The sequence below is a fragment of the Balaenoptera musculus genome, chromosome 1 (genome assembly GCF_009873245.2).
Source record: "Balaenoptera musculus isolate JJ_BM4_2016_0621 chromosome 1, mBalMus1.pri.v3, whole genome shotgun sequence".
Taxonomy (NCBI): Eukaryota; Metazoa; Chordata; class Mammalia; order Artiodactyla; family Balaenopteridae; genus Balaenoptera; species Balaenoptera musculus.
In genome coordinates this window covers 18,988,143-19,131,862 of record NC_045785.1, presented here as the reverse complement: position 1 = coordinate 19,131,862, position 143,720 = coordinate 18,988,143, and the positions used below count along the sequence as shown (strand labels likewise).

The window sequence follows — 143,720 nt, the reverse complement described above, 5'->3', positions numbered from 1 at the left end:
TTACATTTTCCAGAGAGAACTATTAATACCACCATAGGCATTAAGATTTCAGATAACTAGTCTCTTTTCTACAGTTTCTTGCTTGTTCTTTTTTTTTTTTTTTTAATTGCTAAAGGGCAGTACAGGGAGGAGGTTAGAACTTCCACAGTGTGGGCGGGAATCTCAGCCTTGTTTCTCCCTAGCCTCAGGGCCTGTGTCCCTCCTGGGCCCAGGAGACAAAGTGCCAGGGCTCACAATACTTTCCCCGGCTCACAAAAATGTTCTCATTTCTGTCAAAATCAGAAGAAAACAGGAACTTTTAGGTTGAAGAAAATGTTTTAATACACCAATGCTGTCATTAATATAACTGTTAATATTTTTTAGGGAGGAAGGGGTCCACGAAGGCAAAATTGCGTCCCTGGTAAGCTCTGTGACCACCAGCAAGTGGTCTCTGAACCTTAGCAGGGACCAAGGGAATAATACTACTCACTTCCTGGGCTGCCGTGGGTGTTAAAGGGACTGAGGCATGTGGAGCATTTAGCGCTGTGTGGGCACCAGCAAACACAGGCTCTCAGCAAGCAGACGTTAACCATTTATTTCCCTCTGAGACCCGCAGGCTAAAACCTTAGGAAACCTGGAGGAGGGTTAGGGGATTAGGGACAGCAGCGGAGGAACAAGTTACACAACTGCTTTTTAATTTGCACGACAGGCTGAAAGAGATCATCCCCAGTGGAGGAACAGATGGAAGCTTCAAGGCCAGGCCATGTGTGCCGGCGTCTGCCAGAAACCAGACAAACACCAGGAAAAAGAGCTGAATTTCCAGTGCAGGCCCGAGGCAGGTGTTAGCCTTGGAGAATGAGTGAGTGAATGAATGAATGAATGATGAATGAATTCTGGAGGAATTGAAAAATCCTGAGGCTTGTTGGCCCTAAAAGTTGGCTTGACAGGTCCCAAGACACAAGCTTCTCTGAAAGGGAAGGGAAACTAATATTTACTAAGGGAGGACTGTGGATAGTATCCTCTTTAATACATTGGGAAACTGAGGCTCAGAGAGGCGATGTGGCTTGACCAAGATCCCACGGCTCAAAAGCAGAGGCCTATGTCCCTGCTCTGTGCCCCATCCTCACTGCTGGCTGGGGCTGCCCCGGATGCAGTGAGGCGTGCTGGCGGTCCAGGGTCTGCACGGGTCCTTCAGATGCCAGGAGCTTCTAAGACCGCCCCCTCCACCTCCTGAAGCTGCCCAGGACGTACCATAGGATCTGGCAGCCCCACTGAGGGCCCCAACAGCTCAGGAGTATCTGGCCCAGGCAGGAGGCCCCTCACAAGAGGCCTGGAAGCTGGCTGAAGAACAGGCCTCTCTGTCTTGGAGACTGGCACACCCTCTTTTCCTTCCTTAGGCCAAACTGCAGCCACCACCCCCAGGAGTTTCAAACCACATGAGAGGTTCCAGCCCAGCTGCCACTGGCCCTACCCCCTCAACTCTACCTACACCCAGCCCTGCAGGAATCCAGAGACCTGCTGGCAGGCTCTTGCCTTGGCCCAGTCCCCTTGCCCTCTTCCTGCCCCCTCCTGCCCACCGAGGATCTATCGTCCTGATAAGGAATTCCTCTGAAAGCAGGCAAAGAGGGATCCACCCTGCCAGATCCCAAAGCAAAGAGTGGGATGCCAGAAGCCCAGATGTCAATGACCGCATCAGGAGGCCGGATGGATGGAGATGGGGAACCCAATAGGGCGGTGTGCTCGGCGCTTGGAGGTTGTCCAGGAGAAACAAACACGCCGCTGCTTCTGGGCTGCCTTCAGAGGCTCTCGCATGGCAACGTGCAGGGGGCATCTTAACACAGGCACTGCTGGCCAGCAATACTTAGCCTAGGTTAGAGAGGTTCCTATTTTGGATTATTTTTCTCCAATATCAAACATACATCTTTTAAAAAGTAAAGTGAACATACATAATTTGGGGTCTATTTTCATCATATGAGGTTTTTGTTTTTAATTAAAAGGGTTTATTGGGCAACTTAAAATCCACTTTACCATTCTTTTTTTTAAGCTTCCATTCCATTTTATTGGAAGATTGGAAAGTAAAGAGAAATGTTGCAGGATTTACAATTCCCAGAGACTCTCACAGCCCACTGTAGTGACAAAGCACTTGGATTAGGAGACTTGAGGTCTCCCCTAACTCTCCATTGACCGAGTGTATCTCATCCTCTCCGGACCCCAGTTTTCTCACCTTTAAATGGAGGGAGCCCTCTGTTACCTTTAAGGGTCCCTGTAGCTCCTACCTTCTGTGACCCTGAGTCCCAGGAGCAATGGGATGGGGATCAGCTTGGATGTTGCTTTCCTCCTCTCAAAGCCCCGGGGGGCTCCGGGGGGCTGATTGTCTACGGCAGCAGGGCTGGGAGCGGCAGCACAGTGCCTAGGCCTCCCCCTGAGGTGTAAATGTCTACTAGTAGTGGAGTCTTCCCTAAGACGCTGATGGTGGCAGGAGAGAGGGTGGAGGCACAGAACATGTGGCAGGGGGACGCACCCTTCAAGCTGTGGGGTAGGGATTGGACAGGGGAAAAAGAACTGGCGGTGCTTACTTCAGTTCTGTCAGGAGGTGCTCTCCTCTCTCAACGCCAAGAGCCCCAGTCCTCAGCCCAGGTTTGTGCATTCCACAGACATTCACCGAATGCCTACCACATGCGGGACACTGTCGTAGGTGGGGATACAGTAAGGAAGGAGGCAGGCTTGCTCCCTGTTCCCATAGAGTTTACAGTCGGTGGGAAACACAGACATTAAATGATTATGAGCAATTATGGAAAGTGCTAAAAGGAGAAGCTTTGAACTTGGCTCTTTTGAGGGATACAGTGGCTCCCATCTCCTCTTGATGTGTTCCCCCAAATCTCTCACCTCCACTTCATTCTCACCTCCTCCTTCATCAAATGTTCCATTAAACATTTACTTTTCAATTGCTTCTCACAGACTCCTAGTCACCACAGGGAGATGGAAACCCAATGAGGCTGCCTGCCAGGACATCAGACAGGCTGAAGGTCCCTAACTTTGCTAAGAGTGGCTCCACCTCAAGGACATAGCTCCCTCCCAGCCTGAGGCATCAGTGGCCACTGTCCACAGGGGTGATAAGGGGTGTGGGAACCGGCCACGGGGATAAGCTTTGAATCCACTGCAGCAGATTCCCCCAGAGACCCAACACGTTCCCCTAGCCCAACTCACTGTGAGCCTGGCTCAGCACACACACAGTAGTTGGCCCACCTGGCACCACACTGCCCCCTTCAGCTACCTCACCACCAGCCAGGAGACAGCAGGACAAGGTGAGGAATGTCCCACCCCCATGAAGGGGCCATGGGAGCCCCTTTCCCTTTTCATCTTCCGTTCCCATCAGGCACCCACAGTCCTTTGCTATGTCTTCCCCCCCCACCGCCCACCCACCTCCCCTTACCCCTGTAACTTGGAGGTGGACACTCAGAGGATGTGAGAAAGATATCTGACCTACCTAGAGTCCCAGCTCCTTCATCTACTCCCATGTGGCTGCTGGGACTCAGGCTTCCAGGATTTTGTGTGCCCTCCCTACCTCTGTGCTCTGGATGAGCTTATCATGTTACTCCCCTGCCCCCCTTAAGAGGGGGTGCCCCAAATCTGTTACTCTGGGCTTATCTTAATCTGTTCCACTGCTCCATCCACCTAAACCACCGTCTCCTACATCATCCCATCTATTAGGATCTGATCATCTCTAAATTCACTGCTATTTATTGACTACTTACCACATGCCAACTGTTGTACTACATACTCATTCATTGTTCACTCATTCAACCAATATGTAGTGAGACCTACTATATGCCAGGCACCATATAATGGTGAACCAAATAGACATGGCCCCTGCCCCCAAGAAGCTACAGCCTAGGGCTTCCCTGGTGGTGCAGTGGTTAAGAATCCGCCTGCCAATGCAGGGGACATGGGTTCGAGCCCTGGTCCGGGAAGATCCCACCATGCCGCGGATCAACTAAGCCCACGCACCACAGCTACTGAGCCTGCGCTCTAGAGCCCACGAGCCACAACTACTGAGCCCACGTGCCACAACTACTGAAGCCCGCGCCTAGAGCCCGTGCTCCGCAACAGAGAAGCCACGGCAACAAAGAGTAGCCCCCACTCTCAGCAACTAGAGAAAACCTGCGTGCAGCAACGAAGACCCAGTACAGCCAAAAATTGAATAAATAAATAAATTTATATATAAAAAAAAGAAGCTACAGTCTAGTGGAAATTAACAGCTTATATTTACTGAGTGCCTATAATATACAAACCTTGTACTAAGCACTTTAAATGGACTAGCTGACACTCTGTCAAAGAAATTGCTTCACTTACGGAGCAAAGGGAACTGTAGAGAAATGCAGGGTCCTGCCCAAGACTAAGTTATTGGCCACCTAAGAGGCAAGGCAGGGATTCCAATGCCCAGGTTGACTGATTCTAAAGCACCAGCACTATGCTGTCTTCCCCACCCCTACTCAATCCCACCCCCTCCAAGCGCCCCTCCAGATCCTCCTCCCAGACTAGACGGCTTCCTCGGTCCCTCTAAGCCTGCTCTAGTATTTGACACACCCATGTCCTCCTCCTGCCAGATATCCAGACCACAGAACGTGTCCCCACCTCTTTCCTCTGGAGCAGCTAGTCCAGTGAGCCACCCCGGAGCTGCTGAGTTTGCTGATCTGAGCTAGAACACTGGTTTCCTCCCCCTGCTGTGGGTTTTCATCGCAGATCTTCCTCCTGGAGGGGCCTCCGCACAGGGCTCACCCATCCAGACGCCCATTTCACAGATGAAGCCAACACAGGTCCTGAGTGGTTCAAAATCCCTTTACCTCCTGGCTGGCCGAGTCCGCTCCCTTTTCTTCCGGGGAGTCTCGGACCCTCAGCCGGAGGCTTGGTGAGGGCGGTGGGACAAGGAAACGACCTGCCTGCGGGATGCCCGGAATATCAACCCCCCAAACGCAGGCTGGCGCTCGGGGCACTTCTCCGCGAGGGTCGAGCTTGCTCGGCACTCCGGGCACTTGTACGCATGCCCCCCATTTCCAAAACCCGCAAAAGGTGACCGATATCCCTCCCTCCACCCCGACCACCGCCCACCGCCCTCGCGCGCAGACCCCAGGCACCTCTTCCAACGAAGGTGGGGGTGGGACTGGGAACCCCTCACCCTCCCTCTCCCGTCACCCCTCCGCGGAGCGCGGCAGGTGGACAGCGAGCGGCTGCGCCTGAGCCGGGCCGCCCGTGCCCCCCGCAGACCCGGCGTCCCCGGCGTCCCGCGCCTCCTACCTGCTCGGGGGAGCCCTGCGCGCCGGCCGCCGCCCGCTCCGCCTCCAGCCGGCGCCACCACAGCCGCCCCGGCTCCGGCCGCCCGGGATCCCGCCCCCGGCTCCGCCCCGCCCCGCCCCGCGCAGGTGATCCCGGGGAGGGGCCGAGTTGCCCCCACGGTCACTGCCTCGGGGGCCATGCTGGGGGCGCCAGGCAGGGGACGCTGGCTGGGCGGCGCCTCACCGCAGTGTCCTCGCGCTAATGCTGGCCTGGGTCCTTCTTGAGATTCCAGTTCTGGCACACCCACACCCACCCCCAGGCGCTCAGCCCACCAAGGCCACGTCTCCCAGGCCAGACTTCTGCCAGGGGCCAGACTTCTGCCAGGGCAGAAGGGGAGAAGGGGCCTTACGAATACACCAGGCCGGGTGTGAGCTGCAGGGGGTTTGTATAGGTGTCTGTTGTTTTTTTCTTTTAATTTATAATATTTATAGACTTTTTTTTGTTTGTTTGGCTGCACTGGGTCTTCGTTGCTGCGCGCGGGCTTTCTCTAGTTGCAGTGAGCAGGGGCTACTCTTCCCTGCGGTGCGCGGGCTTCTCATTGCGGTAGCTTCTCTTTGTTGCAGAGCACAGGCTCTGGGCACGCGGGCTTCAGTAGTTGTGGCTCGCAGGCTCAGTAGTTGTGGCTCGCGGGCTTTAGAGCGTAGGCTCAGTAGTTGTGGCACACGGGCTTAGTTGCTTGCGGCATGTGGGATCTTCCCAGGCCAGGGCTCGAACCCGTGTCCCCTGCATTGGCAGGCGTATTCTTAACCGCTGCGCCACTAGGGAAGCCCATTTATAGCCTTTTAAAAAACATTTTTATTTGAGTACAGTTGATTTAAAATGTTGTGTTAGCTTCAGGTGTACAGCAAAGTGAATCAGTTATACATATACATATATCCACTCTTTTTTTAGATTCTTTTCCCATATAGCCCATTACAGAGTATTGAGTAGAGTTCCCTGTACTATACAGCAGGTTCTTATTAGTTTTCTATTTTATATATAGTAGTGTGTATATGTCAATTCCAGTCTCCCAATTTATCCCTCTCCCCCCCATCCCCTGGTAACTGTAAGTTTGTTTTCTACATCTGTGACTCTACTTCTGTTTTGTAAGTAAGTTCATTTGTACCCCTTTTTTAGATTCCACATAAGCGTTATCACATGATATTTGTCTTTCCGTGTCTGACTTACTTCACTCAGTATGACAGTCTCTAGATCATCCATGTTGCTGCAAATGGCATTATTTTGTTCTTTTTTATGATGAGTAGTATTCCATTGTATATATGTACCACATCTTTATCCATTCCTCTGTTGATGGACATTTAGTTTACTTCCATGGCCCCTGGCTATTGTAAATAGCACTACAATGAACATTGGGGTACATATATCTTTTCAAATTATGGTTGTCTCCAGGTATATGCGTAGGAGTGGGATTGCTGGGTCATATGGTAGTTCTAGTTTTTTTTTAAGCTGTTTTAAAGTTTCATTTTATTTATTTTATTTATTTTTTGTCTGCGTTGGGTCTTCATTGCCGCGCACCAGCTTTCTCTAGTTGCACCGAGTCATTGCAATGCGCGGGCCTCTCATTGCGGTGGCTTCTCTTGTTGTGGAGCATGGGCTCTAGGTGCTTGGGCTTCAGTAGTTGTGGCTTGCAGGCTCTAGAGCACAGGCTCAGTAGTTGTGGTACACAGGCTCAGTAGTTGTGGTGCACAGGCTTAGTTGCTCCACAGCATGTGGGATCTTCCCGGCCCAGGGATCGAGCCCGTGTCCCCTGCATTGGCCGGCGGATTCTTAACAACTGCACCACCAGGGAAGTCCTATTTTTAGTTTTTTAAGGAACCTCCATTCTGTTCTCCATAGTGGCTGTACTTGTTTAGGTGTCTTTAAAGTGGGATTGTACTGGGAATTCCCTGGCAGTCCAGTGGTTAGGACTCCAGGCTTCCACTGCAGGGGGCATGGGTTTGATCCCTGGTTGGGAGACTAAGATCCCGAAAGCTGCATGGTGAGGCCAAATTAATTAATTAATTAATTAATTAATTAAGTGGGATTGTGCTAATTTGATTGAAGGCTTTGTGGGGAGGTTGGGGTCTAGACAATCACAGAATGTTACACCAGGAGGTTTGCGGGCTAGCAAATGTCAAAAACTCTGCCCTGTAGAATCCGGCAGTCTCCTGCATCAGACTGGTTTACGGCTGGATCCCTGGAGCCCAGTACTCTATCCCGGGCACACAATGGGCCCTCAATTAATATTTATAAAAAGAGAGAAGAGATCTTAGGGGGTCTCTCAGGGGATCTCCCCATTTACAAACAGGAAACTGAGGCCCAGGAAGCAGAGGTAAGTTGCCCAAAATCACACAGCAGGGGAATGACAGAATCAAGAGTACAGCCAGGTTTCCCCATTGTGTTTTCAAATTATTTCTAGAAAGTGTTTGGTTTGGGGCCTAATGCTATGTCACTGGTGCCTGTGAGATGCTGTCAAAGCCTTGATAACTTCCTCCCAAGTTGGCTGAAAACAGAGAGAGCCCACTGTGTGTTCACAGGCAACTCAGGTGGTGTTTATTAACAAGGATTGATTAAGAAGTGAAATTCTGACTCACTATATTGTACACCTGTAACTTATATAATATTGTACATCAACAATACTTCAATTAAAAAAAGAAGTGTAATTCTGTGATTCTACTTTTTTTTTTTTTTTTTAAGTGAAAGCAGGTTTATTGAGAGATACACATTCCAAAGGCAGAATGCTGTCCATCTCAGAAAGCGAGAGCAGCCCCAGGGCATGAGGTTGTCTTGGAAAGTGAGAGCAGCCTGTGATTCTACTTCTCACCAAATACATGAGACACAATCCTTGGCTTCAAAGAGCTTCTCTGTGGTGGGAGAGGCAGATCTGTCCACAAAGCAGGGTCTGTGAAGGAAGGCAGAAGGCAGAGAGAGCCCCGTGAGAGATTGCTCTGGTCCTGAGACCTGAGATCTATGAGACCGCTTCAAGATACTTCCAGAAGCTCTTGCTGGGCTGTGCATGGGGTCAAGGGCTCTGCAGTCAGATGGTCTCAAGTTTCAATCCTGACTCAATTGCTTACTAATTGCAAGGCAGGAGCAGGTTTTTTTTTGTTGTTGTTGTTGTTTTTAACCTCTCTGAGACTCAGTTTCTTTCGGTTGGATGAAGATAGTATACTTCCCTCAGTATAGTTGTGGTGAGAATTAAAAATGCAATAATGCTTATTATGAACTTTCATCAAATCTTTAACTGTGGTCTTTTTTAAGTCTTTTGTCATTTACAGACAGTTCTGGGTGTACTCTGATGCTCTTGCAAATATGTTCCTATAAAATGGTTTCATCTTTAAGAAATTCATGGAAAAGACTCTGACAAGTACAGGTTTCTGGTAACTGACTGTACTGCTGAACTGAATGAATAAGCATTTTCAGAACTCTAATGAAAAACTGATGAACTCATAAAAGTGCTAACAAAAGATCAAGATGAAAAAAAAAATTAATTACATGGGACTGAGTGAACTGATGAGGATGAGTATAATTTTTGTGACTTTCTGTCTGAATTAAAAAAAAAAATCCCACAAGGACTCAGAGGCAAAGAATATACAAATCAATTTTCACTGCAAAGTAAAGGAGCTGTTACAGTGGAGGATTACTGGACTGAATGTCAATATTATGACATAGTATGAGTGTGTTTCAAGTTTGGTAATTGCAATCATTGTTGCTTTTGTTGTGGTCATCCATATACAATGCTTGGTGTCAGTCTATTTATCTCTTGTAAAAATAAAATACAGTGTGTGTGTGTGGAAAAAAAATGTGATAATGCTTATAAAAGTCTAGATAAATGGAAGAATTATTATGCTAAGTGGTAGGGGCTGGGGAGATGGACACGCCAACACAAAGGGGACCTAGCATCTCTGTTAGGTTCCCCTCTGAGGAATTCAGTGGTCTTCAGACTTCTGTCATCCATGGCTCTACCCCACCTTCTGCTTTCTCCCTTAACCCAGGCCAACCAAGCCATAGGACACCTGCCATGTCAGAATGGCTTTGCACACGCCTGCCGTGAGGGATTCGGGAATGAAACTCTGAAACCAAACAGGACCCTGTAGGGCCTTCCCTGGTACAAGTCCCTCCGTGTCCCCCACTTCTTGTTTGGCCTTCCCTGGGCTCCAAAGAGCAGACTCAAGCAGTTAATGATTAGAAAATAGAGTCAAAGGACTCCTAGTTCCTCCTGAAGGGATATAGATAACAATCTGACACATATCCTTGAGTTGTCCTACAGAAACTAAGACCCCGTCCCACCTGCTGGAGCATGGCGACTACATGCTGACCACAGGGACATAGACCTCAGACTGCTTGGAACCAGAAGGTTGATGACTGAGATTTGAAAAACATCACCTCACCACCAGCCAATCAGAAGAATGTCCACGAGCTGATCATGTACCCTGCAGCCTTACCCCTAATGCTACTTTTAAAACCCTTGCCTGAAGGCCAGGGTAGTTCAGGTCTTTTGAGTACTAGCCACCCATTCTCCTTGCTTGATGCCCTGCAATAAACACTGTACTTTCCTTCACCACAACCCAGTAGATTGGCTTTGCTGGCGTCAACTGAGCAGACCCGAGTTCAGTTCGGTAACAACTCTTCCTCTCACCAGCCTTCCCCATAAGGAGTTGACCAGGGTCAGACACACAAGCCAAGCTCAGTGAGGCAGAAGCATAAAAAGGCTCTAGATAACCTTCATCTCTCAGTTTATTTATTCATTAAGTCCTCCTGAATGTTCAGTACAGGCCAGGCACTCTGCAAGGTGGGGCAGAGTCAGTGGGGGCCCTGCCCCACCCAGTAGACCTCACCTTCCAGTGGGGCTGTGAGGACAGCTGATACCCAAGCACAAAAGATGGTAACACAAGAGAAAGACAACCTGTGAAAAGTTCTACGAAGGAAATAACATGCCGTCTTTGATCATTATCCATGGGAGGGTAGGGGATCCTTCAGAAAAGGAGGGAAGGGCAAGGACCATCTGCTGGGAGAAGACAGGTGAGCTGAGATCTAAAGGACAAGCAGGCTGGTGTGGGAGAGGCTGGGGCTGGGGAGCACTCTGGATGGAGGGAAAGCCCATAAGGCCAGTATGGTGGACCAGAGTGGGGGTAGAGGGCAGAGTGGACAGGATGAGGTCAGAATCAGGCAGAGGTCAGATCTTGTGAGGTCTTATAGGTCAGAGTGAGGAGTTCAGATTTCATTTCAAGAACCATGGAAAACCATGGGAGGGTTTAAAAAAGGCAATGGCCTGATCTGACCTATGTTTTTAACAGACCACTCTGGGCAGTTCCCTGGCAGTCCAGTGGTTAGGACTCTGCGCTTTCACTGCTGAGGACGTGGGTTCAATCCCTGGTCAGGGAACTAAGAATCTGCAAGCTGCAAAGTGTGGCCAAAAAAAATAGACCACTGTGGCTGGCTGAGAAGAACAGATCAAGGGAGCCCAGGTAGGAGGGAGGTGTGGAACAGGGGGTGGCAGTGGAAAAGGAGAGAAGTGATCAGATTTGCGATATATTCTGGAGGACAGGCAGACAGAATTTCTGATGGAGAGGAAGGTTCAAAGAAGGCCATGTGGTGGTTTGTTTGCTGCCGAGTCAATTCATGCCCTGAGCAGTGGAAGCTTCCATTACCAGAATCCCTGACCCTCCTTCTGCTGAGCTGGATGCAACTCGGAGACCTTCAGGTCACCCCCGGATCTTACATCCACAGAGTGTGAGCCCGGGGAGGTGGGGAAACGTGCCCGGGTAAAGGCAGAGGTCCTCTAGCTCCCGGTCCAGAACCTGCCTGACCCACTGGCCTTGATTTATTCCTTGGGCAAACCAGGAACTGGTCATCTAAGGTGCCGTACCAGGCAAAGGGATTATCGAGTGATATTCTGCATGTAAAAGCTAGAAATGACCACAATTCCAAGCGACAGAGAATGGCCTAGCCAATTGTGCTGCATAACAGATGCACCAGACATGTAAATGCTCAGGTGTTTCCAACTGTGGAGATACATAAGAAATATGTATTTTGGTCTTCATCCAAGGTTTCTGGCTCACAGCTCCCCAAACCCTGTAATTCCTAAGTGATTAGAGCCATAGGGGCATCTTTAATTATAATATTTGGTTTTTATCCTCAGTTCCTAAGATAGCTTCAGAGTGATAAAAGTGAAATGAGTGTCTTCTGTGATTCACAACAAACCCCTTTCAATCACACCTGAGTTTATGTTAATGAGGTGATTTTTGGAAAGCCGCTAGGTAACCTAAGGATGGGAGCTAGTTGCCGGGCCAGCCAAGTGATTAGAGGGTTGGAACTTTCAGTGCAGCCCTCCCTGAACAACATCCAGAGAGGGGAGAGGGGCTGGAGGTTGAATCAATCATCAATGGCCAAGATTTAATCAATCATGCCCTATATAAGGAAGCCTCCATAAAAAACCCAAAAGGGTAGGATTCAGAGAGCCTCCCAGTTGGCAAATAAGGATACATCCATGTGCTTGGAGGGTGGCACAGAAGCTTCTGTAGTCAGGACCCTTCTGGACCTCGTGCTATGTATATTTTCATATGGCTGTTCATTCGTATCCTTTGTAATAAGCCAGTAATCTAGTAAGTAAACTGTTTTCCTGAGTTTTGTGAGCCACTCTAACAGATTAATCAAGCCCAAGGAGGGGGTCACAGGAACCTCTGGTTTATACCATGTTGTCAAAAGCACAGGTAATAACCTGGACCTTTGATTGGCATCTGAAGTGAGGGTCAGTCTTGTAGGACTGAGCCCTTAACCTGGGGGATCTGATGCTATCTCCAGGTAGATGGAGTCCGAATTGAGTTACATTGTAGGACACCCAGCTGGTGTCGCAGAATTGCTTGAGAAAACCACCCCATTCCTCCACCCCCACACACACATTTGGTGGTCAGAAGTGTCAGAAGTAAAGCAGGGTATTGAGAGTAGAGGAGACACAAGATTACGCTTTCACATAAGAGTGTATAAACAGAAAATGAAAACAGCACGTGCAAACTCTGACAACTATATAAAATCTATGTCCATATACTGATTAAGATTTGAAGGGAATTTGGTGGAATGTAAATAAAGCATGGGGATTTTCCGTGTTCTTTTTTTTTCTGTAGAGACGATGATATTTATGTAAAACAGTTTTATAAGTCAATGAAAATGGCTTATAAAATTACCCAACAAACCACCCCTGTTTCAGATGTACCATATGGATGCTTAGGCGCCAGGAGGTTTAAAAATAACAAAAAAACTGCTCTTTCCACATAGAAAATACTCAGATGCACCAAGCTAACCTTCCCTTTCTTGTTAGCAGAGGGTGTTGCTGCAAACCAGCCTTTGAGCCCCCGGGCTTTCATCTCCTGGCCGGGACTGTGTAGTCTCTCACCTCTGCCCTTAAAGCCTTAATCTGCTATTCTTGGCTTTTGAGATGGTTGCTGGGGAAACAAGACAAATGTCCTGTAGGACTAGAAGGCAATTTCAGGGGGAGACGAAGCACAGAGAATCATGAATCCAGAGACATACAGGTCCACACTGATTCATCCAGGAAAAAAGAGGAAGCAAACATACCCAGGCCAGTCGATTCTGAAATCAATTCCTTGCCTCTCAGCCAAGGGGATGGAGGGAGCAGCAAAGAGCAAAAGGCTCAGAAGCCATGGTTCTTAATTAGCTACAGAGCACACCGTGTGATTTTTCATGTGACTGCTACCCAGATAAATGTGTACCCTGTGGTACCCAGAGATGTGATCCACAAGCTGAGCAGCGGTCCTGCATTCGGGTAATTCCCATTTCAGCTGTAAGAAAATCTGGGTGGTGGAGGGTGAAGACAGGAGAGAGTGACGAAGGCTGAGCCAGGCTTCTGTAACCCCCAGCAAGCCACCTGGTCTCTTGGGGCCTTTGTTTTCTCATCTGTAAAATGGCAGATTGGACTGTTTGGTTTCTGAGGCCTCTTCCAGTGAGTTTGACTGTCATGACTGCCCCTTTAAATAGCCAGCCCAGGTCATTACCTGGCAGCTTCTTCATTTTTATGCTACATTCTTAGGAAACCCATGATTCAATTTCACTGGTTGCAAGGGAAAAACTTCTGTTCCCAAAATGAAAATGAGAGGCTGTAAATTAAGCCCTTTGGCCACCAGCAGAAGCTGCACTTCCTCACCCTGGCAAGGAAATTGTGCTTTTATCTGGGATTCTAGGAGCAATTCCTGACAGCAGTCAGTCCATTTGCAGCTATCTCTGCTGCTGGATTCGCTCTCCCCTGGTACCTCCTGGGTCCACCCTAATATCACAGTCACCCTAGGAAACCCAGAGCAGGAGTAGAAAGAACACACACACACAGAGAAGCTACTCTATTTACTTGCTGTGTGACCTCAGGCAGATCTCCTAACCTCTCTGGGCTTTAGTGTACTCTTCTATGATTCATTCATTCATTCATTCATTGAAAGAATATTTACTGAGTGCTTGCTATGTACCAGCAATGAACAAAAGAGACAATAATCCCTGTCCTGATGAAGCTGACATCCTGAGATGAGGGGAAAACAATAAAAATAAATAAGCCAGTGATATGGCATGTCGGAAGGTGGTAAGTGATCTGGAGAAAAATAAAAAGGAGTTGGAATAGTGATGTCTGCCTACTGCCTACCCCTAAGGGTTGTGATGAGGAGTGAATGAGCTGATGCTCATAAAATTACTTCCTCAAACAGTAATGGGCTGTGCAAATATAAAGAATAATTATAACATATAAGTGAACATTTTGTTCAATGAAAGCATTTACAGAGATCCTAAAGGCCCAGAGAATGTGGTGATCCAGGGATGGAGAACCCAAGTCAGCTTGAATCATGGCCTGTGTCTGGAAGGGAACTTGGACATCCGCTAGCCCAGGGATCTGGCTGTCCCTCGGAATCACCCAGGTGCTTTGAAAAACTGCCGAGGTCAAGGTCACACTGCAGATTCCCTTGAACCAGAGTCTCTGGGGGCAGGGCCAGGCATTCACGTTGTTTCTTACAAGCTGCCCTGGTGATGCTATCTGTGATCAGGGTCGAGAGCAGCATCTGACCATAGAGACGGGGGTGACTTGCCTAAAGGCTGGTACCCAGGCCTGAGATCTTTCCTCTCCCAGGCCCAGTGTCATTGTGTGCCGCTCAGCACCTCATTCCCTTCCATGCTGGGAGCCCCCAGAGGGCTGTCACAGCGTCTCAGCCACTCCTCCCACCTTCCTGCAAGCCGGAGTGGCCCTCTTACCTGAAGGCTAAGAAACTGTGTTACTTCCCAGTGATGGCCAGGCTGTTGATCATTCCAACTTCAATTTCTGTTATGGGCTGAATTGTCCCCCACGGTCCCCCCCACTCACTCCCCCCTCCACCCCCAGAAAATTCCTGTTGGAAGGCCTAACCTCTAATACTTTCGAATATGATTGTATTTGGAGATAGGACCTTTAAAGAGGTAATTAAAGTAAAATGAAGTCGTATGGTTGGGCCCTAATCCAATGTGATTGGTGTCCCTATAAGAAGAGCAGATTAGGACACAGACGCAGAAGGAAGACCATGTGAGGACACAGGAAGAAGACCGCCATCTACAAGCCTAGGAGGGAGGTTCTCAGAAGAAACGGACCCAGATCTTAGATTTCCAGCCTCCAGAACGCTGAGGGAATAAATATCTGTTCTTTAAGCCACCCAGTCTCTGGTACTTTGTTCTGGCAGCCCGAGCAAACTCATACCACCTCGTAATTGGTCACATCACGGGGCATCCCGTCCGCTGTGGCACTGGAAGGAGAAAGCGTATTTGATTCCCTTGCAGCCTGAGAACCTTGTGTACCCTTCAAGTCTCAAGACTAAGCTCAACTGTCAGTTCCCAGGGAACTTTTATAACCCCAATCGCATGTACCTTCACTAGCTTCTGTTATGGACACGGTGGATGTTATTCTTCCTCTCCGAATAGACCATGAGCTTCTCGGGTCCTGTTCACCTGTGTGTCCTCCACAGCATCAAGCACAATTCTCTAAACTTAATAAATGTCCAGGGCTTCCCTGGTGGTGCAGTGGTTGAGAATCTGCCTGCCAATGCAGGGGACACGGGTTCGAGCCCTGGTCTGGGAGGATCCCACATGCCGCGGAGCAACTAGGCCCGTGAGCCACAACTACTGAGCCTGCGCTCTAGAGCCTGTGTCCTGCAACAAGAGAGGCCGTGACAGTGAAAGGCCCGCGCACCGCAATGAAGAGTGGCCCCCGCTTGCCGCAACTAGAGAAAGCCCTCGCACAGAAACGAAGACCCAACACAGCCATAAATAAATAAATAAATAAATAAATTTATTCAAAAAAAAAAAAATAGATGTCCAGGAAAGTCATGAATGAAGAGATGAAATACAGTCTTTGGCCAGGGTTTCTCGGATCATCGGGTAAGAGTGAATAATAAAAATTAAAATTATAGGTCATGTTTAGGGAGCATGTGTTACATGCATAAGTCATTTGATTGTCTAGACAATTCTATGAAGTAGGTACTATTATTTATTGCATTTTACACATGAAGAAATTGAGGCTTGAACAAGTCAGTACAATTTGCCCAAGGTCACCCAGTTCATCTGGCCCCAGGGCTTTCAGGCTTACCCACCATGAGGTTAGCCCTACAGTAGGAGTTGAACCAGAAAGAGCCCGTCTAGTCTGGAGATTAAGATGGTGCTTGATCTTCAGGGACACGTGCCCTCCATCCTCAATTTCACTAACGATCCTGATCTGACTATTTGTTCGTCTCTTGCTCCCATCACTGTGGCCATCACTCTCTGGGCCTGCTCTCCTTTCCAGTCTTATCTGGACTTCTCCCCAGCCCCGTGGGCGGCTTCTGCTCTTCAAACCTGCCCTGCGCTCTGGGTCAGAGCCGGCCATTCCTTCCAGAGAGATGCTCTCCTGCCCCTCCCAGTCACAAATGGCCTTCCTTCAAGATCCTACATCCTTCCATGAAGCCCCTCTAAGCCCCCAGCCAAAGTCTGGCCCCCCTTCTTGGGGAGCCCTAGCACTGTGTCTGTCCCCAAACCATCACCTGTGATTCTGTCTTGCACCACAGCTGGCTATTTGCAGACCCATCTCTCCTGTTCTGTTCTGGGCTTTGGAGGCCTGAGTTTATATTTCCCAGAGCATTTAGGTTTTTGTTTTGTTTTGTTTTGGTTTTTTTGGCCGTGCCGTGAAGCATGCAGCATGTGGGATCTTAGTTCCCTGACCGGGGATCGAACCCATGCCCCCTGCACTGGACGCACGGAGTCTTAACCACTAGACCGCCAGGGAAGTCCCTCCCAGAGCATTTAATGTTAAACAGATTTTTTAAAATGTGTTTGTTTGCAAAATGAACTCATTTGCCTTATAGCACCCTCTCCTTTGAATGGACTTGGCCTTTCCCAGCTGTGGACATGGTAGGGAGAGGCAGCCAGCAGGGGATTGACAGAAGACGCTTGGTAGGGCTACAGGATATCCAGGACCAATCCGAAGATTTGCCAGTGGCTTCTCGTTTTGCCTGGAACTGCTCTGCCTTGGGATGGAAAAGCAAAACATTCCAGTGAGAGGAAACCATTTTGGGATTTACTTATCAGGCACCCAGAGGAATTAGGCAGGAAGGACCCAGTCATCCAGGGGTGCTAAAGATCACAGAATCCTGGCTGCCCACAGTCCTGGACATTGTGGAATTTTCTAGAAAGACTGGTGTCCCCGGGGGGCGGGGTCTGCTCCCAGGATGGGCGGATTAGAGAATTGTTCAGGTTGAGCCTCACCCTTCTTCTCTCTGTCCCTCTCTACAAGGTGAACTGAGTGGGGCACAGCACAGGGGAAGCAAGTCTGCAACAGCCTGCGTGGGTCAAATGACGATGTCCTCTACTTCTGTGGCATTTGTACAGCTCACACAGCTCATTCACTCTGCTGAAGCGAGAGTCTGGAGATTCAGCAGGTCAGGTCAAGTTTGGGCACCTCTGACACTGGCCAGCTGCACTTGCCAAGTATTTTTTCACTCCTTGGTCACTTATTCTTACGGTTAACCTGTGAGGCAGGAAGGATCATTACCCCTGTTTTACACACAAGAAAAAGGGCCACAAAATGATGTGGCCAAGATGCCAGGAAGGCAAAACTTGAAGCACAGCAACTTAACTCTGAATCCCAATTTCTTTCCAGATTTTAAGCACACAAATCCTCCAGCCTGCTTCTCCTCCACCCCCTAACTGACATCCCATTAAATACCATCAGACTGAGTTTAAGGGGAGCCGGTTTTTCTTCTAGGCGTCTCCTTAGACTGCGTCACCTAGTTCAGCTCTTCCCACTGCACCAATGAGAAAGGGACTTGCTTATGGTCACCTGGGGAGCCAGGAGGAGTCCAGGTTAGAACCTGGGCTTTCAACGGGCTCTTTCCTACACAGGTGTCAAGTGTAAAAACCCATGACCAATGAAACCAGAGCCTGTTTCAGAGAAAAATCATTTCACAAATTGGGGCAGGTAGTGAGTGACGATCCAACAGGACAGCTGCTGGGATCGCAGGGAAGCAGCCAGCTTTGAGAAGCCGGTGGCAGTGCCCCAAATATAACATTGGTCAAACAGGAAATGTACCAAAATTTGTTTTCAAACCATGCCCTTTGCTGTTTGTCAAATGCAAAACACAGAAGAGTTTATAATGGCCAAGTTCAGAGGCCATGGCACAAAATCAAAGTAATTCCCAAACCATTTAGCACACTGCTGATGGAACCACCTTCCAATATCCAGCTCACCATTGCTTTTAGGATCAAGAACAGTCATTAGGTCAGCATTCAGGGCCTGCCTTAGTTGTCCTTAGCTCATCTCTCCAGCATTACCTTCTACTATGCACCTATTTATACCCAACCCTTCAACCAGCTACACTTGCTCCCCCAAATGCTGAACACTATCTTTAGGCTTTTGTCTCCTCTGTCCTGATAGCCGTTCCTTCCAACCCCACTTTGTGAAATTCCTGCTTCTCCTGTAAGCTCTGGTTCATTTTATTGCTCTTTTTTCTAGCTTCTTGAGTTGAATGTGTTGTTTATTTAGACTTAATTCTTTTTGTTTTCTAATACATGGACTTAAGGCTACTATGCATTTTCATCTGAATACAACCATGGCCACATCCCAAATGTCTTACTAGGGAGCACTCTCACTGTTCATTTCCAAAAACAGTTTTGTTTTCCTCTTAACTAAAGAACTATTTAGAGGGGTAGTTTTGTATTTCCAAGTGGTTAGATTGGTTTCTCTATGCTTTTATGGTTAATTTTGAATTTTATTATATTATGGTCAATGAATGTGGCACATGGGTGCTGTAAGATTGAATATTTGTGTCTCCCCTCCCCCACAAATTCATATGTAGAAATCTAATCCCTAAAGTGATATCATTTGGAGGTGGAGCCTTTGGGAAGTGACTAGGTCACGAGGGTGGAGCCCTCATGAATGGGATTGGTGCCTTTATATATATATATAATATATTATATATAATAAATATATATATATATAATAAATATATATTATATACATTTTACAAATATATATTATATATATTTTACAAATATATATTTATATATATATATATTTTTTACAAATATATATATTATATATATATATATTTTGGCCCTACCACACAGCATGTGGGATCTTAGTTCCCTGACCAGGGATGGAACCCATGCCCCTGCATTGGAAGCACAGAGAGCACAGAGTCTTAATCACTGGACTGCCAGGGAAGTCCCCTCATGCCTTTATAAATGAGTGCCCAGAGAGATCCCTTGCCCCTCCCACCGTGTGAGGACCCAGTGAAAAGACAGAAGTCTATGAATCAGGAAGCGGCCTCTCATCAGACACTGAATCTGCTGGTGACTTGATCTTGGACTTAGCCTCCAGAACTGTGAGAAATAAATTTCTGTTGTTTATAAGCCATCCAGTCTATGGTATTTTGTTATAGCAGCCCGAATAAATTAAGACAATGAGATTTCTGCTTTTTGTGATTTGTTGAAAATTTCCTTGTGGACTAATACTTGATAATCATTAGTGATATTAGATATATGCTTGAAAAGAATGTGCTTTCTGGGGTACAAAGTTATATATAAAGATACACACATAATCTATGTATTTATATAATCTATCACATAATTATGTATCATGATACTAGATTATATTATTACACAAGGTATATTTTGTGTAATGCAATATATATTTATGTTACATATAATATGTAATTAAGCTGTTTAATTTTTATTTAACATTTTGTTATCTATATTTCTTTTTTGTCTACCATATATCTTATGATATATATTAAAATCTTCCCTTCCTGTTCATATACCATATCCTCTGTGAACTTCTTCCAAATGCCCTAGGCAGGCTATTTCAAAGCTGACTGCTGTCTCTGAGATGAGCCCATTTTTAGATGGGTTGATGGTACCCTAAGCATGAATTTGTCCTCCTGGGTCCCTTTTCCTCCAAGCCTGGAGTGCCATTCCTCTCTCCTCTTTATCCTATGTGCTCACCTCTTCTCAAGATCCACATTGTGTTCTTCTTTTTCTTCGTGACTTCCCCAGGCACTTCTTTGAGTTTCTGTTGAGCTCAACAACTGTGTTTTTGTCTGTTAAACAGTAATCACACATGCCTGGCTGACCTTCTGGGTTACTGTGAAGACCAAAGGAGATAACGACCGTGAAAATGCTTTGAAAACTCTCAGGTACAAATGTCAAATTAATTACAGTAATTAATAATTAGACCCATAATGATTGGAACACAAAACATCATGACTGTGTTATGGCCTAGTGTGGAATCTGCTGTGGGGCAATATTGTCCGGAACTATTAACAGCAATTGAGGGACGCCTGTCAATCAAGGATGAGGCTGGCTTAGGAAATAAAGTAAAGCATCCTTTGAGCTCTTTTTACACAACTGATCATGGAATGGCATTTTGAGGTCAGACGCTGCTCTTAGAAATACGCTTGGCAAGAATGTGGTCAAAGTTTTGTTTCTCTTCTGTAAAACTTGGTGGTTCTTTGTTTAAATTTCAACCAAAGATGTTATTTTCCCAGTGGGTATCTTTAATGCTTCTGTACTGTAAGGAAATATAAAGCCTTCAAGGAAGAGTCTTTTTCTTCTGACTTAAGAAGCAGAGACTAATCCTGCCTCTTAAGTCAGAATAATGTAAAGAAGTTGATCTGATTTTTCTCTTCCTACCAGGGCAGCCACCAAATACTCAAAATAATGTTATTACTTATTTAGAGCATATTAGATACCAGAACACTGCTAGTGTTACTGAGTCCAAGCTCACTCTGCCTGCTGCACAACAGGCCAATAAATTGGGAGGCGAGGTGTTGAGGCAAGGAATATGACTTTATTCGGAAAGCCAGCAGACCGGGAAGATGGCGGACTAGGGTCCCCAAGAAAACCATCTTATGGGGTCTGGATGCCAGTTTCCTTTATAGAATCAGAGAGGGAAGGAAAGTAAAAAGGCAGAATAGAGAGGGAGAGGCGAGGAGGAAGTAAAAAGGGCCATCAGTCTTGCAAAACATCTCCTGGAATGGCCAGCCTCGGGGGAGGGGATGTGTTAATTTCTTCTTTCTCGCAGCCATTCACAGGTGGGTAGGGTTCCCTGAGGCAGGCCATATGCATGATTATAATAACAAAAGCAACGAAAAGCAAAGGCTAAAGTCAAAGAAACAGACCCAACATGGAGTCAAAAGTGGCTCTTCCCTGTTACATTAGATGATCTACAAGTGTTTTTGAAATCGTGCACCTCAGATTAGGACTTGAACCCACGCGTCTGGGACTCGAACCCAGCCAAAACCCCCAGTCTTCCAACTGAGATCACACACCTGGTTTCAGGACCTAATGAAGCTCAGGTTCTTTTTTTTTTTTTTTTTTTAATAAATTTATTTTATTTTTATTTTTGGCTCTGTTTTGTCTTCGTTGCTGCGTGCAGGCTTTCTCTAGTTGCGGTGAGCGGGGGCTACTCTTCGTTGCGGTGTGCAGGCTTCTCATTGCGGTGGCTTCTCTTGTTGCAGAGCACGGGCTCTAGGTGCATGGGCTTCAGTAGTTGTGGCTCGTGGGCTGTAAAGCACAGGCTCAGTAGTTGTGGCACATGGGTTTAGTTGCTCTGCAGCATGTGGGATCTTCCCGGACCAGGGCTTGAACCCGTGACCCCTGCATTGGCAGGCGGATTCTTAACCACTGCGCCACCAGGGAAACCCGAAGCTCAGGTTCTTTTTTTTTTTTTTTTTTTTTTTTTTAATTTTATTTATTATTTATTTTTGGCTGTGTTGGGTCCTCGCTTCTGTGCGAGGGCCTTCCGCAGTTGCGGCAAGCGGGGGCCACTCTTCATCGCGATGCGCAGGACTCTCACTATCGCGGCCTCTCTTGTTGCGGAGCACAGGCTCCAGACGCGCAGGCTCAGTAGTTGTGGCTCACGGGCCTAGCCGCTCCGCGGTACGTGGGATCCTCCCAGACCAGGGCTCGAACCCGTGTCCCCTGCATCGGCAGGCAGACTCCCAACCACTGCGCCACCAGGGAAGCCCCCGAAGCTCAGGTTCTTGATGTCTCATCGCAGAAAGAATTCAGTGAGAGACAAAGTGATAGGTAAGAAGTGGATTTTTTTAGAGAGAAACATACTCGACAGTGTGGGCCATCTCAGAAGGTGAGAAAGGTACCAGGGTACGGGGTTGTCAGTTTTTATAGGAGTGGGTAATTTCATAGGCTAATGAGTGGGAGGAGTATTCCAGCTATTTTAGACAGGGGCAGGGATTTCCAGGAATTGGGCCACCGCCCACTTTTTGATCCTTCCGGTCTGTCTTGGAACTGTCATGGCGCCTGCGGGTGTGTCATTTAGCTTGCTGATGTGAGCGTATACTGAGGCTCAAGGTCTAGTGGAAGTCGACTTGTCCGCCATCTTGGACCCATTTGGTTCTAATCAGTTTATGTCATGTCCTTGGGCTATGTCTTTCTTTCAAAGGTTGTGCCCTGCCTCCTTCCCTCCTGTTTCATTATCATTAACCCTTACTGCAGTATTTTATTATTCCCATTTTGCAGGTGAGGAAACTAAGGTTTACAGGGGTTAGGATTAGGAGTCTTGTCCTAAGTTGCACAGTGGTGAATCAGCATCTGAGCCCAGGTCTGTCTGACTCCAAAACCTGGGTCCTATGATCCCCTGCAGAGATTCTCACCACCTGGACTCCATCAGAAGGCTCCTACCTGGGCTCCTTGCCTCCTCCTTACTTCAGGGTATCCCACCCACTTCTGCCAGATCAACTGTCCTGCAGCCCCACCTTGCACAATTCTTCTTCACTTCCACCCTTCCTGAAAACCTTACTCAGGGTGAAGTCCAAATCCTTCGCAAATCAGACTTTGACCCCCACATCCCCAGGCTTGTTTCCTTTATTGTACAAAGTCCAGTCCAGGCCAATTCAGTGACTCTGCTTTTTGCTGCTCCTTTGCTTAGGTCTTCCTCTTCTCTGCAGGATCTTTCCTCTTTTTCTCTACTTATGTGAGGCTTATTCTTTCTTCACAGCCTAACTCATCCTTTCTCTCTCATGAGGACTTTCTTGCTGAGTTCACATCTCAGTGATCTCTCCACCCTCAGAATTTCCACGGCATCCATCCATTCATCCATCATCCATCCATGCATTCATCCAGAGCTGACTGAGCTGAGGCACAGTATAGGCACTAGGGATAGAGACACAGTCTTGACTACAGAATTATGAGCAGGTAATTACAATCCAATTCAACAGCACTTGCCAATTTCAAGTTATGTCAGTGTACCAAGCACCATGGAAATGTGGTGATGAATGAGAGAAACATGATTCCTGTCCCAGTGGAGCTCACAGCCTGCTGGGCGAGAACTCCAGTGCGATTAAATGGGAGGGGCCCTAACCTGGACTTCTTCGGATGGTCAAGGAAGGCTTTGAGAACCAGAGAGCATATCATCTAGCTCTGCCTGGATGGTTTCAGAAAATTTCTCAGAGTCTACAGCATTTAATCTGGGAACTAAATGTACCCAGAGAGAAAGAAAAACATAAGTGGATGGTTGCGTCAGTCCTTTAGTATCATTTAGGTAGCCACCTAATTCTTTGAGGAATTAAAAGCAGCTGTCTTTGTTTTACAAATCTTGTATTTACAGGACCAGAGGTGTGGCTCCAGAAACAATTCGAAGCCCACCAATTTTTTTTTTAAATACTCCCCAAATCTCCCCTATTTATCTTGAGGCTTGTACGTATTGATGATGGCAGTATTTACAGGACCAGAGGTGTGGCTCCAGAAACAATTCGAAGCCCACCAATTTTTTTTTTAAATACTCCCCAAATCTCCCCTATTTATCTTAAGAGGCTTGTACGTATTGATGATGGCAGACTCAGAGACTTGTGGATCAACCCGTGGAACAGAATGGAGACCCAGAAAGATATGCCCAAGCCCATGTGTTTGGCAAAAGTGCAAAAGCAAAAAGATGGCCTCTCCTTCCAGTGGGAGGAGGGCCATCGGACATCTGCAGGCAAAACACCCAAACAAGCAAGCAAGCCAGCCAGCAAACAACAAACCAAAAAACCCTTGACCTAAATTTCATACCTCAGACAAACAGGAACCCCAAACGGGTCATGCACCTCCATGTCCTCATTCATCACACCACCTACAAAAAGAACCTCTTCATGGATCAAAGACATGGAGCTTGCATTTCTCTCCCTGTGCCTTTGAGATGTAAATGTTCTACCTGGTCTTCTCCAGGAACTCTTTTCAAGCCATCTCTTTATTTTTTTATTTATTTTTAAAATTTTATTTATTTTTGCTGCATTGGGTCTTCATTGCTGCGTGCAGGCTTTCTCTAGTTGAGGCAAGCAGGGGCTACTCTTTGTTGCGGTGTGCAGGCTTCTCATTGCGGTGGCTTCTCTTGTTGCGGAGCATGGGCTCTAAGCACGTGGGCTTCGTAGTTGTGGCGTGCGGGCTCAGTAGTTGCGTCTTGCGGGCTCTAGAGCGCAGGCTCAGTAGTTGTGGCACACGGGCTTAGATGCTCTGTGGCATGTGGGATCTTCCCGGACCAGGGATCGAACCTGTGTCCCCTGCATTGGCAGGTGGATTCTTAACCACTGTGCCACCAGGGAAGTCCCCAGGCCATTTATTTAAAAATGCAAATTTCAGGAAGGTAACTTATCAAAAGAAAAAAACCCAAACGGGATAAAGGTCATTTGGAGCTTGACTTGTCAAGGAGAAATGCAAATCTTAAGTTTCCTCCACAAATATTAGTAAAAAGGGCTTTAGCCATCTGAACAGATGACCTTGATTTGTTCCATCTGCCAGAAATCCAGTTTGAATCAAACCTCTTTTGTAACTTGTGGGGTTTATGTTATTGTACCTGATTCATGGCTGAAATTTTGGAACAGGAGCTATGGGTTCTCTGTTTGCGTCTGGTATGTGTCTTGTAGATGTGATGTTTTCTACCTTTGGATGGCATTGCCAACATTAATTTGTAAAAGTGTTTCATTTAATTGGTTTAAAGAAGATTAAGGGCTTATATAAATTCTCAGAAATATAATAGAAACTAACCCAAATGAATTTCAGGTTCATGTGATTTGGGAAAATATTTGGTATTAAACCTAGTTTAAGTTTGTTGGTTTAACTAATACAGGCATGTCTTTAGAGTTATATATGACTACAGTTCTAAATATAAAACAATTTCTGTAGAAATAGCTGCATCTGGAAAACTACCAAACTGCTTCTAGAAAGTTCCTCTTGATGTATAGAGTTGGCTTTTGTTAAACTTATTCTATGGGGAGTGGAAGTCACCTTTTCCAGGACACACATGTGTTAACTCAGCCACATGTGGATTCATTTAAGTAAGCACACACTGAGAGTATATGAGGGGCAAGGAACTGAGTTTGGTACTATGAGAGACACAAGATTACTATGTCCTCTGCTTCCAAGGAGTTGGTATCTAGGCATAACAATTCTTTTTATATGTGCAGCACTTTGCAATTTATAAAATTTCTGCACATGCATATACATCATCTCACTTGAATCTAACAACACCTTGAGATATGGGGCAGATGTTGCATCTGCATTTTACACATCAGGAAACAGACTTAGGCAAAGGCACACATTCAAGGTCACATGAATGCAGTAGATGCGATTGGGATACGACATTTTAAAAAATATTAATATGCTTTTCTCTTTTATATTTCCTTACCTGACTTCCCCCTGTTCTTCCAGGTTACCTGTATTTTCCGAATGTTTTATCACCTACAGTGATACTTCCACTGTGGGTGATATGTGAGAACGGTTTTCCTGTCCTAAACTGGTTACATGAAAGCCACATTTTTAGATTTCCCTCCAGTGAAAATTATTTTTGTTGGAATGGTTTTTATTTTTACCTCTTAACTACATTCTTTTTTATGATCAAAATATAATCACAAAATACATAATGGTTAAATATCCTGCTTTCCCTGAAGCAAGACTCAGATTCCATAAATCTTTGGTGTCTGGTGAAAACTATCTTTCTAGTTCATAGACAGCCATCTTTCTGCTGTAACTTCACATGGTGGAAGAGATTAGTGTGCTCTCTAGGGTCTCTTTTATAAGGGCACTGATCCCATTCATGAGGGCTCCACCCTCCCGACCTAATTCCCTCCCAAAGGCCCCACCCACCTCTTAATACCATTGTGTTGGGGGGTAGGATTTAAACATATGAATTTTTTTTTAAACATCTTTATTGGAGTATAATTGCTTTACAATGTTGTGTTAGTTGCTGCTATATAACAAAGTGAATCAGCTATATGTATACATATATCCCCATATGTCCTCCCTCTTGTGGCTCCCTCCTACCCTCCCTATCCCACCCCTCTAGGTGGACACAAAGCACCGAGCTGATCTCCCTGTGCTATGCGGCTGCTTCCCACTAGCTATCTATTTTACATTTGGTAGTTAAACATATGAATTTTGAAGGAACATGAACATTCAGTCTATAGCAGTAACTAACTCTGAATGACGGTGAATATCTGTTTATATGTCTGCATTCTAGTGTTTCCCCCACTAGAACGCATGCTCAAGGGCAAAACAGATGCCTCAGTCATCTATTGAGAAGACATATGATAGATTCTTGTTGAATGAATGAAGAATGAATGAAGAATGAATGGGAGCCAAGAACAGAGTCAGGCATTTACTCAAAGGAGCTCAGCCACATTCATCCTCTCTCTCTCTTCTCTCTTACATTTCGTTACAAACTGTGTGACTTTTCCTAACAAATATAATAACACGTGTTTAAAGTCATTCCTAGGATAGGAGTGAGGCAGGCTGGGAGCTGGGACCCTTTGCTGCAGTGCTTGCACCTGAATGCACCTCTCCTCAAGCAACAAAATACAAAGAAACTATAAGGGACCAAAAATAACTGCATGCATGCACAGTTGGGGCAGATTACGGACAAAAAGATACAGAAAGACCAAAAACCCAACTGCCACTTCTGAAGAGCTAGGAACCGAAACAGGGTGTTGGGAGCAAAAGCAGGGTACTGAGCATGCCCCCTGCACACAACACCACCAAAGAGGTGGGCAGACCACCTAAGTTACCCCTCCGGCCAGAGCCCGGGTCACACCCCTACCCTCACCCCATAAGGAACCAGCTTACCCTCACCCCATAAGGAACCAGCTTGCCCCCACTCAGGGAGCGAGCAAGGGAACCTGTTACTTGTTTTCATTCCTTCCTGCAGCTTCAGGAGGCCCAGTAAAGCCTTGTCTGAATTTCTTGTCTGGCCTCTACTCAATTTCTATTGATTGGGGAAGGCCAAGAACCTTGGTCAGTATCAGGAGGACAAGTGGGAAAAAAATAAACATAAAGAGATAAGCACAAATATAGTCCTTTTAAAACCAAAATACAAAAATTTGCTTTTAAAGCTAGTGATATAAATCAGACTCTTGTTAAAAACTTTAACTGTAAGGAAAGAATTAAGTCCTATGTAGTATGTTCTGGTTATAAGTTGAAGTTGTGAATAAAAACACAAATAACCCAATTTAAAAATAGGCAAAAGAGCTTGTATTAGTTTCCTACAGTGGCTGTAACAAATTTCCACAAACAGCATAGCTTAAGACAACAGAAATGCATTCTTTCACACTTTTAGCAGCTTTAGAAGTCTGAAATCAAGGTGTTGACAGGGCTGGTTCCTACTGGGGCTCTGAGGGAGAACCTGATCCACGTCTCTCTCCTAGCTTCTGGTGGTTGCTGGCAATCCTTGGCATTGCTTGGCTTGTGGAACGTCATTCCAGTCTCTTTGCCTGTCTCCACATGTCATTCTCTTTGTGTGTGTCCATGACCAAATTTCCCTCCTCTTATAAGAACACCTGTCAAACTGGACTCAGAGCCCACCCTAATCCAGTATGACCTCACATTGACTTAATTACATCTGCAAAGACCCTATTTCCACATAAGGTTCCAGGTGGACATGAATTTTGGGGGACACTACTCAATCCATTATAGAGCTGAATAGACATTTCTCTAAAGAAGATATACGAATAGCTTATGATAGGTACATGAAAAGGTGCGCAACATCACTAGTCATCAGGGAAATGCAAATCCAAACCACAATGACACACCACTTTACACCCACTCAGATTGCTAAAATCAAAAAGACAGCTAAAGGGACTTCCCTGGCGGTCCAGTGGTTGGGATGCTGAGCTTCCAGTACAGGGGGCGTGGGTTCGATCCCTGGGTGGGGAACTAAGATCCCACATGCTGCACACCTCGGCCAAAAAAAAAAAAAAAAGACAGCTAATAAAGAGTGTTGGTGAGAACTGGAACCCTCATACACTGCTGGGGTGAATGTAGAATGGTGCACCTTTGGAAAACAGTCTGGCATTTGCTCGAAAAGTTAAACACAGAGTTACCACATGGTCCAGCAATTCCACTCCCAGGTATATCTATCCAAGAGAATGGAAAACATATGTCCCCACAAAAACTTGTATAGGATGTACATGAGAGCATTATAGATAACTAAAAAGTGGGAATATCCCAAATCCACCAACTGGTGAATGAATAAACAAAATGTACTATATCCATTAAATGGAATATTTTCAGCCACAAACAGGAATGAAGAATTCATTCTATGACATGGATGAACCTTGAAAACATGCTAAGTGAAACAAGCCAGACACAAAAGGCCACATATTGTATGACTCCATTTATAAGAAATGTCCAGAATAGGCAAATCTATAAGACAGAAAATAAATTAGTGGTTGCCAAGGGCTGGGGGCAGGAGAGAATGGGTAGTGACTACTTATGGGTGCAGGGTTTCTTTTAGAGGTGATGAAAACATTCTGGAATTAGATGCTGGTAATAGTTTTGCAAACTTGTAAATAAAAATTACACTGAGAAAAAAGAATGGAAGGATACAGTGTGAGAGTAAAATTTGATACAGTCAGAAAATCTAAATAAAAACAAGCTGTGAGGGCTTCCCTGGTGGCACAGTGGTTAAGAATCCACCTGCCAATGCAGGGGACACGGGTTCGAACCCTGGTCCAGGAAGATCCCACATGCCTTGGAGCAAATAAGCCCGGGCGCCACAACTACTGAGCCTGCGCTCTAGAGCCCGCATGCCTCAACTACTGAAGCCCGCATGCCTAGAGCCCATGCTCTGCAACAACAGAAGCCACCACAATGAGAAGCTCATGCACTGCAGGAAAGAGTAGCCCCCGCTCGCTGCAACTAGAGAAAGCCCGTGTGCAGCAACAAAGACCCAACTCAGCCAAAAATAAATAAATAAATCAATTAATTAAAAACAAACAAACAAACAAAAAACAGCTGTGATGTTTCCTTCTCTGGATCTTTAAGTATTTAATAGGTGAAATAATATAAAGTGACTTACCCTATCAAAAATTTAGAGTAGTGATAAAATAACATTCTTCATGGATTCTGAGTACATGTCTCTCAGTGTAACATGGAAGACTGTGGTACTGTTGTTGCCTGTCACTTGACGTCAAGATCCTAAGGAAGTTCTGTGGTAAATTATCATGGAAGATCTGTGTCAGAAACCTCTGTATCACAAGTTATTTTGGGTACGTTTATAAGACTCACTTAAGGGCTTCCCTGGTGGCGCAGTGGTTGAGAACCTGCCTGCCAATGCAGGGGACACGGGTTCGAGCCCTGGTCTGGGAAGATCCCACATGCCGCGGAGCAACTAGGCCCGTGAGCCACAACTACTGAGCCTGCGCTCAGTCTGGAGCCTGTGCTCCGCAACAAGAGAAGCCACCGCAATGAGAAGCCTGCACACCGCAAAGAGAAGCCCGCGCACCGCAACGAGAAGCCCGCGCACTGCAACGAAGAGCAGCCCCCGCTCACCGCAACTAGAGAAAGCCCGTGAGCAGCAATGAAGACCCAACAAAGTCAAAAAATAAATCCATAAAATAAATAAATTTATAAAATAAAAATAAAAATACTTTATAAAAAAAAAAAGACTCCATATTGGGTGCTTTCTCTGATCCCTCAACTCTGGGGAAAGCCAGCTTCCATGCCCTGTGTGCACTTACGGGGAGGCCCTGTGGTGAGGAACCAAAGCCTCCGGCCAACAGCCCTGTGGTGAGCCCGGAGGCGGGTCTTGCAGTCCCGTCAGGTGACTGCAGCCCAGGCTGACTACTCGATGGAAACTTCTGAGAGACCCTGAGCCTTTACCTTCAGACAGCCCCAGACTCCTGACTCTCAGAGACTGTGAGATAAATAAATGCTCTGTTGTTTTAAGATGCTAAATTCTGCAGTAATTTATTATGCAGTAGTAGATAACTAATGTGCTCCTCAATAGGTTTTTATTAAGCCTGCAGTTTAATTTTATTCCAGCATGAACAATTCATAAGCCCCTCTCCAGGAAAACACATTTTAAGGTGCTCCATTCCTGTATGGATGGTGAAGGGAAACTGAAGACTGGAACCGAGTTGGAGGGCAGCTCTGTCTCTTTCACAAAGGAAACCACTAATTCATTAGAATTAGCAGGTGGCACTGGTCAATCAGTGCCCAAGGGCTGCTTCTCATTTGGAAAGGAGACAAATCTCCATTCTAGACTTTCCAACAGTTGTTAGAAATTTCTAATAAATAGTCTAGGAAATGACTCAAGTTATCAAGGAAATAAGAAATAGAAGACTTGTAAATGTGGCCCATTAAAGACCTTTTATTCACAGGACTTACCCAGGCAACCTCTGAGAAATCATTTGTGGTCTAATTACCCGCTCTGGGGCCAGGGGGCCTACTCAGATCTCTCAGGACAGGAGACTGTGTAATTTTCCATTAAAGATCTCAATTATTCAAAACACATGGAAGAAAGGCAGCACCAGGCCAAGAAATAACTTGATTACTTCTTTGAAGCAAAAGGAAATGGTGAATCTAGAGTCAAACCACATGCAATGCTTATCTGTAGCTCAGAGAACCATGAACGGTGGGTATATCTTTTTCCATCCATATGGGAGTACAGTTAATAAAGAATCTATGTAACTTACTTGGAGAAAGCATTAATATATACACATCTAGCATCAGAAGAGGCATTCCTGACATTTTTCTGAAATATTTATCCTAAAAGGCAAATACCTCCAATAAAATCTGCATTTCACCTAAACAAATCACAGCAAAATATTTTCTTCTAGAGCAATAATAAAGAAAAATAACATAAAAATTTTAAACTTAATGTAGAATCAAGGGAGGAAAGAGACTGAGGTATGTATTAGTAGTTTCTTAAAGTCTATATAAAGGTTATGTATGAAATAATGCCATTTGCAGCAACATGGATGGACCCAGAGATTGTCATACTGAGTGAAGTCAGACAGAGAAAGACAAATATCATGTGATATTGCTTTTTTTTTTTTTTTAATTTTATTTATTTATTTATTTATGGCTGTGTTGGGTCTTCGTTTCTGTGCGAGGGCTTTCTCTAGTTGCGGCAAGTGGGGGCCACTCTTCATCGCGGTGCGCGGGCCTCTCACTGTCGCGGCCTCTCTTGTTGCGGAGCACAGGCTCCAGACGCGCAGGCTCAGTAATTGTGGCTCACGGGCCTAGTTGCTCCGCGGCATGTGGGATCTTCCCAGACCAGGGCTTGAACCCGTGTCCCCTGCATTGGCAGGCAGATTCTCAACCACTGCGCCACCAGGTAAGCCCTGTGATATTGCTTTTATGTGGAATCTAAAAAAAAGGGTACACGTGAACTTATCTACAGAACAGAAACAGAGTTACAGATGTAGAAAATAAACTTACCGTTACCAGGGGGTAAGGGTGGGAGGAGAGAGAAGTTGGAAGACTGGTATTGACATATATACACTACTATATATAAAACAGATAACTAATAAGGACCTACTGTATAGCACGGGGAACTCTACTCAATACTCTGTAATGGCCTATATGGGAAAAGAATCTAAAAAAGAGTGGATATATGTATATGTGTAACAGAGTCACTTTGCTGTGCACCTGAAACTAACACAACGTTGTAAATCAACTATACTCCAATAAAAATTTTTTTAAAATATGAAATAATATGGGCCAACCATCACCTCGGCCAAGTGTCATAAAACACACCTCATCCCCACTTGATGGCTGTCAATAAAAAGTGGCATTTAAAAACACTGACAAAAAAAAGGTTATGTAAAGTCTAATAGTAAATCAGACTTCTCAGTTCCCAGAACATTATCATCATTGGTCCATGCAGGATGCCTCTTATGTATGTATATGTGTGTTTAATGTCTTTTTATTTGTATATATTCTTGCATAGTGATTACTGTCTTTGTATTTTAATTTATGTAATGCAACTGTTATATACATCTCACTGACTCTCACTTTTGTCATTCAGCTCTGTTTTTAAGACCCATCCATGCTGTTGTGTACATGGTTACTCTCTTAATGTGTAGTTCTCCACAGTGTCAATTTCCCAGTTGGGGACACCAGCTTGCCTCCATAAATAATGGCACAATGAACATTTTCAAGACGTCTCCTTACGAACCTGCATGAGAACATCTTTGGGATACTCTTGGGATATATATCTCCAGAAGAACTGCTGAGTCAGAGACTTTATTCTTTTTTTTTTGGCCATACCACACGGCTTGCGGGATCTTAATTCCCCAATCAGGAATTGAACCCAGGCCCCTGCAGTGCGAGCGCAGTCCTAACCACTGGACCGGCAGGGAAGTCCCCAGAGCTTTATTCTTACTGATATGACAAAGTACTACCAGCTAGTTCTTCAGAATAACAGTCTCCATTCCCACCAGTATTATATCAGGTTTCCTATATCCCCACCCTCTGGCTAGACTTGGCGTTATTTGCTTTTCACTTTTTTGAGAATCCAATAGGTGTAAAGTGGGATCTTGTTTTAATTTACACTTATTGCTGGGTTGGAGTATCTCTTCATAGGCTCACTTTTTCCGTTTTTGTCAATGCTGTTTGTATCCTTTAGCCAGTTTTCCTATTGGGCTGCTTTTCCTTTTGATTTCCAAATTTTTATTAATCCCATGTTAGGATTGCAAATATCTTCTCCCTATTGTCTGTCAACATTGGCCATGGCAGTCTTCACTGAACCTAAATCATTCATGTCAATGTAGTCAAATTATACTTACATTACAGCAATGCTTTTAAAGTTTTATGAAGTCTTTTCCTGTCTCTGGGTCACAATGGCATTCTCCTACAATTTGTTGTTTCATTTATAGTTTTACATTCTATATTTAGGTCTTAAGTTCATCTGGAATCCATCTTTGTACGTGGTGTTTGATGGGGAACCAATTTTTATTTACCTACATATGCTAAGCCAGTTTCCCCAACACCATTTACTAGACAATCCAGTCTTTCTCCATTTTTTTTTTTATGATGGCATTTTAGGGTCTTCCCTGGTGCGCAGTGGTTAAGAATCCGCCTGCCAATGCAGGGGACATGGGTTCGAGCCCTGGTCCGGGAAGATCCCACATGCCGCGGAGCAACAAAGTCCAGGCACCACAACTACTGAGCGTGTGCTCTAGAGTCCGTGAACCACAACTACTGAAGCCTGCGCGCCTAGAGTCCATGCTCCACAGCAAGAGAAGCCACCGCAATGAGAAGCCCACCCACGGCAACAAAGGGTGGACACGCTCGCTGCAACTACAGAAAGCCCGCACACAGCAACGAAGACACAATGCAGCCAAAAATAAATAAATAAAATAAATTTATGATGGCACTTTATTGTATATTAAATTCTTATATGTACATGGGCTGGTCTCCATTATTTTTTTTTAACTTTATTTGCCAGTTTTTGTACCAATCTCATTTGACTTTTTGGTTAATATTTGGTAAGGCATATCTCCATTTATTTCTTTTTAAGGTTGTCTTATTTGTTTTGTCATTCTTCCATAAACATTTTAGAATAAGCTTAATGAGTTTATTATAAAAATAGAGCTGGAATTTTGACAGAGACTTCACTAAATTTATAGGTTAATTTGGAGAAAATCTGACATTCCTAAAATATTGCTACCCCATTTAAAAGCATTACTTAGATAATTAACCATATTCTTATTAGACTTTGAAAGTTTTTTCCACTGATGTTCTGTTGCAATTATGAATGGCATCTTATTATTATTATTTTTAAAATAAATTTATTTATTTATTTATTTTTGGCTGCGTTGGGTCTTCGTTGCGGTGCGCGGGCTTCTCATTGCGGTAGCTTCTCTTTGTTGTGGAGCACGGGCTCTAGGCGCACGGGCTTTAGTAGTTGTGGCGTGTGGGCTCAGTATAGCTGTGGCTCGCGGGCTCTAGAGCTCAGGCTCAGTATATGTGGCGCATGTGCTTAGTTGCTCCGCGGCATGTGGGACCTTCCCGGTCCAGGGTTCGAACCCGTGTCCCCTGCATTGGCCCGAATGGTATCTTATTGCTTAAAGTTTGGCTATTGATAGTGGAAGGAAATGCTACCAATTTTTCTAAGTAATTCTTATATTTGGCAACTTTGCTGTACCTCCTTAGAGAGTCTAATAATCACATTGGTTTGTCCATTCATTAAACCAGGAAGGCTCCTTCTGATGCCCCAATCTAATAATACTCTTGTTTAGAGAAATTAATAAAGAAATTTTAATTTGCAAACCTATCCTTTAACTGATTAAGTTAAAGTCAGGATTTCAGTAGCAAGTTTCTCTAAATGTTCTTTGCGCACCAGTGCAATGAAACACTTCTGGGCAAAATGGCTCCATAGTTTATTAGACTTGATAAGTACAGTATTATCCTCTTGGAGACTCAGAATGTGCAAATTTAAAAGTTCCTAGAAGTGGGACTTCCACGGTGGCGCAGTGGTTAAGAATCCGCCTGCCAGTGAGGGGACACAGGTTCAAGCCCTGGTCTGGGAAGATCCACATGCCGTGGAGCAACTAAGCCTGTGCGCCACAACTACTGAGCCTGCGCTCTAGAGCCCGCGAGCCACAACTACTGAGCCCACGCGACACAACTACTGAAGCCTGTGCGCGTAAAGCCCGTGCTCTGCAACGAAGAGCAGCCCCTGCTCGCTGCAACTAGAGAAAGCCCGTGCGCAGCAACGAAGACCCAACACAGCCAAAAATAAATAAATAAAAAACATGCCTGATGAAAAAAAGAAGTTCCTAGAAGCACCGCAATATAGAAGCTGTTTAACTTTTCCACATATTTCAGACCACAAACTTTTCCCAAATATATAACGAATTTTGATACACCCTATTTAAATACCTAATCCATGAATTACTTATATTTATACCTTCTATGTCTCAGAAGACCAGGGGAAGTTTGGCAAGATTTGAGATCTTTCCTATGAGCTTAAGAATTTAAATCTTTTTTCTTTCTAGATTGGAACCATATTTTGATGCGTTCAATGAAAGCATAGTGGGTTACTGCTCACTCCCTATATCTGTTCCAACATGTTTCTTGGTGATAATAGGACCCCAATACACACATTGTTGAATCTAACTTTTAAGTCAGTCTATTTTTTCTCTTTTTTTAAATCCTTTATCTCAGTCTAATTTTATGAGGTAAATTACTTAAACCTTTATTCTTGTATTTTCTCCTCCATTAAAAGAGTGTTTTACCTTTAGGTTATTTGCAGTGGTTTTCCAACTTGCTGTTTCAGCCAAGGAATCCTTAGCTCCAGTGAGATCTTATTTTAAGGCCATTATGTGCAACAGATTAGAGTGAAGAGTGCCAGGCCCCGGTCACCTGGAGGCCCAGCGCCACCTGGAGGCCGTTCCCCAGAACACAGCTTCAAAAGCGTGTGTGACAATGGCAACGTCCCCAACAACTCTGGCTTAGTTCTTTTAAAACAAACAAAGAAAAACACTAATAATTTTAAGAACCTCTGAATCGTGATACGTCTTCTCCTGAAAAATTAAGGATTTCAGTTTAACAGAGTAGGAGAGTGTGGTAGAAAGAACCTGGGACAGGGGCAAGAAACTGAGATTTTAGTCCCAGGTGGCCTACCATCCAGATGTGTGAACCTGGCAATGTCTCTTGGGCCGTTTGCTTGTAAAGGTGTGAGTGCGGAGCATGGGGGCAGGGGTGTGCAGGCTACTGAAACAGATCCCTGTGGAGTGCTCTGAACTGTTCCATGAGCTCTCACAGGGGCTGGAGGGGACTGTGGGTCCCCATTCTCCCCACCCCCTGCCTCCCTTCAAAAGGAGCAGCTCTGTTTACTTTTGTTTTTGGTAATCACTTTTACACTGGGATTTACATAAGACTTTTTCTGAACAAAGAGCAGAGTTCAACAGCTTAAAACTGGTGTGTGTGTGTATGTATATATATATATATATATATATATAAAATCACTGTACTAGATAACCTCTACAGTCATTTTTAGCTTCAACATTTTGATTTGGAGATTTTTTTTTTTTTTTTTTAACCAAGACAGAAAATAAGCCTTTAACGAGTAAATCAAATTTTTGGGGGGCCACACCCCGTGGCTTGTGGACCAGGGATTGAACCCAGGCCCTCGGCACTAAGAGTGCAGAGTCCAACCAATGGACGGCCAGGGAATTCCCAGAGTAAATCATTTTTAACTGAGGAACAAACCAGGGTAAAAAGCTTCTCTTGGTGACGAACGCAAACCAGAGTCAGCGGTGAGTCACCACCTTTAACTTGGGCACAAACACAGCACTAATGTCCAGCTGGGATCTAGTTAAAGAATCAAACATAATATTTCACTTTTCTGTCTTTTGTGTTATTACCTAAATGTGATACTTATTGAAAATACTACTAAGAAAACTCAGTTCAAAGGATTAAAAAAAAAACTAGCTTTATTAGCTTTAAAAACAAAACTGTTACAATTAATCACAAAGACTCCCCCCCAGATTACATTCTGCTTTTATCACCTTGATAGGAGGAGGAATGTTTCAATGTCCTCAAAATACAGAAGAGCCAAAGTTGACAAATAACAAAGCACTACAAACTACGAATTGCCACTTCAAACACACTAAAATGTGGAATACACACATGTGAATTACTGACCAGCTTTTTGAAGTACAATAATATTCACTACAGTCGATAGTACCAGAAAGGTAACGTGCCCCAAAATGTAACACAAGATCACACATGTGTTCAGATAAAATAACAAATTCAACTCCTGGGTTCAGTTAACAGAGAAGTGAAATGGTGGAGAAACGTTTCTTAAACTTGGAGGATATGCACAATACAGCAGGAATCAAGTCACGGGCGCCCCGACTTGGCTGAGAAAGCAGTGGGAAGAGTATGGCACAATAACAGGATTAGCCACCTTCATCTCTCCTCAGTCCCCAATTTGAGTTAGGATGATTTGGGACTACGCAGAAAATGATACAGAAAAACACATATTAGCTGCATAGATATATATCTTCCCTTATGGCAAGAATGGACATTCAGTCAAAGCTACGCTGGAGTTCCAAGCGCCTGCAGAACGTGGTTTTGTTTCAAAAGGAAATGCAGGTTTACAAGATGGACCACATGGCTGATTTAGTAAAAGGCCTTTAAACTTTTGTTTAAATGGACAGAGACACTTTGACTCAGTCCAAGGTTAGTTCTTAACCCTAGCTGGAAACTTCTATTTTGAACTTGACCATTTTTATAATTTTTTTTGGTCAGTGAACCTAGGAGTTGTTGCAAATTTCAGTGGCTTTGTTACTTGTATATTTGATAATAATAATAACACTCTACAAATTTTTACAATTTCCCCCGATTCATGATATTTTTTGAATTTTATTTATTTTTTATACAGCAGATTCTTATTAGTTATCCATTTTATACACATCAGTGTATACACGTCAATCCCAATCTCCCAATTCATCCCCCCCCACTTTCCCCCCTTGGTGTCCATACGTTTGTTCTCTACATCTGGGTCTCTCTTTCTGCCCTGCAAACTGGTTCATCTGTACCATGCAATTTAAAAAAACTGCATTCCAATGAAGATGTTCTGGCTGACCCCACTTCAAAGGAAGTTTAAAAAACAGCTTATTTATCAAATTGTTGGACAAGGTTCACAAATCTTACTCTTTAAATTTATTTAACCTTTTAAAAGGCGAGGTTCTACAACATGGACTTACCTCCTCAGCTAGGAGGCAACTACTTCTCCAAGTCTTTAGTTTCTTTATATTGTCACACTTATTGTCAGTAATTTATTTCCCTTCCTACAGGAAGATATAAATGCAAGTGTGCCAAGAAGAGAAAGACTGACCAAGCTCACCTGTAGGGCAGGTATGAAGTACACAACTCTGGAGAAAAGAGAGAGATCCAGCAGACAGTGAGCCTGATGAACCAAAGAATTTTGTACCTTTTCCAGTGCTTAATTAGGTGTGAGATTTTCCCTTTTACAAATGAAGCCATGGTCTGTAAGAGTCTATATAGAAACCTGAAGCACAGGTCAGCCTTCAATCTTTAACAGAACTCCATCTTACAAGCACTGAGGAAGCGTGCCATTCCACTGCAAGCTCTTTTCAAATCATATTAGATCTTGTTCTGCTTCATGAGAGTCACATCTCAAGTATGCCTATTTATATTTTAATCTCATTACTATGAAATCTAGGAAAGCCCACATATTGATAAAATGTCAACACAATTCCTTGCTACCAAGATAAAACATTATTTAAGTAGATTCCAAACCCAATGGTACAATGACAACAAAGACACAAAACACGGAACATCGAATTCAGTCATTAAAATTATGAAGTCACTGACTTCATCAGATAAGATTTTTCTTATTCATTGTATCCCATCAGGGGAAAAGGAATTTTTTCCCTTTTGTTTGTTTGTTTCTTTTCTTATGACTGGGATTCACTGCCTCTGAGTGTCTTTAAGAGGCTAAGGTGAGAAAAACTAGAGAAGGCCCTAGCCTGGGAGTTGGGACTGCCAATTCTAGAACCAGGGCTGCCTTCTGTGGGCTTCACAGCAAGTCACAGCTCCTGTTTTCTAATCTGAGTAACACGAAGAGTAGATTATGATTTCCAAAGTCATCTTCAGCTCTGTAATTGAGATTCTGAGAAATCAAATCTTTTCATTTTATATCACAACTTTTTTTTTTTGCTCTGCTGCGCGGCATGCGGGATCTTAGTTCCCTGACCAGGGATCGAACCCATGCCCCCTGCAGTGGAAGCACGGAGTCCTAACCACTGGACCACCAAGGAATTCCCTATATCACAACATTTTAAAAAGACAGAATTCTTGTGAGTGGGAAACAAAAACAACCGTATTCTAGAATGAAAGTGCTAACCTGACTCTATCTCCTGGCATCTCTTTGATTTGAACATCCCGTAAACCACAATGTTTATCTAAACTTCTATGTTATAAACAACAAGGTCCTACTGCACAGTACAGGGAACTATATTTAATATCCTGTGATAAACCATAACGGAAAAGAATATAAAAAAGAATATATATATATGTATAACTGAATCACTTTGCTGTATGGCAGAAATTAACAAAACATTGCAAATCAACTAAACTTCAATTAAAAAAAAAACCTTTATGTTGAACTTAGAAGTTCCCAGGAGCTGTTATTTGGCTCTTAATTACTGATAGGTTTTAGTGTATAATATTTTGGTGAAGGAGAATGTGAAAAGACTAGTTTGCTTTCACCTGGTTTTCAGCTCTCCAAGGCAAGGGAACTGTTCTTACTATTTCTGCTTCTTAGCACCTTAAACTAGTAGATGCTCACAGGGAGTACACTTTTAGATAGATTAACTTCCGGTTTCATCCGCTGGGTAAATTGAAAGAACCTAGACCATAAGAGCCCATGCATTACAGGTTCTGTCGACTATTTTTATTGTCGTACGATTTTCTTATCCTTTGCAAATGTTTTTTCCTAACAAAAAGCATCATCTTCTTTCCTCATAACTGTCTAAATAAATTGATTCCCAAGAAGAGGTTATCATTTCTAAAGAAAACATAGCTACTATACTATCAGTTAAATCTAAGCAATGACTCGATTTCAAAGAAGAAGAAGTAGATACACTTATTAGAAGGTACTTAAAAAAGAAAAAGATGCATGAGACTTATCTCTCACAAGATGGATACATGAACTGGATACAAAATAGCCAAAAAAAGACAGAGCTCATAATACCTGGGGAGATCCTGGTTGATTTCACAATATTTAAAAGTCAATGGGAGGGAATTCCCTGGAGATCCAGTGGTTAGGACTTGGTGCTTTCACTGCTGAGGGCTTGGGTTCCATCCCTGGTCAAGGCCCCATAAGTCGTGGGGCATGGCCAAAACTTAAAAAAAAAAAAAAGTTAATGGGCATATAGTAGTTTTTGTTTTAGAGTTCATCTTGTGGAAACATTATACTAGAAAGAATGAAAATATTAATGTTTTCCGTTCGGAAAAGTTTAATATATATTAAATAATTATATATTAAATAAAAATATATATTACTTAATATATATTTAATTTTGGTTTAAGTTTTTCTTCAATTTATTCAACACTGGAAAAAAAGAAAGAAAAGAGAAAAAGAAATATTCAGGTAATTTGCATTGTTTGACTTTAAAAGACAGTTTTAAGTTAGGGATAGAATATTCTTTAATTGGAAGGTAGAGCATGAAAGCCAAGCCAAACAATAAAACATCATGACTTTTGACCACTTAGAAAATTACAGCAAATAAATATTATCTAAAAGGAAATTCAAAAATTCCCAAATGTTGAAAATACATACATTTCCTGACTTAGGGTCTGTCCTGCAATGCTAAGTTAGTACACCCAGATAAGATGAAAAAGTGACAAAATGCTGAATTTAGAACTGCAAAGTAAATTTATTAAGTGGCTGCCAGTTAAACTGCCAAATAATGAGTTTAATAAACTGTTTACAGAATCACAAGTTTCAACTGAATTTACATTGAGGCTTACCAGTGGTGGATATATACAAATAGAAGAGTTGATCATCTCAGAGTATTTGAGGGCAAGGAAAATATAGAAAACTTTTATTTTTTGCAATAAAGTTTATGTCCTTAGAACTAAATTCTACCATAATAAGAACATCTAGACCACAGAAACACATTACCAAAAATGCATAGACAGCACAGTCTGAATTTCTGCATTTTTCTCTCTTTGTTGTGGCAGTCATATTGGTTTATTAGTCCAAACTCACACGTCCCTGCACAGACACACCAGGGAACCCCAGACACTTGCCATACAAAGAAAACCTCAGAGTGACCAGAGATTCAGCAGAGCCACTTGACCTGAAGCAAAGCATTCTTAGTTTTGATGCTTTTCTACAAAAGGGACCTCAAAGTCCAAATAGACCACAAAGAGTTAAGAAGATGTCTGCTCCTACCTTAGCAGGTTCAACGATACACTCTGAAACACAAGTAGGAAACACTTCTATTTTAGGGGAAAATGTCAACTGGCAGCCAGGGTAAAAACATTTCACCCAAAACAAAGTCCAATTAACAAAACGATCTCCATCTGCCCCATCTTTCCCTAATTCACAGAAAAAAAATGTGTGTGACTTTCCTTTCAAATCAAACTGAAAAATGTTTAAATGGACAATGTAAAAATGGAAAATCTTATCATGACCTTTTCTAATTCAAAGCCTATGAATGATGACACACAAATATGCATAACAAAAACTCAACTGGTGGTTGAAGACAGTCCGAGCTACAGGCCAGGACATGGTCACAAATGGTAGAGTGCAGTGGCCACCTGAGGTCACAGTCATCAAGCTCACAAGGGACACGTCCTGCCTTCCAAAGCAACAGCTCTGTGTGTCCAGGAGGGATGGCACATCAGAAACTGGGGTCTGTGTATCACTTTCGGGATGAGGACAATGTGCATATAGATTTGGACCCCTTGATTCTGACAGTCAAAGGGAATTGGGCATTTCTTCCCCAAAGTTAAGGAAAAAACACTTGAGAAAAATGATTTTCTATGAATTATTCTCCATGTCAGGTTTCTTTCTGTGCAAAAAATTCCATGTATATTGAAGAGCAATTAACCTTTGACCAATAGATTAGTTGGAAGCCAATAGACCATTACAAAAAAACCCCGTACTACATTATTAAAATTGTAAGACTATTTTTAAGTTCTTAAAAATGGTACTGCACTCAGTGACTAGAGTTTTCATTTTGGGGTACCCCATGCTACACGGAAGCAGGGAAATCAACGTTGCTGGAGGGAGCCATTCTCCTAATTTGCTATTGTTAAAAATGGTCAAGAGTTGCCACACGTTGGGGGCTAATCCTTTCATTTAACGTGCTGCTCAGAGCATCAGTTAAAATTTTGAACAGGTAAACCCGGCTGCTACTCTGTACTCCCCTGTCCCCAGGGCAGGCGCTCTGTTCCCTCCTGTCCTCGCCTCGGCTGAGCAGCGGTCACGGTCACGGGCAGGCATGTCCCCGCCACCCCAGCCCAGGTGGCAGCAGCCTCGCCCCACAACCAAAGCCTCACAGTGTGCAGTCGAAGGCCCGGGGCTTGCTCGGTGCTGCAGTCAGGGGTTCAGGGCGCCTTGTCTGGGTGATTTTCTGTTTGGGATTTTTTGTTTCCTCTTCCTCTTCAGTTTCACTTTCACAGACATGAACCACCACGCTCGGTGTTGACTCGGTTCCCGCGTGAAGTTCGTATTTCTCTCCTGTGGAGGTAAACAGCAAAGGAAGGGTTCTGTCCCTTGAAACTTCTTGCTCTACTCATATTTTCATTGCTCATTATTGGTTTTTCCATCTTTAAATCCTATGTCAGAGAACTTCATCTTGTTATGGCATTAGAGAATTGATGCTTTAAGGTTCTTAAAAAGTTTTGGCATTTTAAGACATTAGCTAGTAAGGAGGTCTTGGGGATTAAAATGTAAGTGCTAATTACTGTTCTATGAATAACACAAGTACATCTGCTTAATTTCATAACGGTTTCTGGTTCTCCCTTGGTAGACACCTGTAAGGTTCCGGGCAGCAACAGCAATCTCGTTATTATAGGACCTCAGAGATCCAAGATACAGCTCTGATGTCTAAAAACAACAACTAGCCATTTCCCCTCAAAATGCCTTTTGTATCCCCTATAAAAGACATAACATTATCTTAGGTGGACAACTTGTATGAACAACAATGGCATCGATTTCTTATATTGTTTTAAAGGAATGAGAGAGAGAGAGAAATAAAAGAGAAGGAAAAGAAGAAATGAAAAATAAATACAGGAGAAGAATCTGGAAGGGATGATTTGGTATCACCACCAATTCCCTGATATACTAGTCAATGTGACGTCTGTCTGCTATTTTGATGGCAACTAATATTCACTAATGACCTGTTATATACTAGAATTTATAGCGGTAAAAACCGCAGTTAGATTAATTATTACATATATATCATGTAATCCTTATAACCACGTTGAAAGGTAGCTATTATGATCCCTATTTTAGATGAGAAAACAGAGGCTCAGAAAATTGAAGCTAAGTAACTTGCTCAAGATCACAAAGTTAGCAAATGCTAGAATTTGAACCCAGGTTTGTGTGACTTTATCCTCCATGCTGACCATGTTGTTACTAGTTGGCTAGAACACAAATTGCTGAATACAGTCTTTAATACAAAAGTTTTTTGGGAATAAAACAGGAGAGATAGAAGTTTGTTACCTGGTCCCAATTTGGAAACAGCACAGAGTAAATCATAATTTATAACAGGCATCGCGTCTTCCCCCTGCTTCCACCCCACTGGAGGCGATGCAGGAGGGGAGATGAGGAACTGTTTGACCGGCTGCGGGGGCAGTAAATACGATTTGTCCTGTGTTTCGCTGGACATCTGTACCTGCAGGGAGGGAGATGTTCAAAATTTGACTGGACTATTTTTTTCACTTTCATCTTTACATTAACTGTAACATCTCTTGGGAGAACATCTCCTGGGAGAAAATTTTTAAAAATTAAAAATTTCTCTTTAACAGTACATCTCCCAGTGGCTGGGTCAGGGTCTGTGCCTGTCTGGTTCACCACTGAACACTCAGTGCACAGCACAGAGCATTATGTGCTCAATAAATATCAGTTGACTAGAAAAATAAATTGGTGAAGAGATGAATGAACAATGAATGGTACTAAGCACTGAATCCCAGTTTTAGAAGAGATTAGGTTATACCATCTCCATCAATTCCACCAAGAAAAGTCCAAATATGGGTTTCATTTGGAGTATGAGATGACAAACCCCTTAATTTTTTTTTTTTACTTTGAAAGCTAAGACCAAGGGAAAAAATGCTGTGTTGAAAATAAAACAGTGCCCTTAACACACATCATCTAATGCCTTTATTTCACTAATTCTTCTGAGAAATAAGCATAGCCAACTCTTGGCAACCCAGAGGATCCTTTTCAATTCCAAAGTCTAAAACAGTCTTTCCGTATGTGCCATGCCTCCTCCCTGCTCACCCCATTTTCAGAGGGGTGCCTCATATGAATCAGAGCGCACGGAAATGATTCCAGAGACTACTTTCTCACTTCTTCCAAGGATGTCCCAGCACGAGTGCCATTCTAGATGCACAGGAGAAAAGTTAATTCACTGACCTTAAGGTGTTAGGGCTTAACCTTCTCAACCCCAGTTGAGAAAAGCTGCCAGAAAAATGAATTCCTTAAACTGAATAAAAAAGAGGTTGAAACTCTTTTCATGTTTAAACAAAACAAAGTTAGGACGGCAAATATGCTTAATAAATAAATGTATGTATCTGTAAAATAAAGGAAAAAATATTTTTCTCCTTGGGGATTGTTCATATCAAAGACCTCTGGCATAATAATAGAGAAAATGGAGAACTGACAGTATTTCTGGATGGAGGAAAACAAGTTTAGAGAACACTGCCGTCTGCACCATGAAGTACCTGTGCGAAATACAGCTTCAGCTTCTTCCCGTTGAAGTCGGTCTCGTGGAGTTCTATTCGAGCCCGTGCTGCTGCTTCAGGTTTGCTGAAATTTATTCGGACTCTTCTAAAGCTTTTAAACAGCTGAAACGTAACTTGGTCATCATAGATGGTGAAAAGTGCTTCAAATCTCTCCTACAAATCGACGGGCAGCCAGGCAGAGAGAATGCGGGCGAGGGGAGAAACGAAAAACCTTTATCAAGAGGAAATTTAAGTCATTAAACATAATTAACGGGATAGAACTCATTATAATTTGCCTTTTTCCCCAAAAAAGCATTTTTTTCTTGTAGGTGTACAAGAACAGGTATCCTGTTAATCATATGCTGAATTCTGCAGTTTGCACTTATTCTAAAAATAACCTTATTAAATATAGTGTAGATTCATATTATAAAATCAAATGTAAAGTATTATAAAATAAATGTAAGGTATAAAAATCATAAAAACATTCCCAATTATAGAACAAAAACATTACTATCATTTTGAAGTCCGCAGTGTGCCAGAGTTTCTATCCCCATCCTATTCCTTTCCTGCTTCAAAGTAACCATTTTCTGGAATTTTGTACTTATCTTTCCCTTGCTTTTCTTTATAGTTTTACAACATTTATATGGATCCTTAAATACTGAATCATTTTGCACATATTCCTCTGTAACTTGCTTTTTGTTCCTAAGATTCTTCCTTGTTGCTGTGTGTAACTAACTGTGAGCCATCCTTTTCATGACTGTATAGTATTCCATTGTAGAGCCATACCACAATTCCTCTAGTGCTGCTGGAATCTGAACTGCCTCCAGTTTTTGCTACTACAGTGCTGCTATGAACATTCTTGGTACCATAAGCATGAGTTTCTCTGAAGTGCAATCCCTGGGCCTTAGCACTGGCACATCTTTAACTTTAGCAGATGTTGCCAAATAGTTTTCCGAAGAGTTTATATCAGTTTACTCTCTAAGAGTGAATGTGTGTTCTGGTTGCATCATATCTATGCCAACATTTGATAAAGACCTTTAAATTTTTATCAATGTGAAGTAGGGAATATGAAATGGGCTCTAATTTTGGTTATAATTCACATTTCTCTGAATAATAAAGAGGTTGAACCTCTTTTCATGTTTACTGGCCATTTGGGGCTCCTCTTAATGTGATGTATCTGTTCATATCTTTTGTCGATTTTTCTATTGGGTTGTCCTTTTTTATTGAGTCATGGGAATTCTATCGAGATACTAATTCTTTGTCAATTATAGGTACCATAAATATTAAAATTTGAACATTACTAAATGTATCCACTTTTTCCTTTTGTGTTGTGTCTTGAGAAATCCTTCTGCACTCTGAGATCACAATGATGTTCTCCCGGATTGTCTTCTCAAAGTTTTATGGTTTTACCTTTCATATTTAAGTCCTTACTTTACATAAAACAGATGTGTATGAGGTGCCCCCCCCTCACCCCAGTAACCACTATCTCTTTTTCTATCACTCTAGATTAGACTGTATTTTTTAGCATTTTATATAAATGTACTTTTGGTGGGGGGCGGGGGGGAGAGGTCCAGGTGTATTCCCTGAGCATAATCATTTTGAGATTCGTATTACTGGGTTTTTTGTGGTCCTTTTTATTGTCAAGTAGAATTCCACTGTAAGGATGTTTACCCATGTACCTGCTGATGGGCATTTGGGCTGTTTCTAGTTTTGGACTATTAGGTATAAGGCTGCTATGAACATTCATGTACAGATTTTGAGTAGATATATGATTTTATTTCTTTTGGGTGAATACCTAAGAGTGGAATGGCTGAATTGTATGACAAGTATATGATCAACTTTTCAGAAACTGATTTTCAAAGTGATTGTACCATTTTACATTTACACCAACAGTGTATGAGAGTTCTAGCTGTTCCACATTCTCACCAACATTTGGTATGGTCAGTCTTTTTAACTTCAGCCATTGTACTGGGATACAGTATTATCTCACTGTAGTTTTAATTCACATTTCCCTAATGACTACTGATACTGAGCACCTTTTCCTAAGTTTATTTGCCATCTCTATAACTTCTTGGGTCAAGTGTCTATTCCAATCTTTTCCCACTTTTAACTTGGGCTATCTTTCTTATTAAGTTGTAAGAGTTCTTTTATGTATTCTATATAGAAGCCCTTTGTCAAGTCTATGTCTTTCAAATATTGTCCTTGCTTTCCTTTTTCATTTTGAAAGAGTATCTTTTGAAAAGCAAGTTTTTTTGTTTTGTTTTTTTGTTTTTTGTTTTTGGATGAAGTGTTGACTCCATGTGTTGATTTAAAAAAAAACCTTTGTGCTTTTTCAGGGAGATCAGCTCGGTGCTTTGTGACCACCTAGAGGGGTGGGATAGGGAGGGTGAGAGGGAGGGAGACACAAGAGGGAAGAGATATGGGGATATATGTATATGTATAGCTGATTCACTTTGTTATAAAGCAGAAACTAACACACCACTGTAAAGCAATTATACTCCAAAAAAGATGTTAAAAAAAAAGAAATGTATCAAGTATAAATGCACATAAGTATAAAAAATAAAGACAATAAATAACTTTAAAAAAACCCCACAAGTTCAGTGCCCCCCCCCACCCCCGGGCTGCCTCCCGCGCTCCCGCCGCTGGGCCCTCGGCTTCCGAGGAGCCGGCAGCTCCCGACCCTGCGAAGATGGCGAGGAGGAGCCGCCACCGCCTCCTCCTGCTGCTGCTGTGCTACCTGGTGATCGCCCTGGACTATCATAAGGCCTATGGATTCTCTGCCTCAAAAGATCATCAAGTAGTCACAGCAATAGAGTATCAAGAGGTTATTTTAGCCTGCAAATATCCAAAGAAGACCATTTCCTCCAGATTGGAGTGGAAGAAACTGGGGCACAGTGTCTCCTTTGTCTACTATCAACAGGCTCTTCAAGGAGATTTTAAAGATCGAGCTGAGATGATAGATTTCAGCATATGGATCAAAAATGTTACGAGAAATGATGCCGGGAAATATCGTTGTGAAGTTAGTGCCCCATCTGAACAAGGTCAAAACCTGGAAGAGGATACACTCACTCTAGAAGTATTAGTGGCTCCGGCAGTTCCATCATGTGAAGTACCCAGTTCTGCACTGCGTGGAACTGTGGTGGAGTTGCGATGTCAGGACAAAGAAGGCAACCCGGCTCCTGAATACATGTGGTTTAAGGATGGCATCCGTTTGCTAGAGAATCCAAAACTTGGCTCCCCAAGTGCCAACAGCTCATACACAATGAATACAAAATCTGGAACTCTGCAATTTAATACTGTTTCAAAACTGGACAGTGGAGAATATTCCTGCCAAGTCCGTAATTCTGCTGGACATAGCAGGTGTCCTGGGAAACGAATGCAAGTAGATGACCTCAACATAAGTGGCGTCACAGCAGCTGTAGTAGTTGTGGCCTTAGTGATTTCTGTCTGTGGCCTTGGTGTGTGCTATGCTCAGAGGAGAGGCTACTTTTCAAAAGAAACCTCCTTCCAGAAGAGTAGTTCTGCATCTAAAGCCACTGCAATGAGTGAAAATGATTTCAAGCACACAAAATCCTTAAAAGAAGTCCACCTTTGCGATGCACCAAAACCACAGTTGTTGCACTATTAAAAGATTATAAAACTCTGCTTTGTCTTACATTTGCAAAGAGGTACACAGGAGGTGAAATTGGTGTTTCATTATAATCTTTATGACTGCTACATCACTTGAAATTTTTATTTTACACAAATAGTTTTGTCAGCAGCTAAAATACAGTCTGGCTTCTTGTGTCTGGACAAAGTTAAAGGAGTCAAAATACTATGTAATATTCTGGGGCTTGTGAAATGTTCAATATCGTAACTTCTAGAGTAAGTTACTAAAAACATATCATACTGGTTGTGAAATTAATCCGCAGAGCATGAAAATATAAGCTGTATGCACCCTCTGTGCAAGAGTCTGATTTAGAGGGTTCAGAAAATACTCTGACAGATGCAAAAGGAACCTCTGGTCTCATTTCTCCCAGAATCCTCCTTTTCCCCCTAATACAATGCTTATTCTGTTGCTCATTTATCACTAATATATTAACAGAAGGGAAGTGGCAGGAAGGGTCTTATACCCAAGGATTTGTACTTTTTGTTTACTTTCATGTCTGAGAACCAAAAGCAACATGAAGAAAAACACCTAAGGACCAGAGCTCACTCACCTGGTGTGTGTCATTGACTTCTTCATTAAACATCTTTCTGAGAGTTAAGCACAAACCCAAGTGTCTTACTTCACCCCCAGAGCTGCTTGTTGCTATTTCCTTCCCCTAAGACCCCTCTGAAGAGGATCAGTGACTTTGACATCAGAACTCGCCATTGGAACCAACACACATAACCCTACAGATACTTGTCCCTGCGTGATGGTGACTTCACATCTCTCTGTCTATAAAAATCGTGCAGTGAAATTTTGCATTGAGCCGAGTCCCTTGCTGTTACGGCCAGTGGTTTTCCAACCCTGCTTATGGCAAAGTCAGCGATATGGAGGGGAGGAGTGGTTGCCTGACAAGTAAAATGAGATGAAACAGCTCAGTGTAGCTCCTGGCACCTGGTGCTACGCTTGATACATAGAAAACACAGGAGAAATGAAATGAAAAATGGGTCCGATCATCTGGTTTCTAAACTGATAGATCAAAAAGACCTCCAGCTAGTGTTACGAAGTGAAAATTCCAATGATGCATGCAATAGGGAGAGTAATTAGACTGTGTTAAAAGCATAATCATCCAGAACTTTTGATTATTCGTTTCATATTGAAAAGACAATATGGCTAGGGCACTTCCAGTTCCAGGCAAATCTAGACGAAAAGGTCCCTCACTACCTTTGACAACTTTGAACATGGTTAAACTGCTTTTAAAGGAGTCCACTCTTTTTGCCCAATAGGCGGAGCATATCGCCAGGATCCACAGGATAGGCAATTGGATTAAGTACTCACGAAGTGCCGAATATGTGCCTGGACACCAGGTCACTGGGAAGATGCCTGTTGTCACACTGCCCCCACTTGTCTGTGACATTCAGTGATTCTCACCAGACCCCTTCCAACAGTTTCCGTAAAGGGCCTGGTAGTAGATATTTTAAGACATGTAGGCCATATGGTCCCTGCTATAACTGCCTGTACTGTACTCAACTCTGCCATTTTTCATGTCATTGTATTGTAGCATGAAAGCAGCCACAGACAATACTTTTAAAATGGTCATGTTTGTGTTCTTAAAACAGCAGGCAGACAGGATCTGGCCCACATGCATAGTTTCCCAACTCTCGGTGGTGAAGCATGAAAAGAAAAAAAAACAAAAAACTATCATTATAATTCTTAGAACATTTTGATTTTGTTTTCGTGAAGTAAAATTGTGTTTTATAAAGGTTAGAGCATTAGTATCTTTAATAGCAAGTTTTGTTTTGTTTTAATTATTATCATTGTAACTAGATTTATTTTTACTTGGGGGTTTAACCTAACTAAATCTGGAACAACTGTTTTTCAATACAGCCTTGCAAAAAACTTCATCTCACAGGTGGTGTTGTTTGATTAAAGTCTACATTAATTAAAAAAAAAAAAACCCACAAAAAACCTTTGTGCTTTTTGTGTCATATTTAGGAAATCTCAGCCATACCCAAGGTCACTAAGATTTTCTCCTATGCTTTCTTGTAGATGTTTTATAGCTTAGTTCTTACGTTTAGGTCTATGATCCACTTCAAGTTAATTTTTGTATGTGAGACAAGGGTCAAACTTCATTTTTTATCCCATATGGCTATCCCTTTGTTCCAGCACCCATTGTTGAAATGAATATCCTTTCCCCTGTGCACTGAAAACTATAAGACGTAGTTTGAAAGAAATTAAAGACCCATATAAGTGGAGAGATATAACTCTTCTCCTTGGGGAATCACCTTTCTGACACTACTGGCTCTCTCCACGTATGTTTAGTCCCTATTTCATTAATTCCTGCTCTTTATTCTTTTCTTTGAGTTTTGTTTCTATCACCTTAAGATGGATGCTTACTCCATTAGTTTTTCAACTTTTCTCATTTTTAATATGAGCATTTTAAAAATATACATTTCTCAGTATTATTTTAGCTGTCCCCACGCGTTTTAATATATATTATTTTCACTATCATTTGATTCTAAATACTTTAGTCTAATTTCCATTATGATTCTTCCTTGTCTCATGAATTGTTTAGATGTTTCTTAAATTTCAAATAAATTTCAGGGAAGTTCAGGTTCAGCTTGAACTTCACATCCAGCCTCAGGCTTCTATTGGAGTAGAGAGAACTGCACGTGCCAGCCTGTAGACGGTCCGATGGCCCCGTCAGGGACAATGTCGTCCACATGGTGGTATCTCTCCTGTGACTTCAGTGACCGAGCACTGGCTTTGATGAACAAGTACAAAAGCCACCTCTGCATTTGCGAGGGGGACATGAGTACACACCAGCCATTCCTGAGGACCAGAGGCTCTCTGCTCATTGGCCTTTAGCATGGGTAAAAGACTCCTTTTTGCATCTAGTAACAGACTCTTCACTTCTTCAAACATGAGACCACAAAAGGAAGACCTAAGGAGGAATTCACAGCCTGGACAGATCGCTTCAGCAAGGTCTTGTGGCTTCCACCAGCCACCTATCTTCTGAGCACAGAACTCTGGAGCTCGGCTGTCTGCGTTTAACTCCTGGCTCCATTATACATCTGTGTGACCTTGGGCAAGTTACTCAATTTTGCTGTGCCTACAGTTTCCTTATCCATTAACTGAGGAGAGTAAAAGTACTCACTTCATTGGGTTATTGGTGATAGAAAGAGAGACCATTTAAAGGTCTTAGAACAATACATAGGGAGTATTATCACTATTATTAACAGAAATAGGTAGAGCTGTTGCAATAATCCATTTGCCATTCTGTGGTCGCAAAAATAGCTGTTCTACTGTGTGATGTGGATTCCCCAGGAAGGAGGTAAATACACAGCGATAACAGGATGAACCAGAGAGCAGGTACCACGGAGGTCGCCAGTGGAAAATTAAAACCTGCCCTTCCTGACAGTCCTTTAGTGTAATTCAGATGCGTCGAGCTGAGGGAGCAGTCACCTAGGAGACATGCCCTCCCAGGAGACTCGGTTGCAGTGGGTGATACAGTGAACCACTGATTAACAGAATCAGTGTCCATCTTCCCAGGATTCTTCTGAACTTGACCTATGACCCTGACCCTTTGAAGCAGAGGACCCTGCTTCTCTGTTATGACACTGAGGACTCTGCATTACTCTGCTATGAACTTTGACTTGAACTGAGGGAGAGGATAGCAGGGTTTTTTTTTTATTATAGCAATAAATTGAATTGTACATACTGAAAAAATACACTATTTCCATGCCAGTGGCTTTTAATCTTCCTTATTAATTTTGTCTTTTTGTTTTGTTTTCTATTTCATAAAGTCAACTGTTGGGTGATGGCCTTGGAGTTGCTTACTATGTATGTATTCATGGCGCCAAGCTTGCACAGAATGAAAAGCCACTTAAAACAAATGGAAACGGCTGATATGAAGCTAACACGGTATGCATGAAAACGTGGAGGAGCAAGACACGACTCCTCTTCATCAAGGTCAGTTACGTACAAAGACCAAGAAACATTTCATTCTCGGGCTTGTCCATGTGCTTAAGGATTGGCAGTAACTTGAGCTCTGTTCTATTTCTTTGGTCTCCATCTAGATCTTTGTGTGTACGTGTCTTGATAAATTCTTTCTCGCTGTTCATCCACTCACTCATTCAATAAGATCAGGTACTATCTTAGATATTGAGGCTAAAACAAGGAACAATATTGATTGTGTGATTTATTCCAGGGTGGACGTTCATTTCCTTTCTGGTGGTGTTTTCTTCACGGACATTAGAGAATGAAGGTGATTTTTCAAGTTAGGGACCCATCTTTCCAAAGACATGTAAACTTGAAAGAATGTCAGAAACAAGTCTGAGAAGGAAGTATATTATTTGTTCCTTTAAAAAGAATACGGCATCCTTCCTCTTCCTGAACATTCGGTTCAGAAGCCTTCAGGTGTAGCCAAGTAAGGTTGGTGTGTCCACGCTGATGGGGAGCAGGGAGCCTCAGCGGCCTGGAGCAGGGTGTCAGATACAGGTGGGTTAGGGGGGGCAGACACCGGGGAGGGAGGCAGGCCCAGCATGGGGTGCGGGAGCCCAACAAGGATGAGGACAGTGTGCCCACACAGGGGGAGCCCAACACAGGGCGCTGAAACTCAGCGGGGTGAGGAAGGTGTCCGTGCGGGAAGACTGCCCAGAGCAGGGCAAGAGGGAGGGTATCCAGCAAAGGGGCGGCTGATGGCGTGAGAAGGCTGAGGAGGGGACCTGCTCAGGAAGGCAATCCAGCCTGGAGCTCGGAGCCCAAGTGGGTAGGGATGTGTCTGCAGGAGGGCAGCACAGGACACTGGATCCCAAGCAGGGTAAGGAGGGCACCCGCAGGAGTATCAGAACACAGGTGGGGTGAAGGGGACTTTCCTGTGGTGGGTCTGGGTGCAGGGTGGGACCTGGCATGGGGTGTTGGAACACAGGTGGGTATCCTCATGGGAACGGGGTGGGTGGTGATTTAATTTAAGGTGATACAGAAGAAGTGATTGAATAAGTAACTATAATAAGATAATGGAAACTAGTTTTCTCTCTGTCAGAGAAAGGAGTTACAGATTTGAAAAGGAAGAAAACTAGAAACAATTCTTTAGTGTTGGACTGGAGTTGGAAGTATACGTGTGAACACAGGTATGTATGCAAATATGTTCATATGCACATAGTTCCCACCTCTGTGCCAGAGGCTTAAGAACAGTGAGACTCCGAGAGCACCTGGCACACACAGCTAACTCCTATCTCAGTTCCCAAAGATGACTGTTCTCCATTGAAAGGAATCAGGGCTCCTCAGAGGAATGGCTGATTCCAGCGCTGGGGCAGGGAGAGTACAAGATAATTCTGGAATAGTTTGTTATGCTAGAAAGTTTAAAGAGGTACCCAAAGAGTGATGGGCACATGTCAAAAAGACACAGAGACCACCTGGAAGGGGCAAGCGCTGGCCAAACCTGGGACGAAAGTGAGCATAAAATCATGACAGTAACAGATTATAACCAATGAATGAAATAGGAAACCACGAATCTTGCTGATATGAGTAAATATGTTTAAAACTTGACGGGGATACAGGATATTTACTTTCATAGTAACTCCCACAAAGTACTTATTAATTACAAGGAAAAAAAGAATAACTCAACAGTGCAGAAACCTGGAAGACACTGTCTTAATCAAGGGCTCAAAGTGAATTTCATCAGTAATAGGACAAGTTAAAGATGGATGTGAGAAGAGGACAGCATCACTTCTATGATGTTCCTGCCGAAGGTGCACAACCTGACTCTGACCCTGAAGAAACATCAGCCAAACCCAAACTGAGAGACGGGCTACAAAACGATCAGCCTGCAGTCTCCTAAAGTGTGAGCATCCTGAAAGGCAGGGAGGACTAGGAATTGTTTCAGACTGAAAGAGACCTGACAACTGAATGCACTGCTTGATAAGGGACTGGATTTTTGTTGTTGTTATAAAGGACATTGCTGGAACCACCGGCAAATTTGAGTGGGGTCAGAGAATTAGAACAATGTATCAATGTAGTCAGAGAATTAGAACAATGTATCAATGTTAATTTCCTGAATTTTGTTTCTTCTCTTAGAATGCCCTTGTTTGTAGCAAATACAAATTAAAACATTGTGGGTGATGGCTACAATTGCTGGCAACTTACTCTTAAAATGGTTTTGGGAAAAAAGTCGTTTGTACACCCAAACCAGTAAAAGTATTTCAATATGCACTGCCAATATACTTTATTTATTTATCTACTTTTAAATTTATATACATACACACATACCCATACACACACATATTATGGATATGTTGTGCTATCCCAATATAATATGCCCTATAAAACTTATAAAAATAGAAATGTAAATCAGATAAGAAAATAAAACAAACAGAAAAGACATGGTTACTGAAGTTAATTTAGGAGGGCTCAACATAAACGCTGGCGAGTGTTGGTACCCTGACCCTGTAGATAATCTTCCCAGTTTTTTATTCATCACATATTTAATGCACAGCAAGGCTCAAAAGCTGGGCTCTGTGCCAGGCAGTATAGAGGCGACACACATGCCTATCGGAGCTCGCTCACTCCTGAATTATCCCGCCCTCCCCCATGGGAGCACCCTGCTTCGGAGAGATTAGAAACACATACACATGGGTAATCTAGATGTTTCTTAGAACCCAAGGACCTTAAATCCTACCTTGATTTGGGGACTGGCAGATCTTTTCCAACTGAAATTGAGATTAGTGGGAAAAAAAAGCTTCAATGCATTATTTGTTTTGAGAAAGATAAAAAAGAAAATTATAAGGCATTTCAACTATATAGACACATTAGAGAAAAGTTATTTAAATTATGTTAGGGGACTTCCCTGGTGGTCCAGTGGGTAAGACTCTGTACTGCTAATGCAGGGGTCCCGGGTTTGATCCCTGGTCGGGGAACTAGATCCCCCATGCCACAACTAAGAAGTCCACATGCCGCAACTAAGAAGCCCACATGCCGCAACAAAGATCCCGCGTGCCGCAACTAAGACCCAGAGCAGCCTAAATAAATAAATAAATATTTAAAAAATTACGTTAGGATAAATCTCAATTAAATTATAGGAAGTATTAAATATTATACTGGTTCTTTCTCATTATTCAGTGACTTTAAACGTCACTTCTTCAGACAGGCGTTCCCCAACCACTCTAGTTAAAAACTGTCACCCATCAAGTCACTCTCTACCCCTCCACTATTTTATTTTCTTCACAGCAATACTTGTTATTATCTGAACTTCTGATTCACTTGTTTGCATGTTAAATATCTTTATCTCCTTAATGTTCCATCAGGGCTGGAGAGTCATTGTGTTCACCACTGTCTCCCCAGAACTTTAACTGTGGCTGGCACAATGCTCAGTGAACACTTACTGAATACACAAATCAAGATCGAACGTGGAATCTGTAAACCAATTGTCTCTAAGAACATGACAGCTAACCTGACTCTTCAGTGATCTCTCAATATGGCCGATAATTAGGATACCTAACTAAATGACCTAAGACCCTTTTTAACTCTTGTTTTTGAGACAAAGTATTTACAATGGAAGCTACAAATATACTTGAAGATAACTGAAGATAGCTTCTCCATTTCAAAATCTTATATTTGTGATTTCCTGAACGTTATACATCCGATGCGATGGTCTGAGGACCCAGCGCTAGTCCATGAACTTTGCTACTGGTCCACAACAAGGTTTGGTATAGAAATTGAGAGAAAGGGTCTAGGAACGTTTTAGCAAGTTTACACTGATGTGACATTCTTATTGCATTTTACAAATCTGTGACAGTTTGGAGGAAAAACCTGGTCCTTCACTAAGCGATAAATTTGAGAAGCATTCATCTACAGTTTATGCAAAAGTGTGTTAAAAAGGAATAAAAATGTTAACTACCAGACTGGCAAGAATTTTCAATTCTGAAAATATAAAGTACTGGTGATGCTATGGAACAATGGGAACTCTTCTGCATGGCCGGTAGGCATGCAAACAGGTACAACTTTAGAGACTATCTGACAGTCTCCACTAAGACGGTGAAAATGTGCAAACTGACAAGCCAGCAACATCATTCCTGTTTACATACCCCAAGGAGACCCCCCACTCTCACCCTCACATATACAGGACACATACAGAACATTTACAACATCACTGTTGCAATAACAACATCTCAAAAATAACCTAAATGTCCAACATTAGAATGGGTAAATAAAGAATGGTATATTTGTAAAACAGGACAGTATACAGCAAGGGACACTGAACACATATCTCAACATGGATTAATCTTACAAATATAGGGGACTTCCCTGGTGGCACAGTGGTTAAGAATCCGCCTGCCAATGCAGGGGACATGGGTTTGATCCCTGGTCCGGGAAGATCTCGCATGCCGTGGAGCAACTAAGCCCGCGCTTAGCTGCACCACAACTACTGAGCCTGCGCTGTGGAGCCCACGAGCCACAACTACTGAAGCCCGCGCGCCTAGAGCCCGTGCTCCGCAACAAGAGAAGCCACCACGATGAGAAGCCCGCGTACCACAACGAAGAGTAGCCCCTGCTCACCACAGCTAGAGAAAGCCCGCGCAGCAACGAAGACCCAATGCAGCCAAAAATTAATTAATTAATTAATTAATTTAAAAAAACACAAAACTTTGCAGGCCAAAAGGGAGAGTCATGGTATTTAAAAAACAAAAATCTTACAAATATAACATGGAGAAAAAAACATATAATTATGCCATTTATAGAAAATTTTAAATAATGTAAAATTCTATGTATTCCATTAGTGTTATAGTTTTCAGCATACAGATCCTGCACATATTTTGTTGGATTTATCTTTACATGTTTCATGGTGCTACTGTAATGTTTTTTAAGTTTCAATTTCCAAATGTTTACTGCTAGTATAGAGACATATAGTTGATTTTGTATATTGACCCTGTATCCTACAACCTTCTTAAACTCACTTTTTAGTTCTAAGAGTTTTTGTGTAGATTCCTTTCTAAATAGACAATCATGTCAACTGCAAACAGAGCAAAATTTAAAAATAGTATACATACATACACACAGTATTGGGTTGAACCAGAAGAAATGCCAATACAGGTATCCACCACTTTTTGAAAGTTTGCTTTATGCTGCTTTGCTTTTACAAAAGACCTATATTAGTACCTGTTTTCGCTAACTGAAAGAAATCCAAAGAGGATGTTTCCCTTTTACAAAACAAAGGCGAAAATCGCATTCAGCATCTGTTTTGCAGCAGCTGTTACAGAGGCAGTGCACACCGCAAGCGGTGAGAGTGGCACCACCAAGCTCCTTCCCGGGGAACTATCCTTAGCATCTCAGCATCTCAAGCCACCCTAGCTTTGAACTGTGTCTGTGAGCATCTGTGCTTTACCTCGATTTATTCTGTGCATCCTTTGGTAAGATGTGTCCTAAGGAATTGCTTCATTTTATACCATTTCAGCTTACAAAAGGTTTTGTAGAAACACTCTACTTTTGCAGAAAGGGGGAAACCTGTATTTGACCATTTTGGCCTATAGATACACCAATTTCATATGGTTAAACTTAATAAAAAGTTAAAATTGCATGGGAAATGATAAACACGGAGTTCAGGATAACGCTTACCTCTGGGAGAAGACAAAAGGAGTTCAATTTATTAGTCAAATTTTATTTGCTAAATTGGGTGGGCATGTGGTTTTTCTTTATATTGATCTTTATCCTTTTTGCACAAGCTAAAAATTGCCCCTTTTTTGAGAGCCTGAGACAGTGCCTTTACACAGGAGGAATAACCAAACTTGGAAGTTATTCACCTGTGTCTTCCCTGGGCTCCTTGTGAAAGCAGAGGCCAAGGCAAGGGCACACACAGGGAGCTTGTTTTGGGAAGTGACCTCATGTGACAAGGTGGGAACAGGGAAGAAGGGAAAGCCCGTCCTCCTTCTGTCCAGGTTGTGTTACCAAGCTGGTCACCTCTGTGAGCAACTGGGGCTTGATCCTGCTAGGAGCACTCTTGAGGAGCCAGAAGGCAAGGAATTGGTGGCTGGAGAGTAGAGGAGAAGGGACTTACTCACTGGCTTCAGCCCCCCACTGGTCAAGGCTTGCCCTGTGAGATGTTAATTAACTCCCTCACACTGCTACGTCTGCACCTGCATCGATACGGACGAGCATCTTTGCACAGTCAGCAGAGAAACACTGGGACAAAGAGCACGATATCCACAGTGCCACGGAGGCCAGCTGCTGTGAGGTTACACCTGCACACAGGTGAGTACTCTCACAACAGGTGGAGTGAAAACGTGGGCCAAAAGCATACAAAGTGGGGCAAAAGAGGTGCCCATACATATACACAAACATAGTACACACACATATGTACATATTTATATATATTATATATGTATAAAAGCATATTACAAAGAATGATAAAGTCAAGAAAAAGGGGGGGTTGCTTTTTTTTTGTGGTAAAATATACAAAACACAAAATTTACCATTTTAACCATTTTTAAGTGTACAATTCAGTGGCATTAAGTATATTCACACTGCTGTACATAACCACTATCCACCTCCAGAACTTTTCATCATCCCAAATTGAAACTCTGTACCCATTAAGCTGTAACTCCCAATTCCCCACTTCTCAGCGCCCATGGCAACCACCATTCTACTTTCTGTCTCATGTAAGTAGAATCATACAATATTTATCCTCTCGTGTCTGGCTTATTTCACTTAGCATAATGTCTTTCAAGGTTCATCCACAGTATCAGAATTTCATTCGTTTTTAAGTCTGGATAATAGTCCATTGTATGTATACACTGCATTTTGTTTATTAACTTATCCGTTGATAGACGTTTGAGTTGTTTCCACTTTTTGCCTATTGTGAATAATGCTACTGTGAACATTGGTGTACAAATATCTGTTGGAGTCCCTGCTTTCTTTTGTGTATATACCCAGAAGCAAAATCATTGGATCATATGGTAATTCTATGCTTAATTCTTTGAAGAACTGCCATACCATTTTCCACAGCAGTCATACCATTTTATGTTCCCGCCAGCAATGCACAAAAGGTTCCAATTTCTCCATATCCTTGTCAATAATGGGTGTGAAGTATCTCATTGTGAACTTGATTTGTACTTCCCTAATTATTCATGATGTTGAACATCTTTTCATGTGCTTATTGGCCATTTATACATCTTTGGAGAAATGTCTATTCAAATCTTTTGCCCAGTTTTCAATTAGTTGTATATACCCCATTTGGTTTTTGTTGTTGAACTTTAGGAGTTCTTTATATATTCTGGGTATTAATCCCTTATCAGATATACGATTTGAAAATATTCTCTGCACACGTTTTAAATTCTGATGAAGTCCGATTTATCTATTTTTTCTATTGTTGTCTGTGCTTTTGGTGTCATATCTGAGAAATTAATGCCAAATCCAATGTCAAGAAGCTTTCCCTCTATGTTTCCTTCTAAGAGTTTATAGTTTTAGCTCTTACATTTAGGTCTTTGATCTATTTGGAATTAATTTTTGTATATGGTGTAAGGTAAGGGTCCAACTTCATTCTTTTGCATGTGGATATCCAGTTTTCCCAGCATTATTTGTTAAAAAGACTGTCCTTTCCCCGTTGAATGGTCTTGGTATCCTTGCTGAAAATCATTTGACCATATATGCAAGGATTCATTTCTGGACTCTCTGTTCTATTCAATTGGTTAATATGTCTATCTTTAAACCAGTACCATACTGTTGTTTTTTTTTAATTGAGATATAATTGACAGTAAGTACCACACTGCTTTGATTACTACAGCTTTGTATTAAGTTTTAAAATCAACAAGTGTGAGTCCTCCAACTTTGTTCTTTTTCAAAACTGTTTTGGTTATTTGGGGGTCTCTTGAGAGTCTATGAATTTTAGGATGAGTTTTTCTATTTCTGCAGGAAACATCTTTGGGATTTTGATAGGGATTGCACCAAATCCATAGACTGTTTTAGGCAGTACTGACATCTTAACAATATTAAGTATTCCAGTCCATGGATATGAATATCTTTCCATTTATTTGTGTTGTCTTTAATTTCTTTCAGCAATGTTTTGTAGTTTTCAGTGTACAACTGAAAAATGGGTTCTAAAGCAAGCTCAATACTCTGTTACTCTGAAACTACTGTATGAGACTTGGCTAGGATTTCTTCCAGCTCTAAACTTCTATGATTCTCTAGTGTTTAATCTAGCCTTGAAGTTAACTAAATTTTTACTAATTCTTGGCCAGAATGGCACTACAGATTCAATTAAACAAATATTTACTGAAACCATATTATGTTCCAGGCACTGTTAAAAATACAGTTCACTTTAACATTCTTCCTTTGAATCCCCTTTTGCAATTCTCAAATTTAAAACAAATCACTTTCCTCAAAAGCGTTATTTCTCCTGGATGGAAGGTTGTATTAGAAACACTCAACAACTGATTAGGTCTAAAAACCAGAGACTCAGGGTATTTCAGTTAACTTCCAGATATCATTTATTTTTCTTAAGTAATATTTTCTGTTCTTCTTTAAATGGAGGGTATAGAAACCAAATGCTCGACAGAAAGATTATATTATGCATATGATTATACAGACCACAGAAGAATTTGCGCCAGTGTATCTGAAATCACAATTTCAGATTAAATCTCCTACATACTACTTAACCTCACTCAGCTTATAAGTCTGTTTCTCTACCACAGCTCTGTATCACTAATCCTCCACAAACATCTTACATAATCCATTCATTCAACAAACATTTAACAGGTGTTGCCCCGTACTGGGAACTGTATTAGATGCTATGTGTCACTGATCAAAAAGCAGGACCAGGAGAGCAAGTAGAGATGTCTTAATATACCCCAACCATCATCATTAGAAAAATAAATCAAATGTCGTATGGTGAGTAGGTCAGTGGAAACAGTTTCATGTGCGAAGGGTAGTGCTTTGCGAAGAGACTAATCCAAAAGCCACATGCGTTTCTTTATAAAGTCAGTCCTATCTGGAATGCTGCTTTGCATCAACATTTACTGAGTCCCCTCAGACACACAGACCTAAATCAGAAAGGAGAATCACTCCAGTTTCTCCCATCATAAAAACCTAAATTGCATTTTGAAGACCTCTCATGTTCAAACCAGAAGGCTGCTCAATTTTTCCTTATTTTAAGAAAGGGAAAACTGGGGTTAAAAATGTCAAGTTAATAAAATCACACTGGAACAAATTCCAATCTGTTACAGAAAAATTAGGTACTAAGCCTGCAGTGCTCCAGATGGAGCCACTGATTAGCTGAGCACATGTATAAAAACTAGCAACCGTGCTGCAGCAGAAACAGAAATCACGAGATAAGCCTTTTCCTCGGTTTATTCTTCTTACAGTTTACTATATTCTTTACTCTTCCTCCCCCACCTCACGCAATTTTCAAGAAAAACTGATGAAAATGTAGAGCCCAAATCCAGCGATCTAAAATGAAGATTCACCTTCACATGACAATGGCACCTGTGTTACTCAGTCTACCGTTCAAAAGAGGGTAAAAGCTCATTCCAACAATTATAAAATTATCAAGACAAAAACCTTTTCAAACCAGGAGAAAAAACTAAATTTCTTTCGAAAATAAAGCATTTAACTGCAATCAGAATTATTCTGCCCATAATCCGTCAGACGTGGTTTTTGTTTTGCTTTGTTTTTTGCACGTATGTGGATGACCTGCACAAACAGGTTATTCCAGAAGAAACGAAAGCAAAATAAGACACTGATAGTGAGAAGCAAACTATAAAGAAAACATTTGATTCTCCCTACACTTTATATCCAATTAATGATCCATATATAATTTTATTATATAAACATTTTATATTCTGCAGCTTCAGATATTATCATGAAGGTTTTTATATAAAATTTACTATGAGTTAAGAACTGTATGTAATGTGAAGTCCACTGAACTGCTGCTAGAATTTCTGGTGATATGACTTCCAATATAAATTTAGGTTAGATACAACCTCAAGTGGTTGAAAAATTGAAAACCAACCAGAATTCATCACTTCGGCCAGTTAAACAAATCCCTAGGCTACAGTATAAAAAGAAAAACCTGGGACAGATAAGATTGTGAGGTTTCTTGAAAAATTCTTACGAATTTTAAGATAAACTAGCAATACATGTGGTTTCTCACAACAACAAACAACAAAGTCAATGTAATTATTTATTACATGAAAATTTAGAGCTCTTAAAACGTATGAGAAAACTAGGAAGAATGATTTCACAATGTCTACACTGTGACTGAACTTGGGAAAGAAAATAGCATTTGTAAATGAAAACAAACCCAAACGGTAAAAACCTGGCGGCTGCCACCCTCTCCCGCTCCCCTTCCAGGTCTCCTGCACCTCTAGGCTGGTTTCCACAAGCGCACCCCAACGGGCCCTGCTTTTGGCTCTCCTGCCACCACTCTGCCCTTCACAGGTTGTGGCTGACCTTCCCAATGTGTAATTCTGACTGCCACTCCTTTGCTCAGAGGCTACTGACCACAGAAGGGCAAGCTCCTTGAGTCTGCAGGGTGCCCCACACTCACCTTTCCAGCCCGATTGCTCTTGACTTTGGCTACATCTCACCTCAGTGCCAGCCACACAGAACTGCTCGCTACTCCCTGCAGGAAGCGGTCCATGCTCTCCTGATTCAGCTCTTTCGCTCATTCTGTTCCCTCTGGCTGGAATTGCCTTTCCCTTCCCTGCTAAACTCCTACCCAACTCACACAGCTCCTCTGCAATGCCGTCTCCCTGTAAGATCTTTCATTCCAGCTGGCTGTGATCCTACTCCTCTGTTACCTCAGTACTTTCAAGTGTCTCTAAAGGCACGAGTATTCTATCTTACATCAAATTACTGATCATCTCCACTGCAGGACTGTAAACTCTCTGTGGCAGAAGCTGTTTAAATTCCCTGAAGCAACTGGTACAGTGCCTTGCACACCGGAGCACTCAAGTACGTACTGAGTCAAACTATATCAAGTTCTGCTCCATGAGAGTCACTGGAAGGAAAATACTTTGAGGGCATAGATAGCAAATTAAAAGGATCATGATAGGATTTTTAAACGAAGTCTTAGAACATGCAAAATTCATACCAGTGGCAGAAATATTTTACTTTTGTAGGACTAAGACCCACAAGCTTTTGTGAGGTCACGACGGAACCAAAAGCGCACACACAATCTCTTTTTCCAGTTAAATAATGAATGAACTAAAGAAGAGTAACCTTTTAAAAAAATAAACTCAATCATTTTGCCCTGGCCAGGTTGTAGAAAGTAAAAGAAGAAATACTAACAACTCTGTTAAAATGAAATCATAAATAGTCCTAATTATGTAATTAGCCCTAGAAAAAGGCTTAAAATAATTCCTTCTTTTGTGAATTTACTCCCAAGTAATAGGAAGCCAGGCTAAAAATCACTTAGCTTCTCTTTAACCACAGGCTCCAAAAATGAATGACTGCATGAATAAATGGATGAACTTAACAGGACTTGATTCAGAGTTCGCTAGAACCCAGTACTTCTCAAAATGCCTGTGGGGAAGGACTGGATTTTAAATATTTCCTATCTGTTGCAGACTGATAGTCTCATAAAGCATAATAAAAATGCCCCAGTAATGTCTAAAGTTTGGTGCACACTTCTCTACCTGTCACGGACCAGTAATAAACTTTGCAAACAGGCAGCCACGTGCTGTTTCCCCAAACCCGCACACATTTAACACACTACCAAAGGCAGGGAAAGGTAGGGTACATGCTTACCTTCTGCTCTGGCACCTCAAACACAGCTTCATGGACACTGCAAGCAAAAAGTGAGGTAGGCAGATCACTTAAATCCATCATTTCTTCCAAATCATCTTCATTTTCACCAAAAATCATCTCTTCTTCTTCTTCTTGGTCACTGCTACAGAGATCTGACTGGCTATCATTCCAAGATTTCATAGTGTCCCTCAGCATTATCCCCTAAAAGCAGGTCTTTTCCGTTCTTAAAGTTCTAAGATGTCTACCAGGCATCTACTGTTAAAAAAAAGAAAACAACAGAGGTAAGACTTTGAAGGCCCAATAATGCTCCAATTAATTCTCAAGACAGCGACTCATCAAATGAAGCAATTTTATTCAGGAAAGATCAATCAAAGTTTAAACCTCATTACAGTCCTCATAAATGAATTCTATACCTACTAATTTGCTTTGCTTAGCATACTTTATGTAATATATTTCACTGGCAGCGACATATTCCGAAAAAAAGGCTGCAAGTTTTCTAGTGAAATGGAGCTGGGGGAATAATACGAAATGAAATATTATCAACATGTACACCAGTTTACAAGCAGTAGGAAGGAAAATGTGAACCAGAACTGCCTTTGCATATTTGTTTGGGATTTAGGTCTGCAACACTGAAATTGGCAGAGCAGAATAAAACCCACACTGATTCACTCACCATCTGCACCCTAAAATATGGTCTGCAATAAGCTGACTTTACCTTTTTTAACCAATTTGTTCTTTTTGAATACACTCTCGAAGAACTAAGTTACACAGAACCAAAAGTTCTATACAAAGTTGGTCTTTGTTAATATCAGAAATATTTACAACAGGCAAAATCTGACATAGAAGACAATTTTTAAAATGTCCTTTCTCTGAATGCTTAAAAATCAATAATTTTAACCCCAAAGCATGGAGCTGATAGTGTCCCACTGTTAAATAATGAACAGAGTCTGTCTTATAGGACTGTTTATGTGCATTTTTTTCTCTTCTGATGAACTGCACTCCACACCCACCAAGCAGAGTGCCTTGAACATAACACATTTCAAGATCCTGGAATTTAAGTAATACTTATCAGGCACAGAAAAATTAAGTGAGCATGATTATTACTACCTCAATATTACCTTTGTGATTTTCTCTTTTATTTCAAAGAACACGAAGTTGCAAATATATTGCTTATATAGAAAACAGTACAGAATGTTAATTATGGGAAAAAATAGTGATTTTTTTTCCCCGTTATTCCACTATATCAATCAGGAAAGAATAATTCTAAAAAGTAAAATCTTTACTTGTTTTCAGAAACATTTTCCGAGTGTCTACTGCATGCCAGGTACACAGAGCTATGAGATGAATAAAACATGGTTCTTATCCTCAAGGAGATCCCACCAAAGCAAGAATTTCTTCCCTTCAATAATACCCCAAAGGGACCTTGTTCCATTAACTGGCTCCTATACTTTTAATTTCTCCGTCTCCACCCATTCATTCCTCTTCTTCAGCAAACATACCTCTTCAAGGTTCCCCACCCCACCCCGGCCCAATCTTGAAAAAAGAAAACCTTCCATTTGGAGTCTGCCTGCGCCTCGATCTACCTCCCTCTGTCTCTGCTTCCCCTTTCCTACCAGCTTCCTGGGAAGAGGAGTCTCCTGAACTCCAGTCACCCCTGAATTCAGGGCAGCTGGACTCCTGCCCCCCCACCTCCAGCTAAAACTGCCCCCACTGGACAGCAACAGCCTCTTCGTGGTGTCCTAACCCCAGGCCTCTGCCTGTCTCTGCAGCTTGGGACCCACCGCCTACCCATTCCTTCTGGGATGTCTCTGTGCCCCTGCCCTTCCCGGGCTCCATCTTTCCCGGCTCTCCTTCCTTGCCAGCTGCCCTTGTCACTGGCTCCTCTTTCCCTACTCACCCTTTACAACGTCTCTTCGAGGTTTCAACCCCATCCTCTTCTTCATCTTACTCTTCCTGGGTGGTTTTATCCAGGCCCAAGCATTTTAACTACTCCACCACCAGTGTTTCTCAACTTTGTTTCCTGCTTCCCCGGGGTTCACACACACAACACATGTATATCAATACAGTCTCTCGCTTCAATAATTCTTAAGCCGGGAAAGATGTCACCGAAATTGAGGGGGAAGCAAGAGCAGAATCTTGGGCATCGGAGGGGATGGTGCATTGAAAAACGACAGGATCCCGAAAGATTCTCATCTGCCCCCAGGTCTTTCCTGCCTGTGCACACTGAACTCCACCTCTCTCTCCTGAGTTCTAGACTTGTATTTTTAGCTTTCCTTTGAATATACCTATCTGGTGCTACAACTGTTTAAAACTTATTCCTTTAAGTAGATGATTGTGCTGGAAATCTCCGATCTGGACAGGGGCGTGCTGGGGGGAAAATGGTATCTCACTGTGACTTCCATTGTAATCTTTTCTTTTTTTTAAATTTTTTAAAAAAAATTTTTTTATTTTTATGGCTGTGTTGGGTCTTCGTTTCTGTACGAGGGCCTTCTCCAGTTGCGGCGAGCGGGGGCCACTCCTCATCGCGGTGCGCGGGCCTCCCACTATCGTGGCCTCTCCTGCTGCGGAGCACAGGCTCCAGACGCGCAGGCTCAGTAGCTGTGGCACACGGGCGCAGCTGCTCCGCGGCATGTGAGATCCCCCCAGACCAGGGCTCGAACCCGTGTCCCCTGCACTGGCAGGCAGACCGTCAACCACTGTGCCACCAGGGAAGCCCTGTAATCTTTTCTTTAAGACTAAGTTGTCAGCTAGAGTCCGTAGCTTTGTTCATTTCTGTTATGTACTTGATTATTTGTTTACAAATCACTCCTAAGCTACCAGAGCTTGAGTACCTTTGAATCCCCAGTCCCTGGCACAGTTTCTAGCTCAGAGTATATGCTTAATAAGGATTACTGAACCGAAAGCAGGTAGTATTGTGTTTACCCCTCTGATACGGCAGCACAGACAAAGGAAAATTTAATCCTGCATGAGATTAGAGACAGCTTCCCCAAAGGAGGTTATGGTTAGACTTAAAGGATGAACAGAATTTCAGCAGGAAAAGAATGGGGTGCATTCCCGGCGAAGCCAACAGTTCATGGACAAAGGCAGGAAGACACAACGAGGAGCAGGCACAGGATCATGAGATCTGGTGCGGCCAGAGTGGACCAGGTTTGGTGGGGATGGCACGAAACAAAGCGAGAAAGGTAGGTTTGGGCCAGGCTGCCTGGAAAGTAGGGTTACAGAGTTCTGACATAAAAATTAGTCAATATTAGCATGGCACTGAAGGTTTTAGGCAGGGAAATGATATAACCAACCTAATTTAACTTTCAGTATCACTAAAAGTGGGCTGTCTTTACCTCTTATCTCTGAGACACTAACGTCTTTATCCTCCCCCTCCCCATTAAAAAGAGGTGAGGAAAACACCTGGCCTGGCTGGAGAGTTAGGGAGCTCTGAATGGCTAGATTTTGAAATTTGAGAAAGTCAAGCTATTTTTGATAAGATTTTCTGTTTGTCTCAAGTTCCTTCCTCCAACCTCTAAAAAAAAAAAATCAGAGCACAAGAAACAATCCTTCACCTGACTTAAAAAAAAAATTCTTAGAATGTTACACCTTCATTTCCTGTTTTCTACCTTCATTTTGGGGTAACTTTTTCTTTTGATATAATTTCAAACAGAAAAGTTGCAAGAATAGTACAAGGAATTCCTGCGTACCCTTTTCCTGTATACAATTACTTACATTTTTGCCTATTTTAAAAATCATTCTCTCATTTTTATACATATATATTTTTCCCCAAACCATTGAGACTAAGATAGGGTATGCCCCCTTTACTCTCAAATACTTCAGTGTATAAGAACAAGATCATTTTCTTATACAACCTACAGTTCAATTATCAAAACCAAGTACTTTAACACTGATATAATACTTTTATCTAAATCAGAGTCGATTTTCAAATTTTGTCAGTTATTGCCTATAATATCTTTATAGGTATTTTCCCCTCAATTTTTTTACATTATTGTTAAATGATTTGCATTTTGTCCCAAGATATTTCAATAATCTTTACAGTATTGCTATATTTTCTTCACTTATACAGTAGTGTATATTTGATACAGCTTAAAAGGATGGATTAATGAAATACCATAGTAATTGCAAACAAGTTTGAACAATATTTAAATATATCTCAGAAAGATTCAGGCTCCATAATCAGACTCCTCTTGATTTAAACTCTGTCCCCTGTATTCTATGTTAGGTAAATTACTTTGCCTCCCTTTCTGTTTCCTCAACTATAAAATGGGGATGATAATAATAATCCTTATCCAAAAACGATGTTAGAAGTATTAAATGAGAGAATACATGCTGGGTGCTCAGAATAATGCTTTGCATATAGTTGGTGGTCAAAAACTAGTTATTTTTACATAGGCACAATCTATGTCAATGTATTGTTGGGTCGAAAGGATCCCAATAATATCAGAACCTTTGGTGGAACTGATATTAAAATAACAAAATGAGAAAAATACACACCCAAATGATCTAATTCCAAGCAACAAAAAGGATACAAAAATAAAACTAAAAAAATAAAACTAACACTTTGTATCATTTCAAGAAAACTGTTCAGTTGCAGATCTATCAATAAAATCAGCTCCAGAGCAACCACTGGTAGTTGTAATATAGCTCCAGTATGAAACCATTTAAAGATTTAAAAACAGAGAGCTAGCTGAAAAAAGGCCATGGTGCACTTTTTAAGGGCCTCAAAGAATTTTATGTTGTAATTCAGTGCACACAGTATTAGAGATGTTGTCTTTCATATGATGGTTCTCTTGCTAAAGGCCTGCCATGAGACTTTTTTGGATAAAGCTTAAGTCAACATCGTCAACCATTTCACAATTTTCTGACATCATAAATGTAGCTAAATTTGAACAGAGAGATATGATCAGAGTCAACCATTGGAAAAGACAATCCTAGCACATCTGTAAAGAAATCATCTTATAAGGTAACTCAGCTGGTACTTAAAAAGTTGTTTGGTTTTATTAAGGAAAAGAAAAAAATTTACAGAAGTACACAGCTTCTATGCTGATATTACTGGAGTTGTCGCTAACTCTGCCCCACTGCAACTCCTACAAGACTAAGCTGTCCCTCAGTTTACTAACTCAGGGAGATATTGATTGGAAAGGGCTGAACCAATATCCACCAGCTTTTGTAAGCAAAGGTCTGTGCTAATCAGGGTTTAGCATCATCTGCAGCAAAACGGTAGCTGTGGCTGGCTTCTGGCAAATTGTTTCTTCATGGAAATATCAAATGAGTGGAAAACTCCAAGTAGCATGACCCTCTGCTCTGCTACAAGCCTTGTGACAGAAGTAATCCATCAGGGGAAAATGTCAAGCACATGGATTTGACTTTGCATTTTAAATTCTGATCAGGAAAAGGTAAATTCCTCCTCCTCCTCCAGGATTAAAAAAATAATAATTTTTCAAAATAGTATGCTTCTCAACTTGGTGCATATTTAAAATACCTTAGCTAGATGCACTTTATTATGTTTTGATGTGCTCAAAATGCTACTGACCAATACTGGAAGCAAACAAATACCCCATTTCCAGCTCTACAAGTGCCCTGCTGAATAACCTTGGAACAGTCACTTGGCTTTTTGTATTACATTTGTCCTCTCAATATAAAATGAGGAAAATACTCACAGATAATGTTGAACTACTAAATACCTTTTAAAAACATCTAAATTATAAATTTAGACTAAATTTCTTTTTTAAAAAAAACCCTCTGCATTGTCAATGCGGGGGTTCTGAATAGCTATCCTACAAGCCTCTATCTCCCACTTCCTCCCCACTCACTACTTTTAGATAGAATCTTACTACTTTTTAGTAGCTGTGGTGAGAAAAAAAAATGGTGCAACAGTAAAGATGAAAATTAGATTTTTGAATTTCATATGTTTCAATGACCTATGCCCTCTTTTCACATTTGTCAGAACAAATGAAAATAACAGGTTTTAAAGAATAATTGAAGTAGAGATATAAAGACTGATGCTATTTGTTTCGCTGTATGTAATTCATTTCCTCTCACTATAACCTCTACATTCTAGGGGAAAAGTGGAGATCCACTGTCTGACCTCCACCTTCTGTAGTTCTTTGGGTCTAAATAACAAATGGTATTGAACTTTAGACCTCCCATTATTTCACAGGCTTCAGCCTAATAGATTTCCAAATCACACTATTTTTCATGATGTTTTGCCTAAGTCTTTCAACCAACATATCCTCTAGTACCATACAAAATTTGTACTCATTTGTAATCCTTAACATGAACACATTTAAAAGCTTTACAGATGTTACAATTCAATAGTGGGACAAATCTTGTTTTCCTGAAAAGCACTGAAATCTCTTCCCACGCTAAGAAAGAAAAGTTTTGCCAACCTGGTAAAACATAAAGCTGACAGCGTGGCTAAAGAAGGGGCTCTGAGTTTTCAGGCCTTTCACTGTCTTCCTGCATCAAAAATCCATTTCTAGAAAACCAATATAATATCCCCACCAAAAAGCACGAACTTAGTTGATACACAAACATCTGAGTCTCAGTATTGTGTGTTTTTACAATTTAGTATTTTGAATCAGAGCTAATGAAACAGTCTTAAAATTAATCACTTTAAATCCTATTGTAATCACAGCTACAAATAAGTCAATCGCTTATGAAATTGTACATCTGAGACTTCTATGAAATGCAGAGACTTCTATTAAAAGTTCGAATAAATGTGGTGTGCTAGGTAACTTTCAACAAGAAGGAGCAAATACTTCTGGCTTTGAGCACTGCACTAAAACATCACTTTAAATAATCCTAGTTTGTATCTGCAACACGGATCTGAACTGCTCCCTGCACTAGACTCCTAATCCCTGAAGGAGATGATCAGATTTTGCACGGAAGCTGGGACGAAGCAACCTGAAAACGGACCACTACTGCTCTATTGGTACCGGCAGCAGATGGAAGCAGACAGACAAGTTTCAAGAAGTTATCGAATAGGTAATGCGATGGTTACCCCGCGCATCACGGAGGAAGGAGAGCAAGAAAAAAGGAGGGGCTTCCAACTTCTGGTCGCCCCTGGACTGCACCCTTCTGCCTTCAGGAGCACGTTGGCTCTGTCAGCTTTTCAAAAAGTCAAACAGCTGTTGGGAGAGAGAACATTTTTCTTGGTTTTGTTTTCCAAGACATGACCCCAGAGCTGTCAGAGAAGAGCCTGGACGCCAGAGGGGCTGGACCCGGAAGGCAAAGGCGCAGCATCTCTGGGTTCTCGGGCACAGGAGCGCCCACCCCTCCCGGGCACCTGCGGACTGTTTCTTTTTTTAACTTGCCACACCCAGTCCCCCCCATCCTCCCGAGAGCCGGGTGCCGGCCCCACCCTGCGAAGGGGAGACTCACCTGCTCGCGTGGCCGCCGCAGGCAGGCAGGCAAGGAGAGGCCGGGACGGCCGGACGGGCTACGCGGGAGACGGGGCGCCGCGAGGGGCCGCGCTTGGGGAGACGCCGCGGGCGGCCGCCGGGGTACAGTCTGCTAGGTGCCCGCTGCCCAGAGCCTAGCCGCCACGCCCTCGACACCCTCGGGAGCGACCGCCTCGGCCTGGGCGCGAGCCACGTCCTGTAGAGTGAGGCCGTCGGCGTCGCGCGCGCACGCCCGGCCCCGCGCGGCTCCGCCCCGCCCCCCACGCCCCACCTCCGGCGAGCGCGCGCGGCGCAGGCGCCCGGTGTCGACGGCCCGGCGGGGGCGCGCGGGACCCAGTAGCCGGCAGGAAGCGGCCCCGCCCTTCGCGTGCGGCCTTGGGGCCGGGGCGGGAGCCTGGCTGCGCGCTCGCACTTGACCTGCATCCGGGTTTTCTTGTTCCGCGCAGGTGAGGGGCTTGGGCGGTCTAGCTGGGGAGGGGCCTTTAGGTGCCCCCGACGACGGGACCTTTGGCGATCTTCTGGTCTTGCACCGTGACCAGAAATGGCTTATCCCCTCTTCATGCTTGGTCCCATTCAGTCGGTGGCAAGAATAGTTAGTAGGAATATAATGAACATTTACTGAGGGCTAGTTACTATGTACACTGCAACGCGTGCTTTGCAGGATTTACCTCATTTAACCTCACAACCAGCGAACCGAACATTATTATCCTCCTTTTATAGATGAAGAGGGCTTCCCTGTGCTTAATTGCCCAAGGCGAGACAGCTAGTTAGGTGGTTGAGCTATAGGTTGCGTCCGGGTGCTGCCTCCTTGTCCTGGGCTCTGAACCACGGTGGGCTTCTGCTGCAGGCGCCGCCTCCTCCTCCCCCCACCCCCCACTCTCCCTCCACCTCTTCTTCATCGTATGTACAATCCTAATAATATTTACATTTCTAATGTTTTATTTCCCGTTTGCAAAACACTTTTCACCGCACAGTCTTGCTTGATTCTCTCAGAAGCCTCCATTTCTTTTACAAATAGAAAGACCAAGGGCCTAAGCTGTTCAATGAGTTATCCAAAGTTACAGTGGTAGGACTGGGGCTTCCTTTGTCAGGTTATTCAAAAAAGAAAAAAAATTTTTTTTTCCCAAGGCGTCTGAGCCAAGCTTGGAAGGGAGCCTATGTTCACAGAGAGGGAAACAGAGGCACAGAACAGGAAAGGAATGTGTCTTAAGGGTGTGCAGTTAGAGGAAAATCAGCTCTGATCTCCCACATAGTCCCCTCTGAGGCAAAGTGAAGCAAATTGAAGGTCAAAATCAAGGAAGCAGTGCTATTAGGCACTTAGCCCCTGGGTCATGGGACAGGAAGAAGGATTAAAGTGTGTAGAATACATCTAATCTCTGTTAGATTTAAACTAAGGAAACAGGATTGCATTATGGTCCCAATCATTCTTTAACTATTGACCTGGCACCATCACAGAGATATGTCCAACAGATCACCCCTCTGGCTTCCTGTTCACTGCTTGTGTTGTTTCTGTTGCTTCCAACCCTACTGCCCCTTGCTCCCCACCAAGTTCTCCCTTTCATTCACTTAACAAATATTTATTGAGAGCCACTTCATGCGTTAAGGTCACCCTAAGAACCGCAGTTATTTTTCTTCTCTAAATTTCTCAAACACAGCAACTTCAGCAAAAATTGAGTTTTTAAGGTCAAATGAATTTGGAAATTGCTGCATTCTGTACCCCTGCATGGGGATCCATTAATGCATCTTAACACAGAAATGGCTCTGAGAGGTCCTAAAGTAAAAAGACTGGTTTAGCCTTTTTAACTCAGGGTTTAGGCCTTGTGCTGGGTACTAGGCTTACAGGGGTAAGGGCCACGCAAATCTACCCCTTCAGGAGCTCACAGATAGGGGAGACAGATAAGCAAACAACTAACTATGACACAACTTTATATGTACACTGATAGAGGCATTTGCAAAGTGCTGACAAAGCAGAGGAAGAATCGAGCAATCCAACCTGGAAAACTGAGGGAAGGCTTTGCAATAAGAGGATATTTGAGTAGGATTTTTCTAGGTGGAGAATATGGAAAAGGACATTCCATAGAAATAATGGCATATTTAGAGATATAAAGGTGTGCCTTTATGTTGGTCTTTGGGATAAGTATTAAATATTATTCAAGAGGTTTCGTTTTTGTTTTTGTTTTTGTTTTGCATGCAGTATACCACTCAAACTGGATTAAACAACAAATGGAATTCATTACCTCATGTAATGCAGAAAAGTTGTGGGCTTCAAGCATGGCTGGATCTAAGGGCTTAAAAGTATGACATCAGGATTTGATCTCCATTTCTTAACTCTGTTTTCCTTTGTGTTGACTTCTTTCTCAGGCTGCCTTTCCCCATGAGATAGCAGAATGGCTGCTAACAACTTCACATCATATCCTTACCATTAGAGAGTTTCTTTTCCTCAGTGCTGTCAACAAAAGTCCCAGGACTGCATCTCATTGGTCTAACTTGGGTTACTCGTGCATCATTAAGCCACTCTCTTCAGAAGGGGCGTGGACTATTCTGATAGCCCAGACCTGGGTCATGTGCTAACCTCTGGAGCTAAGGTGTGGTCAGTAGCTCTTAAATCTCATGGACTGAGAATTAGGGAAAGGTGGCTTCCTGTGTGACCAAAAATTTTCTCTTGGTCCCTTTATCTACTATCTACATTTTTTTTCTTCCTGATTTGTGCCTCAGGAGATACCAGCGTGGACTGCTTCAATGGGTCCCTAATTCTCTGGCTTACAGTTGAATTTATCCATAGAAGACATTGGAAGCGTGCAGAGGATTGGAGGAGGATGAAGTAAGGCCCCTTCCGCAGGCCCTTTCCCTTCTGGGTCACTGCATGTTGGCCACATACCTCTCTGCTGAGTCTTCTGTCTAGTGCCCCTCTTCATACGGGTCTCTCCTAGCTCTGGTAGAGTCTCCCTTCTCTTGGCCTAGAGGTGGTAGTAGCTCCCTTCTGCTGGCAGCCTCGGAGTTTCATCCTATCATCCCTTCTTGTATCCCTCAACCCTGCCCACACATTTGTATATAACCTTTACCAAACTCAGCTCAGATTAACCTTCTGCGGGAACCCTGACGGTTACATTCACCAAAGGTAATTCAAGTTTTTATTACCGAAATAAAGGGAAATGAGTAAAGAGTAGGCAACAGGCGATAAGATAGCAATACTGATTTGGTAGAGCTATTACAATAAGGCAGACCAGAGATGACAGTGGCTTGGACAAGGGTTATAGGAAAGGAAGCGGTGAAAAATAGTATGTTCCTGGTGGAACTTAAAGGCAAAGTTAACAAAATTTACTGATTAATTATGGTAGAGCTATTACAATAAGGCAGACCAGAGATGACAGTTGCTTGGACAAGGGTTATAGGAAAGGAAGTGGTGAAAATAGTATGTTCCTGGTGGAATTTAAAGGCAAAGTTAACAAAATTTACTGATGAATTATATGTAAGTTATGAGCATGAGAGAGGAGTTGGGATAGAAGCAGCTGGAAGACACAGGTCTGGAGCCTAGGAGTGGGCTCAAACCAAGCATAGTGATTTTGGAAGGAGGTGTGCGGGATAGTTGAAATCATTAGCTCAGGTGAGATGACCCCGGAGGAGCAGGTGGAAAAGAAACACAAAAAGGGCAAAGGGCCGAATCCAGGACAACATCAATCTTTACATGGTGGGCAGAGGAAGCGGTGCCATTTTATATCTATCAACTAGGTTGTGAGCAACTTAAGAACAAGAATGGAATCTTCCACATCTTCCCTCTTACATTGTGCCCACAGTGTATAATAAGTGCATGTTATGAATGAACTTCACGTAGTTTTACATTTCTAACACTCCCTCCCTCTCCTCCTCATCATTGTGAGGTTTGAGTTACAGGCAGAGAAGAAAAGAGAGAGAAATCGATCCCTTGTGACTCAATCCATTGAAACCTATGCCAAGGTTGATAAGCATTTTTGCTGTCCTGAAAAACTCAAGTAGAACCCGTCAGATGAGGCTACAGATCCTGAGTAGCTCACCTCTTACCTTGGAGGAGAATTTCCAGACAGATGATTGCACTTCAGATTTTGTTATTCTTATCTGAGTAGACTTAAAAGTCAATACTTTAAAAAGTCCTTATTAGGTTTGTGCTATGGAATTAATAGAAATGATAAAAGATCTCCATCTCACACTCCAGTGTTGCTGGTGGAATGTAAAAGGAGACAATCAATTTTTGGGAACTTTTGCCAGTTTTTCAAGCTAAGTGTACATCTACCCTGTGACTCGGAAATTCAAGTCCTAGTTATATATTCACAAAAAATGTCAGCAAATATCCCCCAAAAGGGGGAGGGGTTGTACAAGAATGCTTTTAACATCTTTATTCATTCATAATATGCACAAACTGGGAATATTATAAATGTTCATCAAAAGAAGAATGAATAAGCAAACTACGGTATATTCCAACAATGGAATACTACACAGCCATAAAAAGAATAAACTACTGATACACATAACAGCATAAATAAATCTCAAAAAATTGTTGGGCAAAAAGAAGGCAGACACAAAAGAGTTATAGATGTATGATTCCATTTACATGAGGTTAAATAAAAGGCCAAACTAATCTATGGTGATCAGCATCAGAATAGTGGTTGCATCTGAAGGATGGAGATTGATTGGAAAGGGGTACAAAAGAACATTCAGGGAACATTCACATTTATTGGATTTCTACTATTTGCCCAGCACTGTTCTAGGCATTGAGAAGATAGTGGTGAACAAAACAGACCATGTCCCTGCTTTTATACAGATCTAAGTTCTTTTCATTGGCTGTGTAGCATCAATGCACTTTAAATAGAAAAAAGTGGCCTTTCTTTAAATATAATCAATGACAAGTCTGAGGAACTTTCTTCTCCAGTTTTTTAGTTGCTGGTGTGAAGGCAGCAAAATACAATGGAAAGAGCATGGGCTTCAGGAAGTCAGCTCCACCATCACTGGTGGTGCGATCTTCGAGCAGTTTCTTTAAACCCACTGAACCTCACTTTTCCAATCTGTTGAATGACAGTGATGATATCTGCATTGCAGGGTTGTTTTCTAAAGAGCTAGACACATTACAGGTGCTCAGTAAACATTAGTTGGTTTATTACCAGTTTACAAGTAAATGTTATTCAAGGCAGCAATGTGTTACCTCCCTTGCAGCTAGGCATAAATTAATTTTGCCCAGTGAGATATGAGCAAAAGGAAGCTGACTTAGCTGGGAGAGGTACCCTGTGCACTTCTACTGTTCCTCTTTCTTCTAGCCTGCAATATGAATATGATAGCTGGAGCTCCAGCAGCCATTTTGGACCAGGAGGTAACCTTGAAGATGGAAGCCACATGCTGGGATGGTGGATCCAAAAGATGTGGATCTCGGATCCCTTGTGACACTGGAGCTGCCATACCAGCCCTGGGTTGCCTGCATCCAGACTGCCTTTACCTGGGAGAGAAATATTCTTCTATACTGTTAGGTGTATGTTGCAGCCAAACCTAATCCCAAATGATATACCTTGTGAGTGACCCACAGTTCCCTATACTACTTTTCATGGCATCTATCACAGTTGTATTTAAGAGAATAATTATGCAGTTACAGATTTAATGGCCTAAGTCCATTACTAGAATATTAGTTCCATGGGGGCAGGGAGTAGTCTGTTCACTGATAAATCCCCAGCTCCTATAACAATATCTGGTTCTGGTATATAGTAGGTGCTCAATAAATGTGGAAGAGAGAAAGGGAGGGAGGAAACAGAGCTGCTTCTGAGCGTGAGAGAGATCACCTCATGAGAGAACACATACTGAGAAAGGAAGAGGCCTGAAGATGGAAGCCTGCCTACCTGCCTGCCAATTGGTCTCTGTCTCGGTCTCTCTGTCTCAAAGGCTCATAGAACCCAGGCATATTAGATATTTAAATTCACGGCCTGCCACACACTCTAGATCTCCTATGGGATTTGCCTTGTAGATGACACCTTTTCCTGAAGAGGCTTTAATTACCCAGCCTCCGTGGTAACACCCTCATTTATCTCCTCTTCCTGGAAAATCAGTCATTCCCCAAAGAAGAGAGTTACAACATGATCCAAGAGCCGGCTGGGAAGGGGGGAAGCTTCTTACCAGCACCATTGGTTGGGAGATGAGTGATGTCGATTTTTTATACTTAAAATTTCTCATTATAAAAACTAGACTTGGTTTTTATGGATAATTTGAAGACAAAAGGATAAATAAGAAAATTAAAATCACTTATAACCCCATGATCTAGAGGTTATTCAATATTTTGATATATTTCCTTACAATCTTTCTTGTAAGATGAGGTATATCAGTGCCTTCTGAAGCCTGGATGCTGTGTAAGATTTCATCCAGCTATGTTCCTCTAAATTACAAAGAATCAGTCCTATTTGCCTGCAGACTCAGAGGCTGTAGAATTCACTGCAGATGGGTTCAAGAGCAGCAGGGCTACTCCACGCTGGAAGGAGCCGCTCTTTAAATGTTGCATTTCTTGAATTTGTTAGGAGGAGATATTATTTCCTGATTAATTTGAGCTGCAGATGGGTGGAGGATAATAAGAGCTAGATGACCATCATCAGGAGAGGGGGTGGGGCACAGAAAAGAAAGGAAGAAAATGGAACATTAAAATAGGCAGCTGCATGAATAGCCTGGGAATTCAAATTATCTTGATTTTTCTTGACTATCAGGGTTTGATCAGGAGACAGAAGTCACACTAGTGATTTGAACAGAAAGAATTTAATATAAAGAATTGTTACCTACATATAAAGTTATTCACTAGTAACTAAACAGGTAAAAAAAAAGGGATCACAGAGGTAGCAACTGCAGGAAGCAGCTTCCCATACCTAGGATGAAAGGAACCAATGGAAGAGGTTTAATTATTAAAACTTAGAAGATAAGAGGATATTCAGCCATAAAAAGGAATGAAGCACAGATACATGCTACAACTTCGATGAACTGTGAAAACATTATGCTAAGTGAAAGAAACCAGTCACACTAGTCTACATATTGCACGATTCCATTCATGTCAAAGTCCAAAACAGAGAAATCTACAGAGACAGAAGATAGCTTAGAGGCTGCCAGTGGCTGGGAGGGTGGGGATAGGGAGTATAGGAAATATTGAGGCGGGGGGGAGTGTGATAGCTACAGGGTACAGGTTTTTTTTTTTTAATTGTGGTAAAATATGTGTAACATAAAATATACTATTTTAACCATTTTTAAGTACACAGTTTAGTGACATTAAGTACATTTGCACTGCTGTGCAACCATCACCACCATCCATCTCCAGAACATTTTTCATCTTTCCAAATTGAATCTCTCTACCCAGTCAACTCCCCACCCCCCTCCCCCCATTCCTGGCAGCCACCATTCCCTGCTTTCTGTCTCTATGAATCTGACTAAGTACCTCATGTAAGTGGAATCATACAGTATCTGTCCTCTTGTGTCTGCCTTATTTCACTTAGCATAATGTTTTCCAGTTTGATCCATATCGCAGGATATGTCAGAATTTCCTTCCTTTTAAGGCTGAATAATATTCTGTTGTATGTATACACCACATTTTGTTTATCCACCTGTCAATGGACACTTGAGTTGATTCCATGTTTTGGCTATTATGAATAATGCTGCTGTGAATTTGGGTATTCAAGTATCTGTTTGAGTCCCTGCTTTCTGTTCTTTTTTGTATATACCCAGAAGTGGCATTTCTGGATCATATGGTAACTCTATTTTTAAAATTTTGAGAAATCACCATACTGTTTTCCACAGTGGCTGCATCATTTTACATTCCCACTAGCAGTGCACAGGGTTCCAGTTTCTCCATATCCTCACCAACACCTGTTATTTTCTTTTTTTCTTCTTTTGGAGCAGAGAAAGGTTTATTTCAGGGCCAAGAAAGGAGAACAGGCAGCTCATGCTCAAAAGACCCAAACTCCCCAATGGCTTTCAGGGGAACATTTTTAAAGGCAACATTTGGAGGGGAAGGCTGAAGGATTCATGACTTTCTTCTCATTGACTGGTTGTGAAGTAACAGTGTGGTGTTTTAGGAATCTTAATCATCAACCTTCTGGTTCTGAACAGTCTGGGGTCTAGTGCTTGTGCTCAGCAGGTAGCCGCCATCCTCCACGTGAGTGTGGGGGTCTTAGTTCCTGTAGAACAACTGGTTTCAGGACTTCATGAAGCTCAGGTTCTCGATGTCTCATCGCAGAAAGAATTCAGTGAGAGACAAAGCGATAGGTAAGAAGTGGATTTATTTAGAGAGAGACACACTCCACAGACAGAGTGCGGGCCATCTCAGAAAGTGAGAAAGTCCACCTATTATTTTCTTTTCAGGGTTTCTTTTAGAGGTGATGAAAATGTTCTAAAATTAATGGTGGTGATGGTTGCACATACCCATGGATATACTAAGAACCATTGAATTGTACAGTTTAGATGAGTGAATTGTATGGTATGTGAATTATGTCAATAAGGGCGTTAAATACGTAAGAGAAGGGCACAGCAGGCCTGGGCCCCAGACCTCTGAGGAAGGGGTGCTGATGTCTCTGAGGGGTTGCTATGAAGTTGGTTGTCCAGGTGCTGGAAAGAACTGCAAAACCAGATTCAGCTGCTGCTGCGCTAGAGTGAAGCAGTGTTGCCGAGTGATGTACGTACAAACGGGAAATAGGAAGGAGTAAGTCCTTCTTCCTCGTGCAGCCTCACAGTCTCCCTCACCGGGAGCAGCTGGCAAAGCAGAAAGGCGCTTTCAGCCCCGGCACCCCAAAGCCATCCGCTGGAAGTGTGGGTTTAGAACTGAGAGAAGATCTTAATGACATGCTGTCTTAATCAGCTTGGGTTGCTGTAACAAAATACCATAAGCTGGGTGGCTTATCAACAACAGACCTTTATTTCTCAGTTCTGGAGGGTGGAAGTCCAAGATCACGGTCAGGTTCTGGTGAGTGCCTTCTTCCCGGTTTACAGATGTCTTCTTGTGTATCCACACATGGCAGAGAGAGAGCAAGCCAGCTCTCTGGCCTCTTCTTTTTTTGTTGTTGTTAGTTTCTGGTGTGCAGTGAAGTGATTCAGTTATACATATTCTTTTCCGTTATAGGTTATTACAAGATATTGAATATAGTTCCCTGGGCTATACAGTAGGACCTTGTTGTTTATCTATTTTATATTCAGTCGTTTGTATCTGCTAATCCCAAACTCCTAATTTATCTCTCCCTACTCCCTTTTCCCTTTGGTAATCATAAGTTTGTTTTCTATGTCTGTGAGTCTGTTTCTGTTTTGTAAATAAGTATATTTTAGATTCTACATATAAGTGATATATGGTATTTGTCTTTATTGTTCTGACTTATTTCACTTAGTATGATAAGCTCTAGGTCCATCCATGTTGCTGCAAATGGCATTATTTTATTCTTTTTTATGCTTGAGTAGTATTCCATTGTATGTATATACCACATCTTTATCCATTCATGTGTCAATGGACATTTAGGTTGCTTCCATGTCTTGGCTATTGTAAATAGTGCTGCTATGAACATTGGGGTGCATGTATCTTTTAGAAGTATGGTTTTCTCTGGATATATGCCCAAGAGTGGGATTGCTGGGTCATATAGTAACTCTATTTTTAGGGGTTTTTTTAAATATTTATTTTATTTTACTTTTTATTAATTTTAATATTTTATTTATTTATTTATTTGGCTGCATCGGGTCTTAGTTGCAGCATGCGGGATCTTTCGTTGCGGCACATGGGCTTCTCTTTAGTTGAGGCGCGTGGGCTCTAGAGCGTGCAGGCTTAGTGGCATGTGGGATCTTAGTTTCCTGACCAGGGATCGAACCCACGTCCCCTGCATTGGAAGGCAAATTCTTTACCACTGGACCACCAGAGAAGTCCCTATTTTTAGTTTTTTAAGGAACCTCCATACTGTTTTCCATAGTGGCTGCACCAATTTACATTCCCACCAACAGTGCAGGAGGGTTCCCTTTTCTCCACACCCTCTCCAGCATTTATTATCTGTAGACTTTTTAATGACAGCCATTCTGACCAGTGTGAGGTGGTACCTCGTAGTTTTGATTTGCATTTCTCTAATGATTAGTGATGTTGAGCATTCTTTCATGTGTTTGTTGGCCATCTGTGTGTCTTCTTTGGAGAAATGTCTATTTAGATCTTCTGCCCACTTTTTGATTGGGTTGTTTTTTTTGTTTGTTTGTTTTTAAAATTAATTAATTAATTAATTAATTTATGGTTGTGTTGGGTCTTCGTTGCTGTGTGCAGGGTTTCTCTAGTTGCGGTGAGCGGGGGCTACTCTTCGTTGTGGTGCGAGGGCTTCTCATTGTCGTGGCTTCTCTTGTTGCAGAGCACGGGCTCTAGGCGCGCAGGCTTCAGTAGTTGTGGCACGTAGGCTCAGTAGTTGTGGCTTGCAGGCTCTAGAGCTCAGGCTCAGTAGTTGTGGCGGACGGGCTTAGTTGCTCCGCGGCATGTGGGATCTTCCCCAGCCAGGGCTTGAACCTGTGTCCCTTGCATTGGCAGGCAGATTCTTAACTGCTGTGCCACCAGGGAGGCCCTGTTTGTTTGTTTGTTTGTTTTGTTATTGAGCTGTATGAGCTGTTTATATATTTTGGAAATTAAGCCCTTGTCAGTTGTATTGTTTGCAAATATTTTCTCCCAGTCTGTAGATTGTCTTTTTGTTTTGTTTATGGTTTCCTTTGCTGTGCAAAAGCTTATAAGTTTGATTAGGTCCCATTTGCTTATTTTTGCTTTTTTTTATTATTGCCTTGGAAGACTGAACTAAGAAAACATTGCTATGATTTATGTCAGAGAATGTTTTTCTTGTGTTCTTTTCTAGGAGTTTTATGGTGTTCTGTCTTATATTTAAGTCTTTAAGCCATTTTGAGTTTATTTTTGTGTATGGTGTGAGGGTGTGTTCTAACTTCATTAATTTACATGTGGCTGTCCAGCTTTTCCAACACCACTTGCTGAAGAGATTATCTTTTCTCCATTGTATATTCTTGCCTTCTTTGTCAAAGATTAATTGACCATAGGTGTGTGGGTCTATTTCTGGGCTCTTTTTTCTGTTCCATTGACCCATATGTCTGTTTTTGTGCCAATACCATGCTGTTTTGATTATTGTAGCTTTGTAGCATTGTCTGAAGTCTGGGAGGGTTATGCCTCCAGCCTTGTTCTTTTTCTTCAGGATTGCTTTGGCAATTCTGGGTCTCTTATGGCTCCATGTAAATTTTAGGATTATTTGTTCTATCGATAGTTCTGTGAAAAATTTCATGGGTAATTTGATAGGGAGCACATTAAATCTGTAGATTGCTTTAGGTAGTATGGCCATTTTAGCAATATTAATTTTTCCAATGCAAGAGCATGGGATATCTTTCCATTTCTTTAAATCATCTTCAACTTCTTTTATCAGTGTTTTATAGTTCTCAGTGTATAAGTATTTCACCTACTTGGTCAGGTTTATTCCTAAGTATTTTATTCTTTTTTGATGTGATTTTAAAAAGGATTTTTTTTAGTACTTTCCCTTTCTGATGTTTCATTGTTAATATAAAGAAACGCAACAGACTTCTGCATGTTAATCTTGTATTTTGCTACCTTACTGAATTCGTTTGTCAGTTGTAGTAGTTTTTGTGTGGAGTCTTTAGTGGTTTCCATATATAGTATCATGTCATCTGCACATAATGACAATTTTACCTCTTCCCTTCTAATTTGAATAACTTTTATTTCTTTTTCTTGTCTGATTGCTCTGTCTAGGACTTCCAATATCATGTTGAATAGAAGTGGTGAGAGTGGTCATCCTTGTCTTGTTCCAGATTTTAGTGGGAAGGCTTTCAACTTTTCACCATTGAGTATTATGTTGGCTGTAGTTTTGTCATAAATAGCTTTTATTATGTTGAGATATGTTCCCTCTATACCCACTTTGGTAACGTTTTTCCTTTTTTTATTATGAATGGATGTTGAATTTTATCAAATGCTTTTTCTGCATCTATTGAGATGATCATGTGGTTTTTGTCATTTCCTTTGTTGATGTGGTGTAACACACTGATTGATTTGTGTATGTTGAACCATCCTTGTGACCCTGCGATGAACCCAACTTGATTGTGGTCTATGATCTTTTTTATGTGTTGTTGGATTTGGCTTGCTAGTATTTTGTTGAGAATTTTTGCATCTATGTTCATCAAAGATATTGGCCTGTAATTTTCTTTTTTGGTAGTATCTTTGTCTGGTTTTGGTAGTATCTTTATCAGGGTGGTGGCTTCATAGAATGACTTCGGGAGTGTTACCTCCTCTTCAGTCTTTTGGAAGAGTTTGAGAAGGATCAGTATAGGTTCTTCTTTGTATGTTTTGGTAGAATTCCTCAGCGAAGCCATCAGTCCTGGACTTTTGTTTGCAGGGAATTTTTTTATTATAGATTCTATTTCACTTCTAGTGATCGGTCTGATCAAATTATTTATTTCTTCTTGATTCAGTTTTGGTGGGCTGTAGGTTTCTAGAAACTTGTCCGTTTCTTCTAGGTTGTCCAATTTGTTGGCATCGCCTCTTCTTATAAGGGCACTAATCCCATTCATGAAGGCTCTGCCCTCATGACCTAATTACCTCCCAAAGGCCCCACCTCCAAATGCCATCACATTGGGATTAGGGTCTCAGCACATGAATTTGGGGGTCACACAAACATTCGGTCCATTGCATTTGCATACCTTGGCAACTGGAAGATTTTATCCTTCAGTATGACTGAGACTAGCTTTGTAGTTTCAGAAACTGTGTATGCAAGGGTGTCTTCAAAAAGATACCCACAAGCTTGGTAATAAGGTTAAACTTGTAAAAATCCATTCATGAGTAGATGAGATACATGTCTATTCAAAAGGCCTCCCAAAGGTGGCCAAGCCCCAAATACAATGCAAGAAGCCAAAATCTAAGCACCTAGCTCTTTGACTTTGGCCTGTGGCTCTGTGCCTCTACTTATACTGCTCCCTAGCTTAAAGAAAAATAATAACAGTAGCTAATGTTATTGAGACATCACTCAGTGCCAGGCATTGTTCTATATTACATCCTTACAACAAACTGCAAGGGAGGCAGTATTACCATGCCAATTTTACACATGAGGAAACTGAGGTTTGGAGGGGTTATGTACTTTCCTAAGGTTCCAGAGAAAGTAAGCTCCAGAGCATGTACTCTTAGCCTTGATACTGTGCTGCCTCCCTGTGTCCTGCTCTGTGCTTCTCTTAGCTATTATTGGACAGGCCATGTGATCTTCCTTCAGTCAGGGAGCAACATCACCGGAGATCTAGAAGACACTAAAGACACCCCACCTAAATGACCAGACCAGAGATCATGTGCACAGTTGTACTACAATGTGTGTGGCCACTGAGTGGTTTTCAAATGCTACCAGCATTCATCTTGATGTTGCCAGTGTCTAAAGGACCAGGCTGAGTTGCCTCAGTTCTGGGAGGAACCACTGAGTTGGGCTTTTTTTTGACGAAGCCAAATTCTTGAGGAAAGACTTGTTCTTTCAGGGCTCAGTGGGATTAGTCAGGTCTGGGTTCTCAGGTGCTCAGAGAAACCTGGTGGAGGAGAAAGGGGATGGGCTGCTGGCCCCATGGTGTAGAGGCCTACCTGGAACCAGATGAGAGTCCTGCTTGTGAAGGGTTCCTGAGGTTCTGTTTGGACCTGTGGGCTCACAAGAAGCTATTTCCAGGGGCTGCTGGAGGCCTGACCCATGCTTTGGAGGGGGAGGCCCACGGTAAGGACCAGGGAGGGTAAGGGGAGTATATATCAGTGGGAGGTCACCAGCAGGGGGCAGCTGACCCAGCTCAGTGATGGTCTCAAAGCAGCTGGTAGAGCAGAGGTCATGGCAAGAGAAGTAATTAAGAAAGGAAAACCCAAGAGATGTTACAGAGCACCCAGTACACTTGAAATGTTTCCTGAGAATCTCTCAAAAAAGCAGAAGATGGGGCTGGGGAAGAGAATGTCACATTGAAGTGGTTAATTTCCAGCTATTAGAAGCTTGTGCTATAATAATCTGGGTATAAAAAGGAAAAGTATTATTAGCCAAAGTCATGGTCTGGTGAGGCCTGGATTGAATGGGTTACAGTTGAAATGTAAATTAGATAAGCACATTTATCCAACAAATCAAGCTGTTGGCTTTAGGTGATTTGACTTGAGAGGAATTGACTCAGACACCTACCTTGCTCCTTTACTTCAAAAGGATCCCGTGTACTAAAGTTACTGTGATAATCATTCCGATGTGTGTGAGTCAAATCATAATGCTGTACACCTTAAACTTATACAGTGTTGTATGTCAATTATATCTTAATAAAACTGGAAGAAAAAAAAGTATCCCAGGTAGCTTTGACCATTTTCTGAATGTACAGTTTTTCAGTTTTTAAAGTGGCAGCAGCATACTGGAAATGCCCACAGAGTAGAGTTTGTTTTCTTTCTTTCTTTGAATCTTTCTTTCTTTGAATTTGTGATTTATTTCAGTCAGAATGGATACCAACACCTTTTAAGAGCAATGAAAGATATTTTCACATATTGAGGTATGGGGAAGTCATTCTGGCTTATACATAGGTTAACTTGATTTTATGCTAACTAACACAGCCTGTTTGTGGCCTATCAAACAAACATTGTACATCTGCTTTAATTATTAAAGAAAAGGACATATTGACCAGAAATAAAGAATGTCCATGTTAAAAATAAAGATTAAATGCCTCCCTTCCTGGGATGCCAATGCTAGTACTCCTTTGATGATAAGACTCCCTTCCCAGGTGCCAAAGCCATACTGACTTGCTGTGTATGTGCTGATCTGTTTGTTTTTAAACCTTGAAGTAATGTATCCCTTACTTATTTGGTTTTCTTTGTCCTGACAAGATACAAAATTGTGCTGAAAACCATGGTTCTCCAGAGCAGTTCCTCAGTTATCTGAGAGGCTGTCTCCCAGGCTATAGTCCTCAGTTTGGCTCAAGTAAAACTCTCTTCTATTCCTATTACAGGTTGGGACCTGGGACCTGGGACCCTTTGCTACAGTACTTGCACCTGGACAAATATCTCCTCGACCAGCAGAATACAAGAAACTATAAGGAACTAAAAATAACTGCCCACATGTGCAGTTGGGGCAAAATATGAACAATGAGGTACAAAAAGGCCAAAACCCAACTGCCACTTCTGAGGTGCCAGGAGCAAAAGCAGGGTACTACACATGATCCCTACAAGGGGGTGGGCAAACCACCTAAGCCGCCCTTCTGGCCTACCCACTGATCCACCCCACCCTCACCCCATTTAAGGGACCAGCTTGTCACCCCCTCAGGGAGTGAGCAAGGACACCTGTTACATGTTTTTGCTCCCTTGTGCTGCAGCGATAAAGCCTTGCCTGAATTCCTTGTCTGGCCTCATCAATTTCTATTGATTAAAGAGTGCAAAAACCCAGATCGGTAAAAGGAGTTTGCTGTCGTTCATGAGATGAGGCCCAGATTGATCTGGATTCAGAGCAGCTTTCACACTGAGGACCCATCAGTTTGCTACTATGAGTCCACATAAGTGGGCACCACATGGGGCTCTTGGGAATGCCCCTAAAGAGCCAGAGCCAGCTTTCCAGGCACGTGTGAATTGTGCACTCCTACACGACCTCACACTCAAAGGGTCCTCACACTTGGTTTAATGCTCTGTGTTTGCCATCTTGAAGTTCTTACAATTTTATCTTTGAACATCTTTCTGTTTGTCAGCAAGGTCTGATGGGTGCCACATGCATGTGAGCAGAGGAGTTAAAAGCAACGTGTGTGCGGCGTTCTTTGCACATAGCATTCCTGACGTCCTCATCAGGCGTGCTCAAGGCAAATCCTAGGTGACCATTAGGCCTGTGATTCAGTGGGGGCAGGGGTGGGAGTGGGGAAGGACTGACGTTCTGGAGAGGCTACACTTTCCATTCCAACTGAAACTTTCTTTCAATGCAGGAAGAAGGCAACGGACAAGGATCCCCATCATGTCCTTCTTACGTGTGTTACTTCCCTGTATCAGCCTATCAGACAACCACTTCTGCTGAAAATGATGACCTAGATGGAAAGGGAAGGCTCAGGCCACCCACAGCTCCTTCTCTTTTTATTTCTTTACTCATCAATAAGCTGAAGGCAGAGAATGTTGGTAGGATATGTGTATACCCATTAAGAAATAAAAACAGTTGAGTTAGTTTTGTGTAGGATTTCCATTGTTTGGGTAAGAACACAATACCTATTCATGTACAAGCAATGAAATACGAATTGTGTCATATCAGTGATTTCCATATGAGTTAGTGCTCTTATATTTGTGTCTAAAAATGGGTATTGCATAAAATAAAAATGAATGGTAAAAAATGGTCCCTTTAATGGAACTTTTTCTCACTTTTTGGGCCCCTGCACTTTCGTTTTGCACTGGGTCCTGGATGTTATGTAGCTGGCCCTGCAGATATCCTAGTTTGGACTGAAAAGTCGTCTCCGCCTTCTCCTGAACTCCGGGTCCAGCTCAGCCCGGGCTCTGGGGCTGAGACACAGTGCCTGCTCTCCACCACACCCAGGGCCATGTCCACAGCTTCCGTCTCCCCTTTTGGGTTCTCTTGTTTCCTGCTTAGTCCTGGCCCCATGAAATTTCATCATCAGTCCCTCAATTGTATTAACCATCACACTTTAAATTGTTTGCTTCATTTTCTGACTCCTTTGTATGGAGTTTCTCTTTTTTTCATTGCTGTATGTATGTACTTAGCACATGACAAGTGCTCAAAACACCATTTTTTCACTTTTTATTGTGAAAATTTCAAGCATACACAAAAACAGAGATGACGATTTAATGAATCCTTGTGGACTATTGCCAGCTATGACTACACTATCCTGCCATTCTTGTTTCACCTCAACAATTTTAGTCTTTCTCTTTCGTGTTGTTGGATTTCCTCAAATGCCTTGTAATTCTCGGTGGACAACTCCCACTTATGAATGAAGAGCTATATTGCTTCCTGCAGAGAGTTGGCTGGGTTTCCTTTGCAGTTGTGTGGGTTTCCTTCGCAGTCGTGTGGGTTTGTTTATTCAAAGGCTTACGGTCCCCTCCGTGGGAGGGGTAATTTTTGTCTCTGAGAAAGTGAACAGGGTCTCTCCATCAGCTTCCCCTTCAGGTGTGTGAGTGAGGAGCCGGTAGGCTGCCTTGGGACGCAGGCAAAAAAAAGCAAGACTGACTCTAGGGGCAGGGAGCTTCAGTGTCTATCATGCCTGCACAGGGCTGTCTTTCCTTATTTCTCCTCCTGGTTATTCTAGAGGTCCATTCATTTTTTCAGCTCCATCTTGACCCCGCCCCCCCACCCCAGTATCCTTACCATGGGCTCTCTACAGCCAAATCACTTCCACTGTTTAGAGTAATTCTTAGGGCTTCAACTGGGGCATAGCTGCTCTGTGCCTGTTGGCACAGCAATCCCTCTGATTGCTGCCCAGAGCACTCTTGTTCTTGATACCTACTGACTTTAAGCCCAAAGCCGCTCTGGGACGGAGAGGAGGTGAATGCGTGTGCTTAGGTTCCATATTGAATGGGAAATTCTTAACAAATATTTTTGGCATAATTAAATTTTTTTTTCTCCCACTTAAGTTCAGAGGGTGTGGCTTCTTCATCTGTGGTCTCCAGGGCTTATCCAGAGGCTCGTGGGCCTGGGTCCCAGTTTTCCAGGGTCTTTCTCCAAGCTCTGAGGCACAGCATCAGCCTCTGTTTCAGGTCCTCTGAGTTTCAGCTCCGCGGGGCCCCTCCTCCAAGCATCTAAGTTGTAATCATTCCAACCTCTTCCTTTTTTCCCCCCAGCCTTCGGGGTGGGAGCTGCGTCTTATCTGTATGATACTTAGCGGTCTCTCTGTACTCTTTCAGTTGCCTAGTGAACAACTTTATTCCTAGTTACCAATTCTTTATATTAAAATTTCTGTTCCAAAAACTGGCGTGGTTTCTGTCTCCTGACTGGACCCTGATTGATACAATAGTTGCCTAAAATACCATATACTCAGTGTACCAAAGGAACAAAAGATGCCTTGGCCCAGGGCAATGGTGAGGGTTGAAAGCTAATGCTCTTGTGCTCCTCCAGACTCAGAGAAAGTTGCATTTTATGCTTAAAAATGAACAAAGAATGTAAAGGTACAAAAGTATTATCTATTGACACACCGAGGATGGGATTTAAAAAAAAAAATACAGACTTTGGAATCAGTTATATCTGGGTTTGAATCAAGGCTCTGTGGCTTACACACCCAAATGACTGAATTTCTTTGAGCCTCAGTTTCTGTATTTGTAAAACAGAGATTGAACAGGTTCCTTGCAGGGCTGTTGAGAGAATGCAATGCGATAATGGATGTAAAGTGCTTAGCACAGGGCCTGGCACAGAGTTAAAACTCAATGAATGGGGTGGATGGAGGATGGAGGATGTAGCAGGACTCAGTGATGCAGTGGAAAGGGGACAGACTAGAGCTCATGAGACGGTTCTAGTCCTGTGTCTACAGCTAACTAGCCCCCCTTTCCTCACAAGTAATACCAAGTTTGAGCTGCGTCAAACCAAGTTAGGTTCCCTAATGCTGGTTTCATCTTACAGGCCTGCAAGAAAATGAGGCAAATAATGAGGCTGTCCTAAATTTTTCATAAAGCTAAATTATTCAGTTTCAAGGATTACCCTTTGTTGTGAGATTTTGCCCTTACTATTTGGGTGTTGATGTCCTGTTTCAATGAAATAATAGTATATAGTAGGGTATTTTTTCCCATGTTCTCACCGGACAGACGGGATGAGCGAATTCTCTGGGGTCTCTTTTATAAGGGCACTAATCCCATTCATGAGGGTTCCAACCTCATGTACTAATCACCTCCCCAAAACCCCACCTCCAAAAACCATCACACTGGGGATTAGATTTCAACATATGAACTGGGGGCAGGGGGGCATCTGTTCTTTAAGTCTGCATCCTTCTTAGAAACTGTACATCCTTTTTATTTGTCAGATAAAGGTGAAATCCTAATGTGTGGTGAACTTACCCCATGGAAATTCAACCACACCAGGAAAGGCAGCACACCAGAGGGATGAAGAGCTCAGGTTTTGGAGTCAGGCAGTTCTGGGCTCAAATAGCAGTTCTGCTATTTACCAGCTATATGACCTGAGTCTCAGTTTCTTCATCTGTAAAATGGGGATAATATTAAAACTTACCTCATGGAATTGTTATAAAGGAGAATTGAGATGTACATGAATTCTTAGTATAGTGTGTGGCATATAATAAGTGCTTATTAAATGTATGAGTATGTATACATTATTCTGTGTGTGTGTGTGTGTATAAATAAAGATTTAAGCTCTATTCCACACCTGTCTTTGTAGATTGGAAACTTAGAAAGAAGAGAGACACATTTGCTTAGAATTACTTAAGAAAAATCACAAGTGTTCATTATACAATTTCAAAGTGAATAAGTAAATAAATAAGTAAATACGGAAACCATCGCTTCAGTGTCATACAGTGTCCTGATGGGATGCCGGACATAGTTCTAAGACTTTACAGCTATTAACTCACCTGATCCCCATAATAACCCTTAGGAAGTGACTGTTACTATCCTGGATTTACAGATGAGGCACAGAAAGTTTAAACAACTTGTTCAAGACCACACAGCTAATAAGTAGTAGAGCCAAGAATCAAACCTAGGCAGTGTGGCCACGAGTGTATACTCTTCACCACTGCAGGGAAGAAAAAAAGTGCTTAATTCAGCCTTAAGTGCAATCATGGGCATCTCTAGATCTGCACGGTTTCTACAGCGGCCACTAGCTATATGTGGATATTTAAGATAATTGAATTTAAATAAAACTAAAAATCCAATTCCTAGGTTGCACTCACCATGTTTAATGTGCTCAATAGCCACACGTAGATAGTGGCTGCCGTTTGGGCAGCACAGACATGGAGAATTTCCATCGTTGCAGAAAGGTCTATTGGACGGCACTGTCGTAGATAACTCTGGAAAGTATTAACCAAACATAAAAGACTCAAACTCAACAGGCATCACATGGATTTTCTTTTTAATTAAATACCACTTCATAATGCTATTTGCACATAGCACACACATTTTTTTGAAAAATAAGACATGCCATACATTAGTCACTAAATTAACAAAATGTGAGCATCCACATAGAATATATTCTAAGGTGACTTTATTTACACAGCTTCTCAGAGGAACACACAGTAAAATTTTTTGCCTGTCAGCCAGTGTTGGACCAGATTTGGAATTCACAAGGCTGCGGGTTGGAGGTTCCCCAACACTACCCTGATGGACATCTTGTCTCCACACTGTGCCATCAAGCTGCCTCGTTGGACCAGATTTGGAATTCACAAGGCTGCGGGTTGGAGGTTCCCCAACACTACCCTGATGGACATCTTGTCTCCACACTGTGCCATCAAGCTGCCTCGTTTCCACCAGAAAAGCAATGGAGATGTCAATCCTCCCTTGCCTACCCAGCGTTCAATTCCATCCTGCAAAACCCTCGCATGACCTGAGGCTTCATGTGATGGCATGTCAGACCTGCAGCTTCGTGGGAGGGGTGGGGGTGGGTGGAGTGGGGCTAAGCTCCCTTCAAAAGCTGCAGGCACCCATCTGTGAAGAACTGCTTTTACTATCTGATTAGGGACCCCAGAATCCCAGCCTTTAGAAGAGGGGAACAGAGTGGGGTGGGGAGAGGAAGCCAGAGAACAAGTGGAAAGCTGAAACCCAAGTTTGGTGACCTTGCCTTAGGTACTGGCTGTGAGAAGGGAGATGGTGGCAGGATATGTATTGTTGCCCGGAGCCGTCGAGAGGGCTTGGGGACGTGAGAGCCATGAGAAAAATAAAGAGTCGGGGCTGTGATTGGAAAGCTGATGCCCTTGTTCCCTGCCCTAACAGCAAGTGCTGCTTATCTGCCACCAGCAAACCATCCATTTACACTCAGGGACAAAGACTGGGGGATGCCAGCCCAAGACAGAGTCAGAATTCTGGGGCTGTTGCCCTAAACCTGAAGGCAGCTCCTGGGTAGCACTGAACCCATGATCGTCAGCTGACCTGAGATTACAATGTGCTTTTATCCATTCATCACTCTTGCCTGACTCCAGGTTAAAAGACCCAACACAAAACCAAGGGAAGGGGGCAGAGTAAGGCTGGGAGCACGTAAGATACCAAATGATCACCTGGGTTTGACACATTTAAATGGCCTCCCCGCTCACCTTCCCTTTATCCACTCTGCCCTCACACCCCCTCCCGGCCCACGTTAGAAACATCACTGGGAAAATGTGAATAGCAGCGAAATTGGATTTTAATTTCCCTTTTGTGTTTTGTTCCTGCAGCTGTGCAGCCGGACCTTGAAAAGTGATTTTTATTACCCCTTCAAAGTCTTCCTCCAAACTGCATAGGGCCTCCTTTCCAATCAGTGCGGATCCTGCCATTCTCTTCCTCGTGAACCATCAATGGCTCCCATGTTCTCTAGGATATGTTTAAACTCCTCGGCCAGGCCTTCAAGTCCCTCCATGATTCTACCTCCACTGCTTATCTTTCCAGGCTCATTTCCCATCACCTACCCTGGCTCTTCCTTTGCCACCCGCCTCAACCCATCTCTGTGTCTTTGCAAATGCTGGCCCCTCTGCCTGGGAGTGATCACTCTACTTTCTATGCTTTGCCCAAATCTTAGCTAGATTTGCCACCCATCAATGAGTGGAGCCTAAATCATCTCCAGTTCTGGGCTCAGGGCCTGACCTTTAGCAGGACCTCCATAACTGTCATTTTCTGTGGTCGGCTATTGCACTCGGCCTGCCCTGCCATAGTTGACCAGGTATTTGTGTCTCTCTCACGGCTGGCTTGGAGGGCAGAAACCAGGTCTTATTATTTGTAGCCCTCACTGTCCAAATGCTTAACACATAGTAAGTGCCTCATAAATATTGTTTTGATACCTATTCTAAAGGAAAAGAAAAGTCATTGTCTGTTGCCTTCTTAGGCATGTAAGACACAATACAGAAGTGGTTAAGACACAATACAGAAGTGGTTATCACAGGCAACAGACATCAGCTTTGAAGTCAAGGTACTAAATCAGCATTAAGCACAATCCATAAAGGTTAATGATCTATCAACACTGGTCTATTAACACTGTTATCTTGCCGGTTAGTTCAAGGCTGCCTAGGGAAGCAGGAAGTGTAGTTCTAAGAAGTAATCACTGGATGCAGAAATGCCATGGATTCTATGGGGATTATCTGGCCTGCCAAATGAACCCCCAAGAGGAAGCAAGGAATGGTAATTCCAACTTTCCAGCAGGGGTGTGTCAGGGTTTCAGCAGACTGTCTCTCTCAGTTATTAGGCTTTCAAGGTGTGTGATACTTGGATTACCTGCCTCAGAATCACCTGTGCTGCCAGTTAAGAATGCAGACTCTTGGGCCCGGTCCCAGTCCCACTTTGAAATCAGAGTACCTGTGGTTGGGGTGTAGGAATCTGTATTTAAATAAACTCCCTAGAGGATCCTTATTTTCATTAAAGTTTGCAGACCTTTACCTGCCATTCTCAAAAGCATACAGTCAGTCTAGGGGAAGACAATCGTGTACGCAGCCAGCCAGCCAGCCAGCAGAGCCCCATTTCTGAGAATGCCTACTTCTCCCAGATGTATGTGCATGGGGATAAGGACCCAAAGAGTCTATCGACCCCAAGGAAGTGAACCAATGACTCAAGCTTGGTTCGTCAATCTATAGAGGAGAGGAGAGAGGAGAGATGAGTGAGGCTGTCTCTGAAATGAGCACCCCTGGTTTTCCCAGAGGACACTGGTGTGCAGGAAAATACACGTACAACAGCCAGACTGTCTGTCTGTCCTTTTACAGGTGATGCAATCACCTCCTGCAAAATGAAAAGGGATTTTTCTCCCTTTATGGGCTGAAGGCTCATCACCCCTGCTCCTGTCTTTCTTATTCTTCCCCTTCTTCTCTTAATTTCTCAGTTCCTTTGAGGGGAAAGAAAGCAACCAAGTAGTTCACAGAACCAAAACCAAATTAGTTTCCAGAGTGGATCCAGTACAAACACATCAACCACACTTTCACTGGGGAGGCACAGACCACCAGAAAGCAGATGTGCATTTCTTACAGGCGAGTGGCAGGATGTTACACCCAGGGCTGGTTCACCATGCCATGTGAAGGCGACACAAAGGTTATCTCAAGTACAGAATCAAGAGGGAGGTGGGTAGAGATCAGGCCTGCACATAAGGTGAGGGAAGACTAGATTTGGAGGTTTCCAGCCTTTCAATGGATTTGGAAAGTAAGGGCAGAATCTCTGCCTTGCTTTAGCTCTAAAGAATGTGGCCACCTTTGGTCACTGACTGGGGAAACCCAGCTACCATTGTCAAGGATGACAACGGCTTTCCAAATCTTGTTGGGCTAAACCAGGCAGAGGCTGAACTCTGTACTGCCCACCTAGAATACTGCTTTTAGCCCCCCACCCCAGCCCCACCCTCATCATCTGAAACTTCCAGGACCAAGATAATCTACCCTTTGCCAGAGACAAAGGCTTTTCAAGATCCCTGTCCACAGAGTTCTTGGATTAAAAAAATAAGACTTGAAAGGCAAGTTTTAGAATTAAGGGTTGAACCGCTATCAGCATGGCTTGAGCAGCTGTAAATGGAGAGAAGGTGAGTCTCCTTCAGGGTGGGCTCACTCCTTCTTGGTGTGTTCCAGGACGCGATAGGGAACCCCAGAGGCGCTTCTAGAGCCATGTTCTTCCTGCATGATGGGCAGTGTGGCGGGAGCGTAGATCTCAGAAATGTTGTCATTGTTTTCCAGGGCCCCGTAGGAAAAAGAAGCTTTGAGGTCAGGCTGGACGGTCATCCCTTTGTCATGCATGTTCTGCATACCTGAAATGAAATCCATTTCCCCCAAATCATTATGCAGTGGGGCCAAAGGAGGCTGCATCTCATCCTCTTCTATCCCACCACAGACTAATCACTGTGCTCAGGAGCTAAGCATGTGCACTGTCAACTTCCTGAATGGTTTGGATTGAACAAAAAAAGAGCGCCCATAAATATACACTAGAAACGTTATAGTTGCTAAGCAACAAAGGATGAATCTTCAGGAAATATGCACACAGACCAGCCACTGTCAAAAGAAACCATTGGCTTAGAATGAGGTGGGAATGTCCGGGCCACAGGGCAAGTGGAACCAGCACTGTGTTTTGAACGTGGTAGATGCCAACACTTTTTGCTGAATTAAATCAGGATCCAGAAAACTTCATTATACTGTTGAGAGAAGACGATAACTCTTGTGTCATGGATACATGACGGTGACACATGTATTATGATGCTCAGAGGGAGAGGTTTGACATTAACATCCTTGATCCACATATGGAGTAAGGTGCGATTTTGCTTATTACCTCTGGGCACATTGATGTCGGATTTCTACTTACATTTGAGGGCAAAGACTTTAGTCATTAATTCCTTTAAATGTATTCTACAATTCCCTTAGCCAAGTAGGACCTGGCCTCCTCTGAGGCCAGTTCTTTTCCTGGTAGGGAATTAAGACCCTTCAAATTCTCTTGCCCCCTGGTTGAGTAATAAAAAATCTGAATGCAAATTATCTTCCATGAAACCATGATGATAATAACAGCTGACATCTGACTGCTTCCTATGCCTGACGCACTGGGCTAAGTGCTTTAAATAGTAATAGTAACAACAACAGCAATAATGATAATGGCTGACGAGGACTGAGCATTTAGTTGGTGGCAGACACTGTTCTAAATAGTTATAAAGTTTTATCTCATTTGATTCGCACAACTATTGATTAGGAAAATGAGGCAGTTGGAAGTTAAGGGACTTGCCTGAGGTCGCCAAGCTAGCAAGTGGCAGCTCTAGGGTGCAGACTCAGGTGGTTTAAATTCTGAAGCCCACACTCTTAACCAGAATGCTGTGTGGGCTCCCTATAGACCTTAATCCCCCCAAATCCTATGACAGAAATATGCTACTATCCTCCGTTTCCAGATAAGAACACAGAGATTCAGAGAGGTAAAGTAACTTGCTCAAGGACACACAGCTAATGAGAGACAGAGCTGGGATTTGACACCAAAGCCCATGCTCTTATCTACTCTGCAAATGGCCAGGGAAGACCCCATCTGTGGAAGGACCTTTGCTTCCACATTACACAAGCCTTGGCTGATGGGAATTTGAAGGGTACAGTTTAAGAGTCTGTGGTTTAGATTTTGGGGAGGGAATTGGGAGGAGATGAGGGGATGCCTATTCCTCAGGGAGAACAGTTGGCTTACCAGGCATGGTTTAGCTTTGTCAACGTTCCCCAGCCAAAACCCACCAGGAATATACCTATAGTCTAACAAATTTGGGTTTCTTGACTCATTTCAGTGAAGGAGATGTACATCACGGGGAGCTGTTTCAGTAAGAGGGTATTAGAAAGGACTTACTACAGAATTTGGGTTGTGTTAGGTGATTTCAGGAGGGTTTAAGGAAGCAGGGCTTTGCTTTGGATGAGATGCTGTCAGGAAGTGGGGATAATTCTATAACTGGGGATCTTAATGATTGTTATCTAGAAGGAAAGAAGACTAGATGGAGACTAAAGCTGTGATTGGTAAAGCAGCAGCAGCCACTCATGGGAGGGGGATGGTTGATCTTTTTATGGTTTGGACCATGTTCATGTTTGTCTGTGTTTGGACATGACAATGGCATGGTCCTGTTTGTGTCTTGATCCATCACAGTCCCAGAATGACCTTGTCTGCTGTTGATGTTCTGTGAAATGGTCTATGTTCAGCCAGGAACACCAAGGCCCAGCTGTGAGAGCCAGCCCAGCTCCTCGCTGTCAGGGACTGTTTTTCTCCTTCTCATTTTCTAAAAGTCTTCCAGGTGCTAGAATTATTTCAAGCCTCTCCTAATTGTGACGTGTAGCTAATTTTCGGAACTTGAATGCCTCTTGAACCGTGGCTACTAGTCGGTTGTGAAGATATCAATCTGGTTAGACCCAAAGCCAGAAAGGTCCTGATGCTGACCAGGGAAACCGAGCAGCTGGAAAAGCGTCTCTGTCTAAGAGTTTTCTTCTTCTTGTTTTACCTGGCATCAGGTCAAACAAGTGTTCGAAATTTTCAAAGTCTTTTTTCAAGTAAAAACGAAGTGAAACCAAATTCAACCAGGCATCTACCAGGTCCCAGACATTGTGCAAGGGGCCTTTAACATATTATCCCACTACCCTGGGAAAAGGAATCCCAATTTACAAGTGAGGGTCAGAGGCCTTGGGAGGTCCAGGCACACGCCCAAGGTCACTCAGCAGGTAGGTGGTTGAGAGCTGGGATTTGAATCCAGGTCATCTGAACTCCAAGCCCATGCTCAGCTTCAAAGTACAGAAGCCAGGCCTACTCAGAAGTCCTGTCGTGCCACGGCACGAGGGCAGGTCTCCTTTCTCCAACATCCAACTTCCCACCGGTCACAAGGCACAAAGAGGAAGCGAGAGCCACGTCCACAAACAGATCACAGAACGCGGATACCTAAGATTACCTTAGGTTACCTTCTATCTTCTACCAGAAAACACATCTGTATATACGCAAATGCAAATACTTATATAGATGTATACACATACACGGTTTATAAACACACAAACACACATGTACATACACATACTTGCACAGAGTTGACACCTCACCTATCTGGAATTCAGCTATCCAGCGCCCTCATCTATCCGGAACACAGCCGAGAAACAAGGAAGTAAGCAAAAAAGGCATCTGAGCAGCCAGATTAGATGTTTCAAAAGTTCATGCACTAAAGCTCATGCACTTAACTCGCAGGAGAAACCTTAAGGCCCCAACTCAGAGCTTATTTATTTTAATTTTATACATGATTCAAACAACTTGGGTCGAATGAGAAGATTGACACGGAGCTGCTATACACAGGCAGGCTGGTAACAGCAAGAATGACAGACAACAGCTTAATAGCAAGAGATGAGGAAATAATATAAAAAGTAGACACATAAACCCTGGGGCCATTTAAATCATGGGCACCTCGGTCAGCCCTGAGAACACGCCTGCCTCCCGAGTACTTTATTAAGTAGTACTCTACTCCATCACTGTGATTGTCTTTTGCCCACAAGACTGTCTTAATGGAGGGCGGGAGATTATGCTTTGGAGAGAGTTCCATCTTCTATATCTAAAATAAAAATTAAATTTGAGTTAAAGAGTGAAAGCTAGTGGCCGCTAGTATCCTATAGAATTTAGGTCAGCAAATCTAGATGGGGCTGCCCAACATCTTAACTTTCTCATCTGAATCCCTTGAGGCTGGAAAGTGCTCTCCAGTTCTCTACAAGCCCCATCACTCCCTTTTGTGCAGTACTCAGCTGATTCACACATTTATGTTCCTGCCATTTGAACTTGTGCTTCTCAGTGTGAACCCTGAGCTCCCTGGGGAAACAGGCTCTCCAAAACAATCCACTCCCTTGTGGAATCTAAGGAGTGAGGTTATAGTATTTGAATTTCATTCATCCTATTTTCCTTCCCCTCTCTGATCATTCCATTCCACTGAGATGAACTGGGTTTTTCCTTTTGCAGGCATGAAGCCTGGTGCTGCAGATCATAATTATAACCAGTGTGAATCAGGATTGTCTTTAAAAGATCCCCAAATTGACATGAGAACTGGCAAGATGTGCCCAAAACCAATCAAGGTGCCTCAGCCATTGCCTCCTCTTTTGCAAACTGAGATCAAACAAAAAACCAAAAAAACCACAAAAAACAGAAACAAAAAAAAAGAGAGACAGTCACATCATAATAGCACAGCACACCTTCCCTGCACCAAACCCAGAGGCTGGTTGTCTCTTTTTAAACAGGAAGTAGCAGTCATTCTCTGTGGATGGGCTGGCCAGCTGGATTTGAATGTTACCTGGCATGGCATCCATGGAAATGTAGGGCTCAAAGGGAATGGCCTTCTTCCTGTTACGTGTGATTAAGAAGACGCCCAAGAATGCGATGAGGCACCTGGCGAACACAGACGAAGAAGAGAAACAAGGCCAGAGTGAGGTTGGGAGGGATGCTTTCAAACGTGGGTAATGGGAAAAAGGGGAAAACAGGGTGGCAGGCTGCAGAGGTGGGCTCACTGCTGAGCGGCCCTGAGAGGCGGCCGGGCCTGGGATCAGCAGGAAGCCGATGCGAGATGAATAATAACAGCCCGTGCAGCCCACACAAGCCTCAATGAGAACAAATCAGGCCATCCTCGGCCAAACCCTCACCTCCACTTACCCTGCATCTCAGAACCCTGCCTTTAAAGATTTTTTTGTTTGTTTAATTAAAAAGTTCTTTATAGCCTAAATTCAATCAATACAGGAGCAGAGAAAGTAAAAATTAGAAAGTAAAAATTAGAAAGTCCCTGCACTCGCCCCCACCATAGGTGTCTATTCTTCCAGAGTCGTTTTTTGTTTTTTTCTTCTCTCCAGAGCTTAGATAAACAAGCATACTTTCTGAAAACTGAGGTATAATTTACAGGCAATAAAATGCACAGTCCCTAAATGTGGAGCTCGATGAATCTTACCTGTGTACACACTCGTGGGATCACCACCCAGGTCAATAGAGAAGTCATTTCCATCCCTTACCCCCAGAAAGTTTCCTGTGCCCCTTCCCCATTCAGGCAGACCCTTCCCCAGAGGAAACCACTGTTCTGATGTCCACAGAATCGATTGGCCTGTTCTTCAACTTCTTGTGAGTTAAACAATACAGCATGTACTCTTCTATGTCTGACTTCTTTCACCTGATAAGTGTTTTTTTTTTTTTCTGATAAGTGTTTTTAAGATTCATCCACTTCATTGTGTGTATTAGTAGTTCATTATTTTTTTATTGTTGTGTTGAACGCATTATCTGATCCATTGTCTGAATATATTAGAACTTGTTTTCCACTCTCCTGTTGTATCCAGTTTGGGCATATTATGAATAAAGCTACCATAAATATTCATGTACAAGTCATTCTGTCAATATATATAACTAATTTCTTTTGGGTCTATATCTAGATGTGGAATTGCTGGCTCATAGGGTATACTATACATTTTAAAAAATGTAACTTTTTTCATTCAACGTATCCTAGACATGGTTCTACGTCAGTACCAATAGACTGACCTCAATTTTTCAAAATGGCAGTATGGTACTTAATTATATGAAGATAGTGTAATTTCTTTAACCTGTATTTTACTGATGGGCATTTAGGCTGTTTCCAATTATTTGCTTATACAATTAATTTTTAAAATAATAAACACCCTCATACATGTGTCCTTACGTCCATCATTTACTTTTCCAAGATAAATGATTAGAAATGGAAAGCTGCATCAAGAAGCATGCTCATTTAAAAATTTCACTGTTATTGCCAAATTATCCTCCCACATTAAAGAACTTCTCACACTGTGGCAGAGAGCTGGGCTCCTATCCTTTTGCCAACATGGGACGTTACCCCTCCTGTTAGTTTTTGCAAAATGATGGCATCTTGTTTAGCTTTAGTATACATTTCTTTGATCTGAGGTGAGGTTGAGAGTCTTTCATGGGTCAAATTGTGATGTGTTCGAAATGACAAGGAAATTAAAGCCCAAAAGAGAAGAAAAGAAAAGTAAAGCCCTTTGGGGAATGAAACGCTCACCTCTGGGGACAAAGCTCCCACTGCCAGCTGCTCCTCTGGCTCTAAGGGACTGCCTGAGAGGCTGGAGCAGGGGTGGGGAGAGAGGCACAGCCTGCCTGGAATTCGGGGCCAGGGAGCAGGATGGGACTCACCCCAGTGCAAACATGCAGACGTGTAGCACGTCCTCCCCGAGGAAGTCCAGGTAGAAGATGGCGCCTGAGCAGCAAAGGATGGAAAATGCGGGTGAGCTGTTTTCAAATCACCCACCTGCCAGTCTGTTTAGGATCTGGCGAAGCTCCCTTCCCTACAGAATACCAAAGGGGTCCAAAATACTATGACTGCACCTAGTAAGAAATTAGCAGAATGGAATAAAAGCCATTTGGGGGGAATAGACTGTCTTCTCTTTCTCCCCCACCTAGGCCCCTCTTACCTCCATCTTTTTTTTCTTAACTTTTTATTTTGAGATAATATTAGATGCACAGAAATAGTACGGAATTCCCACGTACCCTTTGCCCAGCTTCCCCCAGTGAAACGACACTATGAGCTACACTAGAGACTTACCAGTTTTTACACACCCCTCTCCCTCATCTTTCTTTCTTTTTCTTTTTTGTTAAGTTTTTATAGGAGTACAGTTGATTTACAATGTTGTGTTAGTTTCAGGTGTACAGCAAAGTGAATCAGTTATACATATACATGTATCCACTCTTTTTTAGATTCTTTTCCCATATAGGCCATTACAGAGTATTAAGTAGAGTTCCCTGTGCTATACAGTAGGTCCTTATTAGTTACCTATTTTATATATAGTAGTGTGTATATGCCAATCCCAATCTCCCAATTTATTCCTCCCCTCCCCTTTACCCCCTTGTAACCATAAGTTTGTTTTCTACATATGTAACTCTATTTCTATTTTGTAGAGAAGTTCATTTGTATCTTTTATTTAGATTCCACATATAAGTGATATCATATGATATTTGTCTTTCACTGACTTAACTTCACTCAGTATGACAATCTCTAGGTCCATTCACGTTGCTGCGAATGGCATTATTTCGTTCTTTTTTATGGCTGAGTAATATTCCATTGTATATATGTACCACATTTTTCCCCCATCTTTCTTAAGATGGAAGACCAAGGCTTCGTGGTTAAGCCGCCGGAGCTTTCTAACCTCATGAGACTGGCAGATGTCACACCCTGCAGTGTGGCAGTGCCACAGGCCTGCCGCCCTCACCCTGCAGCCAGCGTCTGTCTGGACCCACTTCACACCCCACCACCCCGACCCTGCCTGGAGCTCCTGATTCCCTGCCTGACTGTGGACTCAACCACGGTGTTTCTATTCCTTTCAATCTTGCCTGGACCGAAGCTGTTGACCATGACTTAAATCTCTGCACGAGGTTAGCTTTCTGGCTGCTCTGGGTCAAGCCCCACTCAATCCTTGGTCCCGCTCACGGCACAGGCCCTGGCAGGCTGTGTGCGCTCTTGTTCTAACCTCTGTGAACACCAGTTTGGGCACCACTTGTCCAAGGTGCAGTGCGAAATACATGGCTTTCCGGCTGGGCCTTCCTCAAAGGGAGGCACACTGGTTCTTACTGGTCTTTTTACTCTGAAAATCTTAGTCACCATTGCCAGTTAAAAACAAACAAACAAAATAACCAACACACACACACACACACACACACACACACACACAGATATGCTTGCAGCCTCTGAAGCCACCTCAGGAAGAAAAAGAAAAAAAATAGAGGGGTGGAGTAGAAGAAAAGGGGAATGTAATAATGGTGATGATCACTTACAGAGCACATGTTATGTACATACTCATGATCTCTAAAAATTATACAGAAGAAGTGTGTGGTCACTTGGCCAGTGGAGGCTGTGGAGTTAGCAGATGATGGTAGAAACTATTAAAGAAACCTAACACAAGCAGTACAAGGTAGGGGACATTTGGACTATACATATTTCAATTCTAGGAGGAAAGTATTATTACTCCCATGTTATGAATGTGGAACTGAGGCTCAGAGAGGTGAAGTGATTTTCCCAGAGCTACACAGCTCCGTGTCTGTGCTGGGGTGCAAACCTAGGCCTCTCTGGCTCTAAATCCTGCGCTTTCCCCACAAAACCATCTACAACTGTGACGGGCAGAACAAGTCAGCAGAATTGGCCTTCTGACAGTGGCAGTGCCCCTTCCCTCCACACTGGGGTAATGTCCCTGCTGTCAAGGTAGAAGACAGAAATCTTGCGACCACACCCTTACCTGCTGTGATAGCCACGGTAGTGGAGAGAATGTAGCCCACACTGGCAATCAGAGAGGAGTCGTACATCTGTGAGGCCTGACCTAAAAACCTTCAACACAAAAGCACTCTGGTCAGTGGGCTGTGGGGATGTCGGAAGGCCGAGGTGAAAGCCGATGACCGCAGGCTTGGTCTGAAAATACGAAGATGAGGCATGAAGGAATATTCCTTGGGATTATAAAGATGCCAGCCTTGTGTGTCTCCTGGGCTGGGGTCCACGCTTTGCTCCTATTCTTCCTCTGGACACACAGCCTGAGGCCCCTCCCTCTCCCCGTCCCACACCTCTGACCACACAGTTCTTATCACCGCAATGCCCTTCTCCTCACCTCTGTGTCCCCTGCTTCCCCTACCCACTAAAAAGCCATTCCTGGTCCCTTAACACTCCAAGAAACTCCTGTAGCGCTTATCATGTCCTGCCTCGTGTTGTAATTATTCTTTTAAACAAATTTTCTTCTTAATTCAACTCTCACTGCAATAAATATAGGAAAAAGAGAGAGAAAATTAGTCACTCCTAATCTCTCCACCTAGGATAAACACTCCATCATTTAGGAATATATTCTTTGTCCATTCTCTGCATAGCATTTTGGTTATTGTTGCAACGTTCCTTACACCATAACACACTTCCCACCCAACTGTAATCGTCGGTTTACCCGGCTGTCCTCGGACCAGGGCTGTGAGCACCTTGAGTTCAGTGACTATCGCTCACGTCTCTGTACGTGGAAGGCCCAGCACGGGCCGGTACACAGCAGGCCTCGATGAATGTGTGCTGTGTGAGTGAGAAGCTTCCCGAGGAGGGCGGGGCAGCTGATCATCTTTGTAAGCCCTGGAGGGCACAGCACAGAGCCTTGCATTAGGCAGGGGCTCAGGGGTGATGACCAGAATCACTGTAGGAGGACTAAGCATAGTCATAATCAACGTAATAATAGTAACAAAAGTCATAAAAGAAGCTACTATTTACTGGACGCTATCCTGTATCCTACTAGAGTCTGCTGCGATTCTGTTAGGTAGGGGCTGTTGTTATTGTCACTGCAGACGGGGAATCTGTGTCTTAGAGGAGCTGAGGAGCAGGCCTAGGGCAGAGGGGTGAGGGGCGCGGGATGGGGAGGGAGACAGACGCCGGGGTTCCAGTCTCAGCTCCGCCAGTTCCTGGCCTTGCGCAGCAGTTCCTTACGTGCAAAGTGAGGATGATATCATTGTCGTGGGGACCAAATGAATTCAAGTTCCTGTGAAGGCAGTGAGAGCACAGCTTACACTGGGCACCCGGGTGGCAGCGGTCACTGCTATGTTCCCCGCAGGCACCGCTGGTGGATGGTGAGCCCCAGCGGCTGGAGTCCAGGGCCTGACCTGTCCGGGGTGAACCGGCCCCAGGCACCACACTGAAACCTGATCTGTCCACCTTCCGTCCCCACGCAGGTTTGTCACATGCTCACCCAGGCCCCCTGCTGGGCACCGGATCTCTGATGTGAGCAAGGCCCAGGCCTACCCTCAGAACTGCTGCTTCTGAGGCAGAAACCATCGCCTTGCTCTTCTACTTGGAAAGATTTCTTGAGGACAAGAAAGTTGGAGACAACTTTCTGTCTTCCACCGGGCAGACAAATAGGTGCCTCACGGGGACGGCACAGCTTCTTCTGAGGCCCCGGAAGTGGGCACCTGCCTTGGTCCAGATGGGAATCGAGGCTGCCTCTGATTGCGCGGTTCTCACATTTGGAGGCAGAGGGAGAAATACATCCACTCCAGGCTTTTCAAGAGGCACGGCACCCCTCCATGTGATAACTCAGCAAATTAGCGACCCCACTCTCTCCACAGTGGATGCCAAACCCTGGCGACAGAACATTTGAATGTTCTACCTGCCCTACAGCTTCAAAAACAATTGTAATCAGGCCCAGAAGCTGGAAGAGACCTTTGTGGGGAGGCCCAGCAGGAAAAGAATCTGCAACTCACGCGGCTTGATAGATAGCAGTTGCCACCATGCACACGAACATGACGTAGAAGATGGGGTAGTCGAGCTGCAGGTTCCCCTGTATGGACAAGACGAGCATCCCGGCCACAGCCTTCACTGTCACCACGGTCATTGAGCCTGCAGAAGGTTAACAAGGATGTGTGGGAGCCTCAGAGACATGGGGGGGGGACAGTTTATAAACTCAAAGGACAAGGTGACCAAGATGCAGGGAACACGGGCAGAGCCCAGCCAGTGATTTACACAGTGAGAAGATCCTATTGGCATTGGTTCTTTTGTACCCTCCCGTAAAAGCAGAGAGGAAAGCAAAACCCCGAAGGGTACTTCCAAACGCCCTTCTAAACTCTACCAAGAAAGGGTGGTGAGTTCACTCTGAACTCCAGAGTGGCAGCACTGTGTCTGGAACACAATGCAAGGTCAAAACAATCGAATGTATAAATGAACTTCTTTTGAGTATCATTCTCACGGCAATCACAAGAAAAATGTGGTGTGTACAGAGCTCAGGAGTTTTTGTGTTGTTTTTTTGGTCTTTTAAAATGCTTACTCACTGGTATTTTTAAAAACATTTCTTTAGACCAGAGGTCTCCACATGTTTTGGAATGCATATCCCTATGCATATGTATATACTTTTCAAATATATATACATTTATTTATTTTAAAATTATAGTCATGTAACACTGTGCTTATATGGTATATACATCATAAAACATGTGTAGGAAATATATTTAAAAGGTGGAGATAAAAAATAAATACCAGTTCTAATATTTTTTCTTCCCATACACCCACCTCACTATGGAGACCACTGCTTTACCCAGTGCTGCAGAAACTTCTAATTCTAAACTGTTGGATCCCCCTGCCAGAGCAGGAATTAAAAGGAACTCCCAAGTATGGTACAAATGAAGTTCCTTGTTCTGGCTGAAATGTTTTGCTTTCCTATTTTTCTCAGCGTCTGCTCATTTTGCCTTCTCCTGCCAACAGCCCAGCAGACACAGAGGCTTCTGGGCCCCTCAGCTACTTAGACTACAGTTTTCAAACATCGGCAGGCAGTTAAGACAAGCACTTTCTCCAGGCTGTCCTTGTTGGTGAGGAGGGGGCAGAAAGGAATTGGCCAACGTGCCTCAGAACCTTCTGACCTTCCAACTCACCAGGAGAGAACGTTTTGGGACCGTGATCTTCCAATCCACTTTGCAAACAAAATCATCAAGGAACGGACCACTGAGTCATGCTGCAACAGGAATGAACCTCTACAACATGATGCTCAGTGGAAGAGGCCAGGGACAAACAGCCACATGGTGTACGATTCCGTTTATGTAATACGTCCAGAAAGGCAAATCCATAGAGACAGAAAGTAGATTAGTGACTGGCCAGGGCCTGGGAGGATGGAAAAATGGGGAGTGACTGCTAGTGGGCACAGGGTTTCTTTTTGGGGTGACAAAAATGTTCTGAAATTCGATGATGATGATGGTTGCATCCTCTATGAATATATTAGAAATCACTGAATTGTATACTTTAAACAGGTGAGCTTTACGGTATGTAAACTATATCTCAGTAAAGCTGTTAAAAAAAAAAAAAAATGGAACCCTGTCCTACGATGACATATCTGTGTGTTTTACGGCCTGTCACTGGAATGGGGGCTTGCTGTCGGAAGGACAGAAGGAAACAACACACACTGGGGACCGGTGCTCATCTCATTTAATCGCCTCTCCCCCCCGAGATCTGGGTGTTCTCTTAGGCCCATTTTTAGAGGACAGCGTGGCTGACACAGGGACAGTCACTGGGAGGTAGCGGCAGGGCCGCACCCACCTGTCCCTCTCCAGGAAGAAGGGGTGCTTCTCACAGCTCTACTTGGTAAATCTAACTCTATGTGGGGTTAGAGCCTCGCCCCAATCTGATTTAGGAGCCATTTCCCCCATTGCACCCATGCCTTTAAAAGGAAAAAAAAAAAAAGAGAGCAAAATTGAAATCAATTCTTGCCTTTGAATCCAGAATTAAGTCTTAACCTCTGATAGGTCTTACACGGACCCTTAGGGACTCACTTGTTGGAACCTGTTCCACCCCTGACTTCTCTGAAATAACCTCTTAACCCCCCACCCCTACCCTTACTCTGCTTTCTTCTTCGTCATTGTAATTGTCGCTGCCCAAACTTATACTATCTATGTATTTGTCAACTCGTTTACTGTCATTTCCTCCCTCTCGAATGGGTGGCACCCTGAGGGGACGGGTGTCTGTCTGGCCCACTGCTCTAGCCAGTTTGCAGCACCGCTCCCGGCACTTAGGAGACGCGGTATTTGAGCGAGAACACCGAATGCCGTCAGCAGCACGATGGAACTGACAAGGCCTGCGTCCGGTTAGCAGGGACCCAGCTCCTGCAGCCGCCGATGCAGAGGGCCCAGCCTGAGCCCGCCTCCAGCAGCTCCTGGGTCCAGATGCCACAGCTCAGTAAACAAAACCCACATTTCCTTTCGGTGCTCCTTAGTGGTGGCAAAACTCAATCCCCAGGACCCTCACTTACCAAGTAACGCCACCAAGAGGAGAATCACGACAATGTTGTTGGCGTTCCTCTCCTTGTAGAAGTACAGCAGCAAGCAGAAGAGAATGATCTCCACGAGCTACAGAGAGCAGCAAGGGGGGGGAGGTCAGCGGGGGCCACAGGCCACAGGCCACAAGACCAGGAGACCCTGGAGGGCTGGGCTGGAGTTTATGCTGCTGATTGCATCAGTCACAGGCCCTCAGAGTTGAAAGGGAATTGAAACATCCAGTATTTCCCAAACCGCTGATACATATCCTGCAGGAAAGCAGGGAACGCTGAATCTCTCTACTCCCAATTCTGAGGAGCAGTTCACCTCGTGGAGAGGCTCTGAGGGTGCTGTGCTGGCCTCAGGTCCACCCTGTCTTGGATGGTCAAGATTCATCAGGCTGAGCTGGTGTCCCATCTCACTGCTCCATGGTAACCCCCGCTAAAACTGGGAGTTGGTCAAAGAGGGAGCTGCTTGTTCGTTGAGGAGAAGAGCTCTTTGGTTAAGTATGTAAGTAGATACACCACTTGCCTGCTAACCAAGCCTCCACTGCGTGCAGCTTGGTAGAGTCGAAAAAAGAGGACTTCTGGAGTCAGGGAGGCCCAGTTATGAGCTTGGATCTCCTTCTAAACTAGTTGTGTGACCTTAGCCAGGTCACTTAAGTTCTCTAAACCTCAGTTACCTCCTTTGTGAAACAGGGAAAAGAGTTCTTAACTTAGAGGGCCATAATCACAGCTTGTACTTAATGAACTCATAAATCTGCCAGGCTCTATTCTAAGCATTTTATCTTTACTCAACTCACTAAATCAGCGTAATAATTCTATGAAGAATCCCAAGCTAGCAAATGGCAGAGCTGGGATTTGAACCCGGACAGTCTGGCTCCAGGGCCCATGTGCTTTCCCACTAGGCTACACTGCCTGCAGATGGGGGCCCAGTGCCTGGCGTTCAGAAGGTGCTCCATCAGTAGAATCTTACTAGACAACAGCAAGTTTGAAAACTCTGCAGTTTGAGAAGTTCCCCGCCTTTGCAGCAACAGCTTGTCCTTTCTATTCCTTAAAGGTCCAGACATTTGGCAATACTTTCCCAAGGAGTGAAGCCAGCCCCAGCCTCCAGCAAAACTAAAGCAATGGCTCAGCTCTGTTTGCCTATCCCAACCTCCTACCGAAGTTCATTTATCACAAAAACCAATGCAGAAACATTAATGGGCATTTTAAAAAGAAAAAAATTGTTCAATTCCTCAGAATTAGAGACCATAAAACACAGCTGCGTTCATTTTCCTGTTTCTTCCTGTCTTTGTCACACTGAATACATATTTTATCTACTTGTCATCACAGTCAAAGCACAGTTTTGTGCTGGGCCATTGTTAGTTACCGTAAACAATTTTCATGTTTTATGGAGTTGTCATAATTATCTTTAATTGTTGCAAAATACGCCATCAAGCAGATGTACAGTTACTCATCAACATTCCCAACTGATGTGCACACATTTGGGCAGGGGGGTGGGAGTGGCCGATCTCCCCACCATTCTTCATGATGCTTAAACACACGCTGGGAGAGCACTTGGCGTTCTATCGCGAGATGGCTGTATATGTGTTGGTGCTTCCTGATGGACCATGAGTTCTGTCAGCCTGTCTCGTTTAGTTTTTATACTCATGGTGTCTGGCACATAGCAGACACTCAATAAATATTTACTGAATTTGATTTGGCCAAATCTTTCCAGCTGGCAGCACTGCCTCACAGTGACGATGGAGGAAGCCAAACTGAATTGGTCACTGAGCATCTGTCACGTGCTGGGTGGACCTGACAGCCACCCCGGGTGCAGGGACCCCGCCAGTTAACGTATAGAGAAGGAGGCAGAGCATGCGGCTAAGTGCCTTGGTTACGGCTACACAGTATGTAATGGACTCGAGCCCAGGACGCTCTGAAAGAGAAGCCTGTGTTCTGGGGTTAAGTTTTTCCTGAAGAGGTGGGTCTCTGGCTCTGCCTGGCAGACACTTCTCCATGCCTACAGGTCAACGCTGGGGCTGGTTGGCGCTAGGGAGATGACACAGCCCCAACCTTGGGGGAATCTATCATCTGCCTCACGGGCAATCGGAGGAAAAAGGACGTTCGGGGCCTCTACAGCAGGCCCAGGCTGCTTGAGTCAAGGCAAAACAGTGAACACCTTCATTAGCAGGCTGTGGTGACACGTGAGGCCAGGCAGGCAGGCAGGCTTCAGGTCCAGCTCTGCTCTCACGGGAGTCTGAGCAAGTTTGCTAACCCTGAGATCCAGTTTTCTCATCCATAAAATGGGGAGAAAAACACTTATGTTATAGGACTATCGAGGGAGTCTGAGATGTGATGAAACAAATTTTCACACATTGAGGTCTAGGGAAGTCATTCTGGCTTATACATGATTTAACTCAGATTTTATGCTAACAGGGACTTCCTCGGTGGTGCAGTGGATGAGAGACTCTGAGCTCCCAATGCAGGGGACCCGGGTTCGATCCCTGGTCAGGGAACTAGATCTCATGTGCATGCTGCAACTTAGAGTTTGCATGCCAAAACTAATGAGCCCGCCTGCCGCAACTAAGACCTGGTGCAACCAAGTAAATAAATAAATATGAAAAAAAGAAGATTAAAATGGAGAAATTTAAAAAAAAATATGTTAACTAAAACGGCCTATTTGTGGCCTTTCAAACATACATCGTACACCTGCTTTAATTATTTTTTTTAAAATAAATTTATTTATTTATTTATTTATGGCCACTTTGGGTCTTCGTTGCTGCACGTGGGCTTTCTCTAGTTGTGGCGAGCGGGGGCTACTCTTCGTTGCGGTGTGCGGGCTTCTCATTGCAGTGGCTTCTCTTGTTGCGGAACACCGGCTCTAGGCGTGCGGGCTTCAGTAGTTGTGGCACGCAGGCTCAGTAGTTGTGGCTCGCGGGCTCTAGAGCACAGGCTCAGTAGTTGTGGCGCATGGGCCTAGTTGCTCCCCAGCATGTGGGATCTTCCCAGACCAGGGCTCGAACCCGTGTCCCCTGCATTGGCAGGCAGATTCTTAACCACTGCACCACCAGAGAAGCCCACCTGCTTTAATTATTAAAGAAAAGGGTACACTGACCAGAAGTAAAGAATGTTCACATTAAAAATAAATATTAAAAATAAATAAATAAATAAATAAATAAATAAATATTAAATGCCTCCCTTCATGGGATGCCAATGCTAGTACCCCTGCGATGATAAGATTCCCTTCCCAGGTACCAAGGACAAACCGACTTGCTGTGTACATGCTGATCTGTTTTTTGTTGTTGTTGTTTTATACCTTAAAGGAATGTATCCCTGACTTGTTTAATGTTCTTCGACCTGAGAAGATATAAAACTGTACTGAAAACCATGCTTCTCCAGAGCACTTCCTCGGAGTTATCTGAGAGGCTGTCTCCCAGGCTATAGTCCTCAGTTTGGCTCAAATAAAACTCCTCGTTTACTGGTTATTTTTGTTGATAGATAATACATTAAAAAGTGTTTAACATGGTGCGGGGGTGGGGGGGTGTGTGTGGAGGGTGTGGGGGGTGTGTGGGGGGGTGGGGGGTGTGGGGGTGTGGGTGTGGGGGTGGGGGGAGCAGGAATACACCAGTAGCTTTATCAAATACCTTAGATGTTTTCCTTGATTAGTCTATTTGTAATCAATTTAGATTACAATTAGTCAATTGTAATCTATTTGTAACCTTGATTAGTTCTGGTTGGGGGTTTAGAAGATAAAGTCTGCAGTGTCTCCCGTGTTTCTATCAGCTTCTATCAGCTGTGTGATAGTGGGCAAAAAAAAAATAACATTCTTTAACTGTTGAAAATTTTAACTTTTTTTCTTACCATAACAGTTAAATGCTCACTGTAGAAATTTTGGATAATATTTAAGACGAAGGTGAAATAAAAACACAGTCATAATTCCATCTCCCAGAGACTACTACTGATGGAGTTTCTGTTTTTCTATCCAATCTTTTACAGGTAACGTACAGACCTACAAATACCTCTAAAAAAATCAAGTTATCATACTATACATGCAGTTTTAGACATTACTCAGGACACAAGTGAAAAAAAGCACTTCCCCAGGAACTACATGCTCTCTGCGAGCGTGGTGTTCGGCGCTGTGAAATACGTCATGATTCCCGTGACCCCATCTTGCTGGGAATTTGGGTTTCTGGTTTCTAGGACTCCATCCCCACCCCCACCATCTCAGGTGGAAGGACCGGAGGCTTCTCTTACCATGTACAGGAGAAAAGGCCAGCTCACAAGATGTCTGATGATGTTCTCGCCTGTCATCTTCTCGTGACTGTTGGGTGCGAATGTCACCAGCAAGTAGGTGCCCACGATGGCCAGACCGCAGCCAACGAAGGATAAGATGTAGCGCCCTGCAGGGAGGGGGAGGCCATCACAGGGCTTACTGCAAGTGCCTGCCCCAGGCCAGCATGTGTCTTTGGGGTAACATATGGGGACGTGCTATTGCTTGAATTTTGGGTTTTTCTTTACTTGAAAAAAAATAGAGTATCTTCATGAATGTCATTTTTTTTTCTACTTTTTTGGCCACGCCTCAAGGCATGCAGGAACTTGGTGCACCCACCAGCAATCGAACCCGTGCCCCCTGCAGAGGAAGTGTGGTGTCTTAACCACTGGGCCGCCAGGGAAGTCCCCTGAATGTCATTTTTTTAAGATACATTTAGTGTTAAAAAAATTTTTTAATAAGATAGCATGCATACAAAAACGTGCTCGATGAATTCTTACAAAGTGAACTCACCCATGTAACTAGCACCCAGGTCGAGAAAGGGAACATTCGTAGGACCCCCAAATCCCCACTCGTGTCCCCTGCCAATCACTAGCCCCCACCCCCGGGGCAACACTTTGACTCCTACCAGCACTGACCATTTGCCTGGGTTTGTACTTTATATCAATGGATTCGTACAGTACGTTTTCTTGTGTCTGGGTTCATGCAAGACTATGTGAGATTCATCTGTATCCTGGCATGTGGTGGTAGTTTCTTCATTCTCACTGCTGTACAGTGGTCCATGTGTGAATAGGATACAATTTATCATTTCTACTGTTGATAGGCAGTTAAGTAGTCTCCAGTCTTGGGTTATAACAAATCACGTTGCTACAAACATTCTTGTGCATGTCATTTGGAAAACATATGCATGTAGTTCTACTGGGTACAAAACTAGAAGTGGAATTCCTGGGTCACGGGAGATGTAGATGTCCAGTTTAGTAGGTACTGTCGAATGGTTTTCCAAAGTGGCTATACCAATTTACACTCCCACCAGTAGCGTATGAGCAAAACTGCATATTTTTTCTTCATTTTAACCGTTCTGGTATTGCACTCTGGTTTTAATATGCATTTTACAAGGAACATTCTAAAGCTAGATGGGCTAGATAAAAACAAAAAACAAAAAAACCTCAAAAGCAAACCTTCAGAGCCTACGGTATGCCTTTGAAAAACTGTCTCAGCCTCTCCCAACTGGCTATTTAACTTACTCCCAAGGGAACTATCTAAATACTATCAACACTCTACTCCTCAGACCTGACAGAAACTGTTGGTGGCCCAGGAGGCATGCTCCTGGGTGAAGGACCAGAGTCTCCTGACTCTTCCCCAGGGTCCTGTCACACTCCAGTTGAACCCTGTGGGGTTGGTGAAAAGCCTCTGGTTGAAGTTGAGTGAGCCTAGCCCCAGGCAAGCTGAAAAGGGCTGTGAGTTCTGAGCTGCACATATTGTGACCACAGGCTTCTGGATTTTTCTGTGATAGAATTAACTCTACCTGTTTCATTTCACTATCTCGAGGAAATGTGATACCATATTAAATGTCCTTTATTTTCATTCTAGGCCTCAAAAGGTGTTCAAAAACCAGTTGTTCAATTGCTCAGTGAATGAATGAACCATGGTTAAACTCAACAAGGTAAGTTCTGGGCAAGTCTATTGTCTTAAGTTCTCCGTAGGCAGGGACAGGTCTTACTCATCAATATGCCTGCGTTGTCCAGCAAAGGTCTAGCACTGGGTGAATGTTTGCTGTACTTAATAGAACTCTAAGCAGGGCAGCCAGGTACAGTTGTGCAGGTTGCTCACTGCGCAAGGGCAGTGAAGAGGGCTAAAATCTAGCTCATGCTCTGCTCACCAACGCATTTGCCCACAGAACTACAGATGCCCAGAGGGGCATCTTTTTCTAATTCACATAGGGCATGCCTCTCATTCCAGGACTACCTAGCATGACCCTGGAAGGGACATAAACCTCTACACTGATCTCAGAACCAGCCCAGCCCCGCCCCTCCCCCAGCAAAATTACTACAAATCATTCTGAGTCTTTTGGTCTTTGTGGTGTCATTTGTTTGCTGAGCAGTAGTTCTGCTTTTGTCAGTGTAAGATCCTTTTCTTTTTCCACCTCCTGGCCCAATCTTGCTGTTACTCTACACCAATGATTCAGAACCGTGGTTCCCAAATGTGGCTGTGTGTCTGCAGCATCTTGTGAGCTTCTTCTCCCTGACATTTTGTGTTTAAAAACTTTCAGACACAAGGACTTCCCTGGTGGTGCAGTGGTTAAGAATCCACCTGCCAATGCAGGGGACACGGGTTTGAGCCCTGGTCCAGGAAGATCCCACATGCTGTGGAGCAACTAAGCCCGTGCACCACAACTACTAAGCCTGCGCTCTAGAGCCTGCGAGCTACAATTACTGAGCCCACGTGCCGCAACTACTGAAGCCTGCGTGCCTAGAGCCCGTGCTCCACAACAAGAGAAGCCACTGCAATAAAAGCCCGCTCTCCGCAACTAGAGAAAGCCCGCACACAGCAACGAAGACCCAACACAGCCAAAAATAAATAAATAAAAATAAATTTATATTAAAAAAAATCTTTAATAGTAAGCACCCATAGTCCCACCACCTAGATTCTAAATTGACATTTTATTATACTTGCTTTATCCCATATCGCGATCCATTTTTTCACCCCTCCACTCATTCATCAAGCCAGGTTATTTTTGGATACATTTCAAAGCAAGTTGCAGACTAATATACTTCACCCTGGGGAGCTTTATGAGAATGCAAATGCCCAGGCCCCAGCCCAGATTTAAAGTCTCTGGGGATAGAGCCTGGACCCACCATCATGTCACTCCTTAACTCCTTAGCGTGGCTTGTAAGCCCCTGCATCATCCAGTTCCTCCATGCCTCCTTGCTCTCATGTCCTGCTTCCTCCTTTACTCATCACCCTCCAGCTACACTGGCCTTACTGATACCGGACACACCAAGCTTATTCCTGCCTCAGGGCCTTTGCACCTGCTGCTCCTTCTAAATGGAACACTGCCCACAGACCTTGGCATTGGTAGTCTCCTTAGTATCAGTTAGGTCTGGGCCCCACCTCTTCAGAGAGTCTAACCCTGACCAGTCTAGGAAAAGCATCCCCACATCCCCAGTGCCCCAACAAAAAGCATTCTATTTTCTCTGAAGCACTCGCTAAGATCTAGAATTATTTTATTTAGTTAGTTGTATAGTTAACTTGTTTACTGTATGTTCTCCCCTCCAACACACATATACATTAGACGGTAACCTCCATGAGAGTAGGATCCTCATCTGTCCTACTGCTATATCTCCAGCGCCTACAACAGAGGGTGGCACTCAGTAGGTAACTTCTTCCCCACTCCTTGGGTTTCTATGTGGAGGAAGCTCCAATGAACTGACACTTCTGCCTCTTGCCCCACTGGTCTGCATTTCTCGACTGAATGGAGTTAATCTATCGAAATAATTTAAACACCCAGCCTCTGATCTTTTTTTCTCCCTTCTCTGCCCCAGGATATGTACGGCAGTAATTCAGGATAAGTGTTCCATTCTGTAAACCCAAATATTTCCTTGGGAGACTGGCCCAAGGTCTAGCTGTGGGCTGGAGCGCATTGGGGGAGAGTGTAAGCAAGTTCATGTGGCTGCACGTTCTAATCTAGCTTTTATTAGTAATAAAGCATAACTTCTGATCTCCTGTATTTGACTTCCTTGCTTAGTTCTCACTGTTTTAAAACTCAGTTAGGGAAAGAGGGTGCCTTTTACTGGGCCTCCTAAAATCCCAGCAGTCGATGTTCAATAAATATTGATTGAATGGAATAAATGAAAGCCCATTTTAAAAAGTTGCACAGATGGTTCTGATGTGTAGCCAAGTTTGGGAACCACTGATTAAAAAACCCAGCTCTCAGGAGCCTGATGAGGGTGGGATACAGAACCACACTGGGGAGCAGGAGACAAAGGATCTCTAAATTGGGGTGAGCTGGTTTTATAATGAAAAAAAGCACAAGCATAAAATTAAGAACAGAGCACAAATCCACGAACTTACTCAGAAAGTCTTTAGGTTTCCATTTTTCTTTGATGAATATGATTCCTATGATGGCGCTGGCTATAAAAAAAAAAAAAAGCACAGGGAGAAGAGCATTGAGGCTGCCATCAGTCAAATGGAGTCCCTTTGCCAGTGCCCTTTGGGTTGGCTCATCTGCACTGGAGCTTGCCTAAGCTCTCACTCATGCTCCCAAGAGCTCAGTCTCTTGTTACTAGAAACAGAGGCTCCTCTCTGAGCCTCCCTGAGGATTTCCTACAAGGCCAGGAACACCGGGGGTTGAATACTTGCTGTGTGACAGGCAACTTACACAAGTTATTTCTGGCGTGTTTGCTCTTTGAGGTGGGCACTGTTATGATTCCATGTGAAAAATGGGGACACTGAAGCTAAGAGAGGGAAAGGACCCACTCAAGACCATGCAGCTGGCAAGGAAAGGCTGGGCTCGAACCTAGGACTGCTGGAGGCTAGGGCTCTTGCTCCTTCAGAAGGCAATGTCTACCTCTGACATTTCCCCCCTGCTTCTTTTCTTTTCACTCCCTGACTCTTCCACGTTTGCAGATGTACTCAAACTTTCTTGTGACTGTCCTAAAGGCTGGGGCTGGCATTCACCGTGAACAGACCTGGGTTACTATCTCAGGTCTGCCTCCTCTGGCTGGGTAACCTGGGTAGGTCACTTCACCTGAGAGTCAGTCTCCTAGTCTCTGAAATCGTGTGCTGCATCCAGCCTTCACCAGCTTGCTGAGGGTTGATAGTCAGGAAACCATCGGTAGCTTGGAATCAGCGACAGTGTGGGTATTTATACCCTTTACATCAGAAACATTAAAAATCAGGTCTTCTTTTTCTTCCCACTTTTCTGTCCCTTCCCTTCTTCCCTCCCTCCCTCCACCTCCTCTTTCTTTTCTTTTTCTTCTCCCATTCTCTCGAGTTGGTTTATCAGCACATCACTGAAAATACCTACTTCTCAGAGTCATAGGGGTAATTAAATGAGATAATATATGCAAATCACTTAGTACATGCTCAATAACTGAGTTATTATTATTAAAGTACCTGGAACAGTGACTAATAAGTAATAGGTACCCAATAAATGGTGATTATTATTTTAATATTTATTTTTAATATTATTTTTCACTTGGTGACTTAAGAAACTCTAAGAGCCCCTTAATTTCTAGGGGATGATATGTGAAGTCCCATCATTATAATTCAGCCCATTTTTAAGAATTTGGTTATTTGATCCTTATTAAAATTCAAAGACTAAGATTTAAAGCACTTGGTCATTCAGTCACATATTCCTCATTGTCAATAAAGGTTCTGAGAGCCCTTTGGATAGATGAGCAATGGGCAGAGGACAAACCTAAATACCTATTGGGGCTGGGCAACAACACAGATGTAGAAAGTGGGCCAGATGTAAGACAGTAGAGAGAAGCTGAGACTACGGCAGACAACTTGCCTCAACTAAAGGCACTCAAATGATATTTTGAAACGATACTGGGTGGGAAAGAACACAGCATGCCTGAGGACCTCAATCACCTTGTAGGCTGCCTGTTTACCAACCCTGATCAAGAAAAAGAGGGGCTTTCAATAAATAGGATCAGGGAAAGCAAAGAGATTTCCGCTCCTCTGCCAACTCCAGTAATTGGTAATGACTGCCTGAAGCTCTGAGAATTCTGAGGGCCCATCCAGGCTCACTATGATTGATTAGTGATGTCTGCTTTGGGTACTGCAGGGGCACATAAATGCCATGCATATGCCATCCCTGGTATTGAAGAGGCCCTCTTAATTCCAGGAGGATTAAGACTCAGAACATGATTTTCTCCTTTAAGAGCAGAGAAGAGCTTCTCGGCACTGTAATGCTTACCAGCAAGATGGAAGGAAACAATTCAAAGCAAGTTCACTGTCCCTGCTCCTATGTACAAAAAACTATTGTTCACTAATCTACTAACATCTTTTATTTAAGAAGAAAAGAATTTTTTTTCTAATTCTATTTTATTTGTGACTTCATGGACATTAAAACTCCTTTGTCTTCCAGTTGGTTCAAACGTTCTGAAACACTGGTTCAGTGATTACAGAAATCATAGAAAAATGGCAGATGAGAAAGTTAGTGATGTTTTAAAAATGGTATCAGTTGATGTAAAAAGATCAGAGAATAAGCTGAATGTGCATTTCTTAGAGGTGTGAAATACCTGAACTCTGAAAGCTTAGTTTATCTTGACGGTGTTAGGATGAATGTGTCAAGGTTTATCTTCCTTCTGCAGTAGAAATAAAAAGCAATTCTGATAAACTTTCCGAATCTTAAACAGATTCTGGAGGCAGACAGCCAGTTTGCATCCCAACCCTGCTTCTCGCTAGCTGTGTGATTTGGGGAAAGTAACTTCACCACTCTGTGCCTCGGTTTCCTCATCTGTAAAATGGGGATAATAACAGTATCTCCCTCAAAAGGCTGCCAGGAAGATTAGAAGAATCACTATCTGTAAAGTGCTTAGAGCAAGTCCTGCTGAGTATGAAGCCCTTTGTAAGTGTTAGGTATTACTGGCAAAGCAAAAGCTGGTTTGGTGAGTCTCTTTGATCCTGGCGGTGACCTGCTCACAGAGGTGGGCAAGTCCCAAGGGAGGGGCGGGGTGGGAGCTGGGTCTTACCTATCACGGAGACGGCGCTGAGGGGCACAATCAGCGAGAGCGGGGCGAAGGCGTAGGAGGCAAACACGCCCAGCTCGCCCAGCAGCATCAGGAACAGGCCCAGCCACCATGTCTTGGTCTTGAAATAGGCCCGAGGGTCCTTGGAGCCCGCGAGGCGGATGTGACAGTACTTCTAGAAATCCGAGAAAGAATGTGATTTGTCCAGATCTCCAGGGAAAAGATGTTAAGATGCACGAATCCTAAATCCACCCCCCACTTTTAAAAATAGTTTGGGGAGATCTGTCAAGTTTTTTTGGAGTTCTGACTCAGACAAGAGTAAAGCAGCAGTGATCTAAATCTTAGGTTGCTATTCTGAGACAGTAGTTCTCAAATTGGCTGGGAAGCCTTAAATTCCCTGGGAAGCTTTGAAAAAATACATGTGTCTGGGCCTCATCCTCAGCGGGCAGATGTGGGTGAGGCCTGGAAATGTGCATTTCTGATGCACATCACAGGCAACGAGCAGTCTGGGGTGGGAGCCATGATCTAAGGACCCCCACTTTAGCCTGGCCCTTGGGTTGACTTTTCCCTCTAATAGCAATGCCCAGGAGTCCCCGTGTTCAGTGTGCCCACTTGGATACACTCCTTTCTGTAGAAATGCTGGCAGCTCTGCTGGGCAGCCCTGTGGGTGCTAGTGGACCCTGCCCTCCCTCGGGTGGATACTTGGCCCAAGCACGGACAATATTCCTGGTTCTGGACATGTGAACTTGGGACACAGACCCTGAGGCAGTGACTAAGGAGAGCCAGAAGGCATGTTGACTTAGAGGGTCAAGGCGGCCATGTGGGGAGGATCTTGATGAGGGCTGCACGGAAGCAGATGCATAAGCAGAGGCGCTGGTCTGCAGAGAGAAGAGAGGGAACCACACAAGGAGCTAAGAGACCACGCAGCCTCGGAAACACACAGAAACACACATGTGTGTATGTGGAAGCAGAGTGTTCACGTGCCTGCTCCAGAGGGGCAGAGCGGCTCGCTGAAGCTGGAAGCTGTGCAGCGCTGGGGGAAAGCGTTGGCCAGTGTGCTGTGGGATTTGTCCTGCTGGCAGGTGTCAAGTCTTGGACTGGGTTTCCCAGAAGCAGTCCCTGAAACAAGGGCTGGGGAGCAGGGAGTTGATTTGGGAGGTGATTCCAGGAAGTATAAGTCAGGGAGTGGGAAAGTGAGACAGGGAAGGGAGGAGGACCAGGGAAGGGTGCTTTCACGGTGAGTTAGTGCTTTGGGCAACTGGGGCTCAGTTCCTCTGAGAAACCCTGTGAACTCCCCTCAGAACCATCCTACCCAAGGATGGGGGCCTGGAGCATTTATCCACTGACTCCCATCCCCCTCTGGTTGAAGGCTGCCCCCGGGCATTAACAACCACCACCAGCACCCAACACACACAGCTGGCTTCCCAGCTGCACCTGCAGCCAGTGGGGCCAGTTCCCATGGTGTCGTCAACTGGCTCTAAACCACAGCTGCCTGTGAGCTCAACTAGGCCGAGGAGTTGTGGGGCAGGGCGTCCACAGCAGCTGCTCCAAGGCGCCCCCCAGAGACTTTTAAGTAATGGAGAGCACTGTCTTCATAGTTGAGGGGTGATGGGGGATGAAGTGGGGGTAAAGAATCAAGAGAGCTTCTGGAACAACCTAAAAGGTATTGTCCCAGCCCTGGGATGGAATAGGCAATGTCCCCCAGAGATGAGGCAGCCGGGCCTGCACCAGATACCCTGGCTGTCGGTTGTATCTCTGCCCCAGGCAGTGCTGGTGACTGAAACGTACCTGGAGGTTAAGCGCAATGCTGACCACAAGGTGTCCGAAAATCGCCAAGAGGGCGCCGATCAAGTTTTCCTGTAAGGAAAGTTCACAGGAGCAGACATGAGCTGGGCCTAAGCCAAGGGGCCCCAGGACACATTTGAATCCAACTGTTTGTTGTCCCAAAACAAAACCAACAACATCCATCACAAAGCCACGCCCCCCCAGACCCTCTATTGGAATTTTTCTACCCGAGTTTACTCTGGCTGCCTTGCTGGTTTACAGAACACGGCTTGCAATGGGACACTACCAGAAAGCACCACCCTTTGTCCTCCAGTCACAAGGACTTGATAAGGCCTAAATCTGCTCTTCCAGTCCCCTTAATGTACGGACTTGGTATGGTCTTGCGCAGAAAAGCAATGTTCAGAAGTCAGAATTTACAAGAAAAACACAGGCGGGGATACTATTTGCCATCTAATCAATGGAGTCTTCCTATTCCCAGAGGGGTCTCAATGAGACTCTTTTAAGTGGCAAAGTTGCTTAGGGCACTTTTAATTATTTAATTTGTAAAAATTTAATTTACGTCACCTTAAGAATGAGGTTCAGATTCCTTAGCACGGCATTTTTTTTTAAACTTTATACAATGATTACCAAACGTATATTCACTGTAGAATAATTAGGAAATATAAATGAAAAGAACAATAACGCAAAAAGATAAAAAGCCACCTGTCACTCTAAAACCCCCAGAGATAGTTACTGCAAACATTTTGGGTTTTGTAAAAATTTTTTTCTGTCCATGAATTTTGATGTCAATGGCAATGTTAATTTATTTTTATAAAAATAATATTATAATTTGTTTTATAACCTGTTCCTTTACCTAAGATATTATAAATACATTCTCTTGATAGGCATATCTAATTCACCATTTTTAATAAATGTCAAATAACTCACCATTTGGATGTGCCATATTTTCTATCATTGCTTCTGTATTATTGGATACTTAGGCTATTTCCTTTTTTAAAAACAATGCTGTGATCGAACATTCTAGTTCATGCATTTTTGTGCACTTATGAGGATTATTCCCTTGGGATAAATTCTTAGAAGTGGGACTGCTGGGTCAAAGTGTAAGTGGCCCAGCATTTAAACCACACTATGTTATGTCCTCAACACACCCTCCAGCATTATCCCGCTAAACACCAAAGGAATGCATCATTTTAACCAAACAGGAATCCTCTCTTCCCAGCATGGGCTTTCCCAACTCCTCCTTTGCTCAAGAGTCTCCTCCCACGGGTTTGACTATTTAAGATACCCCATATAAGTGGAAACACGCAGTATCTGTCCTTCCGTGACTGGATTATTGCCTTAGTCAATTTGGGTTGCTATAACAAATACGATAGACTGGTGGCTCAACAGACATTTATTTCTCACAGTTCTGGAGGCTGAGAAGTCTAAGATTAAGGTGCTGGCTGATTCTGTTCCTGGTGAGAGCCTCTTCCTGGTCTGCAGATGGACACCTTCTTGCTGTGTCCTTACATGGTACAGAAAGAGAGCTCTGTCTTCTCTCTCTTATAATGGCACTAATCCCATTTATGAGGTCCACCCTCACAACCTAATTACCTCTCAAAGTCCGCATCTCCAAATACCATCACATTGGGGATTATGACTTCAACACATGAATTTGAGGTGGGGGGGAGGCGAGGCACATTCAGTCTAGCACTTATTTCACTTAGCGTAATGTCCTCAAGGTTCACCCATGTGGTGGCATGTTCCAGGATTTCCTTCTTTTTTAAGGCTGGGTAATATTCCATTGTAGTATAAACCACATTTTCTTTCTTCACTTATCAATGGACATCTAGGTTGTTTCCACATCTTGACCACTGTCAATAGTGCTGCAATTAACAACAGAGTACCAATATCTCTTCGAGATCTTGATTTCAATTCTTTTAGATCCTGTCCAGACTCCTGACTCATAGACTTGTGAGCAGTAAAATGGTTGTTGTTTTTAGCTACTTAGGTTTTCAGGTGGTTTGTTACCCAGCAATAGTTAACTGATGTGCTTTCTTTTTTTTTTTTTTTTTTTTTTGATGGATAGGAATCTGAGGATACTAATGTTCTCATCTTTTTATTTTTTTAATTTATTTATGGCTGTGTTGGGTCTTCGTTTCTGTGCGAGGGCTTTCTCTAATTGTGGCAAGTGGGGGCCACTCTTCATCGCGGTGCGCGGACCTCTCACTATCGCGGCCTCTCTTGTTGCGGGGCACAGGCTCCAGACACGCAGGCTCAGTAGTTGTGGCTCACGGGCCCAGTTGCTCCGCAGCACGTGGGATCCTCCCAGACCAGGGCCCGAACCCGTGTCCCCTGCATTAGCAGGCAGATTCTCAACCACTGCACCACCAGGGAAGCCCCCTGATGTGCTTTCTTAGTGGACCAACGTTGCTTAACGATCCAGCAATTTTTGGCTGGGACTCAAGATGTGACTCTATTCCAGACATTTACTAGTGGGTGGCTTTGATCGTCCATCTGATTTGAGTATGGATCACTCTACTGCTTGCTCATCTCCCCCCTTTTTTGCTCAGTTAAGGTATTTTAATGTCTTCCCATCTTAATGCCTGGCTCTAAATGCTCTTTAAGGCCATTCTATGAACCCAGAATATCTTTATTTAATGTGTCACTACCTTTTTCATTGAGACAAATTCAAAAATCATAAAAGTCAGCATTTTGACGTTTTTAAAGTGTACCATTCAGTGTTTTTTTTTAGTATCTTCACAATGTTATAAGTGATGCCATTGAAAATCGTGGAATAGAGAACTCCAGGGACCCATCCCTCCAGTAAAACAATGAATGAACTGGCAGACACTGTCTGAATCAACTTTTCTAGAACTCTGGAGTCTAATTAAAAACTTATAATAAGAAGGGGAAGGCTTGGTGAAGAAAGAAGCAGTTGCTTTATGGTCAGAGAGCAATGTGGCATTTTAAATTGCCTGCCAACCATCCCTTACACTCCAGACCTATGGCAGTCATGAGGACACAGGGAGCAATAAGGACCTTATTTTTTTAAAATTGTGGTTGTGATTTAAAATAGATAACCAACAAGGACCTACTATATAGCACAGGGAACTCTGCTCAATACTCTGTAATAATCTAAATGGGAAAAGAATTTGAAGAAGAATAGGTACCTGTATATGTATAACTGAATCACTTTGCTGTACACCTGAAACTAACAAAACATTGTTAATCAACTATACTCCAATATAAAATTAAAATTAAAAAAAAAATTGAGGTTGTGGATTCCAACCTGTCTGGCAGCTCCCTGAAGGAACAGCACAAGGGCTTGCCTTTGTTTTGCCTGACTTGGAGCAGTACCAGGGCTGGGGGGTCAGCTTCCGGGATGCTTTTGCTGAAAGAATTTAAAGTCACAAGTATTGGCTGCAGCATCCTGAGGCAAGGGACAGCACTGGGATGAACAATACACAGAAGGAAAAGCCTGAGCAGGAAGAGGTTGGGAAAGAAGATATGAGGGTGTGGGGTGGAGAGAGGGAGGGCTTTTAAAAGCTCTGGTGTATCCTGGGGAATCAAGACTATTCATATACCCAGGGCTGGATGCGTGCTCCAAAAACACTTGAGAAGATGCTAAGCCTTCACCTCAGGTGGCCTTCAGGCTGGGCAGAACAGCAAGTAAAAGTTAAGGCAGAGCTGTAAATAGACTGGTAAACGATGGAGTAGTGCCCCAGCACAGAGCCAGTCTGCAAAGACTGGGAGAGGTTTTTTTTTTTCTTTTTTCCTTTTTTTGGCTCTAGGCGTTTAAGGAAACTATCAAAACACAAACTGACCACCAAGCTAACAGACGCAGACTTGGATAGGCCACACACAACAGAAAACACAGACTTTACAAAAAAAGTTGAGAAAAATCACTAAACAAGCAAACAATAAGAAACCACAACAAGCAGCAACAACAAACAGGGGGCCGGGTGTGGATCTGATTTCCGGAGTTGCCACATAATCTTTTTTTTTTGGCTGCGCAAGTCCTAACCACCGAACAGCCAGAGTTGCCACATAATCTTGAAAATGCCCAGATTTCATCAAGTTGTGCCATACTGATATCTAAATCCAGAACATTTCTGTCATTCCTCAAAGAAACCCCAAACCCACTAGCATTCATTCCCTGTTTCCCCTCCTCTCATTTCTTGGCAACCACTAGTCTACTCACTGTCTTCATGGATTTGCCTATTCTGGACATTTCATATAAATGGAACTCTACAATATATGGTCTTCTGTGACTGGCTTCTTTCACTTAGCATAATGTTCTTAAGGTTCATATGTTATAGCACGAACCAGTACTTCATTCTTTATTATGGCCAAATAATATTCCATTATATGGATATACCATATTTTGTTTATCTGTTCATCAGTTACATGTAAATTATTTCCACTTTTTGTCTATCATGAATGTTGCTATGAACATTTGTGTACATCTTTTTGTATGAACATATGTTTTCAGTTCTCTTGGGTACATTCCACTAGGAGTGGAATTGCTCAGTCATATGGTAACTCTATGTTTAACTTTTCGAGGAACTGCCAAACTGTTTTCTATAGTGGCTACACCAAATTACATTCCCACCAATCAAGGGTTCTCATTTCTCCACATCATTGCCAACACTTGTTATTTTCCTTAAAAAAAAAAAAAATTATGATAGCCATTCTAAAGAGTGTGAAGTGGTATCTAATTGTGGTTTTGATTTGCATTTCCCTAATGACTAATGATGTTGAGCATCTTTTTAGGTATATATTGGCCATTTGTTTATCTTCTTTGGAGAACTGTTTATTCAAATCCTTGGCTTATTTTTAAAAATTCACATATAATAAAGTTGACTATTAATCATCTTAAAGTATACAATTCAGTGGCATTTAGTACATTTTCAATGTTGTGCAATGCTTTGCCTATTTTTAAATTGAGTTGTCTTTTTATTATTGAGTTGTAAGATTTCTTTATATGTCTGGATACTAAACCCTTGTCAGATATACGATTTGCAAATATTTTCTCCTATTTTGAGGGTTATATTTTACTTTCTTGACAGTGTGCTTTGATGAACAAAAGTTTCTAATTTTGATTAAGTTTAATTTATCTATTTTTTTCTTTTGTTTCTTGAATGGTTTTTGGTGTCATCATTTTAAAAAATTGTTGTCTAATCCAAGGTCACAAAAATTTGTACCTATGTTTCTTTCCAAGAGTTTTATAGTTTTAGCTCTTAGATCTTTGCTCCATTTTGAATTATTTTTTTTTACATGGTATGAGGAAGGAGTCCAACTTCATCCTTTTACATGTAGATATCCAGTTGTCCGAGCATCATCTGTTGAAAAGACTTTATATTCTTTCCCTATTGAGTGGTCTTAGCACCCTTGTCAACAATCAATTGACCATAGATGTATGGGTTTATTTCTGGTCTCTATATTGTAGTCCACTGATTTGTACATCTGTCCTTATGCCAGTACCACATTGTTTTGATTACTGTAGTTTTGTAATAATTTTTGAATTCAAGAAGCATGAGTCCTCCAACTTTGTTCTTCTTTTCCCAAGATTGTTTTGGCTAGTTGGAGTCCCTGGCATCTCCACAGAATTTTAGGATCAGTTTGTCTCTAATTTCCCTTGTGATTTCTTCATTGACCATGCGTTAATTTTCACATATTTGTGAATTTCCCTCTTTGCTGCTGTGAATTTCCTTCTGTTATTGATTTCTCATTTCATCCCGCCATGATCAGAGGACATGCTTATATGATTATTTGACATTTGTTTTGTAGCCTAACACATGGCCTATCCCACAGACTGCTCCATGTGCATTTGAGAAGAAGATGTATTTTACTACTGTTGGGTGGAGTGTTCTATAGATGTCTGTTAGGTCTAATTGGTTTATGGTGGTGTTCAAGTCTTCTATTTCCTTGCTGATCTGCTGTCTAGTTGTTCTATCCATTATTGAAAATGTGGTATTAAAGTGTCCAACTATTACTGTTGAACTATTTCTTCCTTCAATTCTGTCAATTTTTGCTTCATGTATTTTGGGGCTCTGTTAGGTGCATATATTTTACAACTGCTATATCTTTTTGATGGATTGACCCTTTTATCATTATATAATGTCCTTCTTAGTCTCTCATAACAATTTTTGTCTTAAAGTCTATTTTGTCCAATGTTAGCACAGCCACTCAAGCTGTCTTTTGGAATATTCCACTGTGAATGGAATATCTTTTCCCATCTTTTTACCGTTAACCTAGTTGTGTCTTTAAATCTAAAGTGTGTCTCTTGTGGACAGGATATACTTGGGTCATGTTTTTAAAATATCATTTCTACCAATCTCTGCCTTTTAATTGGAGAGAGTTTAATCCATATACATTTACTATAATTACTGATAAGGAAGGACTTCTGCCATTTTGCTATTTTTTTCCCCTGTATGTCTTATGTCTCTTTTTATTCCTCAATTCCTCCATTACTGCCTTCTTTTGTGTTAAATAGATATGTTTTCTAGAGTACCATTTTAATTCCCTTGTTATTTCTTTTACTATATATTTTTGAGTTATTTTCTTAGTGGTTATACTAGTGATTATAATTACCATCTTAATTTCAGTAGTATACAACAAAACCTTGCTCCTGAGACTTCCCTGGTGGCGCAGTGGTTAAGAATCTGCCTGCAGGATTCTTATGCAGGGGACACAGGTTCCCTGCATAAGACATGGGTTCGATCACTGGTCTGGGAAGACCCCACATGCCACAGGGCAACCAAGCCCATGTACCACAACTACTGAGCCTGCGCGCCCTAGAGCCCACGCGCTGCAACTACTGAGCCCAAGCGCCACAACTACTGAAGCCCATGTGCTCTAGGGCCCATGTGCTGCAACTACTGAGCCTGAGTGCTGCAACTACTGAAGCCCACGTGCCTACAGCCCATGCTCCACAACAAGAGAAGCCACAAGAGAAGCTAGGGCTACTCTTCGTTGCGGTGCATGGGGTTCTCATTGCGGTGGCTTCTCTTGTTGCGGAGCACGGGCTCTAGGCGTGCAGGCTTCAGTAGTGGCAGCATGTGGGCTCAGTAGTTGCGGCACATGGGTCCTAGAGGGCGTGTGCTTCAGTAGTGGCAGCACATGGGCTCAGTAGTTGTGGCCCACGGGCTCCAGAGCACAGGCTCAAGGGTTGTGGCGCATGGGCTTAGTTGCTCTGCTGCATGTGGGATCTTCCCGGACCAGGGGTCGAACCCGTGTCCCCTGCATTGGTAGGTGGATTCTTAACCACTGCGGCACCAGGGAAGTCCCAGCCTGAGTTCTTTTTACGTGGCTGGCCAGCTCTTCTACTAGAGAGAGCTCAGCCTTTGGAAACTGACAGACTGGGTTTGTTGTATATATTAGAAATAATCATGACAGTGATAATGACAAACAACAGTATTTATTGAGCACTTACTACATGCCAAGTACTATTCCAAGTACTTCATATATATTAACTCATTTAATCCTCGTAACAACCCTATAAGGTAGGTAGTATTATTATCTAATTTTACAGTGAGGAAACTGAGGCACAGAGGGTATGAGGTAGCTGGTAAGTGGATGAAGCAGGACTGGAACCCAGGTAGTCTGACATTAGAGCCCATGCTCTTAACTATTATGTCAAGCTATGGAATATTTAAAGCTCTAGAACAATGCCTGACACAGGATAGGTATTCAATAATTAGTAGCTATTACCAAGGGCTGGGGAATTGGTTCTTCACTCAAAGGTTCCTAGGCTAGTGCAGACTACAGACACTTTACAGATGAGGGAAGAATAGCATTCCAGACACTTATTCACTTATTCAGTGCCTAGTGTGTGCCATGCACTGACTGTCAATGTGCCATGTGCTGTCCCGGTCCTCATGTAGTATATATTAAACACCTGATTATTTTTGAGTACACTTCAGTTAGAGCTACCTAGGAGAAGCACAGAGGCCTGATCTAGTGTGTGAGAGACCCAGGATTAAGGGAAGTCAGGGAAGCATCTCTGAAGAATGGTTTCAGAGAGAGATCTGAAGACGTAGAGTGATGGGGGTGGGGTGGAGAAAGCCATTCTACATCCCATGGGAAGCCCCCATGGTGGGAATGAGCATGGTGCCTTTGAGGAATGGAAAGAAGGTGATGTGGAGGGACAAGACCCAGGGGGAAATGGGCTCAAAGGCACTGAGAGGTAAAAAGGGATGTGTGTGTGAGAGCCTGAGGACCAATGAGGGCTTCTATATAGCTGGGGCAAGGGTCCACGGAAGACAGAAGAAACCTGAGTGTAGAGGGATAAGGCTTAGGGGTGGGCTGGTCAGATTGGGAGGAGGCTTCTCTACTTCAAAGGGTTTGGATTTGGGCTTGGAGATGATAGGGAGGCTCTGAGTGATGTCATTAGGACTGTCTCTAAAAGAGAAATCAGGGTAGCAAGGTCTAGAAGGCCATATCCTTCAGATTGGGGGGCCCAGAGACTCTCTTCTACAAAGGTTTTGCTGATACTGACAGTTTTAAGGGATTCAATCACCATATCCTCATTTCCATCTGTGCCCTTTGCTAGCTTCCTATAGTTCCCCTTTCTTACTTTTCTCTGTAGCTTCCTCCCACTTTATCAAAGAAAGGCTTGTCCTTCACTCATGTGGAATCTTACTCTGGTACATTGCCCCAAGTTGTAAAACCACTAAGAAACCAAGGGGAATTTTGAAATTTTATTTCCTGGGAGATTTCTTTAGTGATAAATGCCCATTCTAGGAATTGTTTTCTCTCCCTCTCTCATATGTATTCCTGTAAGGCATGACAGATATCAGAATGGGATAACTTGGCCCTTGTTAAGATATTCTGAAATCAGAGAGTCTGATTTAACTGATGTTTGTACAATAACGACTAGCTTTGTTAATTAGGTTACACCTACAGTTCTAAGTTTTGACAAAAATATATTCAAGCAAGGGATAAATACATGTACAAATATTTATAGTAAATATTTGCATTATATTCTAGAGTTAAAATACATGTACACATATATGTATTACAATACAGTAAGGGCAAAGGTGTAGTAAAATTAATAATATTTCAATTTCCCCAATCCTTTCTGGATATATGAGGTTAACCCAATGTGCCTTTAAGTGAAAAAAGTGACTGGCATAATTGATCATACTTTTTTGGTAAACTTCACGGAAACTGTAAAAGCAAAAACAAATCCTGTTCTAAATGAAGTGTGTCTAGTACGTTGCTTTGAACAAAAATGAATGAGGTCCTAATCATATTGTTAGTTGATAGGTCAATAAAACTAGCTTATCACTATGTGATTTTTAGCACATAACTTGGAAGGAGTTGAAAGAATTCAGTGATACTGCTGTAACAATACTTCTTCCATTCGGGGTACATGAAGAGGCTCAGCACTTCTAGCCAAAGCTTGCAACAGGATTGATGCTAAACTCTATCTCATTCTACCAATTAATAATATTTACCTTGAATATTGAAAATCAAGTCCAAATCTTTTCAGATACATTTTTCTAATACAAAGTTATTTTTGTTCAATAATAATGATGAGAATTTATACTGCATTAATCAATTGCTTTTACTCAATTGTATAAAAAATTCTGTATTGAATCAATACCTATGAACCTTATATCAAAGGAAATTTTAAAAATGAAATTTGGTTACATACTCTACATTCTTTCTTGTAGGGAAGTATGATAGGTGTCCGTAAAAATTTTAAGTGTTGAAAGACAGACACATATAAACAAAGAAGAACAAGAGTGTTTTTGCTCACCACCTAATTCTGCAAGGATTAAGCTGTAATTTGTTGCAGTCGATGACCGACAGTACACTCTGAACGGAAATTAAGACAATGACAGGATGCTCTGTGCTTGGACAAGCAGGCCCCTTAGATAGTTAGATGCACATCTCAGGAAGAATTTTAATGAACCCAGATTCTTGCATCTTCCCACACGAAAAAAAAAGCACTAAATTATTAACTTGAGATATGTTTTCTCTGTGACTAGCAGTAATCTTTTACCAAGATGTACACTTTACCGCATGTATTTCCTAGCCAAAAATCCCATACGTATAAACTGGTTTCCCCCTCAACCTCTTCAGAACAGCTTCCTCAGAGCTACTGAGCGTCTGTCTCCCAGGCTATAGTCCTCAGTAAGGTCTCTGAAATAAACTTAAGTCACAACTCTTAGGCTGTGTGTTTTTCTTTAAGCTGACACAATTTTGGGATAAAATTCTGTGGGGAAATGGAAGGGAAATAGAAATTCAAGAAGGAAAAGGAATGATGTAAACTTTCCAACTGTTAAAGAAGAGTCTTTTCAGAAGTCTGATGGTAGGGATCAAGTGGTCTTTATATTCTGGGGGCTTTAGTTAAGTATGTGTAAGAGTTAAAAAAAAAGAATTTAAATGTGTCAGGAATTACATACTTTGTGAATAGTTAAACTTGTAATCAAAAGTTTTAAGTTTTAGATGTCAATGAAAAGAAAGTGTGAGGAAATAACACAGTGTTTCCTTAGAGGGGCAAGTTTGAGGACCTCAAAGGAAGCCCTTCACTACATGTAGCTCCTACAGATTGAAAGCAAGGACCTCAACCTCATGGGAGGCAAAGAACTCGGGGCCAGGCAGGCACTCTGCCTAATAACTCAGTTTACCTACGCTAATGAGTAAATTGTTGCAAAGCTCAAGTGGCAGTGATTTTGCAGGAACTGCCTTCGGCAGGTAGGAGACAAAGAGACTCTGGTTGCTGCTCCAAAAACACTTCAAAGCTGCTTTAACACCTTAGTGGGAGACAGGGAAGAGCTGGAAAACAGGCCCCAGGAACTGTGCAGAAACGGAGACCTGAGCGGGGGCTGTTCAGAGGACAGCTGCAGGTTCAGGGTAGGCAGGCCGCTGAGGTCTGCTTCACTAAGCCTCGGTTCCGCTCTCTTCTGCTAGTTGGGACGACGATGCCCCTCTGTCAGAGCTGGTGCATGAACTTCTTGAGATCATTTGGAAGAAACACTTAACTCAGTAACTAAGAATTAGGGTGAACCATAGAAATTGCCAATATCCAACCAGTTTTGACCTACAAAAGTGGTAGTTTCTTATGGTTCGACCTATAACTGATAGCCACTACATTATTATTACCCAGAGATACCAAGCTGTCCTCTGATGAGACTGAATCCACAAGGCTGCTGGAGAATGTGCTGTGAAATGTGACATAAAATGGAGTCATTTAAGTCAGGATTTTAAAATGGGGCTGGGGGGCTTCCGTGGTGGCGCAGTGGTTAAGAATCCACCTGACAATGCAGGGGACACGGGTTCGAGCCCTGGTCTGGGAAGATCCCACATGCCACGGAGCAACTAAGTCCGAGCGCCACAACTACTGAGCCTGCACTCTAGAACCCGCGAGCCACAACTACAAAAGCTCACATGCCACAGCTACTGAGCCTGCATGCCACAACTACTGAAGCCCGTACGCCTAGAGTCCACGCTCCGCAACAAGAGAAGCCACCGCAGTGAGAAGCTCGCGGACTGCAACGAAGAGTAGCCCCCGCTCGCCGCAACTAGAGAAAGCCCGTGCGCAGCAATGAAGACCCAATGCAGCCAAAAATAAATAAATAAATAAATTTATTAAAAAAAAAAATGAAATGGGGCTGGGAGGCCATTAAGGAGGTGGACCTTGTATATGTCCTTACCGGCTGGAGCCATGAACTTCTGAACCAGGCCAAACCATGAATACTCCAAGGACTCTGCAAGAACGCTTGCAGCTTGTCACAGTACCAAACTGCCCCCCTCCACCCCCCCAGTGATGGCCTGAGCGCTCAGTCACGCTTAGCCAAGACTAGCTTCTCCCTCCGACTCCAGTGAAAATCCCTTGTGATGCAAACTTCCCTTCTTCACCTTTAAAAGCCCTCGACTTGACACCTGAATCTGTGTGCCCTGAACTGTAATTCTTGGATCACAAATGAACTTTTTTTTTTTTATAGTAAATCTTGAAATCTGGTAGTGAAAATCCTTCAACTTCGTTCTTTTTTGTTTTTTTTTAAACTTTGGGTTTTTATTTATTTATTTATTTATGGCTGTGTTGGGTCTTCGTTTCTGTGCGAGGGCTTTCTCTAGTTGCGGCAAGTGGGGGCCACTCTTCATCGCGGTGCGCGGGCCTCTCACTATCGCGGCCTCTCCCGTTGCGGAGCACGGGCTCCAGACGCGCAGGCTCAGTAGTTGTGGCTCACGGGCCCAGTTGCTCCACGGCATGTGGGATCCTCCCAGACCGGGGCTCGAACCCGTGTCCCCTGCACCGGCAGGCAGACCCCCAACCACTGCGCCACCAGGGAAGCCCCAAGTGAACTCTTTTTGCTTGATTACTGCCTCCTAAGTCTATTTAGGTCGACAGTGTTGCTAACAACTCGCCAAGGGGAAGTAAAGAGATGAAGACGGGAAACAAGCAGCTGTGGCCACACAGACAAGTCAATGCTGTTTCAGGGAGGAGGCTGTGGAGGGGTGAAACCAGGAAATGAAATCGTGAAGCTCACAGGGATAAACCAGTCTAAGCATCAAAAACGAGGTTAAAAGGTTACCATAATAATATTTATGGAGCATTTATATATTATATCACAGGTATTATATATATATGTCAGGCATGGCACTAAGCCCTTTCTACGCATCACCTCTGAGCCACAAATAACCCTATGAAGTGGGTACTACTGTGAGTCCTATATTTAGCACACAAGTTGGAAGGAGTTTAGAGATGAACGAAGGAAGACCCAGAGTAGTTAAATAACCTGTCCAAGGTGAGGATGGGAGAACTTAAAGCTAGCTAGAGGTCTGACTTCCAGTTTCCTGATGAGAATCTGTCTCCCACTGTATTCTCTGGGGTGTCCTTCAAAGGTGGCAAAATAAAGAAAAAAAGATCCCCACCTTGTAAGGGCTACATTCCCACTAATGACACAGGAAGCTGAGGTTTCTTTTAAAAGCCATTACCTCAAGCATATTAATCTCCACTCATAATGACTGGCTACAGACACAGTAACAGCTCAATACAACTTCACGTCCTCGCATCCAAGGGTTTCAAAGGGCTTCGTCAACACTAATTATGCCCCAAACCCTTGTAAAGTGGTGACTGGTTCAATTTTTTTTTTTTTTTTGGTTCAATTTTATGAGCATCTAAAGTCAAGCAAGGAAGCTGCCAGCAGCCCAGGGGTTACACAATTTGAACACACACCTACCAGCCGCCCTCAAGTGCCTGGTGGAGGGCAATTCAGAGTTGAGGCGACAACCAGCAGGGCTCCTGATATTAAGTTCCTCCTCCAAACCTCAGCACTGGAAACTGTGAAATGGTGGTGTCCAGGTCTACTGGCAGGGAGGGAGGAGGACAGCAACGGGAGCCTCCAGTTCTGGACACTGCTGGGAGACTTCTCGACCCAGCATGCTCTGCTTTTGGCTGAGGAACCACCCGGGGGTTTTCACCAAAGCTATTCAAAGTGTTAAGTGCTCATAAGTACATGCGGACGGCTAACCCAGGACAGGGATTCGATCTTGGGATCATTGACTCTGTGCCTTACAAAAATGTGCAGATTGAAACACCGGTGCTCCCACTGAGGGGCAGGTTCAAGACATGGCTCCAACAGACCCAGCCATCAAGGGAAGGGGGCAGCAGACCCAAAGTCACTTCCGTCTCTGCTTCAGCTTACCAATACAGATTTTGAAGACCAGCAGACCTGGGCTGGGGTCCTGCCTCTGCCACTTACTGCTGTGTGACTTCAGGGCAATCACTCTGAAGCCTCAGCTTCCCCTCTGAAAAATGAAGCTGACTGTAAACCCTCATGTGATAAATATTAAAACAATTCTAGCTGCTACCATTATTATTTTTACAATTTTCATTTTTATCATCATCATTAGCATTAGCAACAGCTCTAAGGACCCTTCTGGCTCTGATATTCTCTGATCCAAGAATTGATCTTTCACCAGCTACAACTCTGAAAGAAAAGAAACTGTTTGCAGAAAAGCAGCCAAAGGTCGCAGAGGCAGGAAACCTTGGATATTGGTATCCAAGTGAAACCTCAGCTCAGATCTCCTGTTCCAGCGCCTGCTTTACATCTGCCAACAACAGCATCTACTTACATACTGCAGTGACAAGACAAGACAGTGTCATCACTTGCTATTTAAACTGAACTCTCATAGTCCCTTGGGCTTAAAATGCTAACAGTTAAGTATAAACTGCATTCTGGCTTGCTCTGAGGGTTACTCATATTCAAATGCAAGGGATGCAGCAGGCTGGCTAATGGGCTCTGCTACACCTGTGACCTGGCTTCAGGCCAGCTCCCTGACGTTTACCTTCTCCAGCAGGTAAGGCATTACCTTATCCACGACTGCTATTTCGACACTTAATAACCAGTACCAGGGAGAGAAGGGGCCTTGCAGAGTGCCCGGCACAATGTAGGCAAGAGGAAGTGGTGGATAAAACCAAGGGCTTTGGCAGAGCACAGGCTTGTTTCAAATTCCAGTTTTATGACCTATTGACTGTGTAGTCTTGGGCAAGTTAATTAACATCTCTGTGCCAGTTTCCTCATTTGTAAAATGGGGATATAATAGTACTTACCTTATGGGACTTTTGTGAGGATTAACACAGTCCCTGTTACAGTGAACACAACAAATGTTAGTTGCTATTATTATGATGATGATTACCATAGTAATTGTGAATTGGCTATAAAAGTGTGGATAAAGGACCTATATTTTCCTGCCAGGAAGACTGACAAAGGCTTCATGGAAAAGGTGGTATTTGAGCTGGAGCTGGAAGGGTGGGTAGGATTACCACGGGCAGAAAACAGGCGATGGTGCAGGCAGCTTCAGTTCCCTTTTCTGTAAATTCAGGTCATCCTCATAACCACCCTATAGGATGAACTTAATGCTGATGTGCGGAGGAATTACATGATTTTCCCCAAGTTATAATGTTACAAAGTGATAGAGCTGGGACTGGAAGCCAGGTCTCCCTGATTCCAAAGGCCATGCTCTTAACACCCTGCTGAATCTCTCTTTTTGTGCCAAATTCTGTCCTGAAGAATAGATACTTGTGGAAATGGATTCCCCCCCACCCTTCTAGACTCCTTCAGGGAGGAGATATCTCAATTACCTACACAGCTCCCGCCCCACCCAGCATAGGCACGTATATGGCAGGTGCTCAGTTGAAAGACCTGTTTGCTAAATAGAAGAAAGTGAGGCCCAACTCTTGCAGGCTGAAGCAGAGCCTCCAGTGTCACAGACCCGCAGAAATGCCGCCCCTCGGGCAGCTCAGCCTGTTGGTCTCACAGACCACCCTCCCCCAACAACCAGAATCCATTCCCTGCTGGGTAGGGTGAGGGCGGGGCTGTAACTCAGGGCAAACTGCTTGTTTCTAACGCCATCCCCCGATCAACGTGTACTTGGGGCCTCTCAATGTTTCCCCCAAAGGTAGGAGATGCCCACAGTGCATCAGCCACAAGCCCACAGTGTGGAGATACCATGTTTGCTGGAGGACCCCACCCCTAGCCACTACTGATTGGACGAATGTAGACACCTGACCCAAGCTGGGCCAATCAGATCCTCCCTCTTTTGAACGTGTGATTAAGAGTTCTACCACCTTTCAAGCCCCACGGCCCTTCTTGCCCCTGGGTTCCATGAGCTACCCTGTAGCCTTATAATAATTTTACCTTTCCCTTCAGCGTCTCTGAAATGGATTTTTATTCCTTGCAACCAAAATAGCCTTAAAATCAAGGAGGAAAGAGACAGCTTCCCCTTAGAAACCCCTTCCCCTTCCCCCAGGCAGAATTAACTACTCCTTCCTCTGCTCTGTGCACCTTCATCTGTTCCTGTTTGTAACCATGAGACATTTCTGAGTCAAGCGGTGAGTCAAGCCCCTCCTGCATGCCTAGCGCTGGGCTACATGCTTTCTCATTGATCCATGCAGCCGAGGAGGGATGAGGGATGGAGGGAGGTGTTGCTACCACCATCCTACCTGTAAGAGAAGCTCTGAGGGTTACCTAAGCCCTACGTCTAATCACTTAGGAACAGGTAGGGATTTGAAGCCTAGCCTTCTTGCCTTTATCCCCTCTGGTACTTCGGTCAGCTCATCATCCTTTGTTCACATGCCTATCTGCCACCTCAATTCTTAAGCTCTTTGATAGAGTCACTATGACTTATTTACCTTTGCTCTGGCATGAAGATATTTCTGTAATAAGTAACTGAATAAAATTTGTGATTAAAATGGAAACTTATTAGAAACCTCATCAGGGAGAGTGTTCTGTGTTTTCTTAAATTCTGTGTTTGTCTATTTGGCATCCATTCACCACAAGGGCAATTATATTAACTATATTTTCTTATTTTCTGTATTCTTGATGCACTGGCATTTGTGACCTCGCTTGTTGGGGAGAGACTGCCTCTTCCAGGGCTATCCAATTCTTAGAGATAGCAAAGGGGCATGCTCTCTGGGATGTTCACTGCAGCATTTACAGTCATCCCAGATTAGAAACAACCTAAACATCCAACAATAGGAGGTCTTTCCAGCAAATTTTGATACAGCAGCTCAACAGATTATTGCGCAATCATTCAGAAAGCATGCTTTCAATCACTACTCAGTGACGTGGGGAAATAGTCCACAAACAAGGTTAAGGGAAACAACCAAGAAACAAAACTCTCTGTACAATCTGATCCCCAATCTGTAATACCAGAAAAAGACAGGAAGGAAATATACAGAAATATGAACAAAGGTTGTCTCTGAGTAATGGAGCAGGTGATTTTTTTAAAAAATCAAGTCTTCTAAGTGGGAATGAGTTCCTTTTAAAATATTTCTCTACCTTCCTATTTTTATGTATTTTAATGAACATTTCTTTTGATTACACATTCTCTTGTACGCGTGGAGGGTCTGCCTGTTTCTGCAAGCAATAGGCACGCAGACCCTGGACCTATCTGTTAGCCAGTGCTGCACCGTGTTACTTTCTTGTTAGAAAAATATAAAATTCCCAAACCAAAAAAATAAAAGCTCTTGCCTTGTAGGAGAAGGAAGCCTCACTCACAGGGTCAGCACTGCTTGCGGGCGGGAGCTGCTGCAGCTGCAGGGCTGCTCTGTGGGCTCCGTCCATGGTGGTCTAAGGGCACATCCCACCGGGCCTGGTTCGGCAGCTGCAGCTGCTGCTAAGCCATCTTTCCTTGTGGGGTTCGCCTCCTTCCACCAGCCATCACTTTCCCATGTGGAAAGAGTACTTCAAGGCTCTTTTGGCCGATTTACAGCCTTTTCCTCATCTTCCCACAAAGACGTGCCAGTTTCTAGGTCTCTTCCCAGGCAGACAGGCAGGGATGCGTTTCCTGATTCTCGTGGTACTCTAGAGGGTGGGGAAGAACATTAAAAATGCATGTACAATGAAACACTGAAACATTATCATCTCAAATAAAGATATGGCTCACCTACCTCAAAGCCTTTTCCCGGCCCTTTAAAAACCCCTTCCCTCGCCTCCTTTGCTTCCTTCCTTCCATCATATCCTAATTTAAATGCTACTTTTCTATAGGCTCCCCTATATAAGAAGTAGAACACTACCTACATCTACTTCTCCAGGACTCCAAAAAAAGAAAAAAAATCCCACTGCCGTAAAAAAGGAACCATCTACATTCTGATGCAGGAAAGAAAGAATGAGAAGAAAAGTTATCTCCATGGAAGATGGAAGAATTGTCCTGCTCCTGAGGGTCAGCCTAGCACAGGTGATACAACATTGGACCAGGAGGGAGAAGACCTAAGTGACCAGATCATTTTGCCTCTGGGCGTCTCAGCTGCCTCATCTGTAGAACAGGGGTAAAATGTGGCCTCAAGTAAAACCAGCAATGACGGTAATTCCCATTAGCTTCATTGGACTGATATTTTCAGGGCATCTCAAGCTTTTCTACCAAATAGAGAAAGAGGAAGTACGCCCTTAGGGTTATGGGAAGCATGGCCAAAATACCTTCTGCAAGTGCTAAGGGTTTCTTTGAGGTCTTCTTATATTAAAAAAAAAAAAAAAAAAAAAAAAAATCATACAAATTTGGATTCTACTGCAAAGTCTATGTTTATTTTAATATAAAAATATTTAAAATTACTTTTGATCCGCCATGTGCTACCTGTTTTACCTTGGCCAAATCATTTAACTTTTCAGCCAGTTTCCTCTGCTGTGAAATATGGATATTCCGTGCCCATGTGTTGTTATGAGAATTTGGTGAAATAATGCATATAAAATGTGTGCACAGTGAATGGTCAATGAATGTCAGTTATTATTAGTATAAATTTTATTATTACCGGTCTAATTATTTAATTTGCCTATGAATACACCTTTCTTTCTCTCAAGCAACGGGATATTTGAGGGCTTACTGCGTGCCAAACAAAGTCTCTGCTGTGCCTCAAGGTGTCAGAAAGCTGCCTCCTATCTTTCCTGTAGCTTCCAGTTCCTTCTGTTATCTAGCCCTAGGCCCTGGAATTCTGGTTCCTGGTGTGAACAGCACAGTCTTATGTTATAGGACTAACACTGAGTCCAGTATCTAGGAGACATCAGATGCAGGGCTTAGCACAGGGGCAGCACTTAGACAATGTAGCCCAGGTCTCACTTTGTCAAAGGGCCTCAAAGTTAAATGATTGCTGCTGCCTCTAGATGAGGTTATATGTTCAGTATATATATACCTGAAGTACACTCATCAGACAACTTTGTGACTCACATCCCATAACCAGACCTCCCTGACTATAAAGCCCTACGAATATTTGTTTGTAATCTTGTGAAAAGCGTAATTATTCTTCACTATACTTTTATGCCTTAGGAAGGAAGGGTGGCCCAGGGCTCCCTTGATCTCTGAGATCCTCTTAGAGTCTTTCAGCCTGGAGGTGAAGGGGCACTGGAGCACAAATTCTGGGAAGCAGTTTGCTGAATCCCCTGCTCCGTTGCTCCCTGCCGAGATCTAGCCCAGAGCCTGGCACGGTGACCTCCATACATACCTGCTGACTGGCTATAGACAGGCCTGTGAAGCACCTGGTGCACCGTGGCTGCTTCACGGGCAAGAAGAGAACGGCTTACTCAGGCCTAACCAACCACGACTCCAGAGGTACAGCCTGTATAGCCAGCCCCGCCCACAACACGTCAGAGAGACCACAGGGATGTGCCAAGGGGCTGATGGGAATCCAGGCCCCTAACTAACCTCCTCTGGATCAGCTGGTTCCTCCAGGTGGGTTTCTTTTTTGCCCTCCTTTGTGGCGGCTGTGGTTACTCTCATTTAAATCGCTTTGAAAAAGCAGCTTCCCTCTCTGCCTCAGGAACCCCAAGCCTCTGAGGCATCATGGCCTGCAAAGACAGAAAACTCTCCCTCAGCTGTGTAGCCGCTGGGACTAAAAGCCTTGGAGGAACTCTCTGCAAGTTGCCCTTCCTTATAAGGCACACATTCTTTGCCCAGCGACTCTCTTTTCCTGACTTCAAAGCACTTTTCCAGGACTAACATATGCCCTAGAGACAAGGAGCCAACTCTGTGCTGCCAGTCACCCCTCAATTTTGAGGCTCTCACAGCCACCAGTGAGCACAGGGTCGCTGACTCAAAAAAGGAAAGATAATTCACTAGGTGATGGCTTCCACTCCATCCCCCAGCCCTCATCTCAATGAATTACTTCACTGACCCACAGAGTACGGTTTCCCAGCCTACAGAAACGCAGCTCGTGGCTGCTAAGAGTAGGGTCTGTATTAGACCCTACTGATAGAATTTGGCTCTGCCTGAACAAACAACGCAAACACGCCCTTTCCCACCACCTGCCAATTCAGCTTCCGGTTGCTGAGTGCCAGTTGCAGGCCAAGCGCTTTCCCTTTCCTGGGCTTTGTCTCACTAAAGGCTTACACGCTAAAGTCCCCACCCAATGCGCTGGAAGCAACTTCCAAAGGCCAGCATGGATCAAGAAGGCCTTCTCTCATCCACCTGCTCACTCCACCATCTGCTATCGCCCAAGCCGGCGTGTATAGGAACAATTCAGGCGAAGTTACTCTATTTCACTTCCTGATTTGGTAACGCCTGGCATCACCTTTACTAAGGCAAATCCATGCCCCTCTCCTCGATGCGAAAATGGAAAAAGCATTCTGAGGCAATGAGACCGACAATGACAAGAAGGAAGATATTTACGGTAGATGATCACAAATGCATTCGCTTTTCCTGAAATGAAGGGTGAATTCAAGTCCCCCTTCCCCCGCCCTTAGTCTTAATCACTACTCACCGGCGGCGTTTCCGCTAAGGCCCACCTATCAGAGGTTTCTGAGCAATGACTTAGACTCTTCGCGCAACCCGGAGGCACAGCCTCCTAGATTCCTTCCCCAACCCAGAGGTGCCACAGTGCTGCAGTGTTTTGCTTTCAAAGGCCGCGATTTGATTTGCCAGGCCGCCTGCCAGTCAAAAGCTGGCGGGCATTTGGCGCAGGCGAGTGGCTGCGAGGAGGGGTGGGCGGGACAGACCTCCGGCATTGGCTCCGCCGAGAAGCTTGCTTGAAGCGTAGGGGGAGAGCCTTGAGGAGGCGGCGCCCCGCAGGAGCTTTGCGCTCGCCTGGAGAGGGTCCCCTCTAGCGGCCACAGGAAGGACGTTGTAACAAAACTCCGCTCCCTCCTCGGGCTGTGTCTGGAAAGCTCCGGTGACTTGCTCACTCCACCTGCCCTACAGGTGGGCAGCCTGCCAGGTGTCCTGCCTCCTTATCCTCAGAGCCCCCTCCCGGGCTTTGCTCCTGCTGTTCCCCCACCCCACGCTCTCACCAGGTATTCAAATCCTACACATCTTTCTAGGCCCGGTTCCTCCCAAAGCCACGGGGCCATAAAAATCTCTCCTTGCCTGTCCTCCCGGAACACCTGTTGGCAGCACAATATACCAACCCTCCCGGTACGTCCACAGCTCAGCAATAATTAAGGTCCACCAGTAAGCCCAGCACTTGAATGCTTCCGTAATGTACAAGGGTAATAATTATAATTGCCTGGAGGATATATTGTACAATACAGGGAATATAGCCAATATTTTATAATAACTGTAAATGGAGTATAACCTTAAAAAATTGTGAATCACTATACTGTACCCCTGTAACATATAATATTGTACAGCAACTATATTTCAATTTAAAAATTAAATTTTTAAAAAATGAGTTGTATTTAAAAAATAATTAATACGTGCATGGAGCTTCTGCTTTTTCACTCACATGCATTTCATTTCAGATCCTCTCAGCAACCCCCTGAGTGCCCATGTGAAGACATGACATTTGGACAGAGACCTCGATGATGAGAAAGAGGCAGTTGTGGTTCAGACCCTGACACCAAGCGAACTCAGAGGGAACACCCGAGAGCAGGACGAGGTTGACATATTGTAGGAGCTGCCCAAAGGACAGCGTGGCTGGTGCGAGATTTTTCTGGCGCGTGGGAAGGAGGAGCGGGACGGGCAAGGGGCAGCTTATATGAAGATGTTTGGATTTCATCCTAAGTTTAAAGGGGAGCCCTTGGAGTGTTCTAAGAGGGAGAATGACAAGATCACTGCGATTGCTCTGAAGTGTGTAAAGAGGGGCTCCTGGAACACTACATGGCTGCCCTCGTATGCTGCCCGTTTCAGTCTTTTTTCTTTGGCTCTTATAAACAGGGCTTCGATGAATGTTAGTTCTTTTAGATTTATTCCTTGAAGTAGGATTTCTGGGTGAGCAGAAGTCTAAGGCTTTGGGTCTATCACAAGATTTTGGGGGGTTGCCTAGATAAGCCCTATTAAGGTTCCCCACCCATCCTGACGTAGTTAACCTGAACCCTAAAATTCTGGCAGCTTCCCAGCGGTTTTTGAAATGCCTCTGATCATTGGCCAACAACTTTTCACGCTAAAGAAACGGAGGACACCATTGGCTCGAGTTCATCAGGAGGCGGGCAGAAGGTGGAAGTTAGAATGTTTAGGCCTGTGGTTGCCATAGCGACAAGGAGGTTGACAGGCCAGATTCAGCCCTGGGGGACCCGACAAGGTAGGAAGATGTCCCTTTTGGGGGACGGATGCCAGGGTCGGGGGGAGGAGGACCCGGCGCACTGCATGGGATGCCCACTGAGACCGCCGCCTGCCCGGTGCGTGCGGAATTCCGCTGCCGAGCTAGGTGGTGCCGTGAGGGCCGGAAGAAGCCACTGTTGGAGGTTCCCCTCCCTGGAGGTGTGCCCTCAGAGTCCCCACCTGAAAAGTGGTGATAATTACCAGGGCATGCCTTCCCCACAGAGCTCCGGTGAGGGGCGTGGGCATCTGACTCCCCTGCCTCAGCCCCGGCGAGTGTACAAACGTTTGGGGGCGTCTGGCAGCAGGTGGGCCACAAAGAGCTAAATTCTAATCCCAGGTCCACTCCATCTCCTTCCCTGCTCGGGGCTTCGGTTTACCCATCTGTGAAACGAAAGGCTGTGATTGGAATCTAGAGGTCACTAGCCGGCGGCGGAAGTTTATTCCAGCTCTCCGACACACTTTCTCGGCTTCAGAAAAATATCAAATAGATTATTTACCCAAGAGTGCTTTGAAAAATGTAAAATACTTCCAAGATGCACCATAGCATTGTAACTGAATCAATAAAAATCTCATATAGTCAAAACTACTCATGGAAGTCCCATAAAATTCCACATAAAGGTAAGAGTATACATGAGGTAGTATATATTGATATACAGTAAAATACATGCATAAATATATGAAATATGTGATAATACTATAAGATAAGTAATAAGGGTTTTTTAAAACATAGAGATGATAGAATGAAAACATGCCTACAGTTGTAGTTTTGTGAGTTAAATCTTTCTAGAATGTAGCTCCTAATGGAAAGAGTTGTATTTAATATTATGAGTACATCTACATTATGGATAAAATGTGTCTACTCCTAGTATTCATCCATTCATTCAGTCCACAAATATTTATTGAGCAACTGCTATGTGCCAGGAAACAGACCGGGGATTCAGTGATGAACATCCTATTGATGAAGATCATAAAAAAATATTTTATATATTACATATAAAATATGATGTTGGGTAGTGAAAAGTGCTTTGAGAAAAATAAGACAGGGTCAGGGGCTAGAGAGAGATGGGTGGTGCTTCCGAAGAGAGAGTGGTCAAGGAAGTCATCCCAAAGGCAATTTGAGGAGAGGCCCAGATGAATCTGGTGACGCCCAGAGGATGGTACCCAGTATAATGAAAGGAGGAATCCCCATGTTACAAGGGTATTGCAGAAGCTGAAGAGGTCCCTTGTGGAGAAGAGGATTAGTCTTTAAGTTGTGGGTTATGACAGCTGCCTTCAAATACCTGAAGAATAGTCATATAGAACAGTGGCTTTCAAACTTTTTGACTGTGACCCATGGTAAGAAATGCATTTTATATTGTGATCCAGCACACATACACATGCACATAACAAACAAAAGCTTCACAAAACACTACAAGCTATGACCTGCATTTCAAAAC

The 143,720-nt window shown here is 43.4% G+C and overlaps 4 protein-coding genes, 2 long non-coding RNA genes and 1 other non-coding gene across 18 annotated transcripts in view; 4 read left to right on the top strand and 3 right to left on the bottom strand.

Moving 5' to 3' along the window:
- Positions 1-5,329, bottom strand: part of LOC118882921 (non-compact myelin associated protein) — a 42,852-nt gene extending 37,523 nt beyond the window's left edge. Inside the window, exon 1 of one of the 3 annotated variants that reach the window (XM_036829300.1) lies at positions 5,275-5,329. The gene's annotated coding sequence lies outside the window, so the exon portion shown is untranslated. Of the gene's footprint in view, positions 1-4,614; positions 4,742-5,274 lie in introns of those variants that run through there. The other 2 variants (XM_036829317.1, XM_036829308.1) reach the window with 2 other exon arrangements.
- A 34,783-nt stretch (positions 5,330-40,112) lies between these two features.
- Positions 40,113-71,507, bottom strand: RCAN3 (RCAN family member 3). 3 transcript variants are annotated; one of them, XM_036864866.1, is made up of 5 exons: positions 71,240-71,507; positions 63,854-64,108; positions 44,488-44,661; positions 43,268-43,439; positions 40,113-42,280 (listed from the first exon to the last, which is right to left on the bottom strand). In XM_036864866.1, the coding sequence occupies exons 2-5, from the start codon at positions 64,046-64,048 to the stop codon at positions 42,096-42,098; spliced, it is 726 nt and encodes a 241-aa protein (XP_036720761.1). In that variant the 5' UTR covers positions 64,049-64,108; positions 71,240-71,507; the 3' UTR covers positions 40,113-42,095. The 3 variants fall into 3 exon arrangements, with proteins under 3 accessions (XP_036720761.1, XP_036720769.1, XP_036720778.1); XM_036864874.1 differs by having other exon boundaries at positions 63,854-64,105; XM_036864883.1 differs by lacking the exon at positions 71,240-71,507 and having other exon boundaries at positions 44,488-44,719; positions 63,854-63,988.
- On the top strand, positions 47,079-48,731 carry LOC118901598 (junctional adhesion molecule B-like). The gene has a single exon (XM_036864851.1). The coding sequence runs from the start codon at positions 47,177-47,179 to the stop codon at positions 48,113-48,115; it is 939 nt and encodes a 312-aa protein (XP_036720746.1). The 5' UTR covers positions 47,079-47,176; the 3' UTR covers positions 48,116-48,731.
- Positions 54,960-55,032, top strand: TRNAS-GCU. The gene has a single exon. It is a non-coding gene; the product is annotated as a tRNA-Ser (tRNA).
- A 62-nt stretch (positions 71,508-71,569) lies between the features above and the next one.
- On the top strand, positions 71,570-87,596 carry LOC118902853. 3 transcript variants are annotated; one of them, XR_005021610.1, is made up of 6 exons: positions 71,570-71,705; positions 73,621-73,844; positions 73,975-74,080; positions 86,248-86,388; positions 86,977-87,095; positions 87,205-87,596. It is a non-coding gene; the product is annotated as an uncharacterized LOC118902853 (long non-coding RNA). The 3 variants fall into 3 exon arrangements; XR_005021609.1 differs by lacking the exon at positions 73,621-73,844; XR_005021608.1 differs by lacking the exons at positions 73,621-73,844; positions 73,975-74,080 and having other exon boundaries at positions 71,574-71,705.
- A 3,676-nt stretch (positions 87,597-91,272) lies between these two features.
- Positions 91,273-91,917, top strand: LOC118899339. The gene is made up of 2 exons (XR_005020936.1): positions 91,273-91,512; positions 91,612-91,917. It is a non-coding gene; the product is annotated as an uncharacterized LOC118899339 (long non-coding RNA).
- A 1,663-nt stretch (positions 91,918-93,580) lies between these two features.
- On the bottom strand, positions 93,581-140,622 carry NIPAL3 (NIPA like domain containing 3). Of its 6 annotated transcripts, XM_036860922.1 has the most exons (14): positions 140,510-140,616; positions 139,456-139,598; positions 137,295-137,627; positions 120,325-120,393; positions 118,540-118,711; positions 115,910-115,969; positions 111,823-111,968; positions 107,581-107,677; positions 105,053-105,188; positions 103,075-103,163; positions 100,982-101,045; positions 99,117-99,211; positions 97,891-97,922; positions 95,036-95,111 (listed from the first exon to the last, which is right to left on the bottom strand). In XM_036860922.1, exons 3-13 carry the CDS (start codon positions 137,385-137,387, stop codon positions 97,906-97,908), a joined length of 1,038 nt encoding a protein of 345 aa, XP_036716817.1. In that variant the 5' UTR covers positions 137,388-137,627; positions 139,456-139,598; positions 140,510-140,616; the 3' UTR covers positions 95,036-95,111; positions 97,891-97,905. The 6 variants fall into 6 exon arrangements, with proteins under 6 accessions (XP_036716780.1, XP_036716808.1, XP_036716789.1 ...); XM_036860885.1 differs by lacking the exon at positions 97,891-97,922 and having other exon boundaries at positions 93,581-95,111; XM_036860913.1 differs by lacking the exon at positions 97,891-97,922 and having other exon boundaries at positions 93,581-95,111; positions 137,322-137,627.
- Between the last annotated feature and the right edge of the window lie 3,098 nt (positions 140,623-143,720).

Coding starts and splice junctions, on each gene's coding strand:
- NIPAL3 (XM_036860875.1), bottom strand. CDS start 137,387: ATGGACGGAGCCCACAGAGCAGCCCTGCAGCTGCAGCAGCTCCCGCCC. Junction 107,678..111,822: donor GGCCTTTTCTCCTGTACATG/GTAAGAGAAGCC, acceptor TGCTCTCTGTAG/CTCGTGGAGATCATTCTCTT. Junction 103,164..105,052: donor ACTGCTATCTATCAAGCCGC/GTGAGTTGCAGA, acceptor TTTGTGTTGAAG/GTTTTTAGGTCAGGCCTCAC.
- RCAN3 (XM_036864866.1), bottom strand. CDS start 64,048: ATGCTGAGGGACACTATGAAATCTTGGAATGATAGCCAGTCAGATCTC. Junction 43,440..44,487: donor TGAAGCTGTATTTCGCACAG/GTACTTCATGGT, acceptor CCCTCCCTGCAG/GTACAGATGTCCAGCGAAAC. Junction 42,281..43,267: donor TGTTTCCAAATTGGGACCAG/GTAACAAACTTC, acceptor TTACCTCCACAG/GAGAGAAATACGAACTTCAC.
- LOC118901598 (XM_036864851.1), top strand. CDS start 47,177: ATGGCGAGGAGGAGCCGCCACCGCCTCCTCCTGCTGCTGCTGTGCTAC.